The following is a 121,896-nucleotide window of genomic DNA, read 5'->3' as shown; positions in this document are numbered from 1 at the left end:
TATTTGTATTAACAGATAATTTAAACAGAAAGAGAGATCTCACATAATTGAAACAGTTAGTTGTTTGGGTTATGATATATGGTACAGCAACTAAAGCTATAAGCATCATGGGGTGTATGTATTATATAAATTATGTTTGTCAATTGTGTGTTCTGCTGGACTGTTCTCTTTTGTCAGTACATAATTTGAAAGACTTGAAAATGAATTACTCCAGTAAGCAATGCTGAAATTCACTAACTTATGTCAAAAAAAGGAAGGAAAAATGAAATGTTAATGAGGTGACATAAGTGTTAGTTGGTTCTTCATTTAGACCAATCAGTTGTCTGACAGTGATAATGATTCATCAAGCTCTTCCTACTTGGAATTGGAAGATATGATTTAAAGAACATTAAATTAAAGCATCCAAGCCCTTCAAAAGTGTGTAAAGCTGTGGCATTTTATGCTACAGCATTTTATAATTACTAATCAAATTACTGCACTATTTATTTAGTGACATTCAGCTATGCTTAAGTAAGACTGGTCTGGGTTACCCAATAGAGTCCTGAGATAAGGACAGTTCAACTGTGGTTATCATGAAGTCATCAAGAGAATTCCAGACAGTTTCTATAATCAGGACTCATGTAGTAATGTTAAGAGAGGAACAGTTCCAGAGCAGAAGTATCCTGTATTAGCAATTTTGTAATTTTTTATATTTAAAATGTAAAAAAATAATAAGAAAAACCATTACTTGCCCATAATACTAACACATAATTTTACCACCTTTCATAGATGAGAATTTTTTTTTTAGATTTTTATTAATGTAGGCTGTTTAGAAAGAACTATTTATCTACTGTTATTTTATTACATCAAATAACAGTAGATAGTTACTTCACATAGCCTATGTTGGAGTGATATGTGAATACAACAAACTTATATGACTGACTCATCCCATCTCATATGGGATGAGTCAAAATTAATTCTACAGCTCACCTTTTGGAGATGCAACCTACCACTGGCCTTGAGAGATGGAGAAATATGTGCACCATCCAGATATGTGACAGCCTCAGTCATTAGTGCAATGGTCTGTTTCAAGAATTTATTGCTCTTGTTTTTCATGCTGTCCAAATGCAGTAGTGGAGTATGCTGAAGCAGTACTGTATTGAAACTGTAATTCATCTGAGCATTAATTTATATATTCAAATAGGTACATCTCACTGGATTCAAATATAGACTATTGTATGATATAGGCCGATTACCTTGTTTAAAATTTATTTCTAGGCACATCAATAGACAAAAGAAATTCTTGAAAACTTTCTACTTCTTCATTGTTGGCGCACCTAAAACATCATGTTCATGTTTTTATGGCTGTTATTCTTTATCTCAACTAAGCGGTTTATGTTTCTTCAAACTAATGGACAGGATTATTGGGCATAGCTGGGAATAAACTTGTGATTCTGATATTAAATTAAACTCCCCAAGAGTTATTCCTGTTTAATCCTTTATCTAAATGTAAGCAAACCAAGTCAGCATGTGAACCAGACTACTTGATATAAGCCGATGACTTCACATGAACTGGTTTAGTATCACATAATGCAAAACCCATTTCCTCTCAGAAGTGGATGTAGCTATGCATTAAGGGAAGGGTCACTACCCAGACAAGTTTCAACCTTTACTAAGATCTCATCAGTGAGAGCTAGACCCTGAAGAGACACCAAGGTTATATTTTTCATATACAAGTAGTAAAAAGGTGTATCACTTTATTATTAAAATACATGTATATAAAACTTTAAGGGCTTTGTATAAAAATATAAAGCCCTTCAAGAAAAATATACACTTCTGAAAGGAAGTGTGCTTTGCATTATGGGATACCAAGGCAATTGACGTGAAGTCTTCAGCCTGTATACAAGCACACTAGTTGTAATAATACTTTACATGCCAACTTTGCTTACACTTGGATAAAGGATTAAACAAGAATATGATTTCCTGGAAAATTTAATTTAATTTCTAACCAAGTAGAATGGCTTTCTAGTGCTTGCCTGACCATTGTTTGTTTATGCTGTTAAAATTACAAACTTCATTCTTTATTTCAACAAAGCTACTATTCACAAAAACAGTCAACAGGTTGTACATGTAGACACAAATGGGAATAAACTCGTGATAAAAACTTGGCAAAGCCAAAATGTAATCCAAACGTAAATAAAATAAATGTTATTTAGGGTATAGATAGCCTAAGATGATATTGTTCAAGCTGCAGAAATACTAACCCTAATCTTTTTAAATGTTAGCTGAGTTACAGGTAAGATAATTTGATGAAAATACATAACCACAATAAAAGATAAAATCATTTAATTAATTAAGCATCACATGAATACCACTGGTGGTTCAACCTATAAATTATCCAACATTCAAATGTTATGCAACACTTGACTTTTTAAGGTTCTCTTTTTTATCAAAAAATATTACAAAATTTCTCTTCGTGTCACCTAAAACTTCATCCTTCTGATATCATGATAAGCTTTGATATTATCTCACTCTTCACTAATATACCTCTCCCTGGCACCCTGCAATATCATTTTATGATTTTCCAGCTGATGTTATTCATATTTGTTATAAACCCATGATATTTCACTTTGAAAGATACAAATAAATAAAAGGAACTGCCATGGGTTCCCTAACCAGTTCTTATAAATATTTGAAAGAAAAGATTGCCAAATCCAAAGCCATTCCTCTGGATTCATTATTACTTATTACCCTGATTATATTTTTGCTATCAAAAAATACACACACATCAAAAACTGCAATATATATATATAAACTAATCTGCATCCTAGAATGAAATTTATTATTGAAAAGAATCATAAGAAACTTCGTTTTCTGGGCATTCATTTTAAACATGAAACAGAAGGCTCTCTCCATACTTCCTACTACTGTAAGCGTTTTCTGGATGTTATATACAAAAATCTCTTCTGCTTAGCATCACTCCCAAAAATATGGAATAATCAACAAATTTCTCTTCTGAATGGCTAGAAAATCCAAAGCTAAAAAATTCTCAAAAATTGACCAGTTTTCTCCACCAAATCAAGATGAAATTCTCAACAAAGAATTCTTATTCCATATATAAAATGTGCCTCAAAAAATGTTGCTGAGGTAAGATTCTCAAGAAATTTCAGCTTCCTGTCACTTTCAAAACTACATCAATCAAATCCATCAGTTTTTTCCTTCTCCTAAAGGGAAGATTTCTCTATTCCTGTTATCTATGTCTATCAAGCTCCATGCTCCTATGACTTATCCTACTTCGTAAAAATAGCCAGTCTGTTGAAAAACATATATCATTTGGGAAACAGTAAATTGTCACTTTCAACTGTAGTAAATTTTAGCAGTATTAAAGTTTCAAACCTAGTTTAAATACAAATGCATCTTAAGAGTTAACAACTGTTACAGCATAATTGTAATCTGTGAGAAATATTGGGAGACACAATATTTGGAAATTAATGTTTAATTCATCAAATGATTTTATTTTTTTCTGTGGTTAGGTACTCTTTAAATTATGAGCATCTCATAAATTTCTCTAAGGTAATAACGTCCACAATTTTTTGTTGCCTAATGAAACCACCATCCTGTTTATATAGAACCTAAAATGACTTGAAAATTTTCTGTCTGGCTCTCTATAAAGCAACTAACCCTAATCTCATGAAATTTACTAAATGTGAGATAGGTTTACATACATAAATGGAAAGACTCCCAAATGATGCAGTCTAGTGGCACCAGATCAACAATGATAGGAAAATTCAGGGAGCATTGCACAAAAGGAAGTGCAGTTATTTACCAACACCTGGAAGGGGTGTCATGAATGTCATTTTTTCACAGCCATTTGAATCTATCAAGATTTGGTGATAGTCAAAACAGACATCTTAAAAAAAAAAGTAAAACCAGCTCAGCTAATTGCTCAAATATTGTTTTTAATTTTTGGAAGAGACTTTTAGATTTGTAATGAGGTGGAGACAGAGTAGTCCATGCACATGTATAGAGTTCCATTGTGCTTCTTGACCATAACTATTGGGAAAGGCACAAGGAGATCTGCTAAGTTGTATTCTTTTTTGCATGAAGTTCTTATACCTGACTTTATTTATTTTATTTTTTCTGCAGGGCTTAAGGTATACAATAGGACTCTTTCTTGATAGGTGATCATTCAGTTAATAATACTGAGTAGTATCTTATTGATGCACACCAACACTTGGTCAAAGAGACATATAATGTCCAAATTACGTCTTAACAGTTTTCTGAGGCTCAAAGGTCTATGATACTCTCAATCAAAGGTTATTTTTAATGACAACAATGTTGTTAAACAGCAGATACTTCCAACCCCCCCCCCCCACAACTGCACTATGTTCCTACTATCACTATCACATTATTAATCTAGTAAAATTATATAACAGAAGAAACATTCTTTGATTAATAAAATATCTTTGGTACAAAAGCTTTCCAAAGAAGTTAGTTCAATTAACACAGCAAAGGCTTATTACTATTTCAAAATATGAGTCATTTATTTTGGCAACCAGATGATTGAAAAGTATCTGAACTTATCAGTACTACACATTTGTGCAATTACGTGTACATGGTGCATATGTGTGTGCACACACATACACTGTTAATTCACATGTAACCATCTCCTTATACAGATAAAACATTACAAAGAGCTAAATTATAGAAATACTGAGATCTTGTGTTTATTAAAAAAAATTAATTTACATAAAAAATAATCTTTTAAAATCATCTAACCAATTATACAAAATTTATAATATACATATAAGGTTATAAATATAAAATATACAACAAAATAAATATGACTTCTACCTATAAAAAATGTATGTATTTCAAATAAAAGATAGTCATAAGATGATGCTATCTATTACATTCACTAGAAATTATTCAATTTACTGTCTATCATTAAATAATTCAACTGGCTGGAGACTAGCTAAGAAAATTAAGTATCCTAATAAGATTAACATTTCAGGATACCTATATGCAATTTAAGTAAACAAATTTTTTTTTTTTCAATTCTACTGATTTGACAACTACTGCATTATAGCATACAAATTCTTACAAACATTTATGTTAACATTGAGAAAACATTGGAGTCAAAGAGTAATTGATATCTACACTTTATACAAGAGCACAGAAAATGGGTCTGGAGTACAAAACTATGGTCATACTACAAATATCAGTGTTTTAAAAAATGCTTATAACTAGACATCATGGATTAATTTACATTTTATTGCACAATTCATGATTAAAATCTTTCAGCAAATCATTTAACATTCTACAAAGACCAAAGAATAATATTTTAGAAGTCTGTCTCGGATAAAACATTAAGAAATTATAGCCAAACAGGAGTACATGACTTAAAAATCGTGCTGACACTGGTGTGCATGACTCCTCATGGCAAAAAATCCTCCAGAGGTTATAATAGAGGCAAGCAGCACTTCACAGTATTGTACATTATCACAGGCAGTGAGACAATATGTACCAATCTTGTGCACCTTGAGTGCAAGCAGTGCTACAATACAAATGTGTAAATTAATGTTGGTTGCATCCACAGATCAGTTTGCAGTATATGTCTTAATACATGCACAAATGTGTGCATTCATACATAAACAAAAACACACAAATACATGCATGCACGAATGCAATGCTTTTTTATAACCATATTTGTTCCCTGTGTTCAGATAGTCTATAATTAGGTTTGCTGTCATCTTTTATATGAATTTTTGAATAGTACATTATGTTCAGATAATTAAATCAGCCAATTTTCACTTTGTAGGGTAGTAGAGACCTTCATGGGGCACTTTGTAAGCGATTCCAGGGGGTGTGTACATGTTTCCTGGGTAGGGTGGGGGTTTCTCTCCAAGCTGTTCAGGTGGCTCATTGTATCCAGGTGTTGCTATAAGTAAGGAAAAAATATATAATGTTACCTGTTAAAATAATATTGCAGTAATGAACAATAATATTGATTCCTTACTAACAACAAGCATACACAGACAAGCACATGAAACATAGAAATTGAAGACATTTCAACCATTAGCAGATGTAACACATCTAGGAAAACAAAAAGAAGAAAAATCAAGAAGTTACCATTAATAATTTTTACAACATATGAATTCTATGGTACAAAAAAAAAAAAAAAAAAAAAAAGGTATAAATTACAATTTTTAGTGAAAATTACTTTTTACAAAAAGCTTTAAATTTTTACAAAGTGATATAAAGGCTAATGTTTATGAACTGTCATCAATGTAATCCAAATTCCTCTTTAGGAATTTGGATTACATCAATGCTGAATTTACTGCATCTACTTTTGGCAATAGCTGAGTAATTTATATGCAGATATCAGTGAGGCAGTTGAATGTAAGAATGTGCATAAAATCATAAGTTAGTACCACTGGTAACTAGAATGGGATAGTTAGTATAAAGCATCAAGATAGTGGTAGGCCTAAGGGACTTTTACACTTTATATACACTAATGCCAAGAGCATTCAGAACAACAGAGAGGAGTTCTGGGCATTGGTTAGTTCATTCTGGCCAAAGGTTACTGGCATTAGTGAGATATGACTGACATAATAAGATATAGTTAGTGGGATAGAATGTGAAGGGTACAGTGTATTCAGGGAGGACAGATAGAAATGAATGGGGGGGGGGGGAGTGTTATTGATGATAGCCAATAACTGTAACTAACAAGAGTAGTTAAACTGCAGGCCAATGAAAATGGCACATTTGAGGCTATCTGTTATGAGAAAAAGGCCAGCAGAACAAAATATACTTGGATTCTGCAGATCAGGGGAAAGTAAGGATGATAAGGATAGTATGCATCGGCAAATAAACTCAATGAGTGGAGAGTGGGTAATTATTATGGGGATTTTCAACTATGCGAACATAGATTGGAAGGAGGAGCAGACACACTGGAGAAAGGAAATGGAATTTATGCAGTTACTAAGGAATAATCACAGGAGATGGCATGTGATGGAATTGATTCTTATACTTAGGGCTTGAGAGTGCTAGATGTAGTAATTGCATCTGAAAATTTGTCTATAACAAATATTGCCACAAACTGGTGAGAGTGATTATATGGCCTTGAACTGAGAGGTGGCTAAATGTGTAGAATTTTCAGTTAAGAGGCCATGTTGCCAACTGGTGAGAGTAATCATATGGCCTTGACCTGGGAGGTGGCTTAATCATCATCAAGATGGAGATATTGCAGTAACAAGAGAGGTAAAGACTGATATGGGAACTGAGGTAAATGAAATGGAGGTGCATAGCACATTACAGAATCTTGATGTGAATATAGCTATGAGATTAGACGGTACATCAGCTTGAGTTTTACATTAAGGTGTTGGGGAATTGTCGACCAGATTGTTTAATCAAGTCTTGGCTCTGGGTTAGTCCAAAGGGGGTGGAAAGATGGGAAAATAATTCCATTATATAAAGTAGGCTTCAGGATTGATGTACAAATTACCAACCGATCAGCATATCAGGAGTCATTGTTAAGGTGCTGAGTTGGTCGAGAGCAAAATACAGGCATCGATAGATAGAAATGGGATACTATATGGGGGGTAACAGTTTTGTGAAGGGTAGGTTGTGGCTCAGCAACTTGCTCTCACATTTTATAATACAGTGACAGCTGAGTTTTATAAAGGTAATGGGTATACAGCTATAATGCTGGTCTTTGCAAAAAGCCTCCTCTGACAGGATACCATGTGGAATTCTAATCAATAAACTGCAGCACGTGAGGATGGAAATATGATTGGTGAAGTGGATAAGAGGATGGTTAATGAAGAGTTATCAGAGAGTTTATTCAGGAGTAGAGTCCAGAAGAAGACCTGTGACACAGGGATCTGAGAGGATCTGTTCAGTTGTTTCCTGATGATGCAAAATTGGGTAGAGCAATAGTTAATACAGATGATGGTAAAATTTTGCAGGATGATTTGGATAGACTGGCAGTGTGGGTAAAGAAGAATGGATGTCAGTTTAATGTGGCAAAGTAAAGTTATGCATTTTGGGGTGAAAAGATTACTAGCTGTATCATCAGATTACTTGGTTACTGCAGAATACTTTGACGAGCAGAGACAAGCATGTTATTATTCCTCTTTATGCAGCCTTGATAAGATCCCATCTTGACTACTCCAGACAGATCTGGTCATCTGGGTTTCTTGGCAATGAGGAAGAGGTGGAGAGGATTCAGAGGTGAGTCACCAAGATGGTATCAGGTCTATGGAATGAACCTTATGAGAACAGATTGAAATTTTGTTTGTTACAGAAATTAGTTATATTTCTGCACCCCAAAATGCAACACTGTGTACTTATGAATATTAAAATTACACCTTTGTTCAAGCCAAAAATGTATTCAAATCTTCCTGATGGGAATTAACATCAGCAGTGCTCCTTATAATTCTCCCCAACTTTGCATCATCAGCAAACTGAAGATCCCCAGTCAATCCACATGATATAACATTTGCAAACAAGTTAAACAGCAGGAGTAAGAATAGTTAAGTAAGAACATTAGAACAGTTTACAAAGTTTAAAAAAAAAAATACTTTGGGTAGCATAGTAGGGGTCTGCTGTTCCATCTTCAACTGATCATTCTTGTATAGTGAGACCTGTGGTGTTTCCATAATTAAACAATCATACATATACCACAGTAGAAAATTATATTTACTTTGCAAATATTTCATCTTGCATATCATAAGACACCATCAGTGAGAGAGAACAAACATAAGGAATCTGAACAATAGACCATCACAGAGCATGTGCCAAATTTGAATCTCTCTGTATATATAGTTGCATATTTGTTAAGTTAAAAACTAATGTGCAGAAAATAATAATTAATTATTTATAATAAATCTATTTAACACAATTGAGTATATCAATTTCACAAAATATCAGGGTTGTAAGGCAGTTGTTATAATTAAGGTTCGGTCAATGAAGTAGAGTTGCAATGCTTTCTTTGAATAGACATCTGTACATAGATTTGTGAAGAAGTTTAATTAAACTATATCTATTTTAGAGATTAATTCTATTAATTGCTTATGGTGAATACTTCCAAATGCTTTATTATAGTATATATAAAGCAAAGATAAGCATCATTCTGTAATTCCAAGCAATTCTCTGATATTGAATATGTCCACGCTTGTTCCTCTATTTTCCATAAATTCACTTTGAACATCCTTTACTTCATCTGTTTTTTTTTTTTTTAATCTTTCTGGTATAATTAGTAATGGTGCTCGGTATTTCTTCTTTTAGTATTGGAGGACAGTCTTTGAAACTGGTAAATTCTGGTTTGCTCTCTCACTCCTGATCTCTGAAAAGATCTGAAATACATTATGAGCCATCTTTTCTTAATTTATCAAGTGCCAAATAACACGTTACCATCATTATTCTTGACTGCAAAATTCCATAACTCATTTTCTTGTTCATCATTTATTTCATAGTGTACCTCTCAAGATTGTTGTTTTATTTCTACTTTACTTCTAGGTCATCTTGCACTTATTAGCAAGCCAAGTTTCTCTGGTTACCCTACAGGCTTACCTTAGTTTGGTTAAAGATTTATATTCTAATTTACTTTTTTGTTTGACTCTTTTGTTGAATAGATCTGATGCACTCTCATTCATCTATGATTTTCTTTTAATTACTAAAATAAAATCCAAAAGGCTTCAATTCAGCGATGCAAAAGTATACAAGTCAAGTGGATATTAGATCTGGCATTATTTAAAAGTTGAATGTAGAAACTATGAAAGTTTCATAAGGTAAGTTGACCAGAGAGCTTACCTTACGAAACTTACATAGTTTCTACATTCAGCTTTGAAATAATGCTGGATCTAATATCCCACTTGACCTATATGATTTCCTTTTAATTTCAATTTTTTGGGGAACTGTATCCCCCCCCCCCTGCAAAAAAAAAAAAACTGGCAATTTTAACAATCTTGAAAAAATGTTTAGATACGTTTCTATCTTCAATTTATCAGTTTTTATTTAATGTCCTAAATGAAACTTTCAAGTGCTCAAAGGAACTTTTTTTTTTTTGTTTTATATTTGTTGTAGTTGAGTCATTCTTTAGGTAACTGAAATTCAGACAATGATTTTTAGTGTTTTTCAGTCTAAATTTTGACACAACTGGAATGTGGTCTAAATCCATCTGTTCCTGGATATGTCTGTTACAATACTCTTTTGAAATCTTTTTCTAATCAATCTGATTTCACCATATGGGCTTTTCAAGTATATTAAAAGGGTCCAACTTTTGAATTTAAGTCTTCTGATAATAATCAGAATATCACCTTTATTTATTTTATAACTTTTTATATTTGCTCATGTAACTTTTCAAACTCTTCATCACAATCACTGTCAGCATGAGCATATATCCAGAGAAGACCAACATCAAAAGTTTTTTCTGCAATTTTGATTTATTTATTCTTTTTAAATGTAGCTCCTGCCCATGAAAGGTTATAAAGGTATGGTATACTGTATTAGTATTGTGGGTGGGCTAAGGATTTTTTTTTTCTATTTTTATTATTTTTTATAACTGTATTTTTTACCTAATTCAGAAATCTTGTTCTAGAGACCAAACATGGAACTTTTTTGAGCTACTACAAGCCTCCAATATATTAGTGGAATGGTGGTCTTACGCCAGGTAGTGAATTCATCTTCCACCAAAAAAAACACAATCACAAATAAGCAGACAAGCTAACAACTTGGCCCACCAGGCCAGCAATGATTCTTTCATTTACAATTCAAAAGAGAAGAATACTTTTTCAAATTCCTTTTTTATTCATCATTATATCTAATTAAAAGAATTAAGTCAAGACAAAATGATACCCTTAGAAAACCACACAACAGATCGCCTATGACATTCAGATAATACTTTAAAAAAATTGATTACAAGAGTACTTTGGCCTGGCAGCAAAAGGTTGTTAGGAGAGTCCTAATAACCTTTTGCTGCCAGGCCAAAATTCTCAAAACAAGAATATATTTGATGGAGACTGTATATTTTGCAGAAACAGAATGGTAGCAATACAGATGCAATTATAACCAGTCTGTGAAATAAATAAATAATAATGCACACCATAACGAAACTCATATCTTGACTACATGGTATATGAGAATAAACCAGAGAAGCAGAGCATTTTATTTTTGAATAAATCTAGAAAAAATGATACTACATATGTACACATATTCAGTACCATTTTTCGATGTGGTCTGCTTGCTTTTTCAACTACTTGAACTGATCTGCAAGCTTTTTAATGATACATGACCAAAACATTTTTGACTGTTCCAGCAGCTTAGTATGCACCATTTTTTTTACTATGTACCTGAAAAATGCATTTTTTGAGAGGATCAAACAAAGGCAATAATACTTGTTTTGAGTTTGGACTGTATGCTGTGTATAGAAGAATTTCAAACAAGATTTTAAGCACTTCAGGATTTATATTATGAAATTTTTTTCAATGGCTGCAAAAGGGGTGGGTGGAGTAACCTTTTGATAGCAAGAAATTCTCTACATCTACTTTATGTACATCCCATCCACAGTCTGTAAACTTATAATACTGTGAGTGGGCTAATGGTTATATAATCTAGAAACCCTGCTACAGAGAGAAACCAAACATGGTACTTTTTCAAGCCACTTCAGGCCTCCGTCAACTGAAGACATTCACAAATGTCCAGGCTCAGTGGGATTTGAATCAACAGCCTTGGTTGGAGAGCAGACATGATATTTTCTTAGCCAACTCACCAAACTGAATTTACTTTCTCTTTAAAACCTTTCCATTCCAATTTCTAGATGGTCTTTGACTTTCCCCATAATCTTAATATCCTTCTGTAAATCTCTGTCTGATCTCTTATAACCACAAAAATCTGAGAGAACACAATGTTCACTAACAGTTCTATTAGCAAGCACAAATGATTTGATTATCCCTCGCTATAAGAGATAGCACCAGAAAATGGGAAGAAGAAACCTTTAGATTTTATCTATGTTAGCACTTCCAAATATTTTGAATTCAATGGAAATTACTGGTCCTACTTAGCTAATTCAATGACCTCATAAAATACCAGATGTCTGCAAACAAAAAAAAACATGTACAGAAGATGAAATAAGATAAAAATAAATAAATATTAGTAACTTATAAGATTCATGAGAACTGCAGGATATGCCCAGAGATTTTAAAACCCTTTGAGCAGTAAAGCAACATATATACAGGGTGTTCGGGATAAATTTGACATATTTATAATTAATTATATTTTTCCGTAAGTTACATGTATTAACACACACTTCTCTTCATTTAAAAGTTTGGACCCTTCTTCATTCACATACAAGATGTCAGAAAGGATGGATAGCTGGAACCCACCTGAATCATGGAAGAGAATAACTTGTATCATGATGATTCGTGCCCGCCATCAAAATAAGGATATTACGACTGCTGCCCAATGCTCCCTGAATACAGTAAAAACAATCAGGCATGAACTAGAGACTTGCAATGGTGACTACGAGGATGTAGCAAGAAGAAAGATCCCTAGCAGACGATCTGATTGCGTTCGTACAGCAGAATTCCTCGCAAATCTGCAGGAACAGGTGTTGAAGAACCCTGGCATTGGAATTCGGGCTTTGTTCGTGGAGTTGCTAACTGTAGTCAAGCCCTGGATAACAAGGGTAGCCAATGGTAGGCCGTATGTATGGCAGCAGGATTCGGCCCCTTGCCACACCTCTGGGAAAAGTCAAAAATGGTTGTCTGAAAATTTCTACGACTTCACCAGTCCAAATGTTTGGCCTCCAAACTCCCCAGACCTTAACCCCATGGATTATTTTGTATGGGGCGCAGTTGAAAAAGACACCAATCGCACTTCCAGTAATACAAAAGCCCAGTTAATGGATAAAATTAAAACAGTTTTTGCGGCCCTTCCCAGGGAGACTGTAGCATCAGCTTGTTCGAGGTTCCGAAGCAGAATTGAAGCTGTGATCGATGCTAATGGTGGTTATTTTGAGTAAATCTTGTTGATAGTATTGTAATTAACTCTGCCTGTAATGTTTTTTTGTCAATTCATTAAATTTAATAGATACAAAGAAGATTTTCTTTTTCCTTACGAAACTGTCAAATTTATCCCGAACACCCTGTACATCACTATGCTTCTATCCCAAAACAGTGTCTATGCATACACACACACATTCAAATTTTAACTATATTAAAGCCATAAATTTATGTCGGGATTTGAGTTTTTGCAGGAAGGTGCTGAAATCTCTTGAACCTTCCCAATCCCCCCCCGTGTATTTAGGAACTACAGAAGGTGAAACATTTTTAACTCAAAAGGTTAAAAGGAATACAGAAGTTACAGATGAGTTAAATGAACAATTAATAAAGCAATATATCAGTGGTTTGTAATAATGTAATATCAGTAAATTAGTAGTTTTATATATATACACGAGGTAGTATCAAAAAGTTTTGAGACTAGCTCTGTTTACGAGAAATTACTTTAATTATCTACGTTTAACAGTATCACCTTCAAAAATAGTCCCCTTGCAATACAGCGCTCCCAGCGTTCTTGCCACTTCTGGAATGTGTCCTGGAAGTCTTCTTTTCAAAGCATGTCAAGCACCTTTTGCGATTCACGATGGATCTCTAGAATGGTGTCAAAACAGTGACCTTTGAGCTGGATTTTCATCTTCAGGAAGAGGGTTAAGTCTGCAGGAGCCAAATCTGGTGAGTAGGGTGGGTGCGGAAGTGAGAGCATGTTGTTTCTGGTGAGAAACTCACGTGTGAGGAGAGCTCGGTGACAGGGTGCATTGTCGTCGTGGAGCATCCAGTTTTTCGCGCGCCACAGATCTGGTCGCTTTCACTGAATGTCCTCCCTCAGATGCCTTAAAACCTGGCAGTAGAACTTGCTATTGACAGTCTGGCCCCTGAGGATGAATTCTCGATGCACAATGCCGTGAATGTTGAAAAAGACGATGAGCATGCACTTGGTCGAGCTGCGGACCTGCTTCGCCTTTTTCGATCGTGGAGATGATGGGCTCTTCCACTGTGAAGACTGTTGCTTCGTCTCAGGGTCGTACCCGTACACCCAAGTTTTGTCACCGGTAATGATCCTCAAATTTCATGTTTTTTTAAATGTGAATTTCACGTTTCTCTTTGTTCTAACTTGCTGTCCATGATGAAATCATGTGGTAACGCAGGTGGTCAGAATAGCATCAGTTGCACAGCTCCCAATGTCTTTTGGCACAGTGACTTATGAAGGTAGGTGCTCCCTGTGACTGTGTGTGCAGCCTTGTGCTGCCATCTGTTGGCGTGTTACAAACCTAGTCTCAAAACTTTTTGATACCACCTCGTATATCATCACCATACCAGCTTTACATATTCTATGTCTATTTCCAAATTTAACTTGTCCTCTTCACTAAAAATTGTGCCTAAATAGCCAAAATATTTTACTTGTTCTATAGGCTCTGCATTCAGAATGCGGCTGATTTTTCCAATGTTCCTGCCTATTTTCATAGTTTTGGTCTTTTTATTGCTGATTTTCAAACCAAATTTGTTACAGCTCTCATTCAATTTAGTTAGAGAATCCTGGAGACTTGCACTGGATGTGTTTAAATGTACATCGTCTGAATAAAGCAAAGTCTTTCATAATGTAATCCATATAGATGAATAAGAGTGGAGATAATATGCATCCTTATCTTACACCTGATATCACATCAAACCATCTAACTATATTCTCTTCAATTCTAATTGCTGACTTACAACTTAAATATAAACTATTTACTTACCTGTATAATGTTCCATTTACCCATATAACTATAGCATTTTGAAAAGCTTTTCCCTGGGCATCTTTGTCATATGCTTTTTCCAGATCTAGAAAACTTAAATATGTATCTGTCATATTCCCATGATTTCTCAACTGTTTGTTGTAAAGTGAAAATGTGATCATAACAGTCACTATTTGTCCTGAATCCAGCTGTTCTTGTCCCAGTTTCTCTTCCAGAATTTTTCACAGTCCCTTTTCAAGTATGCATGCATAAATCTTACCTGGAACACTTAGCAGAGAAATTTCTCTGTAATTCTCACATTCAGCTTTATTTCCTTTTTTATAGATGGGTACTAAGAGAGCTCTACTCCAATCATTAGGAATTTGACCTTATGATCAGGCCCTCTTAACCTCATCCTAATCTTAACAATAACGGTGGCATAATAATCCCAAGAATTTGGATGGCACACATTCAGCCCACTCGAGTTCAAGTTTTCTAGCAAACCCTTACTTTATGACTTTAAGCAATAATTTCAGCTCTTATTGAGCACCATCCATACTGTTCAAATTTATGTGAGAGCATGTTGCTCTCTAGCTTAATATATCTCTTAACAATAATAATAATAATAACAGCAGGATTCTAGCTTTGATACAGTAAGTTTTTTTTTCACCAGAGGTCAGGCCAGTAGTATTAATGAGTGACCAAATTACTGTGACTTTACTATAACACATTAGTTGTTTCCATAATTTTTAATAATGAATACCCAACTCCTATGCCACCTTGAAGACACTCAACTAATGAATGATTATGCGTATGGATTCTGTCACTGCTGATCAATTGGGTACATGCTTACATATGTCACTCATTTCTAAACAAAACCACAGAAAAATCTGGAAAATCACAAGTGGTTGCACATGATATCTCCAAGGCTTTTGACCTGGTCAGGCACAACAGGCACAATAAGCCCTCATCATTCAGTCTGTCCTACACCTTCCCTTCTGCAGCTGGGTTGCCAGCTTTTCTGACTGGATGCCATGATGGCAGATGGTTCATATCTTCTAACTATGCAACTAATGTTGGGGTTCCACAAGGTTCTGTTCTCTCATCCACCCTCTTCCTTTTACATATCAGTGACATACTCTATCTGACCACCAATCGAACACAGTTTTGCTGATGACAGTGCACTTCACTCCTCCTCACTTAACAAATTTTAACAAATCATCCAATTGCATCCTCAACATCCAAAAAACTACAATTTCTCTTTCACTCAAAGTGTTGCTTTGCCTCTACCCCTGTCCCCCCGACCATGGGGAGGGAGACTTACTCAATACACTGCTGACCCTTGTCAGCAAGCCCACTAGCCGACTGATCCTAGCTGGACCACCCATCTTGCTGATGTAGAGGCCAAAGTAGTGTGAGACTACTAGAATCCCCCGCCCCATTCCAAATGTCTATTGGTTACACCACATGGCAAACATCTTAAGGCATCAGATCCCAGGTCTGGATGATAGGAAGGTATTCTTTGCTCTGCTTCTCCCGAGTCTTTCACTCGGGAGAAGCAGAGCAAAGAATATGGGGAAAAAAGCATAGAAGTCAGGGCACTGTAGCCAGAAACATTAAACAGCTGTCATGGAACATGCCATAAATAGGACCCATCTTTGGGAAGGCAAAAATGGAAGACATTTACATGATGTGGTTTTTCATAACTAATAAAAAAAATCTCTTTTGTATTACATTATAACAAAAAAAAAGAATAAAAATAATTAATAAATAAAAAATTTATTAAATGTTTAAACCCCTTTGTGATTTATGGGCTACCATGTACTTTCGGTCTGTGAAAATTAGAGGTATTTCTCTGTTTATGTGCAGCATACAAGATATTTACTTCTATTTTGAAGAACAGATTAAACCCATTTATGAAGATAGTTGGTGTCCACCAAGGAGGCTTCCAGAAAGGCAAATCCACAATTGATTAGATATATATAGTTAAACAATTCTTAGAGAAGTTTTGGGAATTTGATATAAATATTCATTCAAATTTTTATTGATTTCCAACAAGCATATGACAGCGTTAATAGAGGAAAATTATATGAGATTTTAATACACTTTGGAATACCAGATAAGATAGTAAGACGTACAAGGTTAACAATAGAAAATTCAAAAGCACAGGTTAAAATACAAAATGATTTAACAGATCCCTTCCAATAACTCAAGGATTAAAACAAGGTGATAGTCTATCTCCAATACTTATTAACTTAGCTTTAGAATAAGTTATTCAATCATTGCTAATAAATACTAAGGACATTCTAATAAATAAATCAGTGAAGATTGTAACATATGCAGATAACATTAACATCATGTCAAGAACTAAACAGAAAGCATGTATTTGGAACTAGAAAATCAGCACAAGGTATAGAACTAAAAATTAATCAACAGAAAACCAAAATAATGATTAATTGATTAATATCATGCAGAATCAGTTAACTGATACAAGTATGAAAATTGGGAACCTGGAAATTGAAAAAGTGGAACAATTTAAATATTTAGGAGTAATGATCGCCAGTCAACCAAATGAGATTGTGGAAGTGCCGAATCTAATAAAGAGAGATTATCGGGTTTTTTATTCTCTCTTGTGTACTCAGTTCAAAAAGATATTCATTGGAAGATTAAAATAATAAAATATAAATTGATAATTTATCCAGTTGTTATCTAGTTATGGCAAAAGTGAAGAATTTGATTTCAGCTTTTGAAAGGAAAATCCTTAGAAAAATATTTGGCCCAGTGAATGATAAGATACAATGTATCTGATAAGAAAAAATCAGATACAACCATGAGTTATATCAACTTTATAAAGAGCCCACAATATCCAGTATAATCAAGTTCCAAAAGTTGCACTGGGTAAGACATGTTTTTTGTATGGAAAATGGAAGTATTCTTAAGAAGACAATAAATAGTAAAATCATTTGTAAAAGACCAAAAGGAAAACCAAGAACAAGATGGATAGACACCATTAGTCAAAACAGAAACATCATATTAAAATGTTCAAAACTGGAGAAGTAAAGTTTTGGACAGACAGGGTTGGAATAACTAATCAAGGAGGCCAAGGCTTGACTTGAGCTATACAGCCATAAGAAGAAGGTTATAATGTATTGCAAGAGAAAACAAGACCTCTTGAAAGAACATTATTTTTTAGTATCTTTCATGTTATCACAAACAAACCAGATGTTGCAGAGCAAGTTTATTTATGAAATACAGAAAATGCAGCCATAAAGAATAAAAGGGTAAAACTGTTTCTTTTATAGCATTTATTACTCAAAAAGTAACCCAAGCTGTCTTCCAGAAAAAAGTTTCCTACCAAATTACTGACACTCACCACAATTCTCTCTAAAATAATGGAAGCATCATCAAGTTAACTTCTTTGTCACATTTTCTCTCTCTTTCTCACACTCGCACACACACACACAAAAAAAAACTTCAATTCACCTTCTCTGACCTCTAATAATAAATATGATTAGGTGCACACACTGTTCTTTTCATTTACTACTACAAGCAGTGGCATCCACCTGCGCACACCCAAACTTGATTTTCTTTTTCCTATTTCATTTCATCTGACTTCCTCTCAAAGCAGTAGCCAAGGATTAAAGATTCCCATCCCTATATGGAACAACCTTCCTTACAAACCATTTCCTCAAGGAAAACTAACTTGTTGGTATTCAAAAATAATTTCCTCCTCTCTTCACCTACATACAAACACAGCTTTAAAGCACTAACCATATATTTACTGTATTGTAAGTATATGATGGTACTGTATGTATGCTTTGAAACTGCATTGGTTTTGGATTGAACAGTTATTTTGGGAGAGTTACATATTTAATCAATATTGAATATTTACACAATACAATGTATTACTTTCATATTCTTTGTATTTCGTCCACAAAAGTATTCATATTATCAACGTTTGGAATGTTTAAAGAAGAGTAACATATGAAAGTATTATGGTGCATCCATTTCCCTTGTTTAACTCAATGGTGACATTGTTATTATAGAATGTGAGCAAGTTGCTAAAACATGACCTTCCCTTAGTAAGCCCATGCTGTTCATTGCAAAACTGAGATTCTCTGTCAACCCATTTCTTTTACAAATGATACCGCTTATATTGTTTGGAACTTTTTACTAAGGTTGATAGACCAGTCTGTGGATTTAAGAGGTTTTAGCTTGCAATTTTCAAAATATGTTCCTTTTTTGCCTTAAGAGTATCCTCACTTAATACAAGATACTTAATCAACCTGAACTACCAAAGACACGTGCATGCGCACACAGCTTTAAAAACAACATCAGATCCCATTGTGAAGATATCTTTTGTAGAACATTACCATTGTGAATGCAAGCAGTGTGAATGAATTCAAGAATAAGTATGATAGCTGGTGCATGTAGTATGTGGCCTCCCTCGATGAGTCTCTAACTCCCTAAAGATCTCTCTTAATAATAATAATTACGGGATGAACTGAGATTAAATTCATGAATTTTTATTAATCTAAAGCGTTCACAATAGGTAGTGTAATATATGTCCAATCTTATGTTTCTTTCTTTTTTTTCTTTTTTTTTTCTTTTTGGGAATCTTTGTGTGTGTGTGTGTGTGTGTGTGTGTGTGTGTGTGTGTGTGTGTGTGTGTGTGTGTGTGTGTGTGTGTGTGTGTGTGTGTGTGTGTGTGTGTGTGTGTGTCTTTGTAATCAGGGCTGTTGATTAATTATATTGTATTAAATGAGGATACTCTTAAGGCAGAAAAGACAGTGACTCCAGCAATTTTCAAAAACATATTCTGAAAATTGTAAGCTAAAAATCTCTTAAATCCACAAAAACTGGTCTATCAACCTTAGTAAAAAGTTCCAAACAATATAAGTGGTATCATGACATCTTTCATGACAGTGTGTAATGGTGACCAGAATTCATTATGATAGCACATTAACCTTTGTCCATTCATCCAATATGAATATCATGACTATTTTTAAACTTTGATGATGTGCATTATCAGATGAATTAGGGTAGAATTTAATTCTTTTTGCAATTATAGTTTTGTTCAGTTCACTGAACAGGTGATAAACCTTTCTCAAGAATTTAAGTTTCACCTACTGATGTCTGCAGTATGAATATACTGAAACATATTATATTTAGTTAGAGTTCCCAATTTTTTCTATATATACACTTAATGTTACTGCTATCCAGTTTTCATTTTGCAAACAACTCCCACTGAACTTGAGAAGGTGGAGGAGTAGCGCATTCTAGTAATGATTTCTGTGAATATAGCAACAGTTCTGATTTCTTTTTTTAGAGTACTGATAAGAATGTGCTGCAACAAATGAATAATATAACCAAGGTCACAATGCAGTTTTATTGTTTCTTTGGACAGATTGACAAATTTTGAATAATTGATGACTTCTCTAGAAAGACTGCATCCATTATACTAGTTAAAATGGCTATTTTATTTCTGCATAGTCTGCCAAAATAAATACAAGGTTTTGTTGGAAAGTTGCACAAATGCATACTAACCTGTGACAATCATCTTTCTTGGTGCAGGCTGAGAGACCTCATTGCTGGAGTCACTGTAAGTGTCAAGGACTGAGAAACAAGGAAAAGAGAAAGATGAAGAGGAAATACTGCAGAAAGCAAAAAACTGGTGTTGAATAATGAAGAAGAAATCTCAGTAAAAGTGAACCATACTTTTTTTTGATAACAATGTCTTCAAGACTGACATGAAAGAAAGCTATGGTTATAGTTAAATGTTTTAGTGCAAAATAGATAACAAAGCTGCAGCATGAACTCTTAAAAAAAATAGGATAACTACATGCATATCTACATATAAATTAACACACTATATGTAGGCAGGCATGCAGATAAAAAAAAGGGGGGGGAGTAAGCATAACTTGGGTTAATCATAAGTAAAATGAAGTAAACCTTATAACATCATATTCAAACATCATAACAATATCAGCATATGTATGTATATATATATATATATATATATATATATATATAGATAGATAGATAGATAGATAAAAACACGCCATTCAATTATGCTAAACATGCATATCTTACTTATTGTATAGAGTCCTTCAAATCATGATTTCTCTAGAAGCGAAATCTCCCTATTTAATTGAGAGTTAGAATTCGTGCTATTTCTAAATGTAATAATATTTATCAATAGGACAAAAAGAAAGAAAGAAAGAAAAAGAAAGGTGGCATTACACGCTTACTAGGATAAGGTGGATGTCCAGCTGTCAAAGGATGTGATGCATGTTGTGCAGGAAGCTGCAGATCTTGGTGACGATCCCTTCGGCATATACAGATGGCAATTCCCACTACACATAATGAACATACCACAAGAATGCTGACAATAATGGCTACAAAAACAGTTACCCCTAACCCAAGTATCTGATTTGTAGAACTTTCATCTTAAAAAGAGAAAAAGGAAAGAGGGAGATCAATAAATAGTCCTAAACAGCTATTCATTCAAAATAAATTTTAGATTCACTTCATAAAATTGAGGATAACCTAATTGAAATATCAACTTTAAAGTATAGTGCAAAGAACTATAAATGATGCGGATTATCTGGGCTTTTTTTTTTAACCAACTCACTCTCCAAATATACTGCAGATGCCAAGCGCTTTCCCCCTCTTGATGACTCTGACCATAGCTTATTTACTTTTCTACAGATTGCCATTTACTCAGTCTTTGCACTACACAGCAGTAAACAGTGATAATAATTCAACATTTCTCAAATGGTTCAAGTTAAAAATAAAAAATAAAAATCTAGCCTCATCCTACACCTGTACACAAACCAAACAAATGCATCTGATAAAAATTCAAATTCAGCAAACTTACCTTCTGCTCAAATGGCAATTGTCTTCTAGTCTCTTGCCAAGGCTTTTTTTTTTTTAATACTACCAAACCCATGACAGGTCATTTGCACACCTACAGTGAATTTTGTATTATATTCTTAACCCACAGTGGATAGCCTAAGAATTTTTTTTTCTGTTTTTATTCATTTTATATATATATATATATATATATATATATATATATATATATATATATATATATTTGTATTTTTAATTCATTTTTAGAATCTGGAAACCCTGCTATAGAGACCAAACTTGGAACTTTTCCAAGCGACTTCAGGCCTCCAATAAGTCAGGTGGTGGTCTCACACCAGAATATGAAATTATTATTATTATTATTATTATTACATGACACCTCCAAGGAGTCCAAAGACTCATCGAGGGAGGGCACCTACTCTACAACTCTCCATCTCCACTGCGTCATCTACATCAATGCCATCTACTGCTCATCACCACCACTAGTATTTTCACAGACAATCACAAACATCCATGCCCACGGCAGGATTAAAACCTGCAGCCTTTTGACTGGAGAGCAGACACTAACCACTCAGGCCAGCATCTCCCACCTGAAATATATTTAGGTGCAACTTCTACCATGCTTTCATCTCTTACAAATCCAGATGACACACCATGCCATTAACCTTAGATGAAACTAACTGAGAGAGAGATAGAGAGAGAGAGAGAGAGAGAGAAATAAATAAAAGTCAGCCACCAAACTATTGTCCCATTCCCCTTACTCAAGCATCTTGGGTAAGGTCAGTCAAAACCCACCAATCAGTGATCACAAATATGGCTTCTGCCATTCTAGTTCTAGCATTTCTCATAACCATTTCTATCTGCCATTGAATACAAGACATGGTTTGGAGAAATGTGCAGTCACTGTTAACATTTGACTGCCATTTCCAAAGCATTTGATCAGGTCTACCATTAAGTTCAAAAATATAATAACGGAATAACTCGTAAAATATTATTTAATAGTATAATTTTTGCCTGTGTATCGCAGGCATCTTCGGTACATTTATAAAGCTAATTGAACAATAACTGACAATTCCAAAGGGCGCCACCTAAGTAGCTAATGTAAGATAACTTAAAAGGTCAATAAATTTCCTAACTAAAAAAAAAATACACACACACACACATATATATATATATATATATATATATATACACACAATAAAAAGTTAGGAAAAATTAGCTGATTTATAAAGTACTATCTCCCATAAAGGGGATAGACGTAAACCATCGAATCTGTTTAAGTTAGGAGAGTGAAGTAGAGTTTCACATGTTTCTTTATAAAGCCATTCCATGAGGAACCGACTTTTGTGAAGGACTCTTGTCTTGTTCCTGCTAGTCCAGACTGTTCAGGTTCAAAGTATTGAATATAAGACTGCTGTTCTTCTAGCCGAATAAAGGCAGATCTTCCTGTTTGTTTGAAATAAGATAATCCACAAGAGCAAGGAATCTGGTAGACACCTGGATAACTAAGATGTGGAAGCTTGTCCTTTGGACAAGTGAGAAAAGGTCGAAAGGCAACAAAAATATTCAGTGATTTTAAAACTTTTGCTATACGTTCACTAATACCATGCACATAAGGGATAGGAATGCACATTATTTCTTCTATATTTGAAGAGGAAGACATTAAAACTACTCAGAGCTCTTTTGATGAAGAAATTCTTATATCCATTAGATAAGAAGGAGGAAATAATATATCGCAGTTCTTTTTGTAACAGATCGTTTGAAGAACAAAGGAACAACATCTAAAATGATCATAATATCCGAAACGTCCAAAAGAAGATCTGAAATTTTATTTTTGGACGTTTTGGATATTATGATCAGTTTAGATGTTGTTTCTTTATTTACAAATGTTCCTTTATCTGAAAGCATTGAATTACTGCAACAAGAATTTCCTTCAGACATTGTAAAAATATTTTATTTTGTAATACATTCTAGTTATTTTTCCTTTAAAAACAAGTTGTATCAACAAATTGAAGAAACAGCAATGGGCAATCCTCTTTCTCCTATCTCCAACTACTTTATGGAACATTTTGAACAACGTATCTTTGACAACATTTCTCTCAGACCTACTCATTGGTTCGTATATGTCGATGACATTTTTGCTATATGGAATGGCTATTCTGATGAACTTCAACAGTTTCTCACTAAGTTAAATGCACTTCATCCAAGGATTCAGTTTACCCTAGAAGTAGAATCAAATAAGCGGTTAGCCTTTTTAGATCTTCTAATTCTTCACCAACCAGATGGTAACCTACATTTCTCAGTCTATAGAAAGAAGACTCATACATGCCATTATGTCCATGCTGAATCTCATCACCATCCCAGTCAAAAGGCAGGAACTACTAAAACACTGGTTCATCGGGCCCACTCCTTTTGTTCTTCAGATGATCTATTACAGAAAGAACTGCAATATATGACTTCTTCCTTTCTATCTAATGGATATAAGAATTCCTTCATCAAAAGAGCTTTGAGTAGTTTTAATATGTCTTCCTCTTCAAACACAGAAGAAATAACGCGCATTACTATCCCTTATGTACAAGGCATTAGTGAACGTACAGCAAAAGTTTTAAAACCACTGAATATTTTTGTTACCTTTCGACCATTCAGAAAAATCTCCACCTTTCTCACTTCTCCTAAGGACAACCTTCCACATCTTAATTATCCAGGTGTTTACCAGATTCCTTTGCTCTTGTGGATTATCTTATTTCAGACAAACAGGAAGATCTGCCTCTATTCGACTAGAAGAACATCAGTCTTATATTCAATACTTTGAACCTGAACAGTCTGGACTTGCAGAACATGCCATCACTAGACATAGAGTTCATTGGAACAAGACAAGAGTCCTTCACAAAAGTCGGTTCCTTATGGAAAGGCTTTATAAAGAAACATGTGAAACTCTACTTCACTCTCCTAACTTAAACAGATCCGATGGTTTACATCTATCCCCTTTATGGGAGATAATACTTTATAAATCAGCTAATATTTCCTAACTTTTTATTCTATATATATATATATATATATATATATATATATATATATATATACAGGGTGTTCGGGATAAATTTGACATATTTATAATTAATTATATTTTTCCGTAAGTTACATGTATTAACACACACTTCTCTTCATTTAAAAGTTTGGACCCTTCTTCATTCATATACAAGATGTCAGAAAGGATGGATAGCTGGAACCCACCTGAATCATGGAAGAGAATAACTTGTATCATGATGATTCGTGCCCGCCATCAAAATAAGGATATTACGACTGCTGCCCAATGCTCCCTGAATACAGTAAAAACAATCAGGCATGAACTAGAGACTTGCAATGGTGACTACGAGGATGTAGCAAGAAGAAAGATCCCTAGCAGACGATCTGATTGCGTTCGTACAGCAGAATTCCTCGCAAATCTGCAGGAACAGGTGTTGAAGAACCCTGGCATTGGAATTCGGGCTTTGTTCGTGGAGTTGCTAACTGTAGTCAAGCCCTGGATAACAAGGGTAGCCAATGGTAGGCCGTATGTATGGCAGCAGGATTCGGCCCCTTGCCACACCTCTGGGAAAAGTCAAAAATGGTTGTCTGAAAATTTCTACGACTTCACCAGTCCAAATGTTTGGCCTCCAAACTCCCCAGACCTTAACCCCATGGATTATTTTGTATGGGGCGCAGTTGAAAAAGACACCAATCGCACTTCCAGTAATACAAAAGCCCAGTTAATGGATAAAATTAAAACAGTTTTTGCGGCCCTTCCCAGGGAGACTGTAGCATCAGCTTGTTCGAGGTTCCGAAGCAGAATTGAAGCTGTGATCGATGCTAATGGTGGTTATTTTGAGTAAATCTTGTTGATAGTATTGTAATTAACTCTGCCTGTAATGTTTTTTTGTCAATTCATTAAATTTAATAGATACAAAGAAGATTTTCTTTTTCCTTACGAAACTGTCAAATTTATCCCGAACACCCTGTATATATATATAAATATATATATTTTTTTTTTTTTAGTTAGGAAATTTATTGACCTTTTTAGTTATCTTACATTAGCTACTTAAGTGGCGCTCTTTGGAATTGTCAGTTATTGTTCAATTAGCTTTATAAATGTACCGAAGATGCCTGCGATACACAGGCAAAAACTATACTATTAAATAATATTTTACGTGAGTTATTCCATTATGATATTTTTTGAATTCATATGTCTGCTCACGGTATTTCCTTATTAAAACATAGGTCTACCATTGAGGCCTACTTCCATCCATCTATTCATTGGACATCAACATATGGTCACTCAGATGCTCAGTGATGTGTCACACCAGTCCTTGCCAAGTGGTCCTGTTGTATGCTTTTCTGGAGGCTTCAACCCTCTGAAGATTAATCACTCCAGACATGCCATCCATCCATCCATCCATCCATCCATCCATTTCATTGACAGTCTATTCCTTCCTCTGTTTCCAGGAACTTTACCTTCTATTACTATTTTGAGAAGTGTCCCAAGTATTTCAACTTTCTTCTGTCAATATCCTTAAGAAGCCTTAAAGTTTCACCAATCCTTTCTAGCACACCAAGCCATTTGTCCACCTTTCAGAATATGATATCCTCAAAAGCCTTCTGTAACACCTACTTACCAAGCTGTATACTAGCCTTAGTTGCTGTCGCCATAATTTTCCAAAGAGTAGCCATCTTATGGTCTCTCCCCCACCCCATCCCTTGCAAACTGCCAAGTTCCGCTATTCAAATTTCTTTATCAATGTCAGGATACTACTCTCAGGGATCTGTGAATTTGTCCATTCTTCCTCCCATACATCCTTCCTCCTCAAGCTCTCGAATCTGCTATATCTAACATCTTAAATAATGGTCTCCTTGCCATTCTCAGTGGCTGAGGATAATCTAATGAACTTCAATGGTAAACACAGTTTTATCTTTGATTAATTTCTCCTTACTTTTGATAATACTCAGATCACAAGTGAAGATCAGATTTCTCTTTTAGGGCTTGCTTACATCTCATATCCATGAGACACGATCAATTGGGCGATGGTCAACTGGGCACCAGACATCTGGGCAACAAAATAATAGATCAAATATGCAATGCTATTCTATTGATCTACTACCCTGTAAATTTAAATATTTTTTTTAAGAAACGAGTTAAAAGAACGGAATAAACATAAAATTTGAAAAATCTCGCTTATAATTAAGTTTATTTTTACTGTGTAGAATTACGAAATTGTATAGAAGTTATATTGAAATTTCCCATGCAAAAAATGAGGTCAGCTAGTCAATAAATATTTTCGTTTATATCATAATGACAATATCAATTTTTGATCATGAAAGTTATGCAATGTGGAGCCAAAGCATGAATGAATTATTTGTGAATGGCACATTTTTACTTTTCCCCCCTCTTTTGGCTCAAATTTTTTTTTTATTTTGGCTGGAAAGGATGGAAGTCCTGTTTTCCCTGTTTTATATTGTTTACTACCTAATAAGATTCTTGAAACATACACAAAATTATTTTATATGATACCTGAAATGTGGCCATTACTTAATTCCGAAAATATAAATGTTGATTATGAAATTGCCATTCATCAAGTTTTATATATAGTATTTCCACAAACTAACAATAAATGGCTGCCTTTTTCATCTCGTACAAAATCTTCGTAAGCATTTAGTTTCATGCAAACTTTTAACCAGATACAATTCTGATGCGCAATCGCTTTAAATTCAAAAATGATCACTTCACTTGCTTTCGTTCCAGAACAAGATATTATTTACACTATTTCTGAACTTGAGAATATTTATCCAATGAATTTGAACCAATTTTAGAATGGTTTACGAACAGATACATAGGTCATCTAAGGAATAATAGAACCAAGGCTCCACCGAATTTTCCCTCAAACGTTTGGTCTGTGTACCAAAGAACAATAAATGGAAGCGATAGGACAAATAATTTTGAGGAAGCCTGTCATCGAGAATTGCAATTGAGCTTTGGCAGCAGCACAAGTCATCCAAATTTATGGATATATAAATGGACTACAAAAATTTCAAAAAACATATGCTGTTGATTATGAAAGAGCAGTAGCAGGTTTTCAACATCAGCACAAACGTAGATGTTATGATGAGGCTGGCCAAAGAATTTTGGAAAAAGTTATAAATTACGATAGGGAAAACATAATAGAATATTTATGTGGTATTGCATATAACTATAATATTAATTAATAAATTTAAAATAAAAATTTTGTTTTGAATTTCATATACTATTTGGTTTTAATGTATATATGTAACGTGTAAATATGTTTGTTAATTACAAAATAATATTGATAAATGAATTAAAAAACTACATTTTTTCTTTATTTTAATATTGTGCAATTATACCTTTTCATTTTTAAATCATTTTCTTTTTAACCATCTCTTTCTTAAATGATCCTACAAATTTTGATATATGATATAATTCTTCAAAAACGAATTCTTCGAAAAAATAAAATTTTTAATTTATCGAAAATAAGAATATTGGAGGCAAATTCACGCAGGTAAGCTTAGGTCGTTAGGTCTGGATTATTTTTTATTTTTATTTTTTATTTTTTTCAATTATGTGGAAATAACTCATAATATAACTCATAACCATATTTATATTTTACCAATATTTACAAAAAAAAAAAATCCGACAAATCGTATCAAAATTGTAAGTTTCTGTTGCTCACATGACAGTCTCCCAATTAACCTTCACCCACCTGGCTATCACACAGTTCACCATCGCCCATTGTGAATCGCTTTTCAGACCACCCTCATAGTTCCTTACTTATGTAGACATCTTTACACATGATTGATAGGTCCGAACTGGACGAACACAGAATTGTTCTCTCTTCATAATAATTTTCATAATAATAACCATTCCCATCATTAACACAGTTATCTAATGTTGTTGCTCTTACTCGCATTCTAACAATTCCTCCCATCAGAATTCAATTTCCCTGACTTTCTGTGTTAGGTCTCATATCAATTAATAATTTTTCAAGACTCCTGATGCCAAATGCATTGAAATGTCGGCTGTCCCTCTTATACAAATCTAATCTTTCCCCAAATTCACTATACATCCAAAAACTCTCATCCATTCCTTCTAAACTGCCTGCATTGAATTGTTTGCCATCATAGTCCTTCTTAGTAATTAATTTCCATTATATCTAGGTAATATACTAACGATTTTTACTTCCTTATTCTTCACTCTCACTTCTTCCACCAACCTTTTCACATACTGAATTTATTGCTAGTTAAGTCATCATTGATATCTACCAGAATTAATTTATTAATAACTCAATTTTAAATATTAATTAAGTTATAAGTTATTTTGCTTTGTTTTTCCATTTTTCAATTACTTGCGTTATATTTTTAATTTTTGCTCTGGGAAAACTTGACATTAGAAATTGCCCATCAATGGCATGTTTTATGATAGAGTCACCATACCAAATAACGTCCTTCTTTTTACAATCAACTTTACTTACCAGATTTTTGTTATTATGCACTAACTTACTGATTCTGTGCTTCTTTTTTTTTTTTTTTCCATTTTGCTGCTGAACTTTTTATTCTTCCTGTTTCCTCTAAATGCTGCTTGACTTTCTGTAATTCTCTCATCATCTGTCTAAAAATGTCCTTTAACTTAGCGATTTCAGAAGTTAAATTATTTTCAATATCCTCTTCAATGTCATCTTTAGTGGAGAAAACCTTCTTTTTCACTAATTTTTTGTTCTTGTTAGCGTTCCGTTTCTTCTGCATGTTTGGTGCTATTTTGCAGATGTATTTAATGTTATAATATCACAATAAAATTATGTTATATAGACACTAAATACTTTAAAAATGCAAAATTCTATTCTAATATATACTATAAAACACTAATTTTCTAAAGAAAAAGCACAACAAATTCTACACAGTCCATCACTAGGTAAAAAATAAGCTAATTATTGCTTCTGCTGCATATCTATTTTAGGTTGTCATGTTGTGATTAATTGGTTACCTCAGAGTACAACTGAGTGATCTCCCAAATGATGAATGCACATCGTATCCTCTTGGTGATCAATATTCCATTATCACAAAAACTGATAATCGACACAAAGGAATCATTTAGAATCATCAGCATCCCCCACTAGATGTGATAAGTATAGTAAACATACAAAAAAACATTTTATGACATAAAGCAGACGATTAAACTGAAACCTCTTCTGATTTTTCTTACTCGACTAAAAATTCTCACTTGTCACAGATGAGCAGACAAGTGCATTTTTCAGGCCTTGTCTATGACTTTCAGCTGTTCAAGAAGTACAACGTATTCTTCCTTTTCCCCACACATGATCACACATGGTGCAGTTCTGTTATAGATTTTACAACCTTTCAATGTGGGGAGGGCCTATACATAAAAAAATAATAATAATAAATAAATAAATAAAAAATTTTAAAAGGGCCAGAATGCTAAATTAACAAACTGGGTGTCTACTATAGATTAAATCAAGGGAGCAAAAGTTTATACAAAATGAATATCAGAATGCACACAAACTTCACAAGAGAAAAATGCTCTTGATGATCCTATACAATCAATAACAATGGAACTAATATACTGAAGTAATGACAATTTTTCACAGTGCAAGTAAATAAAACAACCATTTTTAATAAACTATCATTCCTAAATATTACACTACAAGGAATAGAAGTCACATAAAATGTTACTTTCAAAATACTCATCTAGGGGTCTACTTAAACTGAAGTATCTAATACTACAATATTTTCCAGAAGTTTATCCTGTGGTTCCCTATTTCATTAAAGAGTATTTTCTTAAGTTGAACCAGAGTAACTTTATTAGTCTAAAACTATGTCCACTGGTATGCCCCTCTTGGAAAAATATAAAGAATAACGATCAGAGCTTCCTCCACCCTTTACATGAGTTGCCTCAGCTTGCACTACCTTCAAGGGTCAGGTGCTGCACTATCCAGGTATTTGCTTATGCTTGGAATCGCTGAACTATATATAGGTTCTATATTTGGCATGAAACTCTTTGAGTTTCTTATTTGTCTAAGAAACAATATGGGATATAATATCCATTAACTTATATAAAGTATCCTTATAGTTGAACTTGTATATTAATTTTAACAGCTTTACAGATTTCATTCAAATCCACTCTTATTCACCTTGTCTTTGAAGTTTGCATCCCACAAACTAAAGTTTATTGATAAGAGTAACAACGCATTCCAAAATCAAAAATAAACCACACTTTTGATGCAATCATTAAAAAAACTTGAGCAGAAAATAAGAGAAAATTATATTAAAAATCATCCAAAAACCTTCCTACTTCATCAACAGTCATAGCATAAATGCAAATATAAATTATGCATACATCACCACTTAAGGCAGTGTTTCTCATTAAAGGAGTCATATTTTTCAACAAACAGTGCAATTAGATACAATCAGGATAAAAAAACAGCACTAACTAATGAATCACATCCCCCCCCCCCCCCCTACAACAGAAACTGATGTATAGACTAAGCAAAACCACATGTTGCCGGTGGAACATATGGTTTTGCTTGATACCACCCCGTCGTTAACATCTTAAAACTTAAGAAATATATAGCGAATGTGTTTCAGATATTATGGAATTCGGTTGAAGGGAATTAGCATTTCAACTCAACTGTTGAAATGCTAATTTGTCTTTGGTTCGTGCGATCTTTTGTTAATACCATACCAATCATATGCAGTTCTTCGCTGCTCTACTTATCTCAAGTCTTGTAAATTACTGGTAATTTTTGCTTGAAATAATGGGAAAGAAGATGACGCTATTTGGGCAGACAACTTTGACGATGCACACAAAGAAACTGTTCTTGATGCCAAAAGTAGTGATAGCGAGTAGGAGCTTCTTAGTAAGTCGCACCATTTTCAGTTTTTTTTCTGAAAACTTTAATTTCCAAAAATCTCCACACATATCTCGCAACACGATTTTTTAGCTTTAATTTTGTGAAAAAAAGTTAGAGTTATATTCGAGTAAATATGGTATTTTTTTTAGCTTTCAAATTCTTATGTATGGATCATTGGTTAAAGTTTAGATTTCTAAAAACCCCAAAAGAGAGCAATATAGCAAATACAAGTAGCTGTAAGCAACAAGAAAATGCTGATATTGCATCTGGATCAAATGAAATTGATAAGAGTGTGTCATCTGACTTCTCTAGAGAGCCAACTAGGAAGAGGATGAAACTCTTCTTAAGTATGGTATGAATTACTTGAAATGTGGATTTTCATGGACGGGAAATGAAAAGGAACCTATTCCAAATTTTGTTCTATTAGAAATAGATCATATTTTTTGTTTACATGAACATATAAATTCAAATAAAAAAGATATTTAATTTTTAATTAATATTTTAAATTAATTTATTTGTTTTTAATTAATTTATTTATTTTATTACCAAGTACCCCCTAATTAATTAATTAGGGGGTACTTGGTAATAAAATAAATTTATTTTATTACCCCCTTATCCAAAACATTTGTCACCCTATCATAAAACATAAGCAGATTGCTAAAACAAGACCTTTCCTTCATAAAACCTGCTGACCATCATAGAGAATCTTATGTCCATCAACCTAATCTTGTATTTATTCTATTTCTAACCAATTTTTCCAACACTTTGATCACAACTGCAGATATGCAGACCAGTCTATAACTATAAACTTCTGTTCTCAAACCATGCTTGTGGAGAGGTATTATTTTGCCTTAGGAACCTTCTCCCACTGCAAAACTTTCATTAAATAACCAGGACAAGGAATGGCTGAAGTACAACTCCAGTAAAGTATGTGATAACACTTCCTGATTAGTAATTATGGCAGAACTGCTAGTATATGGAGAATTTTAGTATTTTGCAGTGACAATGAACAGTAAAATATACATTTTATCACCAAGGAGACGTGATTTTAATGCCAACAATCTATCGAAAACATTCTGATCCATGACAACAATGACTGAAGTCTTGATTGTAATCATTAAGTTATTTATCTATTCTTAGGTTTTCGTTAATATGTATCCTCGAGGAGTTTACAGGATACTATGATAGCACAATGAGATAAGTTAACATTATTATTAACTTTCCATCAACAATTTTCATCTAAATTAGTGTGTCACTTATCAGCACTCCAATATTTTTAAATATCTGTCTTCTAGGATGTTTCTGACTGTAATAATCAACCTAGATCTTAGTTCTTCCTCTGGATCTTTTTCCTGCACATTCTGGCATAAAATACCTGTAAATGCAATTTTACATTTTATAATAAAAAGACAAAATTTGTATAAGGCAGTTTCAACTATTTTAGAAATCCTATTCATTCTCTGTAAAATCTTGAATAATCTAATTCATCAGAATACATCTAAATGAAATTTAAAAAAGTCACAGTGGCAAGTGGACGTGAACTTATGCATAGTCACAAACAAAATCCATGCCTCAAATGCAGGATATTTCAGAATGGAGTTCCAAACAAAAAAAAAAGTTTGCCACATTTATAGAGTATAGTTCTATCTATACTTTGCATACTATTTTGACACACAATCCTTTTCAACTGTGCCTTCTTATATAAAATATATAATGTCTTGGTTTATACAAATCTTATGTAGAGTAACAACTATTCCTTTAAGCTTTTGTTCAATTTTAAAATAGACATCAAGAAATACTTCCTTTTGGAATGTTCTTTATCTCTGACAGTTGTCACATAAAATAGTGCTATATGTACGGTGACCATACGTCCTTTATTTAAGAGCAGTTCTTTATTTCACTGCTCTGTCCTTTAGATTTATTATTTTTCTAAAATGGCCATTTTGTCCTTTATTTTGTGAACTGAATATTGGTGCATAGCACATGGCCCATAGATTTGTAGGCGAAGATCGAGGAAAGTGTTTTGTTCATTTCCAGTCAATGGAACTTAAATATAAATGACGGCGAACTGTTCGATGAAGTTTCGTGTATTAAAAGTTATGTCACCAATGAAAAGATCAAAGAATGGCAACAAAATTATGAGTCCTACCAACATAGATGGGTTAAAATTTTTAAATATTGCACAAATAAACACATATCTTTTAAAAACATTTTAAAAATGGTTGAATTTTGCTTGTCTCCCTGGATCTAATGCCCCTACTGAACGAGTATTTTCATTAGTAAACAATATGTTGACCAGTGAAAAAATCCAATTAAAAATCGAAACATTGAAAGCAAGCATTTAGACCAAATACAACTTTGACATGAATTGTATACAGTTTTATAAATTTTTAAAACACAAACCTGATTTATTAAAAAAAGTTCATTATTGTGAAAAGTATCAAAATTAAATTTTGATAAAGTAATAATATGACTGTTTAAAATACTATGTATATGCTTATATTTTACAATAAATGTTATAAAGTTTTTTAGTTTTAGTGAAACAAATAAATGCAACCTGCTTTTTTTTTTATTATCAAACAATTTCTAATTTGTCCTTTATTTTCTTCAAAAAAAAATATGGTCATTGTAGCTGTATGGTTTCCTACACAATAAATAATGGAAAAAACTCACGTAGAAAGATTATTTATTAGTATAATTTTCGCCTGTGTGTCACAAGCATCCTCAGTACATTAAATTAAACACTAACTGACAATTCCAAAAAGCGCCACCTAAGTAGCTAGTGTAAGATAACTAAAAAGGTCAATAACTTTCCTAAAAATAAAAATAAAAAAAAAAATTTTAAAAAAAAATAAAAAATTAATATAATAAAAAGTTAGGAAAGATTAGCTGATTTGTAAAATACTATCTCCCATAAAGGGGACAGACGTAAGCTGTCGGATCTGTTTAAGTTAGGAGAATGAAGTAGAGTTTCACGTTTCTTTATAAAGGCGTTCCATGAGAAACTGACTTTTGTGAAGAACTCGTCTTTCTCCAATGAACTCTGTGTCTAGTGAAGATGGCATGTTCAGAAAGTCCAGACTTTTCAGGTTTAAAGTATTCAATATAAGATTGGTGTTCTTCTAGCCGAATAGAGGCAGATCTTCCCATTTGTCTGAAATAAGATAATCCACAAGAGCACGGAATCTGGTAGACACCTGGATGATTAAGATGTGGAAGCTTGTCCTTAGGAGAAGTGAGAAATGTGGAGATTTTTCTAAACGGTCGAAAGGCAACAAAAATATTCAGTGGTTTTAAAACTTTTGCTATACGTTCACTGATGCCTTGTACATAAGGGATAGTAATGCGCGTTATTTCCTCTGTGTTTGAAGAGGAAGACATATTAAAACTACTCAAAGTTCTTTCAATGAAGCAATTCTTATAACCATTAAATAGAAAGGAAGAAGTTATGTATTGTAGTTCTTTCTGTAAAAGATCATCTGTAGAACAAAAGGAGTGGGCCCGATGAACCAGTGTTTTAATTGTTCCTGCCTTTTGACTGGGATGGTGATGAGATTCCGCATGGATATAATGGCCTGTATGAGTCTTCTTTCTATAAACTGAGAAATGTAGGTTACCATCTGGTTGGCGAAGAATTAGAAGATCTAAAAAGGCTAACTGCTTATTTGATTCTATTTCTAGGGTAAACTTGATCCTAGGATGAAATGCGTTTAACTTAGTGAGAAATTGTTGAAGTTCATCATTTACCTCTTTTAAAACTTATATGGTTTCCTTATGTGGCCGTTACCCATTTAAAACTATGATACTGTAAAATTCTATGTGGTAAAATTTTGTAAAAATGTTTGACATCGATTTTACAGAGGTCATAAATCATGTGGAAAGAACAAAATTGTACATTACTGTATATTAACGGTGAAATACTGATTGTAAACTTGTATCAGTAATTGACAAAAAAAGAATGACATAGAATTGTTCATAAATTATAAATATTCTAAAGGTTCAAACTGTACATTACGTTGATATTTGTTAAGTTCTGATGTAAAGTTGTAAGGGTAAGAGAATATTAAAAGTATTTCTGCCTCGAGTTAAGAGGATTACACAAGATTATGTTGGCAACTTGACAGTGAACAAAAAAGGTATTGAAGGTCATTCAGATGTGGAGATTTTGATGCCAAAACTGAAGTTCAAGACAACAGCGACATCAAGATTCAGGGGTCTCCAACCCAAAAACAAGGAACTTTGGAATCATACAGAAGAGGTCTTGAGAACCTTAACAAGGAGACCTGGAGTTTTTCTCATCTTGCTGCAGTTCATTTGCCTGCTCAGACTTCTGAGATTTTGTTGGAGTGTGACTCCTGGGCATGGGGAAACCAGGAGAGGCAGATTATTCTTTGGAGATGTATTTTCAGTAATGGAACGTGCCACGTGCAATCAGATACATGCTGCCTACAGTAGATCCAGAACCGACGGTGAGCTATGCCACAATTCCCGGAAGAGAACTACAGCAGGATGACCGCCAAAAGCCTGTTCAGTGAAGGCTAGTGTATAGAATGGAAGAAAGCAGTCAGCAGGACCGCCACAAATCTTCAAAGCTGGTAGGACTGTATATGTTTCTGCGAATTTGTGAGTAGATTCTATTGTATTAATGCTGAGGTAATGATTAAGAATTGTATGTCCACTGAACATAGCGCTGTTAAAATAACTGTACAGTCGCTATAAGAGATAATTGAGGCCGAACGTTAACTAGTATATATTAGGAAGAATGTTATCCAACGATGCAAATTGTAACAGCTAGATAATTGCCTAGATTTTGTAAAGCAAGTTATTTAAGCATTGTAAATGGAAGATCTAATTTGTAAGGTTATGAATTGAACTTAAGATAGGCATCAGAGTGAAATTGTTCAATTGTATATTAGATTGCATAGTTGCTTAAGATAAAATAAACATGTTTTGTTTGTTTAAAACTATCGGCTGATCTTTGACCAATGCACTCACAAAAATAACCGAATCTGTGTGCTTAAATTAGAGAAATTGCTACGACTGACTATTTAAGTAATTATTTTAGAAAGTGATCTATTCTATAAGTGTTATAACTAATCTTCTTGTGCTGTAAAATATTCAGGGTGGTGCAGTCGAAAAACAATATAAATTTTTCCCGAGTTACTTAGCATGGGAGATAGTTAACTGTGACTGTGAATTGTCTATTTCATAGGTCCTTTCACTAACAGTGCTAACACTTGTAGAAAGTATAAAGGATTGCAAGTGGGGGGTCTAAGTTAATCGGATTAGATTGAATAAGGTAAAGATTACTTAACAGAGAGTTGGTCCGCGCGGTTAGCCTAGTGGTTATGCACTTTGCAACCATATGCCTGGGGAAGGAGTGTCCTAGGTTCGATTCCCGTCGGTGACGTGAGGGGCTGAAGGATCTTCCTCAGCCATAGCCAAGTTAGCCAGTCTTGGGCGTGGACAGCAGGGTTTTTCCCCCAGTTTATTCTGGGGTTTTTCATCCCGCAAAGCAAACAAACTGGCCTTGAGAACTCAACACTACAGGCCATAGGATACACCAGGGCATAAGGCTGACCACCTTATCCTGTAAACGGAGTGAGGTCCGATGATCATTGGACCCTCGACACTGCAAGGTAAAAGAGGGTATAAGGAAGATGAGATGAGATGATGAGTTTGAAGTTAAAGTAGACATAGGAAGGATAAAAAGAAAAGAGTAAAAATAATACAAAGGCACAACCGACATAACTGAAATAATTAATAACTAACATAATCAACAACCAACATTATTTAACAATGCTTTCGTATCATGGGTGGACCAAGGATTTTTTTCCTTTTTTTTTTTTTGTATTTTTTATTTTATTTTATTTTTTTCAGTCTGGAAGCCCTACTCTAACGAGACTAAACACGGAACTTTTTTTCAAGCTACTTTTGACCAGTCCCTGAGTTAGTCGATCTTGGGCATGAGCAAGCAGGTTTTTTTCTCCTGGCAACTTAGATTTTTCATCCCATAAACTCATGAAAATTGTCCATAGAACTCACACTGTTTCAGATAATAACATACTGCATTGGGATTAGTGACTGCAAGATGGAAGCAGTCGTCTGCCACTCTTCACTGGATAGTGTTTATAATTAGTGATAGTTTTGGGCTAGCTATCTCCGAACTGACTACCAGTCAAAATTGAACTTTCCCCCTTAGTCTTCAAAAGTTAGATTTCCTACTCCTCATAGGAAATAAAAGACATCCAAAAATTTATTCATTTATTTATTTTGGTCTTTTTATTGCTGATTTTCATACCAAATTTATTATAGCAATTATTCGATTCAGTTCAGAAATCCTGAAGACTTACTTTTATGGAACAGTGACGACTAGATTCATTTTGGCATATGAATCATCTCTAAAGTAAAGATCTGAGATTAACTACAATTTTGATTACAGGTTTAATGCCACTTTCCTTCATAATGTGATCCATATAGATGAGGAATAACAGGAGACAGACAGCACCTTTATCTTATATCCAATTGTACATCAAACCATCTTTCTCTACTTCCCTCATTTCTAACTGCTGACTTGCAACTTACATACAAAGTATGTATTACTTTTTATAATGTCCTATTTGTCCCGTATAATTGTAGTATTTTGAGAAGCTTTTCTCTTGGCACCTTTATTCTTTTTCTATATCAATAAAATTTAAATACATATTCTTGTTATCATTCCCACATTCAGTATAATTAACTTTCTTATAAATGAAAACTATGAGAGTTCTACTCCAATTGTCTGAAATTCAACCTTCTAACCAGGCCTTATGAATTATGCAATTTAATTATTATAAACTTTCATACCTCCATATAAGTATTTGTGATCAACTATCACTACTCCAAATATCCCTTTCACATTTCCAGTTTCTGATGGACTTTTCTATTGAATATTTTGTATTCTATTGCTGAATCTTTCAAATAAAGATTATTCAAAAGATTATTAAATCTTTACAAATTAAAGATTATTGTTTTTTTAATTCTTTACTTAATGTACGGTGCTGACAAAAAATTGTGCAAAAAGACATTTCTGGATGGAATATGTCCACCATGAACTGTGATGCAGCTCTGATAACATCATACCATGCTTAGCACAAAGTGATTCAGGAGTTCTTGAGGCAAACTGGCCCACTCCTCCTTCAGAGCAAGGATAAAAATATGTTTGTTTGTTTTCTGAAGGAGAATTTTGAGCAGCAGCATGTCTCCCTATTGCATCCAAAACATGTTCTATGGGGATAGAGATCTGAAGAGCGTGCTGGCGACTCGCAATTAATATCTTTGGTTTCCAGAAGTATCTCCACTGCTTGTGTACAAAGTGGTGTGTGGCACTGTCATTCATAAAAATGAATTCTTCACCTACAGCACCACAGAACAATTGAACATGACATTGAAGATCTTCAAAGCAATATCATTGGCCGGTCATAGTCCCTTTTTTATCCATTAAACATAATGCCTCCCCACACCATGACTCCAGCACTGCCATATCTATCCCTTTCGAGAACATTCTCGCAATGGTAAGCAGTACCACTTTCACACCAGATCAAGTGGTAGAGAGAATCAGAGGAAAAGCTAAAACGACTCTCTTCTAATAAGAGTACATTACCCATTGGTGTCTTGTCCAATTTTTATGGATACAACACCACTGAAAATGTGCTATACAATGAGCTGTGGATAAAGGGATGCAGATTACATGCCTTTGGGCTTATTGGCCTACTTGTCACACACATCTTTCCAAAGTTTATCAAGATGTCTATGTACCTGTGCTCGAATGGAGCTAACTTGCAAGCTGACCTGCCATGGTGCATCGATTACATTTTGCTGTTATAACCAACAATTTCTACATGTAGTAGAGTGTGGGCGACCTCTTAGAAAATGTCTGGAATACACTGGTTTGAAACACCACCCAGAGCCCAAATACAATACTATGTGAGATTCCAAGCTCTCTGTGTAATTCTGCGGCATTCTTCAACCTTTCCAATAATTCTTTCCAACATGAAGTCATTTAGATGATTTCTTTGAGACATTACAAGACATCCAAGTTTGAAACTTTATTCCTTCACAAAAAGAGCTTCCTTCAAGCATAATTTACTAATTGCAGCCTTTTATCTTGCTGAGTGATACTATGTGACCACTTGGAGCACAATTTGAAAATTTGAATGTGTACCCGATTTCTACTCGAAATCGTCAGTTATACAAATTACCAAAAGCTGATTTGTCTGAATTTGCAGAAATAATCTTTAGAAATAGTGTTTGTCCTTAGGTTTTGGATGCCAGTGTATAACTTGATCTCTTACATTTTTTTTTTCTGTATTTTCTCATAGTATCTGCTAACTTAATAGGAACTTTTTTATATGCTTTCTCCTTTCCATAACTGCCTCTAATGTTCTGCAACCACCATGAAGTTCAAGTTTTTCGATCCTTGTAAATGTTTTCACCATACAGGAGAAGTGTATGTGAGGATTAAGTAAACCTGATATCAACAAAGCCATAAGACTTGATGATTGATGGAAGTTTCTCCACTTGGTTATGCTACCAATTATATATTTGGTTTAATCCTTTATCCATGTGTAAGCAAACAAAGTTTGCACATGAAGTATTTTCAGGACTGGGGCAACTCGTGGTAAAGGTGGTATAACTTCACATCACTTGCTTTAGTATCCCATAATGCAAAGCACATATCCTTATGTATAAGGCTATGCATTATGGGAAGGGTCACTACCCAGACTAGTTTCGACCTTTACTGAGGTCTCATCAGTGGGAGCCAGACTTCAGAAATATGACTTCTACATTACTTCCACCTTAGTATCACCACCTCTGAGTCCGGCTCCCACTGATGAGACCTCAATAAAGGTCGAAACTGGTCTGGGTAGTGCATAGCATTATACATACCATAAGGATATGTGCTTTGCATTATGGGATACTAAGGCAAGTGATGTGAAGTTATACACCTTTACCACGAGTTTCTCCAGTCCTGAAAATACTTCAGGGCAAACTTTGTTTGCTAACACTTGGATAAAGGATTAAACCAAATATATAATTGGACTCTTGATATATCACCGTGTATCTTGTGGGAATGTTTCATGGAGTTAACAAAAGCTTTTGACACAAGTCTTAGATTAGCCAAAGTTTCAAGGGAGTAGAAATGGCAAAATTGTTCTGCTTCATAAAGGAGGGGGGGGGGGTGATAAGATTAAGGCTTCAAATTATAGGCCAATCAATTAGTATGGAGTTGTGGTCAAGGTGTTGGATTGACAGCTGCAGAATTCTCTTTAATGGACAGCATGGGTTTGCTAAAGGAAGATAGTGTTTTAGAAATCTGCTTATTTATTATAACAAGGTGACGAATACATTAGACATGGAGGATGCATATACAGTAGTATATTTAGATTTTGCAAGGGCTTTCGATAGATGGCCGCATGACAAACTAGTAATTAAATTGGAACAGATGGGATTGGATAGTAGATTAGTGCATTAGATTGAATACTGGCTGTGTGATAGGTATCAGTAGGTTGTGTATGGGTGAGTGATTATCCCAGAAGAGCAAAGCTACTAGTGGTGTGCTCCAAGGATCTGTTTTTTATTATTATTATTACGTGACACCTCCAGCGAGTCCAAAGACTCATCGAGGGAGGGCACCTACTCTACGACTTTGTGTCTCCACCACTCATTCCACCAACTACAACTAACCGCAACTACACCAATGCCATCTACAACCCACTACCACTAGTGTTTCCATAGACAATCACAAACATCTATGCCCATGGTGGAATTTGAACCCACAGCCTTCTGGCTGGAGAGCAGAAACACTAACCACTCAGCCAACCAGGCCAGTTTGGGAACATTGTTCTTTAATTTTTATGTAAATGATATTGAAAAGAGCTGAAATGGTGATATAAAGCTGTTTACAGATGATGCAAAGTTGGGGAGAGTTACAAGAAATAGAACAGATGTAGCTTTGCAAGAGGACCTAAAAAGACTGTCTGAATAGGCAAATGTGAGAATGTCAGTTTAATGTAGCAAGTGTTGTAAAGATTTAAAAGTTGAGAAACAAAGATGGGATTCAGAGTACAGGATTGGTGGGGATATTCTAGAGGAAGTGGAAATGAAAGATTTTTGTGGACATTTTGCTATAATTGTGAGGACAACACAGAAGATTATGGAAATGATGCAGAGAACACTGATGTGTAGAAGTAAGGATGTTTTGATTCCACTGTACAAGATTTTGATCAGGCTGCATATTATTGTGTACAGATTTGGTTGCCAGGTTTTCAAAAGGATGATGAGATGTTGGAGAGGGTGCAGAGATGATTGACTAAGTTGGTTTCTGGTCTCCGGAATGTGGAATATGAGGACAGATTGAGAGAATGCAATTTAAACAGCCTAGTTGGAAGACGGGAGGCATGATCAAGACATAAGTTGGTAAGGGATAATTACCCAATTAGTGTGGATGAGATTTTTCATAGAATATCTAGGTGGGAAGAAAGAGAGGCCAACCCTGGAAGCTGCATAAGGTGGGTGTGAGCAAGGGGGGGGATGAGGAGCAGATTTTCTGCATGGAAAGTGGTGTGTGTGAATGGAATGCATTGCCTGAGAGTGTGGTGAGTGTAGAGACAGTGAATACATTTAAGTCAAGGTATGATGAGCTATGCATGTGAGAGTGGAATCTTCCGCGATGAGTCTTTTGATTCCATGGAGGTCTGTTGATGATGATGATGATCATAGTAATAATAATAATAATAAAATATAGGTAAATCAATCAAATATTTTCTTCATAGTTTACCAGTGACTCCAAGTTTTCATTCTTGCTTTAAAACAGTTTTTTTTCTTCTCAAACAACATTTGTATAGTTAAATCTACAGTTCATGTCTAAAAGCTGCTCGTTTAAAACATTCGTCGAATTTATAAAAATTTATCAAATCAAAATACAGGAACTGTATTAAGAACACAACACTTTAACAGATACTTCAAATTGCAATAACAAATATCATTATTATTAGACCCTTCCAGGGAGTCCAAAAACTCATCGAGGGAGGGCACCTGCTCCACAGCTCTGCCTCCACCGCTCAAATCCACCAACTGACCGCAACTATACCAATGTCATCTACCGTCAACCACCACTAGTATTTCCAAAGACAATCACAAACATCCATGCCCACGGTGGGATTCGACCCACAGCCTTTTGGCTAGAGAGCAGATACTCTAACCACTCGGCCAGCAGGCTAGCAATTTTTATCTTAATATTTTTTTTAATCTTAATATCAATATTAAGATAAAAGAACCTGTAGCTCAGCATATGAATCTACACTGCTCCCATTAAATAACTGACTTACTGTACTGACATTGTAATAAACTGATTTTTATTTTGGACAAATGATAGTCCAACACCAATTTTAAATATACTTATTAATAAATATTCTTGAGCAAAAATTGTTAGAAAATAATTTTCGCTCAGTTGATGTATAGATATTGTGTGTGTGTGTGTGTAATTTATATATATTATTATTAATATGTTATTAATATCTTAATATTAATTATTTATATATATATATATAAATAATTTATATTAAGATAGTGAATCTGTTGCCATGGTATGACAGAGTAGAGTTGAGAAGGAGGGCCATAATTGTGAATACCTATGCTTAGGTTATGCAGGAGGAGTTGTGTGGAGTGAGTATGATGGGCGAAAGGACTTACACAAGAAGGGTGGTTTGCATCTGAATGGATTTGGCGTGCAGAGATTGGAAAAATTGTTGCTGAATGAAGTGAAAGTGGATGTGCACAATCAGGGAAACTAGAGCTTTGGGAGGAGGGGGGGACTGAGTGGATATGCAGACATCAGTAAGGCAGCTGAGTGTAAGAATGTGTATAATATGCCTGGGTTATTATGAAGGATAACAAACCAGAATGGGATTTATGTACACTAATGCCAAGAGTATTAGGAATAAGAAGGTGCAATTTTTGGCCTTGGTTTGCTATTCCTGGCCACAGGTTATTGGTATTAGTGAGGACATGGCTAACAGAAGATGATATAGTTAGTGGGATAGAATGTGAAGGGTATAGTGTATTCAGGAAAGACAGAGAGAAAAGAATGGCAGGGGGACTGTTATTGATGATAGCTGATGAACTGCAGCCAAAGAGAATAGAAGTTCAACTGCAGGATAGTGAAAATAGCACATTTGAGGCTATCTGGTATGAGATTGACGCCAGCAGAACAAAATATACAGTTGGGTTGCTGCTATAGACCAGGTGATGCAATAGATGATGGAGATAGTATGCATAGACAAATAGATTCAATGAGTGGAGGACAGGTAATTATTAGGGGATTTCAACTATGGTAACATTGATTGGAAGGAGGAAAGGACACATGGGAGGAAGAAAATGGATTTTATGCAGTTACTAAGGGATAACTACCTGAGACAGCATGTAATGGAATATACTAAGGGTTCAAGACTGCTTGATCTAGTAATTGAATCTGAGAATTTGACTATAATGAATATGACCACATTGCCACCAAATGGTGAGAGCAATTATCACCTGGGAAGTGGCTAAATGTGTGGAATTTTCAATTGAGACAGGGTACATGTGGAATTACCAGGCTGGTAAGTATGACAAGCTTAGGAGATTGTTTGGATCAGCGCCACGGCATGTAAAACTGCAAGGACTGGATGTTGATAGTGCATGGGAAGTGGTAAAGGACTGTTTGAAGGGGGTAATGGCTGACTGCATATCTAGAGTCTGGGGAATAAATCAAGTGGGAGTTAAATGGATGAAGCTTGAGCTGTAAAAATAGAAACAATTGTGGAGGGAATTTAAGGAGAAAGGTGACCTGCAGGCACACGAACAGCACAAAGCACGGGCCAGAAGAGTAACTAGTGTGGTAAGAAAAGCAAAAGCAGATTATAAAAGGAAATATAATAAAAGGAAATTATAAAAATGTATATGGCAGAATGATTTTAAGGAATGCCGATGGTAGGGAGGTAACTGAATCAGTTGAAATAGTAGAATTACTAAGTGAACACTTTACAAGAGTATACCATCCAGGTGGTGATATTGCAGGAATCAGGGAACCAACGAGGCATATATGGGAATTGAGATGAATGAAATGGAGGTGAACATTATATTACAGAACCTTAATGTGAATACATCTGTGGGATTGGATGGTATACCAGCTCAAGTCTTACATGAAGCGGCAAAGGAATTGTTAGTCCCCTTGACCACATTCTTTAATCTAAGTCTCAGCTCTGAGTTAGTCCCAAGGAGGTGGAAAGATGGGAAAATAGTTCCAATGTATAAAGGAGGCTCCAAGACTGTGGTTGCAAATTACTGACTGATCAGCATATCAGGAGTCGTTGTCAAGGTTTTTGGAGAAATTAGTCAAGAGCAAAATACAGGAATGGATAGATGAAAATGGGATACTGTATGAGGGGCAGCATGATTTTGTGAAGGGTAGATCATGCCTCAGTAACTTGCTCATGTTTTATAATACAGTGACGGCTGAACTGGATAAGGATAATAGGTTTACAGCGATACTGCTGGACTTTGCTAAGAATTCTATGTTGTCCTTTGACAGGACAACATAGAATTCTAATCAGTAAACTGCAGCACATGGGAATGGATATAGGGTTGGTGAGATGGATAGGAGGGTGGTTGATCGAGAGATTTCAGAGGGTAGTTTATCAGGAGTAGAGTCCAAAAGAAGGTCTGTGACTAGTTGTCACAGGTTGCCTTGGAGAAACTGCGAGTACCTTGTCTCCACGAACAGGCTTCTGCCAATCACTAGCTTTTGTTAACTCTGTCGATTGACGTCATTAACTGCTGATTCTGAATAAACCAATCAGAACTCTGAAAGCATTCATATGTCTGCAACTCGTTGGCAGGGTAAGTTAATGCATTAATAATATTTTGAGCATTAGCCCATAAAAATGTCCAGAAATAAAAAACGATTGTCATAATCTTCAAAATTCAAGTTAAAAGTCATCATTTACACAAAAGAACATGGAAATAAAACTTCAGAGACACAGTTTGGACCTGCTCCCACTGAGTGTATGATTAGACAATGAAGAAAATAGAAAGAACAACTACTCAAGATGCAAAAAAAAAAGAAGAGGGCCTTAAGAGGAAAACCAGTAAAATGGCCAAACTTGGAGCAGAGGCTTAAGACTTGGATTATGGAGCAGCGCCAGAATGGGATATGTGTGTCAACCAAGCTTATTCAATATGAGGCAGTTTGCAAGAGAAATGAACATTGTTGATTTCATAGGAAAGGCAAAATGGTGCTTCAATTTCATGAGGAGAGAAGTGTTGCCCGTGAGAGCACAAACCAAGTTAGCCCAGAAAATATCACCAGCTTATGAGGATAAAATCCAAGTTTTACTCTTATGTCATAAAACTTCAGAAAAAATATGCTTTTGAACCAAGTCAGATTGCAAACATGGAGGAGGTGCCTTTCACTTTTGATGTGCCTTCCAACAGAACTGTTGATATGAAAGGGGTCAAAACATTGTCAATCAAAACAAGTGGTCATGAAAAGACACACTATACACCACACTATATATGCCCTTTCACGCTGTGCAGATGGTACCAAACTGCCTCCTATGCTTTTAAAGAGGAAACATATCCTAGAGATAGCATACCATGTGGCATTCTTGTCCAAGTTCATGAGAACGATGAATGAAGAGATCATGGCTATTTGGTTGGCAAAGATTTGGTCCGGAAGACCTGGAGGGCTCTTGAAGAGGCCAGCTCTGATCGTGTTTGATCAGTTCCAAGCACATTTAACAGAAAAGACAAAGGGTTGCAGCAGATTTGTGAACACAGCTAGCAGTTATTCCTGGTGGATTTACAGGTCAGCTACAACCACTAGATATTTCTATTAACAAGCCCTTAAAAGCTCTGATGAAAAAAAGAATGGAATAAATGGATGCAAAAGCAGGTAATAACTTAACACCAACAGGAAGAGTGAAAAAACCAACCATTACTTAGTGCAAATGGGTCCTAAACTCATGGAATGGAGTCAAGCAAGAGGTGGTTGTGAAGCCCTTCAAGAAATGTGGAATCAGCGATGCCATGGATGGAACTGAGAATGATCTCATATATATATAGACAGTGACTCAGAAGACAGCAGTGATGCAGTAGATGTTGAAGAAAGTGATATGTCTGGAACTAATAGTGATGAAAAAATGATATGCCTGGAACTGAGAGTGATGCATAATTTCTTAGTATGTATCTTAAAAATATTACCAAATTACTAAATATAATTTGAATATTTAAAATAACAAATCTGTTCTGTTTTAAGTTTAAAATATTGATTTCTTAATTTTGGGTTCGAAAAAGTAGGGTCCGTCTCATACACAGAGAAATACAGTAATTCAGAGGAAATTTTTCAGAACAGGTCTGGTGGTGGAAGAACTAGGAGGCCATCCATAGAAACTGAGCAAGAGTGTAGTTAGCAAGGGTGTTAGAACTAGGTTTTTTACTTGAAGAGTGGCGAATGAGTGGAATAAGCTGCAAGAGTCTGTTGTGGGTGCCATGACTGTGAATGAATTCAAAACAAAGTATGATAGATACTGTGCGAATACTGAATAGTTCTTGACATGTTTAGGCCCTCCCTCGATGGGTTTAAGGACGCCTTGGAGTTTCCCGTAATAATAATAATAATAATATTTTATTTATTATTTTTTTTATTGCCAAGCATCAATTTATAGAAAAACAAATAGGCCCTATGGCTTACAGAAGTAAGATAGCACTGATCCTAAATGTATGAGATTGCAAAGAAAAATGAATTCAACATGATATCAAAAACTGTGATGTTAATCTCGGCTCTTTACTTGATTCAGATGTTATGTTCTTAAATAAATCCAGGACAAATCATCAACTAATTAAACTGAATAACTGATTTTAAAAAAATTGGCATGAAAATCAAAAATAAAAAAACAAACTATGGAATCAGGCTTTATTTTCAACAGCAAATGTATAAAAAAGTAAAATATTTCAGCAGTTTAGATACAATTAGCATATTAAATTTTGGGGAACCAGGTGAATAGATTTATGGAAAGAAATTATTCAAAACACAAGCAGTATGCAAGACTGTGCTCAAATTTATTTTAACTCACAGATCTAAAAATTGGGTTAGAAATAAAACATTTGATCAAAGACTAGAAACAACATATATAAATTCTGAGAAAAATTACAATAGCAAAAAAATAGTATCAACGGTAGAATCTCATTAAAAGATATAAGAAACGAACTTGACATTGTGGTATAGTCACTTAAATAGAATCGGAGAAGAACGGTTAGTAGAACAAGTGTTCGATAGCAGAGCAGCAAGAAAAGAACCAAGTGAAGGCCGAGATTTGAATGAACTGATGCAATTAGAAATAAAGACTGAAATAAAATATATGATATGGGAGTCCTAAAAATTAACATATTAATTTCTAAGAAAACTGTTGATAGGAGACTAATGAAAATGCAAACTTAATAATGTAGTATCATAGTACTGTATACTCCCTTTGTGAGACATAACAGGAATTTGATGATGATAAGCTGCTTTCCTTACCTTATCATATGCCCTTTCCTGATCAACAAAGCATAATACATATTATAATATCATGATTTCTAGCTTATCTGTAAAAGCAAAAATATGGTCATGATAATCCCCATTTGGCTTAAATAAAAATTGTTCCTCTCTTTAAGTTTTTTTTCTCTTCAGTTTTTTTAAGTCTCTTCTCATGCACGATTGCATAAATGCTATCTGGAAACACTCAGCAGGGAAATTCATCTATCTCACACTAAGTTATATTTCCTTATTTTGTATGATATATATACTATAATGAGAAATCTACTGCTATTTGAAATATAGAATTGCAGATGGAACTGCAAGCTGATGAACTGCAATTCAAGTTCTGCAAATTGCAAAACTGCAAGTTCTTCTGAATTTATGCATGCAACCAGTGTCAATTTTTATACCTCTATATCTGACAATTTCTGGTCAAATATTATTTACTCCAGCTGCCTGGAGTAAATAAAACACTTGCATCACTGTGTTTTACTTCCGCTTATCATTATATCAAATACAAGTGTATGGTAAAGAACAATTGTGTATTTAGACTTAAGTGTTATTTGTAGCTCATATTATGGTTTAATAGGATGAAGAGATGAATCTAAAGTTAAATGGATCGGGTACTTCATCTCTGTCACAGAGATATCAACTGGTACACAACATACAAATGGTAATAACACACTCAAACACACACACACACACACACACACACACACACACACACACACACACACACACACACACACACACACACACACGTATTGTATGCCCACACTTCGTAGAGCCAATCTTGGCAATGTGCCAAGAATAGTCAATTCACGCTGAAGAGAAGAAAGAAATAAAGGATGTACGAATTGGTCACCAACACACGATATCACGTGCTTTATACATAAATTTTCCAACTGTTGTATGAGCAAAATAGTTACAACTTTAAGAACTAGAATTTTCATAAAAGAAAAGCTAATTTTCTGACATATAATAATAAACACCCATCCCATGAAAGGCATTGATTACCCTAATATCGGAATGGATTCTCCTTCTTTTGACATGCACAGAAGTGTCGATCTCGCATCTGTGGGCATACAGTAGAAGATGTTAGATTAAAAGACTAAAGTCCTAAGAACAGCATCCACTGAGGTTCTAGCAGATAGCCTTGGCTGTTGAGCAGGAGGGCTAAGAATTACAGTTTCCCAAATCTTTGGAAATTTTGCAAAATCATGTTTATTGAAGTTTGGTTAGTTTTTTAAATCTGATTAAAAAAAGAAAAGTCTTCCATGTTTGTATTTACTGCAATGAAATACAGTTTTTTGCCATTTGATTTTGTGGAAAGTGTCATCAGCTAAACCAGAATGACCATAATTGTGGTGGTGAATTCTTTTCTTATGTTCTTATTTAATTTCTTACTTCTTATGTTCTTCACAGTGAATGTTGGAAGATCTTCCAGTTTGTTCATAATATCACAAGGTGTGTGTGTGGGGGGGGCGTGTTACAATCCTTATACTGTATCCTAGATGATGTTTCTGCGACAGAGAAAGGTTTCAACCTTTAATTAATTTTTTTGTGCTTTCTTCATTCCATTACAGAAATGAAGATGGCACAAAAGAGATAAAGAAATAAGATACATAAAATAAAAGTACTCACTATTTTTGCTACTCAAATCCTATTTTTAATTTCTTTTTATATACAATATTAATAAGACAGAATCACAGGCATGAAAAATTCCACCAGAATTATAATCCCCAGGTGCTGCATTAACAAAAAGAATCTGTACCTTTTTTTACAGATAAAACCACTTTTCATTTATTCCTGATTAAATAACTTAAATGCATAATATTTTTTTCAGAGCTGCTCCTATAGAGGAATCAAAGCAATTAGAAATTCTTATACAAGACTACTAAAATATTTATGAGCATTCTTACCTACACACAGAGCATGACTTGTTTCATCACTATTATCTCCACAGTGGTTAACACCATCACATATTAAATCCTGTGATATGCAAAAACTGTTCAAACAGCGAAATTCTCGGCATCCAACAGCTGAAAAAAAAAAGTTAACAGCAGTTATTGTTTAATTTAAGAAAAATAAATAATACTTTGAGCTAAAGCTATAGAATAACTGCCTGTTTTTTTTTCCAATGGAAAAAAAAAAAAAAAAGCTTTCTATCATTAACATCAGCAAAATTAAAATTTGCACAAATCCTCATAACATAGTTCACTTCAGTATCAAATGAATTGTAAAAAAATGCTGCTTAAAGAGCACAATCATAAAGATGCTTAGGTCTATAAGTCGTTTTTGATATGATTTTAGCAAACATCATAATAAAAACTGCATTGCTTGCCTTACTACAGAATAAACTTATCTAATCAGAATGAGCCTCCTTATTTTATAAATTACTTAAAAGAAGCTATTCTGTTTGCCAACTAAGTTGTAAACATAAGAATTAATAATCAGTTCAAGACATACAAAATCATAACATATGAGCACGTGACACTTTTTTATTCTTGCTATTAACTAATTGTAAAATATATTAGGTACATGGCCTAACATGGTTAAGTAACTTAGCTTCATATTAGCCTAATTAATGCTCTGACAAGGCAGTTAATCTTATAGAATATTACCCATTTTATCATCGGTAATGATGGGATTAACAGCAGATATCCCATCATTATCTGTTATGTGTCAATCAGATATTCTCAGGCCAGTCTTCACAAGATGAGAATCCTCAGTTTCTGAGAAGGGGAAATCCTACCACCACTATATGAGATCAGCTAAACTCACTTTGACTCTTTAAAATGATCTTTATATCTCAGCCAGCATTTGAACCTAGATCTTTCCAATCCAAACATACCATAATTACCAAATAAGCCATAGAGGAATAGAGAGCTTCTCAAAATTTCAATTCATTCATTCATATGATTTCAAATGCACAAATGAGTACTAAGTAAACAAAAGTAGGGATAATGACTATGAGTCAAGAAATATGATTGTTGCAAGTTAGTAGACGTGGACTTAATTTGTGCATGTTTTGCACAAATTAAGTACTAAACAGACACTGTAATTTTATTTTAAATGTAATTTAGTTTAATTAGGGTTATAAGGTTGCTGAATGGTGGATATTCAGGCTTAACAATAAGTAACATTACTGTAAAACCAACAGCAGATTCAAGAATTTGGAAGTTAGCTTCATATTAATAAGTGGTGGAGATCCAGTCTTATAATACTACAAATCGGTCTAAGGACAAAACCAAACTATATATATATATATATGATTATCAGCTATATTGACTCGGCATGTAGATATGTTCAGATTATTCATTGACTGAATTCCAAGAATTAGAAAAACAAATTAATTTAATTTAACCCACATATTTCATCAGAATGCAGACTTTTTCAGGCATGAGAACATTAAAAGCAAACATAAAAAAACACCGTAAAGAAACATTATACCACTATAAAAACAGACTATGAACTGAAATTAAGTTTGAGTTAATTAATGGAAGTAAGTCCAGACTAAAGTTCTATTGTTAGGCATCTGCTAGCGTGTGATTTCAAGAGTGTGCCAGTATCTGATAGCAGAGCTATGTGAGTCTGGCAAACTATAACTAAGGTTACTGTTTATGAGAAGAGTCTAGGATAACTTCTTTGGATTCAACTACGTGGCGTTCTACTTCATTGTGACATATATGAATGTTTGATGTTGTATTCCAGTCTATTTCGTGTTGGCGGCCTTCATTATTTGTGTTCACTGAGAACAGGACATGGCTTGAGAGGGCGCTTGATCTGGTTCTACTATAAGCGATGTCTCTCTGATGTTCTTCGAGACGCAGGAGGATGGATTTCTCAGTTTGGCCATAATATGGCTTTCCACAGTCACATATGATTTTATATACATCTGGAAACTGAACATGGTTGTGAGCCTGTTTTGGTTGGCTTAGAATTGATCTGAGTTTAGGAAGAGTGGAAAAGCATGCTTTTATATTAAATTTTTTCAAAATTCTTTTTAGTTTCTGGGAGAGTGAGTATGAATGTATGGTAAAGAGATATAACCCTTAGGGTTGTCCTGTGTCATTTTGAGAGCAGCAGTATAGTTGTTTATTGATAGTTTTTGAAGAGCAGCCATTATTTATGAAGGTTCTTTTGAGATGTTGTAGTTCAATTTTCAGCTCCTCCTCATCTGACAATACAGAATGAGTCAATATAGCTGATAATCGTCATATCTCTTATGACAAGGATAAAATCCAACTTATAAAAGCTTATCAGAAGACCCTCAGAAGCATTGAACTTTTTATAAACAGGCTTATCTTCTTAAAACGTTGTAAGTTCTTTTCAATTATTCCGAAATTCCTACAATTCAGGGAGGTCATAACAACAGAAAGTTATGGGGACACAGAATTTACAAAAAAGCAAAATTAGAACTTTTATCAGAAAGAATTAGCGATACCAAATGCAATTTAGCTTTTCTCTTTACAAAAAAAAATCATCTTTAGAAAACCAATTAGCAGCATCCTTAGACTACATGTCATGGAACCACATTCAAGAGATTAATAAATGTAAGCTAATTAGGAAATTTAATTCGCTCAAATCAGCACAAGAACGATCCACCCTTAACAATCATCATGAAGGCCTCAAAAAATTAGTGATAAACCAATCGTCATATATTCTTAGTCCTGAAGAAGAACATATTCTCTCAAAAGGTCTCAATTTTGTCCTTTTGCCTAAAACAATCCCTAAAGTATTGTTTCTCACTAAGATAGAGAAAGCTACTTCACTACTTCCTACCGCAGAGGTGAATTTACTTCGCATGGAGCCCATATTTGTGATCAACAACGTAAAACCTAAAGTTAACAATATTTCTCCTGGTGAAAGACTAGTCATTAAAAGCTTACAAAGAACAAAGATGTTATCATCCTCCAAGGTGCCAAGGGTAATACAACTGTTGTCCTAAATAAAACAGATTACTGTAACAAAATCTTAGCGTTATTAGAGTCAGATACATACTCAGAGCTAGAGATAACAGAACCAAGAACCTTCTAAAAAAAGACCATGGAACTTCCAAGAAACATACGCCTTTCTCTTTGTTCTCTACATCCACTCATCCCCAGATTATACGGTTTTCCAAAGGTACATAAAGAAAATTGTCCACTAAGGTCAATTGTTGATAGTATTGACTCACCTACATATAAGTTATCAAAAGATTTAGCAGGAAAATCTCCTTCTTAGATTAAAAATTCAAAGGACTTTGTCTCTAAAATTAAAAGTATAAAGCTCAAGAATTCGAATATTATGGCGAGCATTCGTGGTGGCATTCTTTACAAATGTTCCAACTCAAGAGTAATCAATATTTTAAGTAACAAGATCTCAAAAAAGATGTTTGCTCTGTGTCACATTGTATTAATTCAGGCTACTCTAAGTTTGAAGAAAAAATTTATAAACAAAATAAGGGATTAGCAATGGGCAGCCCCCTGTCTCCAATACTAGCCAACATTTTTTTCGAGGATTTCAAAGAAAAGGCCATCTCTACTGCTACACTTAAGCCTAAAATCTGATTCCGTTATGTGGATGACATTCCTTATTTGGGAATATGGTATAAATAATCTTCACATTTTTTTTTAATCACTTAAACAACTTCCACCCAGACATCAAGTTTACTATCAAAATTGAAGGAAAGGGATCTCTGTCATTTCTAGACATCAAACTCACTAAGATGTCTGACTCCTTAAAAATCTTAATCTTCAGAAAATCAACGCACATAGATTGATCTGTGTGCGTTGATTTTCTGAAGATACCTGCATGCGCCCTCACACTATCCAGAACAGAAGTTAGGTATCATCTCCACTCTGGCTCATCATGCCAGATCTGTATTGTCGGATGAGGAGGAGCTGAAAAATGAACTACAACATCTCAAAAGAACCTTCATAAATAATGGCTACGCTTCAAAAAAAACTATCAATAACCTTTACCGTACATCATCTCTTTACTGTACATCAGCTCGCTCTCCCAGAAACTAAGAAGAATTTTGAAAAAATTTAATATAAAAACATGCTTTTCTACTCTCCCTAAACTCAGATCAATTCTAAGCCAACCAAAACAGGCTCACAACCATTTTCAGTTTCCAGGTGTATATAAAATCATATGTGACTATGGAAAGCCATATTATGGCCAAACTGAGAAGTCCATCTTCCTGCGTCTTAACAACATCAGAGAGACATCGCTTATAGTAGAAACAGAGCAAGTGCCCTCTCAAGCCATGTCCTGTTCTCAGTGAACACAAATAATGAAAGCCGCCAACACGAAATAGACTGGAATACAACATTAAACATTCATATATGCCATGATGAAGTAGAACACTGCATAGCTGAATCTAAAGAAATTATCCTAGACTCTTCTCACATAAACAGTAATAACCTTGGTTATAGTTTGCAAGTCTCACATAGTTCTGCTATCAGATACTGGTGCACTAGTGAAGTCACCCGCTTGCAGATGCCTAACAATAGAACTTTAGCCTGGACTGTAGCTTCAGTTCAAACTTAATTCCAGTTCATAGTCTGTTTTTGTAGTGGTACAATGTTTCATTACAGTTTTTTTTATGTTGTACAATGTTTCTTTACGGTGTTTTATAACATCACTTCTATATAAGTTATAAATAATCTATGAAATGCAACAGAGAGGAAATTTATTCAAGATTTAAAAATATATATATATATATATATACAGGGTGTTCAGGATAAATTTGACAGTTTCGTAAGGAAAAAGAAAATCTTCTTTGTATCTATTAAATTTAATCTTCTTCTTCTTCTACGCGTTATTCCCGCTTCATATGCAGGGTCCGCATGTTACTTAGATGCGACTTCTTGTTAGTACTACTCCCAACCGACCCGTCGCCTGGTCTGCCGCTGGGGGGGGGGGGGGGGGGGGGGTATATTTTTGACTGTAGAGGCGTATGTTCACGGGGCCGGTTTGCCTGTTTGCGGGATGAAAAACGCCAGATAAACTAGCGGAAAAAACCCTACTGACCGCGCCCAAGACCGGCTAACTTGGCTATGCCTGAGGAAGATCCTCAAATTCATTAAATTTAATAAATCTATTAAATTTAATGAATTGACAAAAAAACATTACAGGCAGAGTTAATTACAATACTATCAACAAGATTTACTCAAAATAACCACCATTAGCATCGATCACAGCTTCAATTCTGCTTCGGAACCTCGAACAAGCTGATGCTACAGTCTCCCTGGGAAGGGCCGCAAAAACTGTTTTAATTTTATCCATTAACTGGGCTTTTGTATTACTGGAAGTGCGATTGGTGTCTTTTTCAACTGCGCCCCATACAAAATAATCCATGGGGTTAAGGTCTGGGGAGTTTGGAGGCCAAACATTTGGACTGGTGAAGTCGTAGAAATTTTCAGACAACCATTTTTGACTTTTCCCAGAGGTGTGGCAAGGGGCCGAATCCTGCTGCCATACATACGGCCTACCATTGGCTACCCTTGTTATCCAGGGCTTGACTACAGTTAGCAACTCCACGAACAAAGCCCGAATTCCAATGCCAGGGTTCTTCAACACCTGTTCCTGCAGATTTGCGAGGAATTCTGCTGTACGAACGCAATCAGATCGTCTGCTAGGGATCTTTCTTCTTGCTACATCCTCGTAGTCACCATTGCAAGTCTCTAGTTCATTCCTGATTGTTTTTACTGTATTCAGGGAGCATTGGGCAGCAGTCGTAATATCCTTATTTTGATGGCGGGCACGAATCATCATGATACAATTTATTCTCTTCCATGATTCAGGTGGGTTCCAGCTATCCATCCTTTCTGACATCTTGTATATGAATGAAGAAGGGTCCAAACTTTTAAATGAAGAGAAGTGTGTGTTAATACATGTAACTTACGGAAAAATATAATTAATTATAAATATGTCAAATTTATCCCGAACACCCTGTATATATATATATATATATATATATATTAATGATAGTGTTGTAGTGGGAGATTTTACAAGTAATCCAAGAAAATCAAGAAGGTAGGCTTCATTGGTACTAGGTATTCCTAGAACTACAGGTTACAAAATTCTAAAACAAAACTTAAATCAGTAAATGCACATGATTCAAATCCACCAATGTTGCTGGAAGAAGGTTACCATGTAAGATTAGCTTTCTGTCATCATTTTAATCACAAAGATGAATATAAATTTCACAATTTATTATTAATGATGAAGCTATATTTCAACATTTCACATCGGGGCAATGTTAATTGCCATAATTACAGTGTTTGGGAAACAAAGTAAATTAGAACCATGAAAGATTATTCTCAAAGGAACATCTGGTTGCTCTTGGAAATTCGCATGTAATTGGTCCTTTTTTTTTTCTTTTTTTTTTTGAAGGAACTGCTGGGAATGATAAGGTTTACTTGAACATGTAGCAGAATTATATTATTCTACAAATGAAGCTATCGAGACTAGTTGACAGTATGGTCTTTCAGTGAGATGTGGCAACCTGCTGCTTTGCCTGCAATGTTTGAGAATTTTTAAATGAGATTTTTCCCAACAGATGGACCAACACCTTGGCCACCTCCCTTCCCAGATTTGTCTTTATTAGATTTTTTTTTTCTGTGGGGCATGTTAAAATTGAAGCTTACTCAACTGAGTCTCACTCTCTAAATGAGCTTCATGCTAAGATAATAAATGTTATCAGTGCTGTAACTCAAATACAACTATAGAACATGTTTGGATGCAAAACATAGCTTTAAAATCGTGCTGTGCTTTGTATCCAAAATGATAGTGGATATGTTGAAAGTTAACATTCCTAAAATTATATACCAATTCTTAAATAAATTCTCCCTTTTTGTTTCATTTTGAAGATTGTCTACATCTTATAATGCAGTGATGTTATTAAAAAGTCAAAATACAAGGAATTTATACACACCCTCTATCTATCTATCTATGTTTAGTTCACAGTTTAACTGTGCAATTTGATAGCATGTTCTATTTTGTGATCAGTAGGAGAATAGATAATACAAGAATAAGTAGTAATTCTATGACTTTAATGGTTGATGTATATTGTACTGTTATTTGGAGAGTGTAGAATATTAAATATATTTGTTATTTGTTTGTAAAGTAATATAAAATATACAGTAAAACCCCGAAGTTACGCGGTAGGTGGGACCAACAAAAAGCACGTAAGTCGAATTCGCGTAACTCGGGGTATAATTTTGCATGTAATTTATATATACAAACATACAATTGGGACCAAAGGTTTACAAAAACACCTATATTTTTTAAGAAATATAATCATAATTGTAGTTTTTCGTACATAAAAAAAAAGAAAGTTATTTCGATGTCGATGATTTCATAAATCTAATAGATTCGTCTGATGGCATAATGTCTTTTTCTTGTCATGCAAAATTTCTTCATAGCAAGCTAATGATTTTTTTATTCCTTGCCTTTTGCCTACAGTTTGTTCCTCGTTAGAATCTATGTCCTCCAAAATCTGTAAACCTTTCTTTTATGATTGTTCTTACTGTGGATTCCTGTAGATCGAACTTCTTTGCTAGCTCACAAATTTTCATTCTGCCTTCAAAATCCTTAATAATGTTGAGTTTTGTTTCCAAAGTCAATGTTTTTCTTTTCTTGCTAGCTGTAGAAGAATCGGACTTGCTTTTTTTGGATGACATTATTATTTTTTTATCAAGAACATAACATTAAACAATCGCAAGTTTGCAGATTATAAAAATCGCATATGAATGGGGACCGCATGAAATACGTCAGTGCTTGTTCACAGCATGTGCGACACTGGCGAATGCGGCCGGCACCTGAAAGATACGACTAGTGTTGAGGCGTAAAGTGGGACGGAAATATGTACATATAAGAAACCGCATAACTCCGGATTCGCGTAAGTTGGGGTAGTGTAAGTCGGGGTATGACTGTATGACTTATTCATAAGGTATCAGTCCTAAAAGAAATAAGTTTTGTAGAAATAATTGTTCTTAATCATTGCTACTTCAAAGGCATTTATATTCACTCCGGTTTGCTCTGTTAATCTTTCAATCAGATTTACAGATATGTAAGGGAATGAAATATCCTACAGAATCCTGCATGATGGCAGGGTGGATCTCCCTCAAGATACAAATACCAACCCTCTGCTGATTTCGCTCTGATGTTTTAGGAGCCTATTTCCTGAAATGATTGCTGAGCACTGGTTGCAGAAGCTTCTTCCTCGTTTGTCAACCAACATGAAACCAGCTATGGCAAAACTGTCAAATGTCATAATAATAAAATCGGCCTGGTTGGATAGCATACCTGCTCTCCAACCAATAGGTTGTGGGTTCAAATCCCATTGTGGGCACGGATGTTTGTAAAAGACTGCTTTGGATGAACTTGTATATCTCATCCAAAGTTTATAAGGATTGTCTCAGCATGAATGTTGACAATGGTACAACATATATAAGATTATCATTGTACAAAAATATTTGTACAATGTTCCAAAAGTGAAATCAATGGATGTATAAGGTGAAATTAGTTATTCTAATTCTTTTAACACTTTACTTTAATAAATTAATTTTTTCTTGAGGTCACTTAAGGATCAAACTAAAGAACTGGAAGGCGACTTCCATATATCATTGTAAGGAATGTGCAGAACCAAATGGACTTTGGACCAAATGTCCAATCCTAACCTTCTCATGGTGCATCCATTAGTAGATATCTACGTGGCTACTGATTATAAAATGATGAGCAGGAATTTGGAACCTATCTGGTTTTTTTTTATTTTTTTTATGTTATTCCCACCATACAAGGTTTTGTAGTAAACCTATAGAACATTAATACCATGGATACACTAAGGATTTATTTTTATTTTTTTTTATTAATTTTAGATACTATTATTTTTAGGCATTATTTTCCCAGAAATAATACCTATAATTTTAGATACATTTCTGTATTTTTTATATTTATTTTTTTGGAAAGTCTGCACTAGAATTTATAAACCTACAGTACATTAAAACAGTGGTGGGCTAGGATTTCTTTTCTTTTTTCCATTTTTATTAATTACACACATGGTATTATTTTATTTTTACATAATCTGGAACTCTACTCTTGAGACTAAAAATGAACTTTTTCAAGCCACTTCAGACCTCCAATAAGCAAGAGAGTGGTCTCATGCTAGGAAATGAAATTCATTTTCCACTTAATAAGAAACATCCATGCCAACTGCAGGATTACAACCTGCATTCGGTTGGTTGAAGACCGAATACGGTAATCACTCAGCCAAACAGGCCATTGTATTCTTTGTATAAATTGTATTCTGTATTGGTGCAAACAAAAAGAGAATGATAGCATAGCAAAATCAAAAGTCATGCCAGCTGATTAAACAAGTCCTGCTATTTTTGTCAAGAAATCAGGGAAAATAGTGAAAAGTTGGCTTCTGGAACAAACAAACTCAGCATTACATAATTCGAGTTAGGCACAAATATAAGTAATGATGGAAAAGAAATGGAGCTGAAAATATCACGGAAGTACCATATTAACATAACTGGTGTTACCAAAACAAGCCATACAAAAACAGGTGGGATTCTTCTAAATAACAATCACAAAATGCTATATTATCAAACAGAGGAAGGATCAGCTAGAGTGTAAACATTAAACACAAAGATAATCTTATGAATGACAGGCAATTTCAATTAGTGATGTGGACAAATATCAGGATGGGGATTGGACAATCAAACTTATTTGTGACTATGATCCTAGAGATGATTCTATGAAGGAAGAAGTGGAGGAATTGTTCAAGTGTCATTAGAGAAGGCTGCTGACAAACAAAAAGTTGCTCATTGTTAGAGATCTAAACAGCAGAGTAGTAATGAATACCAAACAAACAAACAGAAATGTTATGGAAAAATCAGTAGAAACAGTAAAGCTAATAATAATAACATTATATACCTGCTAAATTTCTCTTCAGGACATGGACTTGTCATTACTAACACCATGGCATAAACATAAAGATGTAAACAAATTCACATGGAGAGAAGATAATAAATAAGAAAAATCTCAATGACTATGCTATTTTTGATAGCAATATCTTCAACACTGGTTCGAGACAGAAGAGTATACAAGGGATTTGAAACTGGGGTTGATCACCATTTAGTTTTATGCAGGATAAAATTGATCACAGTGAAAAGAAAGTGTGCAAGAAAGTTTTAAAAATAATCAAAGTGGAACAGCACTGTATACTTATATATAAAATTATTATTGAATTAAAAAATAATTTGAAAATAGTGAAATATAGGAGACTAAGTAGCACTCTCAAGAAAACAATTTATTTATTTATTTATTCATATGGGGTTCTTCCTGTTCCTCATCCATCCCTTAGGACTGGTTGAGCCCTCCAGACTTATATGGGAACTGAGATAAATGAAATAGAGGTGCATAACATATTACAGAACCTTAATGTGAATTCAGCTATGGGATTAGATGGTATACCAACTCAAGTTTTACATGAAAGTGCTAGAGAACTGTCAGTGCCCTTGACCACATTCTTTAATATAAGTCTCAGCTCTGCATAAAGGAGGCTTCAGGACTGATGTACAAATTGCCGACTGATCAACATGTCAGGATTCATTGTCAAAGTACTGGAGAAGTTTGTCAAGAGCAAAACACAGGAATGGATAAACAGAAATGGGATACTGTATGGGGGGGCAACATGGTTTTGTGAAGGGTAGGTCATGCCTCAGTAACTTGCTCATGTTTTATAATACAGTGACAGCTAAGTTGGATAAAGGCTTCTGTAATTTGTCAAGGCTTTTGACAGAATACAGACTGAAGACTGTTGCATAAATTGGAAAATATATGGGAATGAGTTATGAACTATTGACATGGATAAGAGGATGGCTGACAGGTAACAAAGTGGTATACAGAGGATGTGAGTGCAACATTTGAAGAGTTCATAACTCAATCCCATATATTTTCCAATTTATGCAACAGTCTTCATTCTGTATTCTGTCAAAAGCTTTCACAAATTACAGAAGCCTTATTGAGTATCCATTCCCCTTGTATAACTCAGTGGTAACATTGTTATAGAACGTGAACAAGTTGCTAAAACATGACTTTCCCTTAGTAAATTGGTGCTGTTCGTTGCAAAGCAGATTCTCTGTCAAACCCATTTCTGAATGTGAGCCCTAACCAACTTTCCAAAATTTTCATCAACACTCCTCAGATACGTACTGATTGGTCAACAGATGGATACTTCAGTCTTTGCACAACCTTGTGCAATGAGATTACCATATATTCATTCTGCTCCTGTGGAATCTTCCCTGTTCTGAGGGCAAATTATATAGCCTGGTTAAATGAATAGACAATTCAGTTGACCACTTTATTTAGCACTGTGCTGATATCCCATCAACCCACCTACTGCTGAATTCTTATTCAGTTTGTGCAAGCTCCCCCCTCCTCATACACCTCAGTTTCTTCATCCAGTGAAGATGTAACAGTGAGCTTGATGTTACATAAACCAGGTTGATAGCATTTAACATAATGGGCACCCATTAGTTGAACAATCTCTTCTGCATCTGTCACCCACACACCATCTGCATTCAGTAGAGTTATTATTTCATTTCATTCTTTCTTTTACTTGAAGCATATTGATAGAATTCTTTGGGGGTCATCTTCAGCTTGCAGAACCAGTTTCTTTTCATACTCAGACTCTTAGCTTTCTGTACCACAGTTGTGACTCTTCTAGCCTTCTGCTTATAATTTTCATAACAGACATCATTCTTGTGCATACAGTTTTCCTTCCGCATCATTCTTTTTGTATGAATCTCTTGCCTGATAAGATTACACATCCATTTCACTCCTACTTTATTTATTCTTCAAACGCTCGGAACATATTCTGATATTGCAACATTTAAGTAATTTTTTAAAGGCTTCCCATACACTGTCGATATTTTTCCCATCTAGCAACCAATGCTATTGAGCTGAACTCAGTATATATATATACTCCTCAGTTGGTCAGAATTTCCTGCTTTGTAGTTTAGCATGTAACCTTTTCTGAATGGAACATTAATAAACTTAGTAACTTCCCATGTCAATACAGGAAGTTACTAAGATCATTGTCATCAACTGGAGACAGAATAGTTATGTCTTTAACTGAAACACACTCTGACACTAAAATTAAATCCAACACTCTTCAACCTCAAGTACCTTCTGCCACATGCTGTTGAGAAAGTTGTCTCAAACCAGCTCAATAAATTCAGTTTCATTCTTCTCATGAGATTTTACTGCTATCCAATCAATGTTTGGATAATTAAAGTCCTCCATTATGATTACTCTTTTTGCACCCATTGTTTTTATTTCGTGATGTATTTCTTCATCATTAGCGACTTATCCACCGGGTCTTTAATAACAACATCCCCACTATGTATTTTTTTTGAACTAATACCAATAAAAATGAACCCTCCACCTATTTTTTAATAACTAAAAATTCTCTACCATCGTGGACACAGAAGCACATTTTTACAAGCCCATGCTATAGTGAACAATTTTGTTCACTATTAAAACATTAAAACAGTGGTGGGCTAGGATTTTCATCAATTTTCTTTAAAGCAGATTCACTATGTGAATCGGATTTAGCTTCTATCAATGCAAATATTGAAAACTAAGACAAATTTTGATTTTTTTTTTATTTATTGGCATTGACATTTATATTACATTATTTATAATACCAAATATGAAATTAGTATAAGATAGGGGGAAAAAATCTAGTTTCATTACTTTCATTTTCTAGTTGTCAGCCTGGCTGGCCGAGTGGTTAGCGTATCCGCTCTAGAGCCAAAAGGCTGTGGGTTTGAATACCACCATGGGCATGGATGTTTGTGAGTGTCTGTGGAAATACTAGTGGTGTTGGTTAGTGGTAGATGCCGTTGCCATAGTTGCGGTCAATTGGTGGATTGAGTAGTGGAGACAAGACTTGTAGAGTAGGTGCCCTCTCTCAATGAGTCCTTGGACTCCCTGGAGGTGTCAAATAATAATAATAATAAATAATAATAATAGTTTTAATACACTCCCTCTGAGGGTATATGTCAGGAATTTGATGATGATTTTAAAAATCTACAGTAATTTTATGCCTTACTTCCCATACCACTGCCCAAACAGCTCTGTTTTGTGATGCAATCTGCTGTCATTAAAGAGGAAATTCAGTTCACTATCGTCAAGAGTTTGTGCTTTTACTATTAGCAGTATCGAACTCAAAATAACATTGGTTCTATGAGCCTTCTCCATAATTCATTATAACACATTTTAATTATATTGGTGCCCACTATAGTGCATGTCTACTGTTACATGCAATATAAATACTGCTTTACATAAATAAACACAACTAAACACTCCCATACCACTGCCCAAACAGCTGTGTTTTGTGATGCAATCTGCTGTCATTAAAGAGGAAATTCAGTTCACTATCGTCAAGAGTTTGTGCTTTTACTATTAGCAGTATCGAACTATTGGATCTGTTAGCCTTCTCAATAATTCATTATAACACATTTTAATTATACTGGTGCTCACTACAGTGCATGTCCACTGTTACATGCAATATAAATACTGCTTTACATAAATAAATACAACTTCAAGAATATCTTCAACTATTACTCTTGAGTTTTGATATGCTTGTTAACTTCAATGCTAGAAAAACAATTCTGCCTTATTTCTTGTGAAAGATAATCTTCTCCATCCACCTATTTTTTTTGGCAACATTCATACCTCTAGAGAAGAAAAGATTAGTCTTCATGGAATACTTCAGCTGCCAATCTTTCTCTGCACAAAGATATTATAAGCATTACCTTCTCAAAAACCAAGAAAGTCAAGGCATTACTTTCCCTTCTAGACAACTGTAACTCTATACAAATTACAAATCTAACCAACTCCTATGTACTGTTCTCACATATGGTGTGAGAACAGTACATAGGAGTTCAGCTTGGTGAAGAACAAGCTGAATTCAGGTCAAATAGAGGCTGCCAGGATCAGATCTTCACTTTACGACAAATAGTGGAGAAATCATGGGAATATAACACAGATCTGTATTTAAGTTTTGTCGATTTGGAAAAGGCATACGACAGGGTGCCAAGAGAGAAGCCATTCAATACACTACAGTTATATGGTGTCAATGGGGCATTATATCAAGCAATACTTAGTCTTTATTTGAGTTGTAAGTCGGCAGTTAGAATTGAAGGAAGTACAGAAGATGGTTTAATGTTAAATCTGGTGTGAGACAGGGTGCCAAGAGAGAAGCCATTCAATACACTACAGTTATATGGTGTCAATGGGGCATTATATCAAGCAATACTTAGTCTTTATTTGAGTTGTAAGTCGGCAGTTAGAATTGAAGGAAGTACAGAAGATGGTTTAATGTTAAATCTGGTATGAGACAAGAATGTACATTATCCCCTCTGTTATTCATTATCTATATGGATCACATTATGAAGGAAAGTGGTATTAAACATGATATCAAAATTGGAGATGTTAATGTCAGCTCTTTGCTTTATGTGGACGATGTTATACTTCTAAATAAATCCAGTACAAGTCTGCAAGATTCTCTGACTAAACTGAATAACTGTTGTAATAGATATGGTATGAAGGTAAGCAATAAAAACACAAAGACAATGAAAACAGGCAGAATCATTGAAAATGTCAACTGTGTTGTGAATGGAGAACCTGTTCAACAAGTAAAACATTTCAGCTACTTAGGCACGATTTTTACTGAAGATGGTAAATTAAATATAGAAATTGACAACAGAATCAGCAAAGCTGGTACGGTGGGAAGTCAGTTAAATAAATTCATATGGAATAAGAAAGAAATTAGTCGGAACACTAAATTAGCTAATTACAAGACAGTATTCAAACCAGTTTTAACTTATGGATCTGAGAGCTGGGTCAGAAGTAAAACACTTGACCAGACTAGAGACCACAGATATGAGAGTTCTGAGAAAGATTAGGGGCGTGAACAGATGGCATCAATGGCAATATCATATTAAAAACGAGAATATTAGGAAAGAACTTGACATTGTCAGCATCCAGGAATGTGTTAGCAGAGCTAATCTCAGGTGGTATGGTCACTTAAACAGAATGGGCAAGGAAAGATTAGCAAAACAAGTGTTCTCTGCCAAGTTGACAGGAAAACGACCCAGAAGAAGACCAAGACATAGGTGGATTGATACGGTACAAAGTGCCTTAGACGATAGAAATATAAGATCTGGTAATATTGGAGTCTTGACAAGTAACAGACTGATTTGGAGGAAAATTGTAGATAGGAAGTTATTAATGATGTAAATTTTTCATGTAACACTATCATATCCTGTATACCCCCCTTGAGGGTACATGGCAGGAATTTGATGATGATGATGAAGAAAAATTGGACTACTTAAGGGTCAAAGCTGTATGACTGAGAGAACTCCACATAGTCTTTAAAGGAATGCAGAGAACCAGGGCTTCTGACCTAATGTCCAATCCTCATCTTCTCATGGTGCACCCTGTTGGGTATCTACCTAGATACTGAACAAATGAGGATGGGCTGGCAATTTAGTATTTAGCTGACCAAATTGTATTCTTATTAGCTTAAACCAAAATACAAAATGATGGTACAACGTGACAAAATTTCATGCCAGCTGGGGCGTCACCGGTTAAACAAGGCTCCTGTTGTTTTCGGCAGGGAACCAGGCGAAACAGGCAAACAGCGAAAAGTCAGTTACTGGAACAAATCTGAAAACACACCCCAACTCAAAATCACCAAAGTTAAAGATCAGTACTATCAACATAAGAAGCCTGAATGGTAAAGGAATGGAGCCAGCTGAGGAATTAGATAAGTACCAGATCGACATAATAGGAGTGACTGAAACAAAAAAGACCAAAATTGGTGAGATCTTTCTGAGCAATACATACAAAATGTTATATTAAGGCAATGACAATCAAAGAAAAGAAGGAGTAGCCATAGTATTCAACACTAAATATGAGGCTGATCTTCTTGAATGGCATGGAAGTCTCAACTAGAGTGATGTGGGCAAATATCAGAATGGGGAAACTGGACAATGAGACTTATTTGTGCCTATGGAACCACAGAAGGTTCTACTAAGGTAGAAGTGGAGGAATATTTTTGATGCTCTAGAGAAAGCTATTGACACAAAGAAAAAGGAAAAGTTGGTCCTTGTTGGGGATCTGAATAGCAGAGTAGGAAATGATTGTCAGACATATAAAAATATTTTGGGAAAATTTGGAGAAAAGAGCAAAGCTAATAATAATGGCAAATACCTGTTGGACTTCTGCTCATGACATGGACTGGTTATTACTAACACCATGTTCCAACATAAAAATGTACACAAATTCACATGGAGAGAAGAGGCAAGGAATAAGAAAAGTCTCATTGACTAAGTTATTGTTGATAGTGATGTTCTCTCCCTGGTGCAGGACACCAGAGTGTACAGAGGATTTGAAATTGGAAGTGATCACTATTTAGTCTTGAGCAGGATAAAATTGAATTTCATATTGTAAAGAATGACATGTAAGAAAGTTTTAAAGCGAATAAAAGTTGAGCAGCTCTCAGATGTGAACTGTAGACTAAAATACACAAAGATTATTGAGGAAAAAATGAAAAAGTTTGAGAACATTAACCAAACCTTGGAGATTCAGTGGCAAGCCTTGTGAAAACCTTGACTGATGCAGCCAGAGAGGCATGTGGTGAGGTTGTCTGCAAGGATAGAAAAATCAGAACTCCATGGTGGACAAAGGAAGTTAAAGATAAGGTGACCAATCATCCTCCTTTAGGGAGGACAATCCTTCTTTTGAAGGTTCTGTCCTTTCTCGAAAAGTGTCCTCCTACCTGTCCTCCTTTTCGATATTTTAATACTACTCTGTTAATCTCTGTATTCAGAGATGCCGCGCCGAACTGTTACACGTCGTGTGATGGTACAGTTCGGAAAGACGCGATTATGAAATGCATGCGCAGGGCATAGGAGAACTTCACGTGTCTTGCACCATTGCGCACTTCACTTTGTTTACTTTATCTCCATATTATACTTCGTGTTTCATACCATAATTCACAATCAAAGTTTTCGTAGTATGGATTGTACAACTAAATTATTGAAAAAGTTTCATAATGCTAAATTTTCATGTGCCAGGACAAAATGTAAGGCTATTATTAAATCAGTATTTAAAAATTACTGTGATAAAATAATTGCAGAAGACTTGAAAAATGCAGCATTTGTAACGGTTTTATCTGATACATCAAATCATAATGAAACCAAATTGTATCCAATACTAGTAAGGTATTATAATGTTACCAAGGGCATTTAAGTAAAAATTTTAAATTTAGAATCCATTGAGGGCAAAACTGCTGAAATTTTGTCAAACCACCTATGCAGAGTAATAAATGAAAACAATTTGAAATCTAAAGTTGTTGCACTAACAGCTGATAATACAAACACAAATTTTGGTGGGCGAAGATGCAAAGGAGTGAATAATGTCTATGTAAAATTACAAGATTTACTCCAAAAGAAAATACTAGGAATAGGTTGTAATGCACATATTTTGTCAAATGCAATCAACACAGCATCATGTGCCATGCCAATTGATGTAGAAATAATAATAACGACAATTTATTTGTATTTTAGTCGTTTTACTGTTCATGTGGCTACTTTAAAACAATTTTGTGAAGACGCAAATGTTGAATACAAAAAACTTTTAGGATATTCAAAAGTTAGATGGCTCGCTCTAACAGCTGCTATAGAGCGTGTTTTACAATTATTTGAGCCTCTCTGTTCATATTTTTTAAGTTTAAACAAATGTCCAAAAATTCTGGAATCTTTTTTCAATTATGAATTATCGGAGATATTAATGTATTTTGTACATAATCAGGCATCTATTTTCCACAAAACGATTCAAAAGATTGAAGGTGAACATATTTCAGCTACAGAAGTTAGTCTTATTTTGAACAATTTTGTCCTTCAATATAAATCACAATTTGAAGAAAAATTTATTCCTTTAATAATAAAAAGAAAATTGTCAAACTTAGAGGAATCAAATCCGGGCATAACGGAAAAGTTTACCAAAGAAGTGCAGAATTTTTACCAAACATGTTTCCAATATGTCGAAGAATGGTCTGAAACAAATGTCACAGGAAATAACAGTTTTCAATGGTGTTTTTTGACTTCATCGCAAGTAAATTGGGCAGATATTGAAAATTGTGTTGAGTTTTTATCGAAAGAAATGCCTGATATTAAAATCGATGACAATTGTCTGTTTGAAGAAATTAGAAGACTGAATGTATATTTAAATTCTGATAAATTAGAACAATGGGAAAATCAACATGTTGAAATTGATAAAAGATGGGTGGAAATATTTAACCATTTCAAAAATGAACACATTCCATATGAAAATTTAGTTATTCTTGTTGAATTTACGTTGTGCTGCCCTGGAACTAATGCAGCAGTTGAAAGAGTTTTTTCAATTGGTAATGATTTTTGGACAAGGAGAAATCAAGATTGAATGTTGATACTCTAGCTGCAGCACTTACTGTAAAATTCAATATGAAGGATATTTCTTGCTCCGAAATTTCCAATATATTGTTAGAAAATGATATATTGACAAAAAATATTCATTCAATGGAAAAATACTCGTTTAATTAAATAATTAAAAGGGATGTAAGCATAATTAGTGTATTTTTGTTTAAATTAATAAAATGTTTCATTTATTTACGTTGTACTTTTTTCTTAAATTTTTTCGTCCTCCATTTCATTGTAAAAAAATTGGTCACGTTATTAAAGAGGGAGTGAAGCAAAAGAAGAAAGCATATCAAAAGTTCCTGGTAAATAAGTCAGCTTGTGCTCTTAGAGAATACATAGACAAATGTAAGAAAGCTAAACACTATGTAAAACTAGCTCAACAAAAGTCATGGGAGGACTCTGGCAAGAACACTGAAAATAAATATCAAGAAGGTGGCAAAATATTCTGGAGGTTGTTGAAGAAGCTTAGAAATGGAGGAAAGTGTGCTGTAAAAGGAGTTAGAGATGATAAAGGTGACATGAAAACAGGAGAAAAAGATATACTTGAAGTATGGAGTAATTACTTTGAAAAATTGCTAAATGAAACAAGCAGTGATGACAGCACAGTGATAAAAAACACTGACCAGGCATGCAGTCAGGAATACATATCCATACTTGAAGTAGAAAAAGCCATCAAAGGCCAGAAATGAGGATAGGCAGCAGGAGAGGAGAAATGATATTCGACCAGAAATGCTGAAGTATGGTGGTATAAAAGTCATACAGTGGCCGCACTGCATAGTTCAGAAGGCCTGGACAGAGGGACCAATCCCCATTGATTGGAGTAGAGTTCTCATAGTACCCATATATAAAAAGGGAAATAAAACTGAATGCGAGAATTACAGACGTATTTCCCTATTGAGTGTTCCTGGAAAGATTTATGCAAGGATACGTGAGAAACCGTTATGAAGAATTGTGGAAGAAAAGCTTAACATTAATTATTAATTAATGTTAAATCTGGTGTGAGACAAGGATGTACATTATCCCCCCCTGTTATTCATTATCTATATGGATCACATTATGAAGGAAAGTGGTATTAAACATGATATTAAAATTGGAGATGTTAATGTCAGCTCTTTGCTTTATGTGGACGATGTTATACTTCTAAATAAATCTGCTACAAGTCGGCAAGATTCCCTGACTAAATTGAATAACTGTTGTAATAGATATGGTATGAAGGTCAGCAATAAAAAGACAAAGACAATGAAAATAGCAGAATCGTTGAAAATGTCAACTGCGTTGTGAACCTGGAGAACCTGTGGAACAAGTAAAACATTTCAGCTACTTAGGCACAATTTTTAGTGAAGATGGTAAATTAAATATGGAAATAGACAACAGAATCAACAGAGCTGGTAAGGTAGGAAGTCAACTGAATAAATGTGGACTATATGGAATAAGAGAGAAATTAGCCAAAACACTAAATTAGCTGTATACAAGCCAGTGTTCAAACCAATTTTAACTTATGGATCTGAGAGCTGGGTCAGAAGTAAAACACTTGACCAAAGACTAGAAACTGCAAATATAAGAGTCCTGAGAAAGATTAGAGGCATGAACAGATGGCATCAATGGCAATATCATATTAAAAACGAGGATATTAGGAAAGAACTTGACATTGTCAACATCCAGGAATATGTTAGCAGAGCTAATCTCAGGTGGTATGGTCACTTAAACAGAATGGGCGAGGAAAGATTAGCAAAACAAGCGTTCTCTGACAGAGTGGCAGGAAAAACGACCCAAAGGAAGACCAAGATATAGGTGGATTGATACGGTACAAAGTGCCTTAGACGATAGAAATATAAGATCTGATAATGTTGGAATCTTGAAAAGTAACACACTGATTTGGAGGAAAATTATAGATAGGAAGTTAGTAATGATGTAAATTTTTCAAGTAGTACTATCATATCCTGTACACCCCTTGAGGGTACATAGCAGGAATTTGATGATGATGACAAAAATGATGGACTGTTTTGAACATCATAAAGTAACACTTCTATATGAATTCATTCATCTGCAATGCTAATAAATGGTTCTCTGGTTGAACTTAAGCACTATTTGCCATAAAATCAAGTTCCAATTAGTTTATAGTTGCCAGTGTAAATTTTTTGTGGCTATGTTATTACCTATAATCCTATAACTGAACATACATAAGTGAATAACTTAGTAATAAGAAGTGTAGTAATATAAATAGTGTATTATTAGGGATGGCCAAACTTCATGTCACAACAAGTCACATATAAAAATCTCACAGACTTGAGAGATGCAATAATCTCCCCACCCCACCGGAATAATGTTAACTAATGATTTCAGCATTTCAAAAATTATTTTATTATATATTTTACATACATGTATTTTGTGTATGAATGAATACTATGTTTTTACAATAAATGAACAAGTTGAATTTTTTTTTTTTTTATATTAAATAGTGAATCAGTTATTGAATTTGTGGGTTTGCATCTGTTTTGCCAGGCTTTTAAAACCGGACTTGTAGTTTGTTAGGGAGTACACAGCAGCTCCTTAAGATGTTGATTCATGAGTTTGAACAGTGCTTTGATTTGATAAATTTACAAGTACTGGGATTCACAGGAATAGGTTGTACTGAAAATCAAAATAAGTTGGCAAGCAGCTTTTCTTAAGTTGGGGTACTTTGTTGGAAGAAGCTTCCAAAATTCTATTAGAGCTGCAGATGCTTTGCAACTGATTTTCTGTTGATTACAAAGAAAAGATTTTAAAGAATTTAGCCTCTTTCTCTATAATTCTGAATGCTGTGTATACTGAGCTGAAAATCGTGATTTTTTTTTTTTTTTTTTGTAATGACGTTTTAAGCTACCAACTTGATAATTTGCAAGTTATTTCACAAATAAGACTCAATGGTTTATACCTTTGTTATCAATGAATGCAAAAATCTTGTTCCCATTCACTCCTAAAGCTTCTATTTTCTTCCTTGTATTTTCTTTTCATGTTTCTTGGTGCAATAACAAAGAATTTGAATTATTAACTAAAATAAAATAATAATATTAAAAAGACATACAAAATCAAATTAATTGAGTTTTCACACAAAATGGAGAAGAAGATAAAGTAGCTTTACTATTTTCGCCTGTGACAATGGCACAGGTGAAAATAGTAAACTTCATAGATCACATGACATAATGTGGTGACAAGTAAAAATTGTATATAATGTTATCACATGTACTCTGATTTCATGTAATTATGAATTTGCTTTATATTAAAAAGAATATTTAACTCCATATTAACTACTGAATATTGATCATACAGAGCCACATTGAAGGTACCAAAGAACAACATGCAGCTCATGAATACATTCATACAACTCATGAATAACAATGTGCCCAAGTGTGTGTGTGTATGGATGCTATATATTAATACCTTGTGAAACAATGCTATAAAATGCAAAATGTGATATGTTAGATTACTGAAAAGAGAGAGAATGAGAGAGAGAGTATTTTAGTTCCAGCAATTTCCAATTAAAAGCAAAGGGAAATCAAGAAAAGAAGGGAATTAACTATTTCCATTCCACAGTGATTTCTCAATGGAGCACAAAAGAAAAAGGAAAAAACTCTGTAACAGAGAAAAAATTTACTATTAAAAAAATTAATTATTTAGTATTTACTTTTATATTTACTAAAAACATCCTACTGGGAGTTTTCAGTAGGGTGTTATATATATATGTGCTTCTTTGCTATAGCGAAAGCTGCCTATGCTTAGAGAATACAAAACTTTCATCTGATGGACATAAAAATTGGTCTTACGTGAATCTTTAAAGGCAGTAATGATGACTCTAAATCCATTTCCCACTTGACTCCAGCGATCTGTTTCATATTTTAGAGTTACAAAGTTGCTCTGTGTAAAAATGGTCCCTACTTCTGCACGTGTACTGCGGCATGAAAGATCAGCCTGAGAAATGGAACATTAAATAATTAAATATAAAATAACTATCATTTATTCTTTTAGATAAATTAGTATGAAAGGAAATGAAATTAATTATAAGCTTGAAATACATAATTAATGCTGTGTGTATTAATTAACGGATATAGTTTTAAAGTTAGTTTTTGAATAAACTAACTTCCATTTAAGTATCCATGAAACTAATTTTCTCTCTTACTTGTTTATCTAAATTAGCAGATAGTGAAGTCTTTGTTATTTAAACATATGCAGATATAATCAAAAGAAACAGATATTCCAATAATAATGAGGACAAGTTCTTTACTACAGGAAAAATACTTGTAGAATAAGAACACAGATACTGGAAAAGATCTCTTTGTTGTTGGAAGTTTTTCCACTTGGTTATACTATAAATTAAAGATACCAAGAAATTATATAATTGATTTAATCCTTTACCCAAGTGTAAGTTTTGAGAAATCCATGCTATTTACTTTGTCTTTCACGCAGACCTACGCAATGATTTGCCTTTCACACCATGTTGTATCAGCATGCTAACAAAAACAATGAATTTATGAAAATATCGCCTAAGAAATTTATCTAAACACCATGTTCCACACTCAAATATCTCACAGTAATACTTAATCTACAATTTAGACAATATCAACAAACGTTAAAATATAAAATTTACTTATCTTGCTGCAGCTCACATAATGACTGATGTTTAACTCAAGCTACCTACATCGATATGTAAGAAATAAACAATACTTTTATGTGTTATTATTCTGTAAGTATTTTTGTCGTTATGCTTAATCCGTCAAAGTCACATTTCCTTTGGTTTGGAAGATCTAAGTTCAAATCCTTTCAGGGATATAAGTATCTTTATAAGGAATTTTCAGCTTAATTAAGGTGAGCTAGGCAATCAATCTGTTCTCGTGGCAGCAAACTTTTCTCTTCTCTGCAAACTGTTCTACCATAGCATTAATTAGATTTATAAATTAACTAATTTTATAAATTAATTTGGTTTATATATTGTTGACTATCAAAATTTGGAAAATGGCACCTATATATAAACAAAAAAAAGTCACCAACATAAATTTAAAAGTTAACCTTAATATTGGATTTTTCCCAGTGAATATGCTTTGAAATTGTTTTATGTACCATGTCCAAAAACATGATTGTGAGGATAAGTGAAAAGAAAGGGCATTAATATGTATAAAAAGTGCAATGACAAAATGGAGCATTTGAAAAAAAAAAAAAGAAGCATGACTGATCATAACCAAAAAAAACAGGTCGAAATGTTAGTAACAGTAATAAAGAAAATGAAAAGAAGGGAGTTAGGCAAAGAGTTTGTGAAAATGAAGAAGAACTGAACTGTATGAAAACTGAACATGTGAAGAAGCTCTGCACTAATTTGAAAGGTTGTGGAGGAGGATGGTTGATAAGATGTGGCAGTGCAAGGGAATACAGTCATGAGAGGTGGTGAATAAATGGATGCTGTAAACATGTTTTCCAGTTTGAACACTAAGATAATCTACCAATCTCTACCAATCGACCAACCTTCGCCGGCGAAGGTTGGTCGATTGGTAGAGCCTCTGCTACTAATGGCTCAGTTAAGTAAGTTTGAGCGCGGTTAGTAGTTGGAAGGGGGCCAATCGTTCGATGCTGTCGGCACACTCTCCCTCGATGAGTCTTTGGACTCCCTGGAGGTGTCAAAATAATAATAATAATAATAAATCAGTGAAGAAATGTAAGCAACACAGTTAATGGTGATTGTGAGCAAAAGAGACTTAAAAAGTGAAAAAAAAAAAAAAAAAAAAGATTTGAGGAGATTAAGAATAATAGCATACTTGGGAATAATGTTAACATAATGCTCAGGTGTATGCTATACTGAGATGAGAAAGAGAGCAGAGATAATAAATAAATACTTTTATTTATTATCCTTTTGGTATATCCTTACCAAAAGTTTGAAGATTCTTATTCTCAACAACCATAATTTTTTTGATATTTTAACAATATATCATTAGTTATGTTTCAATGTGTGAGATGCTATCTCTAGCTCATGGCCAGTGCCATGCATTGTTACATGTTCTACTTATTGAATCTGCCCATTGTCATTGGTAGTCTTATTTTCAGGACAAAATATTTGATGTAATTAATATCACTAAACATTTCCTGTCCATCTATATTAATATAATGACACTGATTGACAGGGAACATTTAGTTGTTTGCTGGTGATGCAAAACTGAAGACTAGAATATGTCAATTCCCTTCAGAAGACTTATTTTAGCTTTTCTTTTACAGACTTTTAGCTTGGACAAATGGGTGGGATTCTATTTGTAAGCTATTAAGGTTTCCACTTTGCAGTAAAAATATTACAGAGCTATGCACCTCTGTTTCAACTGTAATCCAGATCATGAATTAACTTCCAAGATGGATGGAGATTCAAGATCCACAAGAGGTAGTGTCAAAAGAAGCTTGTATTTCAGAGGGCACATTGCAAATATTGCAAAAAAGCTACACAACACATTGCTACCGTGATAAGGAGTACACTGAAAAGTAGAGATAAAGGTGTGGTTGTGCCACTGTATGAGGTATTAATTAGACAGGTGGACTATGCTCAAATTTCGTCACCTAGTTTCCCCATCATGTGGAAACTCTAGAGAGGGTCATGATATTCTTTATCTCAAGCTCTCCTTATCCCTATGGATTGCAAGGCAATATTGAGGAATGTAAACTACAGAGTTAACGGGGGGAAAAAAAAAAAAAAAAAAAAAAAAAGGTGTATGATACAGATGTTTGCCAGAAGTGTTGAGAATGAGTTTCAGGTTCAATATGATAGATATACTGAGTAATGGCAGCTGCAATAAGTCTGCTGACTCCATGGAGGTTTGTTATAAAACTAAAGCCAATTTATTCAATTATGACTACCCATTAAACTCAATACAATGAAAGGAGGACAAGATAATATACAAGTATTATATATGGACAATGATTTTGCACTGTTTATCTTACTGCGGAATTAATTAAGACAAGCAACATGTCTTATTAAGATGTTACAGGAAAAACTTAAAATTGTTAACTTTTTAATGAAGTAATGTCTCATTAATTGGTCAGTCAATTTTTCTCTTTTGCTTGCTCGATCCTACAATTCCTTGAGAAGAAATTTTTATTTTTTTATTTTTTTTTTTGCTATTAAAAACCAATTACAACAATTTCGTATAAAACAGTAAGGCTAAGTACAAAAATAGGATAATTTAAGATATACATCCCCCCCCCTTTAAAATATTTTGAAAATGGTAATCATCTATTTTCTGAATGCAAATTCTAAACTTACTTTATAATTTCCAAATGCATGTGCTCCATCAAAAATGTACAAGTGGTCGTTGCAATCAAGGGCAAGTCTTTCAAACCTCAACATAAATCTCTGTAGGATGGAATCAGTCTGGAAAGTAATAACACATTCTAGATTGTCTTCACCTTCTGAAGTAAGTACTGCCCCATCTATTTTTTTATACAGAGGATGATGCCGCTCTCGAACACACAAGGTTGAGATATGATCTAAAACAACATTTTATATCACACAAATTATTGTTATTTATCTTTTTTAGTAAATATTCTATCAAGTACCTTCAAAGATTCATTTATTCAAACAGAAGTGTTGAATAAAATGCATTGCAAAATATTTTTTATCAAAAATTTACTTCAAAAATTTCATACATCTTACCAAATTTAGAAAATTGTATACTTATCTCTCTTAGTTTGTCCATAATACTGGCATACAACCTTTCAAGACTAGAATTCTCAAAACAAAATATCATATATTCTGCATTTTTGGGACCTCCTTCTTCCCAAAGAACCAATTATACACCATAAATAATTAAAATTTTCTGCTCTTAAAGTATCTGTTAATATTAATTTTTTTTTTAATGTATATATTTATACTACACAACACATTATTATATCTTCAATACTAATATTATCTTAATAAACAATCCCTGAAACAAATAATCAAATTACAGTAGAAAATGGCAAATGACCTGCCCTCAGAGAACTGGCAGGAAATCAATGAAATGCTCAATTAATTAAAGTAGCCACTACTCTACAGACTTTAACTGTATATACTCTTCTTCTTCTGAAAAAAAAACGTAAATCTATCTGAAGAAAACAATGTATTCAAGTTGTTTTATTGTTTGAATTACATCAGTGCTAACTACTGGCTAGCAGGGGAAAGCACAGGTTCTAGAGTATTCCTATGGTTAGAGCCCCCCCCCCATCACCTAGGTATCACCTTCATATTTCTAATTCTCATTTACATTGTCCCAGATCGCAATGTCCCCCCCCCACCCTTTTGTTTTTTCATCTCCCCTAGATTATATGGTATGGCACAAAAAAAAAAAAAAAAACTACTGAACTTCAACACCCCTTTCAATATATGCACTGAGATATGCCATTTGACTGAATATATAGTAATAGAAGAAACGAATGTAGAGTCCACGCCATTACGTTTAGCTGTAGCAATTTGTTGATGTTGGAAGAAAAGACGTTTGTTGTTGAGCATTATTTTCATTCATATGGAGGTGATAGAGCAAATGGTCCAAGCCTATGACATGTTTGTAAGCAGTTTGGTTGTCATTTCCCTATAGGTGCCCAACAATAGTGTCATCATTGCCTTAATTGAGAGGTTCTGATGCTGGGGGTGTTCTGCTGTAATGCAAAGAGGGCATTCAGGGAGACCACGAACTGTTAACACAAATGAGAGTAACAGGTGTGTGATTCTCATTTATGAAAATTACAAGTGTTACAGTCTCAGAAATGCAGTCAACACCGAACAGTGGTAAAACTTGGGATACCGAGGCATTCACTACAGAGAATCCTTGAGGAGCTAAGTGCCTTTTCATATGTCATTCAGGCGGGTCAGCAATGGATTATGCTGCATGGCGAGTATACTGTGCATGCATGCTGGCCAATGTGTATGAAGATCCATCCATCATTCCTCCATAATGTCTGATTCTTGGATGAAGCGCATTTCCATCTAAGGGGTCATGTAAACAGATGGACTTATAGGTTTCTTGGTAGACCTGAATTTCTCCAATAGAAACCTCTTCACAGCGAGGTCACTGCATGGTGTGCAATTTCTGGCAGTGGCATAACTGGCACCTGCATCAATGAAGGTGGTGGTGTAACTGTAACTAAATAGTGAATGAATGCTACATTGAGAATATGTAGTTTCTGTTCACCCAGGATTTGCATAGGATGTGTCATGCAAAAAACATTCCAATTTATGTACAGGTATGCACAGAGAACTTTTACATGTGCTATGAAAATTTTCTTAAAAGACAAGGTACCCATTTCGAGCACATAATCTGTCATTGTTAATGCTTTATTCAATCAAGATTCCACCAATAGTTGTGGATGTACATATCAGGTGTAAACATATTTCTTTCTTAATAAACCCATATACTCCATAACATATATCATTGTAGTTATTCAGTACGCTTTTTTTTTTTTTGAACCATATTATATTTCCAATATTCTAGTATGGAATTCAGACACTTCTTGGTAATTTTAACAAAGGTTTAGGGTCCCATATCCCTCAAACTATTTCTATTCAACACTTGCATTTGATGACCTGAGAATAAGCACACAGTGAACTCTAATAAATGTCTAAATCTAAAAAATCTTAAATCTAAAAATATATATTATTATTAATAGAGACGTCCAAGAAATCAGGGACCCAAAGGAAGTCACAAAACCAACTGTTATACCTTTCCTTGAATTCATTCATACTACTTCCACTCACCACCTTGAAAGATAAGACATTCCAACCACACACTAATCTATGAGAGAAAATAAACCCTTTGGTAGGAAAGACTGGGGGTTCAATTCCCATCCAAGATGTGAAAAACCTTTTCACATCTTGGATGGGAATTTCTAATCTCTTTATCTAATCTCTTTCAACGAAAGGTGAGCGAGTTAGCCGGTCTCATACAGAGGTAGAGGGTTTTTTCAACAGGAAACTCTGGTTATTCGTCCCCCCAGAACAGGCAAACCAACCCCGTGAAAACACATGGATTGCAGTCAGGAATACTTAAGAACCAGCCATAAGCCTGATTCGTTAGCTATGCTGGTCCCGATCCCAGATAAAATTAGAGAGGATTGAAATGGTGCTGTGCCTCCCTATAAAAGCCGCTCATGGCCATTGTATCATCAAACAAAATAAATAAAAAAATGAGAGAAAATTCTAGCTCTCATCCCTTTCTTGGCCACACTCATCCTTAACTTCCAAGGATACCATCTGGTTCTCTCCCCACCTACTATTAAACAAAAAATTCCATCTACTCCAAAATTCCAACTACTCTATAGAGTAGTGTGTTGGTTGGAATGCCTTAGCTTTCAAGGTGGTAAGTGGAAGTAGTATGAATGAATTCAAGTAAAGGTATAACAGCTGGTTATGTGACTTCCTTTGATGAGTCCCTGACGTTTTGTCCCTCTTTCTCAGAAGGTCTGCAGTTCACACATTCTTAATCTATCCTAATATACATTCCACAATCCTGATATCATCTTTACTACCCTCCTTCATGCCTTCTCGCCTGTACTGGCATTATCTTGAAAACCAGGGGACCAGATGTGCACAATAGCTTTAAGTGAAGCTATATCAAACACTTGTTGTTGAAGAGATACTTGTGACATGGGAGGTTTCTTTAAATTAACAATAAAAACATCAAGGAATAAGTAATACTATTTATTTAAGGTCATATTTCAGCCTGAATATTACAGGTCATCATCAGTTTGTCCAAAGTAAGACAACAGGGAGAGCTACAGGAAGCCGTTTATTTTTTGTAGATGAAAACAATGCAGATAATTTGCTGACAGGAAAAAAAGTAGCCACTAAATTGTATTTCTTAAGAATTCTGGAAATGGGTTCTGAGATGCCAGAAATGTAAAAGTGCTGTTTTCTTGTTATTTCAGCTAGGATTATAGGAATTAATAAGCTACTGTGTGGTTCATTCTGAGAAGCCAGTGAGTTTCATATATCGTTTGATGTTTAAGAATTCCTATTGTAATAGTTGAAGTGCAGAACAAACAGTATGAGCATGTTGCAATAAAGCTTTTATAATTCCAGTCACCTGTAATGGATAGTGAGCTGATCGCTGTTGAATGTAGTGTCCAGTGAAAATAGGATTTCCATAAATGGAAGTAATTAATTCACCTGATGGTGAGCTGATGAGTAGATATTCACTTGAATATCTACATTCAAGATATTTACTTGAATGTAGATATCTACACAAGATATTTACTTGAATTACATTCAAGTAAATTTAATTCATGAATGTAGATTGTTTATTTTAGATAAAAAAGTAGGTAATGTGTCTTTTATTATGGGGCCATATAGCAAACACACTGTTTATATAAGGAAGCAAAATTGAAGGCTGAGAGCATATGAAAGAGAAAATGTCTTCTAAATGTTCTAAATAAAAATTATTTAGAACATGTAGAAGAACATTTAGAACAAAATAAAACTTATTTTGACAAATAAAATATCCGGAGTGCATAACAATAGTGAATAATTTCACTATATCCTGTTGCAATGCTTCTGAAAGTACGAGATGCAGATGAAGCGTATCCTCAAGAAAAATATTTGTGAAGAGAGATTCTATATCAAAGGTAACCATTATATCAGTGGGTTGTAGGAAAACATTGTTCACCTTATCTAGAAAATCAGAATATTTTTTATGAATGAACAGGAGTTGCCAATCTGAGATTTCAATAGGGTGTGCTAAAAATTTGGCTATTCGGTAATTGATTGCTGGATTGAATGAATGTAGGTAAACCTATGTATGCAGTTGACAATTAGATGAAGAGGAATGTCGTTCTTATGTATCTTAAGTAAACCATAGACCTAAGAGTTGTAGCAAAATAAGTTTAAGTTTCAAGTATTTCTATGGTGTCTCTATTGAGGCTTACAACTGCATCTAGTAAAGAGTTCAGTTTTTCTGAGCTAACTGTTACTGGAATTGTAATCCAACTCTTGGTATGTTGATTGAAAAAAAAGAACAATTTTTCTTTTATAATGTGCAGAATCCATAAAAACTGTAGCATTCCCCTTGTCAGATTTAGTAATAATGAGATGATTGTTGTGTCTTAAGGACTGTAATCCTTTCATTTCATGTTTCTAGGTGCAAGTTTGGATTTCAGAAGAATGGATGAAATTTTCATATGAAGTTTATTAGCATCCTCACTAGACAGACAATGTTAAAAAGGAAATTTAAGGACTGTCGCAAAATCATGTCCTTTTGAAAGAATAAGGGTTTCAGTTAACTGCTGTACTGAGATGTTTACTACTCAATTTTCTGGAACAGTATGAGGTGTGCAGTGCTTAGTGACAAGGGAAGTGAATATACAATCTAAATGTCAGTCATGTTTATTAAATAAATGGCACAGTGAACATTTAAGCATACTGCGAACTATATTGGAAAGCTGAGGTTCCATAATTCCGGAGATCAGAAATAAAACTTTTAACCACTAGTTCACTTTTAGCAGTTCGAAGTTGAATGCAGATGATTCAGAGGCTTGCATTGAAAAATGATATTATAAGCACCTGGGGACTTGATTGCTTCCTTCTGCTTTGCAAAGTTCAAAATAATCTTGAGGTCACAGTATTTTTTAAGAAAGGAAATCCTGGCTTGCAGCTTACCTCATAACATTGATAATTTTCCAAGTTAACTGGTCATCTTAGTTATTTATTATTATTACATCCTCAATGGAGTCAGACGACTCAGCGTGGAAGATTCATTCAAATGACAACAAATCTATCATACCAAATCTTAAAATCATTGACCCTCCATGAATTAACAACATATTCTGGTAATGCATTCTATTCACCACACTCTTACACAACTTCAAAGGATAGCCTCTGGTTCTTCCTCTTTTACCTTCTATTCTTTTTATAATGCCCTGCCTTTGCCCCAATAGGCCAAAGCCAAAATACATCAAGTTCTATCCCACAGCGGTACGAGGTATTCTAGAAATCATTTGGGGCTGCTAGAGGGATTCGTAGTGTGTAGTGTTCGTGAAAGCTCCTGACAAGATGAGCGTTATTTTCAGTTATCGTTGATAAATTTACTTTAATATTGTGTAGTTTTGTTTGCCATGCATATCTCAGTGCATCTGTTTGTGTGTTTTTGGTGTTTATAATTTATAATATGATAAAATATGCTACTAGTAAGTATGGCTCCAGTACGAAGGAAAATGGCGGCCAGTAATGATGGTTCGCCATCTTCTTTCAAGAACGGTAATGTAAAGGAGATGATTCAGTGTACTATCTGCGAAATGTACGTTTTGCAGAGTGCAGTCAGAGTGTGGTTAGATGATAAAAAAGAGCGAATGTGTGTAGAAAATGTAGGGAGAATGAGGAATTGAAGTGTATTTCGGATCGTGAGTATGATATTTTTGTCAAACTTCAGAATGAAGAAAATAGGGATATCACAAGAAACGGCGAGGTTGTACCAGAGAATTGTGAGAGTGTGAATGTAGAAAGTGTGAATGATAGTATTAATGGTTTTACAGAGAATAAAAAAGATGAGATAGATGCAATGAGTGAGATCGCATTGTTGAATGGTGCGATACAAAGGGCAAAACAGCAGCTAGAACGTATGAGCAAAAGTCGACTGAATGAACCTGCCAATAATAAAAAGTATGACAGGAAAAATAGGCGTATGAGTGTGAACATGAACAAAATGAAGGATAGAGTGCTGTATGGAGACTCGTTAGTACGAGGTGTGTTAGCAGAGGATTTGACAAAATCGTACCAACCTGATGTGACCATAAAGGATGTAACTGAGTCTATTAGAGAGCAAAAGGAAAGGGTGAAAGAAATGATTGTTGTGGCAGGTACAAATGATTTGAAATTAGATAAAATGGAAATGATAGAAGATCTGAATAAATTGTTTGAGGCAGCAAAAGAAAAGAGTGAGAGAGTTAGAATGATTAGTCTTTTGCCACAGTATGACAGTGAAATGTTTAAAAGGAGGGCCATAATTGCGAATGACTTTATGCATGGGTTATGTATGACGAGTGGTGTGGAATTTGTGGATGTGTGGAGCGAGTTCGATGGGCGAAAGAATCTATATAAGATGGATGGCTTGCATTTGAATGGTTACGGTGTAAGGAGATTTGAGAAAGTGTTGCTGAAAGTAGTGGATGTGCAAATTCAGGGAAACTAGATTTATTAAGGGGGGGGGGGTAGATATACAGTCCTTAGGGAGGCAGTTGAATGTATGAATGAATATAATATGCCCGAGCGAATAAGGACAACAAATCAGACTGGGATAGTTAATATAAGGCATCAAGGTAGGGTTGGGGCTAATGGGAGTCTTAAATTCATGTACACTAATGCTAGGAGTATTAGGAACAAGAAGGAAGAGTTTTTGGCCATGGTTGGCACTTCCAGGCCACAGGTTATTGGTATTAGTGAATCATGGCTGACTGTAGATTATGTAGCTAGTGGGATTGAATGTGATGGATATAGTGTGTTCAGGAATGACAGGTAGAATAAAATGGGGGGGGGGGAGGAGTATTGTTGATGATAGCTGATGAGCTACAGCCAAGGAGAATAGAAGTTGAATTGCAGGATAAAGAAAAGAGCACATTTGAGGCCATTTGGTGTGAGATTGTGGCTAGCAGAACTAAATATACAATTGGGTTCTGCTATAGACCCGGTGATGGAAAAGATGGTGGTGACAGTATGCACAAGCAAATAGAAGAAATGAGTGGAAGGAGGGTGATTATTATGGGAGATTTCAACTATGGTCACATTGATTGGAGAACTTTTATGCAATTATTAAGGGATAACTATCTGCGACAGCATGTAATGGAAAATACTAGGGGTCAGAGAGAGTGCTTGACCTAGTAATTACATCTGAGGATTTGGCTGTAACATTTATGACCATATTGCCACCAATTGGTGAGAGTGATCATAGGGTCTTGACTTGGGAGGTGGCTAAAGGTGTAGAATTTTCAATTAAGACAGGGTACATGTGGAATTATCGGGCTGGAAAGTATGACAAGCTTAGGAGTTTGATTGGTTCAGTGCCATGGCATGTACAACTGCAAGGACTAGAAGTTGATAGTGCATGGGAGGCAGTTAAGAAGTGAGTGTTTGCATGAAGCAATGGCTGACTGTATACCTAGAGTCTGAATAATAAATCAAGTAGGGGTTAAATGGATGAATAACACCATTAAGCTTGAGCTGCAAAAAAGAAACAACTATGGAGGGAATTTAAGGAGAAAGGTGACCGGCAAGCACATGAACAGTATAAAGCACAGGCCAGAAGGGTAATGAGTGTGGTAAGAAAAGCAAAAAAGGATTACAAAAGAACATTGGCCATGCAGGCTAAAGAGAATCCTAAAACAGTTTTTTAGATATGTAGCAAGTAAAAGGAAAAATGTACATGACAGAATGATTTTAAAGAATGCCGATGGTAGGGAGGTAACTGAATCAGTTGATATAGTTGAGTTACTGAGTGAGCACTTTGCAACAATATATCATCCAGGTGGTGACATTGCAGAAACAAATAAACCAGTAGATTATACGGGAATTCTGGTGAATGAAGTGGAGGTGAGTAGTCTACTGCATAACCTCAATGTCAATACATCCATGGGATTGGATGGTATACCAGCTCGTATCGTACGAGAAGCAGCTAAAGAATTGTCAGTACCCTTGACCATTTTGTTTAATTTGAGTCTCGTGTCTGGTTTAGTCCCGATGGAGTGGAAAGAGGGGAAAATATTTCCACTGCATAAAGGTGGTTCCAAGACTGCTGTTGTAAATTACCGACCGATTAGATTATCAGGAATCATTGTCAAGGTCTTAGAGAAATTAGTCAAGAAAAGAATACAGGATTGGATAGATGAAAATGGGAGACTGTATGAGGGACAACATGGTTTTGTGACGGGTAGATCATGCCTCAGTAACTTGCTCACATTTTATAACACAGTGACAGCTGAACTGGATAGGGGATGGGTTTACAGTGATACTACTGGACCTTGCCAAGGCCTTTGACAGGATACCACATGGAACCCTGTAAATCAGTAAACTGGAGCAGATGGGGATAGATATAGGGTTGGTGAGATGGATAGGAGGGTGGTTGAGGGAGAGATACCAGAGAGTGGTTTATTCAGGAGTGGAGTCTAAAAGACGGCTTGTGACTAGTGGTGTGCCGCAGGACTCTGTTCTTGGACCACTGCTTTTCAATTTGTTCATCAATGATATAGGAAAGGATTTGAGAGGAAGTGTTCACTTGTTTGCTGATGATGCAAAGTTGGGTAGAGCAATTGTGAGTGCACAGGATGTCATGTTTAACATGCAGAGACTTGTTTGTCTCTGCATGTTAAAGTATTTTTCAGAAGCCAGGTGATTTGATGAGCTGATTTAGCCACTTTTACAGGATGATTTGGATAGTTTGGAGGACTGGGCTAGGAAAAATGGATGTCAATTTAATGTGGCAAAGTGTAAGGTTATGCACTTTGGGGTGAAAAGAATAGCAGCAGTATATATCATTATTGGAACCGTACTCCAGGAGATTGATGAGGCCAGGGATTTGGGAGTGTTGGTGGATAGGGAATTGAAGTTTAGGGGGCACATTGCAAAAGTGGCTAAATCAGCTCATCAAATCACCTGGCTTCTGAAAAATACTTTAACATGCAGAGACAAACAAGTTGTTGTTTCTAGTATGGGCACCAGGGTTTCTTCGTGATGGGGAGGAAGTGGAGAGGATCCAGAGACGAGTGACCAAGATGATAGCAGGCCTGTGGAATGAACCTTATGAGAATAGGCTGAAGATTTGTGGGTTGCAGAGACTGGACAATAGGCGAAGGAGGAGTGATATGATAGAGACATACAAATTACTGAAGGGTTTCTATAAGATTGATCCAGAAGATCCAGAAGATATTTTTGAAAATATGACTGGTGGCGGGAGGACTAGGGACCATACATGGAAGCTGGGCAAGAGCATGGTTAACAAGGGTGAGAGCTAAGTTTTTTACTTGGAGAGTTGAGAATGAGTGGAATAAGCTTCCAGAGTCTGTTGTGGGTGCTACGACTGTGAATGAGTTCAAGGCAAGGTATGACAGATACTGTGTCAATGTCGAATAGTTGTTCTTGACATGATGTTAGGGCCTCCCTCGATGAGTCTGTCGACTCCTTGGAGTTGCCCGGAACAATAATAATAATAATTTGTTGGTGCCGACACCAACAAATTATTATTATTATTTACACCAACAAGCCACCAGTGTGCCCTGTTAAGCTCTAAGCAATAAGATCTTAATGTCTGCCAAAATAATGCCTATAGAAATCAGGTCTTTTTACCTCTTAGTGAATATACATCACAAAGGGAGTTGGTAGCACTAGTGAAATGAAGAGCTGCCCCAAACTCCTCTTCAATCTATCGAGCAAGATCTATATTCTGCTCATTGTCAGTCATAGGAACCTTGTTCCTATGACTGACAATGAGCAGAATATAGATCTTGGTGCCCAGTATCCTATCTGTGCATCAATAACCCAAACTCTTTCACCCTTCTTTGCAATAAATCAGTCTTTCTAATACCAGCTGTAGTCCTATAGTGCAGTTCAACTGCAGTCTCACAACCTTTGTTTTTCAACCAGTTATTAATATGGAGACAATAGCATCATGCTGCTTCACCCGAATACCACGAGTTCAAAAACAACATTGAGCAACATAAGAAAGGGTTTCTGTAGCAGCAACCTGCCCTACAACTTCTGTCACCTCTTCCCCGTGGGTTGTGTGGGCCCTTGTGGGTAGGACATTGATCCTGATTAAGGATCAATGTCCTTATCAAACTGATTAAGTGAATAAATTTGTAACCAGGTAGGAGTCTAGTACCTTCCCATACCCAGTGATGCTGGAGAGGCACTAGATTAGATCCATTAAGTGATGTACCATCGACAGAGCTATATGGATGTGCAGCCCATTCCTTATGCTCTGCCAATGTAGTCTCTATTAGTTGACCTCGATACTTTGTCCACTCTTTAGTACGCCAAAAGTCTTCCTGGATAACAGGACAATGAAATGCAGCTCTGCAAATTTGAGAAGTGGATATGTCTAATTTCTTAATTCTATTATAATGGAGGCACAGGAGAAGCCAGCAGAGGAAAGGGAATACCAAGTCTGCCATCCTTCACCTTGGCATGAAAATAGGCAAACAGGAGTATCTAAAGGAAGCCTAAGCCATGAACGAATGGCAGCGTGAATAGCCCTATCTATATGGGACAGTACTGAGACATAGGTATGTCTGAGTATCAACTTATGATAGTACCTAAGGAGCAAATAACTTGAAAGTAGGAAAAGCATTTGCTGGGGTTTGAGAGAAGCTTTTAAAGATGACAAAGCATTTTCTAAAAGAGAAGGAAATATAAGACCATCCTTTTGGTGTAAAGAAGATACTAAGGTATCTCCATTCCTCCAGGACACTAAGGCAATGCAATGGCCTATCGTGCAGGAAAAACTCAAGATTTTTGATCTTTAGCTTCTTGTCACACCCCGAAAGGACAAGTGCTAATGAGCAGGACTTCTCCACATTTATGGTATGACCTCTAACATCAAAGAAGTCTACTGCCTGGTCAAGGAGTTCCTGCAGGCCTATCTTAGTGGAGGCCACAAGAATAAGGTCGTCAGCAAATAGCATAGCATTAAAAGAAGAAGAATTAAGAGAGTAACCAATATGGTTAGGTATAGAACAAAGAAACCCATCAATGAAGAAAAGAGGGGATAGAGGTTCGCCTTGACAAACACCCTGAACTGTAAGAATAGAAGTTGCACAGGCCCCTATATCAATAGTTAGAGAGTTATTAGAGTATAACTCTAAAACATATGAAAGAAAAGAATCTGTAACTCTCAATAGATTACAATAGATAGTACTCTTAAAATAGCAGGAAGAGAAACACTATCAAAGACTTTCTGAAGGTCCAGGGAAGCCATAAACAAAGGCTTTAAGAACATTGGCAGGAATTGGAAAGGAGGGCAGAAAGAATATAGATGTTCTCAGCACAGCCATCCAAAGGGACAAAGGTTCTCTGCCGAACGTCATGCTGAATATACTTTTGCAGTCTCTTGACTGCAAAAGTATATTCAAAAGTATTTATGATAAAGTCGAAGAAAAAGAACAGGAGAAACTGCAATAGGCCTGCAATATACAGCTCTACTAGCAGTATCCTCCTGTGGGATAAATATAGTTCTTGAGTTCCATAAATAAGGTAGAATAACTTTAGTTGATAGGAAAATGTTCAGAAGATCTTGAAGGATCTGAATGGGCACTTTCCTTAAATGTGGCACTGGAAAGCCATCAGGGCCAGAAGCTGAATTACTAGGGGAGTAAAGCTGATACAATTTCTTCATACAATACAGGAGAATAAATGGCTGATTCAGGGACAGACCCAAGCACACAAGTCTGGTCTTGATCAGGTAAATGCAGTAGTGGAGTGGAGAAGACAGTTCTCCAAAATTCCACAAAATCTTTTGTGCTGTTCTTCAGAGGGAGGTGGAGATGCGCCATCTAGTATAGTCTTTGCACACATCCCACAATTCTTCTTATATAAAGCTTGCATTTCTGAATAAGCCCTCTTCCTCAATTGCCTATGTGAAGGCAGATTTCGAGGCTGGGGATGTCTTGGTTGTCAAGACCAATGCTGTTACTCAGATTAGAAAATACATTTTGGAGATAATCCTGAAGTTTGCTGGTGATATCATGTTCATTAAAATGAGCATGAATAATATCTTTAAGAGTTGTATGATTATATTCTGCTAAAGACTTATGGTCTAAAGCTGATGCTAACTTGGAAATCAGAGCCTATGTTAATAAACCTGGTTGTTAATCAACTTGATGTTGAGTAAGAACAGAAGGCAGGGTGGGAGGTATGGGGATATTACACATCCCACCATTCCCAGAAAGTTCTGTAAGTTCATTAACAAGCTGTTAGTCTTCGATGACTTTTAATAGCCTGAAAAGTATGATGAGGCAGCACATCAGTCAAGGCCTCATTTAAGTTCCTAACTCCTGCCACCACCAAACAAACTTCAAGGGCAGCAAGAATACACTCCTCCTCTGAACTCCAGTGAGCTTTAATGCACTCAATACAAATAGCCACCTCAATAGGATTTTAGAAGAAAGATGCACTCCGAGTCCAACAGAAGTAATAAAGGCACTATTACATTCAGGGCAGATGAATGTCCAAAATTGCTGACCTGCTAGAACACTGATGACTTGTACCGGTAGAAAATAGTTGATTACATTTCTTGCAGGCATGTCTACATCATTTAGAAACATTGAAGGGAGACAGGCGCATCGTTAAACAAATCTCGAGAACATCAGAATCAATCTTCAGGTTTCCTGGATCTAACCAATCAGAGTCAGACCAGTTATTTTCTTGATTATTGCAAGCAAGGAAACTAACCCATCCTGGGGTGCTAGCCTGCGATGGGAAGAATAGCATAATGAGACAGTCACCTGAAGGTGTCCACCAGGGTATGCCATGAAGAGGTCACTCATTTCTGCACTTGTCAGGTGCCTCAGACCAAAAGGTGTGCAACTTAAACATCTCTATATCACTTCTTTTTCCTCCTATCCACCAAATTCTGCAATCCACATTTCTTCAACCTCTCTCTCCACAGCTAGCATTCCAGAGTCCTGATACTGTCTTAGTCACTCATCTCTTCCCAATGTTTCCACGTCATACTGAAAAGTGACCAAATTCGAGCACAACAGCCTATGTTAGTTCTCACCAGTGCTTTATAAAATGGCACAAACACATACCTACCCGCTTATATGTTAGAGTACTTCTTATCATAGCAGCACAATGTGAAGTCTTTACACATCATAGAGGACTTGCAATATGTCTTCTAAATTTCTGTCTACTCTCAACCATCACTCCCAAATCTCAAATCTCATCTACTTCCCACAGTAGAGTATTCTCAATATAATACACAGTCATATATTCCTGCACCCCAAAATATAACACTCTTCACTTATTAATATTAAAACTGCAACCCCAAATCTTCCTAAAGGGATTAACATCAGTGGTACTACTTATAATTCTCCCCAACTTAGCATCAAGAGCAAACAACTGAAGATCCTCAGTCAGTCCACATGCTATATCATTTACAAACAAGTTCAACAGCAGGAGTGCAAGAACAGAACCCTTGGGCACACCAATGGTTAACCTCCTTTTTTGAGACACTGCTCCATCATACACAACCTGCTGGTATCATTCATATAGAGTCAATCTCTGATCCATCTAACCAATATACCATCTATTCCTCATCATGTGCAGCTTGTCCATCAACTTATTATGTGGTAGTCTATCAAACAATTTTGCAAAGTCCAAGAATATGACAAAGTCGAAGAATATGTCATAAAATGCAACTAAGTTGCTAAAACAAGACCTACCCTTTACAAATCCATGCTGACCATCATAAAAAATACTATATCCATCAACTCAGTCTTGTTTTCTATTCCTAACCAATCTCTCCAACACCTTGATTACAACTGCAATTTGGAAACTTCTGTCTTAGAACCATGCTTGTGGAGTGGCACTCTTTTACCTTCTTTCCACTCCTTGGGAACCTTACCCATTGCAAGACTTTCATGAAATAACCAAGTGAAGGGTAGAGCTAACTGTTGTGCACATTCCTTAAGAATGTGTCATGATATGGTATCTCCTTTCCCACAGCCTTATTAACATCTAACCCCATCAACCACTAATACACCTCTGATTCTTTCACTTCCAATTCTCCTAATACTTAATGACATGCAATAAGCCCTTCTGCTTATTGCATGTCATTGTTTAAAAAAGTATGCTGTATGGTCTATAATTATTCTTTTTCTTGCTTGCCATATAGCAGAAGAATTCTCTGAAATTAATCATGGCCTGGCCAGCCAATCTCCTTTCATACTGCTTCTTTTATTTTTTTACCATGCTCGTCAACATCCTAGCCTGTACTTTATACTCTTCGTGGATCCAGTCACCACCAACTGTCTTGTACTTCCTCCACAGCTTGTTTGATTTCATGTGTCATCCATTTCAATCCTACTCTATTTACTAACTTAACCCTTGGTATGCAGTTATACACCACTTGTGCCAGATACTGCCTTATGAATTTCCAGGCACTGTCAACATATTTTCTGCACAGCTCATCTACCCATTGTATTGATGCTGACTACAGAGCTTCCCATAATCATCCACATTATACTTCCATATATATGCTACTGTAAAAGACTGAAAATTGGTAAATCCAAGTATTTACCATAGTGAGGTGGTAAAAGTCCAAAAAATGCTTGTAAACGCTTTCATTTTGTTTACAAACCATTCGTTCATGGGCTTTTGACAAACCATTTCGGCAGGGGCAAATTCTCCATGCTTGCTATGCAAGCTCATTACTTGAGAAAGAAGTAATATTTATTTGTTAATAAATGCATGCATTTATAAGCATTCCATTTAGGCTTTTATTTTTGTAGACAGAAGACATCTTAACCTTGCGCAGCAATAACTGAGCTTTGCATTGTGTATCGAAGGCCAATGCTTACTCCTCTAGTTAAAGCTACCTTGGCTTGCTCGGTTGTCGGAGCTTCCAGGTCCTCGCTGCAGCACTGTGATTTCATGTGCGCATAGCCATTTCCACTCCCTTCACGTCATCTTAAACACAGGCCATACACAGTCAAAGTAGCTCTAGCAAGTGAGCTTCAGCCAGCCTTTACAAGTGTGTGTGTTGCTTGGAAAAATTAAGTTACAACCAACTTTTTATGACATCGTTATTGACCAGTTCATAAAGAAGAACTGTAGGGTAGAATCTGTATTCAAGTAGCTAAACTGAAAAAGATAGAATATCATTTGTAAAATAAATGTTGTATTTGTATGATTAAATGTACATAAATTTCTAAATATATAGTTTTAAATGGTCAGTAATTCATTATTCTGCTAATCAGACTTCAATCACACCTCTCACTCCCTGAATGATAACAAGAACAAGCATAAATTTCAAGACCAGCATTCGTCCCTGCATTTTGGTAAATGCCAGCATTTACCAACACCAAATGGTAAAAGCTTGTTTTGTTTACATTATAATAATTTACCTTTGTTAATTTAAATTTCAAAACATGATGTCCAGAATAACATTAAACATAACTGCTTTATTATTTTACTACATTTAATTAATGTATTATAAGAAAATGTTCATGAAATAAAAGTAACTTATTAATCAGTTTCCTTCAACATTATCAAATCATAATTAAACTTATTTGTTATAGCAAGGTTTACTATTGTAACATTTGGAGTTACAAAGTAAAATGTCAGTCAATTTACTGGTACACTTCTTTCAACAGTTGCATTTTTGGAATCCTTGTCCACCAACTAAAGAAAACTTTTTTACCACTTCACATGCACTTATTTCTTCCTTTCTGACTTCTTCGATGCTTAAAAAATTTTCTTTGCACAAGATAAATTGGTTTCTTGTGTACAATGCTTTTAGTTTACCCAACTTAGTACCAAGTTCATAAAATTTTTCACCTTTAATGTCTATGATAATGGCTATTATTGATTTTGGATCCATCTTCGCTCTATCAATATCCGGTATTTTTATTCTAATATTTTGTCTGAGAGTAGGTTTTTAGAACCTAACCTAACCTAAACTGATTCTAGATCATAGCCACTCACACCCATCTATACTATGCACTGCACTCAGTTTTTTTACCAATTGGTGTTGGTAAATACTGGCATTTATTGAAATGGTTTAATTAAAGCCTGAATGAAAGCATTTACAAGCCCTTTTCGGACTTTTACCACCTCACTATGGTAAATGCTAGGATTTACCAATTTTTGGGCTTTCACAGTAACATATATATATTTTTTTTAACAGTAACCTTTTCTTGTTTCATCACTTCCCAAACAAGTACCTCATGGCCATTCTCACCAACTGGCAACACAATCAATACCTCATTAACATCTACATCTTGTGAAATCATCACCAAATCCAAAACACTAAAAGCTTCTAGTTGCTTCAGTCACATGCTGCATAAGATATTTATTCCTCAGAAATTCAACAAACTCACTCTCCTTGTTCCCATATACTATCTCCTCCTTTCCATATTCCTATAATTAAAATCTCCCATCAGGATCACTTCTTTTTACATTCCCAACTAATTTGCCTAAATATGTCAGTCAATATTAACAGACTAGTATATCTGATAGATATTTCAAATATCCATCAGATATACTAGTCTGTTAATTTCAACTTCGCACCAAACAGATTCAAAATCGTTGCACATATAATATTAATTTCCACACTTTGTGGACACAATTCCTCTACAATCATTAACAGCACTCCCCCTTCCTCTTTTCATTTTCCTATCCTTTGGGAAAATTGTATATCCTTCCGTTTCTATTTCTGACATCACATCATCCTCAGACCAAGTTTCACTTATACCAATTATCTTTGGGCATACTGACTCAATTGATGCAATAAACTCAGTTCTCTTATTTCAAATACTCCTTACATTTGTATACAAACATAACAATCCCTGCCTTTCAGGCCATTCTACCAGCATTCTCAATTCTAGCTGCTATAACACACCTCTCCCTCTCTCTTTCTTCAGTCTGACCACTCCCATATCCTTGATCCTGACTCTGATTGCCATTCATACCTGCCTCATCCTTACCTTTATACATTTCATTACCTTCTGCTACTACAATCACATCTTTCTTTGTGTTCCATCTTCCTCCTGTTGTACAACCAGTTCAGCTATCCTGTTTCACTTGTATCCTTACATCATTTACTTTAATAAGCTATTGATTCTGTGACTTCTAAGCAAACAACAGCCTTTCTAAATGCCAAATCTCAAATCCAGTCAATGCATTCTATCAACTTTAAACCATTTCAACTTTCCACACATTCACAAACTGAACATCCTTTGCTTCACACAACTCGACTATCTAACTAGTCATTATCTCTGCTCTCCTTCTCAATTTACTATTGTCATATCTGGTCAACATGCTAATGACTTTTCCAACACTATTATCCTTTATCTGCCACTACTTCTTTAATTCTTTATCAACATTTTTTTTACCAAGTCATTTGTGCCCACAACTACTACTAATTCTGATGTTTACTCTTTCTTTTTCTGCAAAGTATCAGTTATTTGTTTCATTGTTCCACCAGGAAAGCATGTTTTTTGTACTTTATTAGTCAGGATACCACTAATAATTGAGTCTGCATACAATGACATACAATTATCCTTTGTCTCTTTCTTCATTACACTCTTTCATTCTCATCAGCCAATCTCTTCTCTAAGTGTTTTATTTCATCTTAGAGATGTTTCATTTCACTTTTCATTTTCACTAACTCTTGTCTAAGCTCTTCTACTACAGTCCCAACTCAAGCTCCCATTTCTAATTAAGATAACTTATCAATTACTTAACTTATTGAATACATTTTTCCCACATATTTCTTTTCGTTCACTCTAACAATGCAAAAAATCTTTCACATTTTTCAGTGCATACATGAAACAATTTTCTCAACACATCCACTGAAAAAAATCAGGGCAGAACTCGACCTTCATGCCGAAGTTTCCATGCTGCCAACATGTGCTTCGTTATGAGTACCATTTCTTTTCCCTGTGAAGGATTTTTTTTAAATAGATAATGAAGAATTAGTAGTGCAATATTTACTCAGTTATATCATTGTATTGTTTTATGTATAACATCACACAGCTCTACTTTTTCAAATCAATTCACTGTTTGTGTTCTTTTGCAATTAACTATTGTCACCACTGATGATTGCCTGTAATATTCAGGCTGAAATATATGGTCTTAAATAAACAGTATTACTATAGTGCTTTTCCTGTTAATTTAAAGAAACTTATCAAGGACTTATAAAGAGGCAAAATAACTTCCTTATCCATAAGTCAATGTGCATTTCAGATTTCCTATTATCCTCTGGAGTGTATTTGAAATATTGCTATATGACCCTTGAACTTCAGCTTCCTATCTATCAAAACTCCAAGATCCCTAGACTGATCACTTTCTTCTAGAATGATGCTCCAATGTGATACGTGGAGTATCACATTCTAACTTATTCAAATTGTTCTGCGAGTGCTGCAATTGTCAGTCATGTCCTTAATTATCCTGCTTATCTCTGCATCAACAAACAGCTGTATGTCAATAATGTACAGAATGAATAGCAAACTTCATACCTACAATACATAAATTTTTTTATATCTGTTGGTCATCAATCTTCTTATCCAAAGTAATAGCTTATTATCTAATTCCATATTCTCCAACTTATGCAACACCCTTCCATGTATACCCTGTCAAAATACTTAGTAAAAAATCCAAAAACGTTACGGAGTAACCAATTCCTCGTATCTAACTCAATCATAGCATTATAAAATGTGAGCAAGTTACCTAATATGACCTCCTCTTAGTAAACCAAAGTTGTTCACTTGCAGAGTATCAATTCTCTGTCAACCTATTTCTGTAAGCAAGCTCTCACGAACTTTTCCAATATCTTCGCTACCACTCCATATATACTGACAGGGTCAACAGTTAGTTACATAGATAAGAGACTACATAGTGCAGTTAAAAGAATGATTCTTGTTTTTGATGAGAGGACTCTTCATATGGGTTTTTTAACTGAAGGCACGTTGGCTGATCTCATACAAAGGTAAAGGATTTTTTCTCCCAGAAACTCAGGTTTTTTCCTCAAGGAAACTCGGGTTTTTCATCCTACATACAGGCAAATCGGCCATGAGAACATACACAATTTACAGACAAAATATATAGTTGGTGGTAATGGGCAGTAGATGCTGTTATGGTGATTGTAGTATGGCAAGAATAAGTGAGGGAGATGATAATTTATAGCGGAGTAATGGGCCCTCCGATAATGAGTTTGTGGACTTCTTGTAGGTGTCATACAATAATAATAATACCTCAGTCTTTTCACCACTCTTGTGCAACAAGATTATCATGCATTCTTTCCACTCCTCTGAAATCTTCCTTGTGTTGAGAATCAGGTTATAAGAGCCAGGCAAGGGCACTGCCAATTTGCTGGACATTCCAACATTCATCAATAGCCTAACGTTTTTTTTTTTTTTTTTTTTTTTTTTTTTTTTTTTTTTTGTAGTTCCCAGGAACCACGAAAAGTTATTTTGTAAACCTATAGTACATTTGTACCATGGGTACCAATCTTTTATTTATTTCTTACCTAGTCTAGAAACCAAATGCAGAACTTTTTTCATAACATCTTAGGCCTCTAATAAGTGGGACAGTGGTCTCACACCAGGCAACGAAATGCATCTCCCACCTAAAGACAATAACAGATACACTAATCACTCAGCCAGACAGGCTGGCCATTCTTATTCTTTAGTTCAGTTTACTTACTCACTAAATTTTTATTTAGTTTATGCAAAACTCTAGTGTCTCCTCCTCATACAACTAAGTCACATCATTTGATGTAAATGTAGTACTAAGTAGTCTATATCATTTAACTCCAGGTTGACAACTCTTAGCAAAGTGGGCACACTTTAGCTGAACAATCTCTTTAGCATACCATCCATTTCTTTTTGTTTGTCCTTGTCATGCAGTTTTTTTTCATATTCAGACTAAACTTTCATTACTTTTCTCATCTGAGCTTTGTAATTTTCATAACTGACATCTCCTTACATACACAGAATTCATTTCACATCATATTTTACTTGTGAATCTCTTGCTTAAGACTGTACAATTTACACCAACTCCATTTATTCTTCAAATTCTAAGAATGTATTCTGATAATGCACCGTTTATATTTTGTTTTGTTTTTTTCTGCTTTCTATGATTTGCTGAATCCATCCTATCCAGCAACTGATACCACTGGATAGATTCTAGTATTCTCCTCAGTTGGTCACAATTTTCTGCCTTGCAATTCAGCACATAATTTTTGAGAAATAGTTGTTTGAGAGACAATCTGCAGAAGTCACGGTACTGACCTCAAAAACCACGTTTGAGGTGAGTACAGAACCGGACAGGTTGGTGAAAAGGATCATTCTGTTCTCTCTATCACATGCTGCTGGAGGATACTGTCTTGAAATAGTTAACTAAATCTGATTTCTTTCTTCTTATAATTACAGTCTCCCATGATAACTACTCATTTCACACCCATCAGGCTAATTTGGTAATGCATTTCATCTTCCCCATAATTTATCCAGAAGTTCGTAACAACACTCAACCATATTAAAAATGGAAACTTAAATTTATGTGCAGTAAATTTATTAGATATAAAATTTTCACCTAAGTTGCAGATATCTTCAGTACATTAACAATGGAACAAAAAAGGTTTCCACCCTGACTTCAAATTAACTCTGACACTCAATTCTAGTTATTATTATTACGTGACACCTCCAGAGAGTTCAAAGACTCATCAAGGGAGGTCACCTACTCCACAACTCTCCGTCTCCACCAACCGCAACTACCTTCATCATCTAAACCATGCCATCTACTGCCAATCACCATCACTAACTAGTATTTTCACAGACAATTACAAACATCCATGCCCGTGGCGGGATTCAAACCCGCAGCCTTTTGGCTGGAGAGCGGATACGTTAACCATTCAACCAACCAGACTGGTATATCTGCAGGGGTTGAAATATTTTGTTATTGGTTTTGCTATTGGTTATGAAACAAGCACCACAGAAGCCTCGGAATTTCGGACGCCGTTGCGACTATGATTATTAATCGTTTTGGGACCTGGAATATACGTAGTTTGGTGAAAGAAGGAGCCCTTTTTAAAGTGACAAATGTCTTACGACAGTATAAAATTGGACTCTGTGCTGTACAAGAAGCACGTTGGCTGGGACAAGGCTCGACCTGCAATCAGGGGTACACGCTATACTATAGTGGTGACAACAGAGGACGAAGAATCCTCGGAACTGCGTTTTTAGTTAGTGATAACTTTTTGTGTAATATTTTAAATTTTAAGCCTGTGAACAATCAGCTGTGTACTATTAGAGTTAAGGGACGTTTTCAAAATGTGTCTATTGTGAACTGTTATGCATCTACTGAAGAGCTCAGAGGAAGCTAAATATTGTTTCTACGAAGTGCTTGAGCATACTTGTAATAATCTACCGTCCTATGACATCAAGCTAGTGGTGGGAGATTTCAACGCAAAGCTGGAGAGAGAGCGTGTGTGGCGCCCTTTTGTGGGTAGTGAGAGCCTACATGAGGAGTGCAATGATAACGGGATCCGACTTGCGAGTTTTGCCACCGCTACGGGATGCTTTTTAAAGAGCACTATGTTTGCGCATAAAGAAGTCCACAAACAGACTTGGAGCTCGCCGGACGGTAGAACAGCTAACCAAATAGACCATGTACTAGTATATCGATGTCACCACAGCTCCATCTCGGATGCGAGAAGTTTCAGAGGAGCAGATGGAGATAGCGACCACTATCTGATAGTCTACGATTTCAGGCATAAAATTGCAGTTCAGAAGCCTGCATGTCCTACCATATGATCGGCATGGGACCTGGACAAGTTGAAAACAGCGGAAGGCAAGCGGGCTTTCCAGTTAGAGTTGCAGAATCATTTTGGGGAGTTACAGGAGGAAGAGGATGATCCGGATGGGATGTGGGACACCATCAAAAATACGGTTGCGTTAGCTGCCTCGAGAACTGTGGGAAAGAGAAAGAGGAGCAGAAAAGCATGGTTTAATAGACAGTGTGAAGAAGCTGTAGCGAAACGAAGAGAAGCACTATTGAACTACCTAGCAGATAGCAGGAAGAAAGCTGCATATGAGAGGGTGAGAAGAGTGGAGAATACATGTCTACGCAGGGAAAAGCAGAAGTATCTTAATGAGAAAGTGGCTAGTATAGAGAGAAATAGGGTGACGAATAATGGACGGGAGATGTACCAGATGATGAAAGCCATGCGAGGTGCCCAGAGACAACTGGCAACCATAAGAGATGAGAGTGGAAATCTATTAACAAACTCAAAAGATGCTCTCACTCGGTGGCGTAGATATTTTGCGAACTTGCTGAATGTCAATGCTGGAACGTCAATATCGGAGGATTATACTCCTTATCAAACTGCTGAACCATGTATTGAAGAGCCAACATTTAGTGAGATTACTCGTGCTATCCGCATGCTGAAAAATAATAAGGCTCCAGGAGTGGACTACATACCGGCGGAGCTCCTGAAGAATGATGGGGACGTCCTGATGGAGTAGCTTCACCAGCTCATCTTGATGATCTGGCGAGAAGAATGGCTGCCGGACGAGTCGAAGGAGTCGCTGATCACCCCAGTATATAAGAAAGGAGATAAGACTCAATGCAGCAACTATAGGGGCACCTCACTGCTGTCGACTGGCTACAAGGTGCTGTCTAACATCATGCTAATATGCCTCACACCATATGCAGAAGAGTGCCTTGGTGACTACCAGACGGGTTCAGGAGGAACCATTCTACAATAGACCAACTCTTCATGTGCGCCAAGTTTTTGAAAAGTGTGGAATATAAACATATAAACAGGAAGTTCATAATATTTTCATAGACTTTTCTAGAGCCTATGACTCAATGATACACCCAAAAATATGGCAGGTGTTAGAAGAGCTGAGAATTCCTCAAAAACTCCGAAAAATGGCGCAGGTGTGCGTAGCTGGTTCGAGAGCAAGAGTGAAAGCAGAAGGTGACCTTTCAGACCCGTTTCAAGTACAGACTGGTGTGAAGCAGGGTGATGGGCTTTCTCCGATTCTCTTCAATCTAGTGTTGGAAAAAGTAATTAGAAACACACAGCAAGTGGCAGGTGGAGTCAACATGAGATGCAAGTTAGGATTCTTGGCTATGCTGACGACCTGAATGTTATGGCGCATCAACGGGACGACGCGGTGCCATTGATTACTGCTATTGAAGAAGCTGCAGAAGAAGTTGGACTGAAAATAAATGCCGAGAAGACAAAATACCTTTTTATGAGTCGCCATGCTGCTCAAGATCTAGAGGGAGCTGCACAGTCTGGCTAATGTAATGTGATGTAATGTTGAAATATTTTCTGCTTGCTTACCAGCCAGGCAAATATATCACATTAAGTGTCAACCATGGATCACCTGATAAGTTTAAACACTTTTGTTAATGCCATGGTTTAACTTTTACCCTGTTTAACTATCAATGTTGAAGTTTATATGCCAACTACACACACACACACACACTGCTTGAAAAGAAGTCAACAAACAGCCATGGTGTCCATCTTAATAAGATGCAGGACCTCCTTCCTCTGCAATGACTGCAGCAATCCTACGAGACATACTTTTCACAATTCCACAAGCATACAATAGAAATCAATGAGAATTTTGGACTATTCTTCCTGTAGGCATGTAATAAGGTCCTGGACTGTTGCGGGCCTGACGTCAACTGATCTCACCCGATGCTCCATTGATTATACAGATGTCTAATAGGGTTGAGACTGGAGTTCTGTGGAAGCCACTCAAAAATGGTGATGATGTCCACAAAAGAAGCAGTTACAGCAGCAGCCTTATGATATGACTAAACAAACACGTAATAACCACGGTAATAAGTTTTAATAAGTAAATATTTCACCCTAAGTATCTTAGAACTTCATCAGTACAGTTAATTCAAACAATACTAAGAATAATATACAGTTAGGGCGCATGATTACAATGGAATCCCAATATGCGTGCAGTAGGGTGTTATAGAATTAAATTAAAATATAACTGGGAAAAAAAAAAAACATTAAAATAAGATAACATGTATAAAGAAATTATTTAACACATTTTGTACGACAATTTCCCATAGCTTTAGGAATAGCAAGAACGTCATTACAGTTTAGATTTGGTCTGTGAAGTAGGGCTTCAGCTCTTTCTTTATATAAACATTATATAAAGATCTATGTAAAAGTTTGGTCTCTTCCCAATGGATCCTATAGTTTAGGTTTTCAACACTGTGTTGAGCGAGGCCAGATTTCTGCGATTTAATACGACGGATATGGTCTTGATGTTCCGAAATACGTTTCTGAACAGATCTACCTGTCTGTCCATAGTAAGACAATTTACAGGAGCATGGAACCTTGTACATGCCAGGTAGCATCAGAGGTGTGGTGAGAGTTGTCTTTAGGATAAGGTAACAAGTTATAGATCTGTATGATGGGTTTGTAGGTAGCAGCAAGTTTGTATTTCTTCATAATTTTTGAAAGATGTTCGGAGATGCCTTTAACATAAGGTATGGGAATCCTATGGGTTGTTCTTGTCTACGTTGATGTGCAGGGAAGTGACTGATAATTTTTTGTGTTGTTTTAAGATTGTATCCATTTAGTATGGCTGTATTTTTGATTATTTCATTCTTGGTTCAGAGATTCTTCAGAGGAGCAGAATCTGTGTGCTCTGGTTACTAATGATTTAATGATGCCAAATTTTTGAGATGGTAAAAAATTGATTGACTTTGTAGTTTATAATAACCTAAAATAATGAATTCCTTCTATAAACATAAAGACATACATAAATATACTTGGGCAGCAAGAGGATGGAAATCAATATTAGATTACTTCATATTAAATGAAAAGACATCAAAATTTTCACTAGATGTTAGAGTTCACAGAGGATATGAAATAAGCAGACCACTTCCTTGTTAAAATAAAACTAAGATTACCACCTAAATGGCTACAAGTAACAAGAACAGAAAGAAAAATAGAAACATTTGTTTATAAAACTAGACTATTGAATGACACAAATGTACAATGGCTATATGAACAAAGAATTAACCAATATCTAGATAAAATAAAACAAAATGAAGAAATAGAAATAGAATGGCTTAATATAAAAACGATACTAAATGAAGCAGCAAATGAAAGCTTAGGAAAGACCAAAAAATTCAATAAAAGAAAAAACTGAAGATCTGGGATGATACAATCAAAGAAATAATCAAAAAGAAGCCTATCACAAATGGTTAAGCAGTAAAAGATTAGAAGATGAAATAGAATATAAAATGATATCAAAATTGGAGATGTTAATGTCAGCTCTTTGCTTTATGCGGATGATGTTATACTTCTAAATAAATCTGCAACAAGTCTGCAAGATTCTCTGACTAAATTGAATAACTGTTGTAATAGATATGGTATGAAGGTCAGCAATAAAAAGACAAAGATAATGAAAATAGGCAGAATCATTGAAAATGTCAACTGTGTTGTGAATGGAGAACCTGTGGAACAAGTAAAACATTTCAGCCATTTAGGCACGATTTTTACTGAAGATGGTAAATTAAATATAGAAATAGACAACAGAATCAGCAAAGCTGGTACGGTGGGAAGTCAATTGAATAAATTCATATGGAATAAAAGAGAAATTAGTCAGAACACTAAATTAGCTATATACAAGACAGTGTTCAAACCAGTTTTAACTTATGGATCTGAGAGCTGGGTCAGAAGTAAAACACTTGACCAAAGACTAGAGACCACAGATATGAGAGTCCTGAGAAAGATTACAGGCGTGAACAGATGGCATCAATGGCAGTATCATATTAAAAACGAGGATTTTAGGAAAGAACTTGACATTATCAGCATCCAGGAATGCGTTAGCAGAGCTAATCTCAGGTGGTATGGTCACTTAAACAGAATGGGCGAAGAAAGATTAGCAAAACAAGTGTTCTCTGCCAGGTTGGCAGAAAAACGACCCAGAGGAAGACCAAGATATAGGTGGATTGATACGGTACAAAGTGCTTTAGACAATAGAAATATAAGATCTGATAACGTTGGAGTCTTAACAAGTAACAGACTGATTTGGAGGAAAATTGTAGATAGGATAATAATGATGTAATTTTTTTCATGTAGTACTATCATATCCTGTACACCCCTTGATGGTATGGATTCCATGGCAGGAATTTGATGATGATGATAGAATATAAAAGAATAAGAGCCATAGCTAAAAGAGAAGTGAGAAAAAGACAGAGAATCATGGAATAAATTTTTTCTAATTTAGAACATGATTTCTATAAAATAAGACTCAATGTATATAAGATTTTGAAACACTTAAATGCAGATACCAAAGAAAACATAAAATTAAACACTGAATTGAAATTAGAAGAATTTCTAAATTACTACACAGAACTGTGGACAGACAAATATTTTAAAAAAGACAACTGGTAAACAATTAACGAAAATGAAAAGGAAATAACTGAAGAAGAATTAGAAATCAGCCTGAAAGAAACAAGAAATGGAAAATCACCTGGAGAAGATAAGCTAGGTTCAGAACTATATAAATATGCAGGAACAAGATTCAAAGAAAGACTCTTATTATTTTTAAATAAAATTTACTCAACTGGTATCCCCCAATAGAATGGAAAAAAGCAATTGTGATTCCTATCTTTAAGAAAGGTAATGGAGATGACCCTAAAAACTATAGAGATATCGGTATACTAAATTCCTGTTACAAAATATATAGCAGAATCTTAAATAACAAACTAATGAAATATTCCGAAAACTTTATTCTAGAAGTACAGAATGGATTTAGAAAAGGACGATCATGTATAGACCCAGCCTTTTGCCTAAAATTAATAATAGAGAAAAGAGAATATAATTTAGAAACACATATTGCATTTATTGACTTTGAAAAAGCATTTGACAAAGTTAAAAGAAACATATTATTTAACATGTTAAAGAAAGACAAATACCAAATAATATCCTAAAAGCTATCACAAGTATATATGAAAATAATCAAATACAAATAACATTAAATCACGAGCTATCATATACAAGAGAGATAAACCAAGGGGTCCGACAGGGATGTCCCCTCTCAGCAACTCTTTTTAACATCTACTTAAATGAAATAATAATAAAATGGAGTAAAAATTTACATCAAGGAATTAAACTTTCTCCTACAGTTAACTTAAACACTCTCCTCTTTGCAGACGACCAAATAATAATTACAAATTCTGAAGATAACTTACAGAAAGCTATTTTAAATCTAAATGAGATATCCAAAGATTATGGTATGATAATATCAACGGAAAAATCAAAAACTATGGCCTTTAAAGGACAAGATCCAGCAAGAACTAAAACAGTAATAGATAACAAGATCTTAGAACAGGTGAATTCATTTAATTTTGATCACATATGAAAATGAAAAAGATATAAACGTAAAAATTGCAAAATATTTAAAAATAACAGGTGTAATTAACTCTATATTTAAACCAAACCTAGTTCAAAAACAAACCAGGCTAAAAGTATACAATACATTAGCCCTACCGGTCTTAATGTATGGAAGCAACTGGACAATAAAACAAAAAGACAAACAAAGATTAACAACAGAAATGAAGAAAAAGACAAACAAAGATTAACAGCAGAAATGAAGTTTATGAGAAAAACTGCAAAGTATACCCTACTTGATCACAAAAGAAGTGAAGATATTATGAAAGAATTAAACCAAGAACCAGTAATAGAAAAAATTAAAAAAATATAAACATAAATGGATGGAACACGTTCAAAGAATGAAAACAGAAAGATTACCAAAACAAGCCTTAAAGTACAAGCCATTAGGAAAAAGAAAACCAGGACGTCCTCTTAAACGATGACTTCTAAGGCTGGAACAGGCCATGCTAGGCCTAAATCCTTGATATACGCATGATGATGATGATGAAATTTTTGAGATGGATGATGAGCAGAAGAAGTGTGAATGTAGTGACCTGAAAATGTTGGCTTGTGATAGACAGAAGTGGAAATGGAACCATCTTCTTTTCTTTGGATGTGTAAATCCAGAAAGGAGATACCCTATGGAGATTCTTTTTCTAGCTTAAATTTGATGCGAGGATGAAGAAGGTTTATTTTATCTAGAAACAGGTGTAATTCTTGTTCGGAATGACCCCATACAGCAAAGACGTCATTGACATATCATAGCCAAATCTTTGGTTTAAACGTGAAACTTTTTTCTTCAGTGTATTCTAGAAACAGGTTTGCTAAGTTTAGTGATAACGACCCCATTGCTGTTCCTTCCTCCTGCTTGTAAATGTTTTCTTTCCAAGCGAAGTAACCAGATGTAATAACAAATTTGAATAATTCAACAATATCAGACGGAAATTTTTGAGTTAACAAGTCTACCATTTCCTTATGGGGAATGTTAGTGAAGAGGAAGACAATGTCGAAGCTAATTAGCATGTCAGTTCCCAATAGTTCAATGTCTTTTATTTTTGCTTGAAACTCTGTGGAATTTTTAATTGATGAGGCTGAGTGGCCTATGTGAGGACGGAGAAGGTTAGATAAAAATCTTGATAACTTGTATGTCGGGCTGCTAACAGAATCCACAACGGGTCTGAGTGAAACGTTATTCTTATGAAGCTTAAGTAAGCCGTATATTCAAGGAGGTCTAGCACGAATGTCCTGAGTTTTTTTATTGTTTCTTCATCTAAGGAAGTGGTTTCATCAAGTAACTTGTTCAGTTTTTTGAGCTGTCTTTTTTGTAGGATCATAAAATTATCATGAATTTTTAATTATTTATCATGAAATTACTCTATTCAGCTTTAAATCACTTACTGGTAGAAATATTAAAATAAGCTAAACTATAGATGCAATCTTTGAGACATGAAAGTAAAATGTTTTTCTTGAATTTCCTGAATCAAAAATTCTTTCAAAAGGTTCAACGTTTTTGCTATACATTATTTCTTCACATGAGATAAACTAATTAATCTCATTTTAAAGCACATATTAAAAAAAATGGTTAAATTATATCTTCTTCATGAAATGTGACATCAGATCAATCCTAACAATTTCCTGTAATAAATTATTATTATTACTATGCGACACACCTTCAAGGAATCCAAAGACTCATCAACGGAGGATACCTGCTCTAAAATTCTCCGTTCTGCACCACTTAATTCATCAACTACAGCAAACCACCACTATCATCAATAACCAAAGCAAACTAAAATAACTAATTTATTATTTATTTCCTAAATAAATTAATTTATTACTAGAAATATTTACAATCTTTTGTTTTTCAAATGGAAAAAATATATATTTTTTAAATAAATCCATTCATTTTGCTTGAAAGAAGAGCAGAAATTATTTTCATAACGTTCACCAAAGTTTGTCTTGAAAAAAAATTTTTTTTTATGAAAAAATAAATATTTGAAAATTACCTTTTGAAAGTACTGCTGTGAAACATGATGAAAACATTTGACACTAACTACAGACAGAATGATTCAAAATTTATGTTATTTTCCAAGTACATCAACTGCATCCATGATGATTGTAATTCTTTAGTCGTCATCAGATGATGACAACTAAATATTTCTAGTTCAAATATATTACCAATGATTCTGCCTATTTTCATTGCCTTTGTCTTGTTATTGCTGATTTTCATACTAAATATATTACAACAGTTATTCAATTTAGTCAGGGAATCTTGCAGACTTGTAGTGGATTTATTTAAAGGTATAAATAATATCATCTGCATAAAGTAAAGAGCTGAGATTAACACCTCCAATTTTGATATCAGGTTTAATACCACTTTCCTTCATAATGCGATCCATATAGATAATGAATAACAGAGGGGATAATGTATATCCTTACTTAAATAAAGAGCAAATAGGCTTCATTTTGGCGATATAACATTATTATTTAAATTAAAAGGATATTAAATCCCACATTATTTCAAAACCGAATAAGAAACTCAAAGATCAGAATCAAAGAGTTTCATGCCGAATATAGCAAACTATAAAAGTATCGGTGGATACTAGCGTAAGCCAAAGCACGTAGTACAAACTAAGGCAACTTGTAGCAAAGGTAGGTAAAGCTCTGATCACTATTCTAGTATTTCCCATAATGTAAAAACACATCTCCTAGGAGATGTATGATATTATACATTATAGTGGAAGGTCACTACCCAGACCGGTTTCGACCTTTATTGAGGTCTCATCAATGAGTAGGCAGACCAAATTAATACTGAGGGTATAGCAGAAAGACCTTATATACTCTGCTATACGAGTTGTCAAACAGGTGCACCCATTAAATTACTTAAATAAAGAGCCAATAGGCTTCATGTCGGCAATGCAACATTATTATTTAAATTAAGGGGATATTAAATCCCACATTGTTTCAAAACCGAATAAGAAACTCAAAGATCGGAATCAAAGAGTTTCATGCCGAATATAGTAAACTATAAAAGTATTGGCGGATACTAGCGTAAGCCAAAGCACGTACTACAAACTAGGGAAACTTGTAACAAAGTTGGGTAAAGCTCTGATCACTATTCTGAGTATTTCCCATAATGTAAAAACACATCTCCTAGGAGATGTATGATGTTATAATGTGAGAATTGAAGTTAAGAAATCAGAGGTACTTAGTATATTGCAAAATTTAAATGCAAACACTGCTGCAGGTTTAGATGGAATATCACCTCGGGTGTTGCATGAATGTGCAAAGGAATTGTCAACACCTCTTACTTGGTTATTTAACTTAAGTTTGAACTCTGGTATGGTCCCTAAGGAGTGGAAGGAAGGCAAAGTAATTCCTTTGCATAAAGGTGGCTCTAAAACTGCGGTAGTTAATTACAGACCAATCACTATCTTGGGAGTGGTGGTAAAAGTATTGGAAAAGTTGGTTAAAGACAAAATTCAAGAATGGGTGAATCAGAATATGATACTCTATAGGGACCAACATGGTTTTGTTAAAGGTAGATCCTGCCTTAGCAATTTATTAGCTTTTAATAACAGAATGACATATGAATTGGACAAAGGAAATGGCTACACAGCATTACTTCTAGATTTTGCTAAGGCTTTTGATAGGATACCCCATGGAATACTGTTAAGCAAATTGGAACAGATGGGGATGGATACTAAACTGGTGATATTGATAGGAGAATGGCTCAGGGAGAGATACCAGAAGGTGGTGTATGGAGGAGCAGAGTCCAGGATGAGGCAGGTGACCAGTGATGTGCCTCAGGACTCTGTGCTTGGGACATTGTTGTTTAATTTGTACATAAATGATATAGGAAATGGCTTAAAAAGGAGATATTCAGTTGTTTGCTGATGATGCAAAGTTGGATAGTGCAATAAAAAATCAAGCTGAAGTTGAGAGTTTGCAGGATGATTTAAATAAACTGGTAAAATGGGCAAAAGTAAAATGGATGTCAGTTCAATGTGGAAAAGTGTAAAGTTATACATTTTGGGATTAAAAGATTACCAGCTGTGTACTACACTGATGGAATGGTACTCTGATGAGGCTAGGAACTTAGGGGTGTTGGTAAATAGGGAGATGAAATTCAGGGGACATATTGCTAAGGTGTCCAAGATTGCACATAGGATTACTTGGTTATTAAGGAACACACTAACATCCAGAGATAAAGAGGTTATTATTCCCCTTTATAAAGCGTTGATACTTCCACATTTGGATTACTGTGCTCAGGTCTGGTCACCTGGATTATTCCTTGGAGAGGAGGAGATTGTGGAAAGAGTTCGGAGGAGAGTGACTAAGTTGGTGAGTGATGTAAAAAATGCTCTCTACATTGATAGATTGAGAGCTTGTGGATTGCAAAGGTTGTTGATAGGCAGAGAAGAGGGAATATGATAGAAACATTTAAATTATTAAAAGGTTTTAATAAGATTGATGCAGGCAAAATGTTTCAGCTGTGATGTTCCATCATAGCTGAAATCTAAATGATTTCATCACAGCATCTAAATGATAGTGATGGAAGAACAAGAGGTCATCCCTGGAAATTAAGGAAAAGTGTGGTTAACAAGGGTGTGAGAACAAGGTTTTTCGCCTGGTGAATGAGTGAAATGCATTGCCTGATTCAGTTGCAAGTTCTTCGTCTGTAAATGAATTCAAGAACAGATATGATAGATATTGTTTTGATAGTTTGGGTCTCCCACGATGAGTCTACTGACTCCATGGAGCTAGTCGTAATAATAATAATTCCTTTTACTGCACTCTTTCCTCCATTTCTGAGCTTTTTCAACAGCCTCAAGAATATCTTGCCACCGTCTTGACATTTATTTTCTATATTCTTGCCAAAGTCTTCCCACGACTTTTTGTTTAGCTAGTTTTAAACAGTGTTTAGCTTCTTACATCTGTCTCTGTATTCTCTAAGACTAGAAGAAGCTGACTTATTCACCAGGAACTTTTGATATGCTTTCCTCTCTTCCTTTACTGCCTTTTTAACTATCTGTGTCTACCATGGAGTTCTGATTTTTCTATCCTTGCAGACAGCCTAACCACATGCCTCTCTGGATGAATCAATCAATGTTTTCTTCAGGGCTTGTCACTGAATCGCCAAGGTTTGGTTCCTGTTCTCAAACTTTCATTTTTTCCTGAATAATGTTTGTGTATTTTAGTCTAAAGTTCACATCTGAGAGCTCAACTTTTATTTGCTTTAAAGCTTTCTTGCATGTTCGTCTTTTCATTACAAAATTCAATTTTAGCCCGCTCAAGACTAAATGATGATCACTTCCAATTTCAAATCCTCTGCACACTCTAGTGTCCTGCACCAGGGAGAAAACATCACTATCGACAATAACATAGTCAATGAGACTTTTCTTATTCCTTCCTCTTCTCTCCATGTGAATTCATGCACATTTTTATGTTGGAACATTGTGTTAGTAATAACCAGTCCATGTCCTGAGCAGAAATCAAACAGGTAGTTGCCATTATTATTAGCTTTGCTCTTTTCTCCAAATTTTCTCAAAATATTTCTGTATGTCTGACAATCATTTCTACTCTGCTATTTAGATCATCCACAACATTTCACTAATGCTTAAAATTTTTGGCCAGGCCAAACTGACCCCTATCAAAAACTGTTTCCCCATGCTTCAGGCATCAGTAATATTTATTGCCAATGCTAAAAAACTGAATTTCCAAGCTGTTTTGAAATTTTTTTGTAATGAGTACTTCACATATTTCTTGTTTCAGTATTATCACAACTTAAATCTATTACTTCATTTTACCATTTCTGCTCTGAACCCTGTATTCAGTTATTCCTTTTTGGAATGGAAAAGATAAAAGCCTAAAAATATAAAATGATTCTCAAAACATTAAAGTGGAAAGAGATCATTTTCTCTGACCAGAGTGAAATATTGATTAATAATTTAATGACTAAATAAAGTTAGCTATTATTCCTCGATGTCTATTTCTTTCTCTAAACAAAGATGAGTGATAATCAGTGCCAAAGAATCCATACAAGCACATGTAAATAGATAAAATGAATCTCATAGGTACTATGTATTTGGCAAAACATGCCTTAAGAAGTTTTTATTAGTGTAAAAGAGAAGGAAGAATATTTTTTGGAGAAAGAAAGAATTTTATTTCCTTCTTTCTCCAAGCCTTTTTTCAAGCAGTTCCCGAGTTAGTCGTTTTCTGCACGAGTTTTTTCTCCTGGAAACTCAGGTTTTTCATCACTTAAACTCAATAAGATCGACCGTAGAACGCACACTCTTTTCAGACATTAAAAATATTGTGTTAGGGTTAGTGACTATGAGATGGCAGCACTTGTTGAGCCATTTCTTCACTGTGCATCACTTAATTAGCCATAGCTTTAGGCCAGCTATCTCTGATTGACTATCAGTGAAGATTGAACTGCCCACTCAGCCTCCAAAAGTTAGACAGGACTAAAATGACCTTGCCTACTCCTTATATGTGGGAATAAAAGGCATTAGCTGATTTTTTTTTCTTCTTTCACCAAGTAACTACACACATTCCTGTTATTTCTTAATAAAAAGAACATCGTGTTAGAGTTTTGATTTTGCCAGTATTTGCATCTTTAGACATTATGAGAATTCTTTTCTCTTAATTCTGATCTCCGGTCTTAATTGACAAACATATCACAGGTACCAGTTTACTATACAAGAAATTAGGTTAAATTCTGACTTCAGACATTACCTCCCTCTAAAATGACTGCTAATGCTATACAAACCACAAATCCATTCAGCTACTGAATACTGTGTTGAATTGAATACATGTAATAGCTCCTTGAGGTCACGAATCATGTCATACACACACACACACACACACACACACAACATATATATGAATTTCAACATGATACGAGGAGATAATTCTGCACTAGACAGATGACATTTAATGAAATGTGGTATTTGGGATCAGAACTACTATGGGTCTTGCATCAGGGAAAATACTGTTTCAAAATGTTGAAAAAGCTTTGAAAGCTTTTTCAACATTTGGAAATTGTTATACTATTGGTTATATTATAAATGAAAGATGCCAAGAAATTATATTCTTGTTTTCATTCTTTATTCAAGTGTAAGCAAACAAGGTTTGCATGTGAAATCACTTCACGACTGGGCTACTTGTATGTAGAGACTAATGACCTCAAATCAACAGCCTTAATATCCCATAATGCGATGCACATATCCTTACAGACATGTATACTACTATGCATTGTTGGAAGGGCCACTACCTAGACATAACTTCAGGTGCAAAACTTGTTTGCTTACACTTGGATAAAGGATGAAACAAAGAATATAATATCTCAAAAGCTTTAATTTATAGTATAACCAAGTGAAAAAACATTCAACATCTATCTCTAATCCACAGTATTTTATCAATATGGTGACACCTTTTAACTACTTGTGTGTGTATGTGTGTGTGTGTGTATATATATATATATATATGGCCACTAGAGGGCTACATGGTGTGTAGTGTTTGCAAAGCGCTCCTGAAATTATAAGTATTATTTTAAGTAATAATTGGTAAATTTGCTTGAAACTTATGTAGTATTGTTTGCATTTTTGTATGTTTTCTGAGTTATTTCAATTAATAATTTAATAGATACGATTAATAGCATGCACATGGCACTGATAAGAAGGAATACAATGGCGTCCAGATCGCCATCTTTGTTCAAAAATTTTAATATAAAGGAGTTTATTCAGTGTACCATTTGTGAGATGTATGCTTTGAGGAGAGCGGTTGTGAATGTCGTGAGAGTGATATTGTTGTTGAAAGTCAGAATGAAGAAAATAGTGATATGAGAGGTATGAAGAGTGATATTTGCAAGGTATTACCAGATAGCTGTGAAAACGGCATTGAAAGTGAGAATGAAAGTAAAAATACAGAACAAATGAATGGATTAATGGATAATAAAAATGATGAGACAGATGCAATGAGTAAGATCGCATGGTTGTGCAAAGCGATATATATAGGGTGAATCGGCAGCTGGAGCATTGGCAAAAACGTTTACCGAGCGTACCAACTAATAAATGGCAAAAGTATGATAATAAAAATAAGAGTATGATTGTGAGTGTAAACAAAATGAAAGTGAGTGCTGTATGGAGATTCTTTAGTAAGAGGTGTGATAGATGAGAGTTTGACAAAATTGTACCAACCTGGTGTGAACATCGAGGATGTAAGTGAGTCTATTAGAGCGCAAAAGCAGAGGATGAAAGAATTGATAGTAGTAGCAGGAACGAATGATTTGAAAGGAGACAAAATGGCTATGAGAGAGGATTTGAAGGAATTACTTGAAGTAACAAAAGAGAAGAGTGAGAGTGTTAGGATGGTGAGTCTGTTGAAGCAATTGACAGTGAAGGAGTGCCATAATTGCTAATGACTTTATGCACGGATTATGCAGGAGGAGTGGTGTGGAATTTGTGGATGTGTGGAGTGAGTTTGATGGGCGAAAGGATTTATATAAGATGGATAGTTTGCATTTGAATGGATTTGGTGTACAGAGACTTGAAAAGCTGTTGTTGAATGAAGTGCAGAATCAGGGAAACTAGAGTTATTGGGAGGGGGGAGGGGAGTAGATATGCAGACTTTAGGGAGACAGTTGAGTGTATGAATGTGTATAATATGCCTGAGCGAGTATGAAGGAAAACAAATCAGAATGAGATAGTTAGTATAAGGCATCAAAATAGGGATGGGACAAATGGGCTTCTGCAATTCATGTATACTAATGCCAGAAGTATTAGGAACAAGAAGGAAGAATTTTTGGCCTTGGTTGGCACTTCCAGGCCACAGGTTATTGGCATTAGTGAAACATGCTTGACAGAAGATGATATAGCTAGTGAGATTGAATGTGAGGAGTATAGTGTGTTCAGGAGTGACAGGGAGAATAAAATGGGGGGGGAGGAGTGTTATTGATGACAGCTGATGAGCTGCAGCCAAGGAGAATAGAAGTTAAACTGCAGGATAGAAAAAATGTATATGACAGAATGATTTTAAAGAATGCCGATGGTAGTTAGGTAACCGAATCAGTTGATATAGTGAAATTACTGAGTGAGCACTTTGCAAGAGTATATCATCCAGGTGATGATATTGCAGGAATGAAAGAACCAACAGCTTATATGGGAATTATGGTGAATGAAGTGGAAGTGAATAGTCTATTACAAAACCTCAATGTCAATACATCTGTGGGATTGCATGGTATACCAGCTCGTGTCGTACATGAAGTGCTAAAGAACTGTCAGTGCCCTTGACCATTTTGTTTAATTTGAGTCTCAGGTCTGGGTTAGTCTCAAGGGGGTGGAAAGAGGGGAAAATAGTTCCACTGCATAAAGGAGGTTCCAAGACTGTTGTTGTAAATGGGATAGATACGGTATGGGGGACAGCATGGTTTTGTGAAGGGTAGATCATGCCTCAGTAACTTGCTCACGTTTTATAACACAGTGACAGCTGAACCGGATAGGGGATGGGTTTACAGTGATACTACTGGACCTTGCCAAGGCCTTTGACAGGATACCACATGGAACCCTAATCAGTAAACTGCAGCATATGGGGATGGATATAGGGTTGGTGTGATGGATAGGAGGGTGGTTGATGGAGAGATATCAGAGAGTGGTTTATTCAGGAGTAGAGTCCAAAAGACAGCCTGTGACCAGTGATGTGCCACAGGGTTCTGTTCTTGGACCATTACTGTTCATATGTTCATTAATGATATAGGAAAGGATCTGAGAGGAACTGTTCATTTGTATGCTGATGATGCAAAGTTGGGTAGAGTAATAGTGAGTGCACAGGATGTCAAAATTTTGCAGGATAATTTGGATAGTTTGAAGGGCTGGGGTAAGAAGAATTGATGTCAATTTAATGTGGCAAAATGTAAGGTTATTCATTTTGGGGTGAAAAGATTAGCAGCAATATATCACATTGGCAGAACTGTAATCCAAGAGATTGACAAGGCCAGGGATTTGGAAGTGTTGATGGATAGGGAGTTGAAGTTTAGGGGGCACATTGCAAAAGTGGCTAAATCAGCTCATCAAATCACTTGGTTGCTGAAAAATACTTTAACAAGCAGAGACAAACAGGTTATTGTTCCTCTGTATCAAGCCTTGATAAGACCCCATCTAGACCACTGTGCCCAGATATGGGCACAGGGTTTCTTATAAATGGGGAGGAGGTGGAGAGGATCCAGAGACGATTGACCAAGATGACAGCAGGTCTATGGAATGAACCTTATGAGAACAGGTTGAAGATTTGTGGGTTGCAGAAATTGGTTGATAGGTGGAAAAGGGGTGATATGATTAATATACATTCAAATTACTGAAGGGTTTCTATAAGATTAATTCAGAGGATATTTTTCAGAACAGGACTGGTATTGGGAGGACTAGGGGCCATCCATGGAAACTGGGCAAGAGTGTGGTTAGCAAGGGTGTTAGAGCTAGGTTTTTTACTTGGAGAGTGGTGAATGAGTGGAATAAGCTCCCAGAGTCTGTTGTGGGTGCCATGACTGTAAATGAATTCAAGGCGAAGTATGATACATACTGTGTGAATGTCGAATAGTTGTTCTTGACATGATGTTAGGGCCTCCCTCGATGAGTCTATGGACTCCTTGGAGTTGTCCATAATAATAATAATAATAATATGACTTCTGCATTACTTCAATTTTGGGTATCACTTCTGGGTCTAACCCCCACTGATTAGACGTCAATAAAGGTTGAAACTACTGTGGGTAGTAACCCTTCCCATAATGCAAATAGATACAAGCCTGGTTGGCCGAGTGGCTAGCGTATCCATTCTCCAGCCAAAAGGCTGTGGGTTCAAATCCCACCGTGGGCATGGATGTTTGTGACTGTTTGTGAAAATACTAGTGGTGGGTGGTAGATGGTGTTTGTGTAGATGATGATAGTAATTGTGATTCATTGTAGTTGGTGGATTGAGCGGTGGAAACAGAGAGTTGTAGAGTAGGTGCCCTCCATCGATGAGTCTTTAGGATCCCTGGAGATGTCAGGTAATAATAATATGAGTGCTGCATCATGGGATACTAAGATAACTGATGCAAAATCATCAGCCTCTATATACAAGTAGCACAGTAATGAAGAGAGTTCACACACCAACCTTGTTCCCAATTGGATAAAGGATGAAACCAAGAATATAATTTCTTGGCATCTTTAATTCAGAATAGCCTTTAACCATACACACAGCCAACAGATTACTATCTGGAAAAGAATGGCCACCTTATTCAAATTAAACTTAGTTCAAAGTCAATTTATTTGGCTATAAATGAGCAATTGCCATTTAACAGCCAGAATAGAAGATAACTCTTTAGATATAATTATAATAATAATAATAAATAAATATGGATGTCGCTTATGTAAATATATTATTTATTTTTTTAGAATTTTGGAGTATAAAAAATAAACACAGATGTTATTAATCTGTGTATTTTTTTATTCATTTTTATCTATAATAACATCTGTCTTACACAATATCAGAAAGTGTCTCTAGAGTTCAAATAATAAATAGGATGTAATGGATATGTAATCTTATTAAGCAAGAGATTCATAAAAAAAGGGCTGATGTGTAAGGAATACCGTGTGCATAAGGATGATGTCCACTATGAAAATTATAAACAGTAGTCAAAAAGAGTCAACTGTTGTACAGAAAGCTAAGTCTCAGTATGAAAGAGAGTAGCTCTGCTAAAGACAACACCAAAGAATTCTATTGATATCCTGCAAATAAAAGAAAGAATGAATATGAAACAATAATTCAACTGAATACACATGGTGTGAGGGTGACAGATGCAGAAGAGATTGTTCAACTAATGAATGTCCTTGCTAAAAACTATCAACCTGGTGTATGCAACATTGAGCTCACTCCTACCGTTTCACTGGATGAAGAAACTCATCCAGTGAAAAGGTAGGAGTGAAAAGGTGTATGAAAAGGAAATATTAGAACCACTGCACAAACTCAATAAGAATTCTGCAATTGGCACTGATAAGATAATAGCACAAATGTTAATATAGTTTTCAGATGAACTTGTTATTCATTTGACTATCTCAGGAGTGATGGCGAAAATTTTGGAAAACTTGGTTAGGGCTCACATTCAGAAATGGGTTGACCAAGAATCTCTACTTTGCAATGAACAGCAGCAGTTTAAACAGAAAGTTATGTTTTAGCAACTTACTCACATTCTATAATAATGTTACCAATGAGCTAGATAAGGGGAATGGATTTTGGAATTTGTTAAGGCTTTTGAAAGAATACAACAAGGAAGACTGTTGCATAAATTGCATTATAAAATATTAGCATGGATAAGAGGATGGCTGAATGACAGATATCAAAATGTAGAATATGGGAGATGAGATTCTGCAAAATAAAATTAAACCAGTAGCATACAAAGATCAGTCCTTGTAAAAGGATTAGTCCTTGATCCACTGTTATTCAATCTGTACATTAATGATATTAGGAAGGATTTGACAGGCAACATTCAGCTATTTGTAGATAATGCAAAGATAAGTAGGGTAATCAGGAATGTGGCTGATATGCAATACTTGAAGAATGATTTAAATAGGCTGGAACTGTGGACATGGGAAAATGGATGTCAGTTCAATGTCAATAAATGTAAAGTCATCAACTTTGATGTGATTATATATCTAATGTTTATTATATTGGTGGGATTATGATAGAAGAATCTCATCAGGCTTGGAGAATATAAGATAGGATGCTGAACTTCAAGGGCCATGTAGCAAAGATTGCAAACACAACTGAGGATAATTCTAATGCCAAAATGAACTTAGACATGTAAAGATAATAATCATTCTGTCTCTTTACAATGCCTTGATAAGACCTCACTTGGATTACTGAATGCAGGTCTGGTGTCCTGGTTTATGTGATGATTCTGATACAGTGGAGAATGCAAAGGAGAGCAAAAATGATATCAGAATTGTGGAATACTGATTATAAAGACAGATTGAGAATTTGTATGCTGCAGACACTAACAAACAGGAGAAAGAGGGGTGATATGATTGAGCCTTACAAAGTTCTGAAAGGGTTATATACGGAATTTCAGTAGATGGAATTTTTCATTTTATGGAGTGTAGAAAGAAAGGGTGAAATCTACATTTTTCTCTCATGGGTGGTGCATGATTGGAATGGATTCCCATTGGATGTTGTGTGAGATCAAACAGTGTGAATGAATTCAAAAACAAGTATGACAGCTGATGTGTAGTATGTTGCCTCCCTCGATGAGTCCTGAAGTTCTCTCATAATAATAATAATTTCTTGGCAAGTATAATTTAATTTAGTTAAAGTGAACATTTGTATCTGAACAACTCCCAGTTATTCATTTGATTTTGCATTTTTCAGATGATTAGTTAATGAAAATACTGTCAGATTGTGAAGATGATGAAGTGATTTTTAAGGCAAAGTTCAGTACTTAACTTTTTTTTTTCTTTTTTTTTTTTCCCTCGGTTGAAGGACTAACAAATTTTAGTTCACTGATGAATTGTGCAAATGTTACCTTCCAGCCATCAAGAATGCTGGTTTGGATGATCAAAGAAATTAACTTTAATCCAGTGTATTATATTTATTAACAGTGTGCTTTCACAAACTGGCTTGCCCATTTTGAAGGATATAACTGAATCTTCTCATTCCTGCATTATATTGACTGTGCTTAGCAACAGTCTTCCTTTCCAAATTAAACGGCCACTTTTCATCTGTATTACTTCTTAATGCGACCAGAGTAGTTTTTTTTTTTTCCTTCGCATTCCACATCTCATCCTAATTCCAATGTATACTGATACAAGCAAAGTAAAGATTTGTCCCTGACTGTTTATGTTAAGCAATGGATTAAAAAATGCATCAAGAGCTCTCTGCCCACTAAATGAAAATGGAACGCAATCAGTATAAGTAACGCGGGTGATTGATCATCTTGAAAACCAAACTGCATCATGAAGGTTCGAAAACAAGACAAGACGTTGCCAATCCGTCACCACGTAACTACAAGCGCAAGAACAAAAAACTATATAAATAACATACCTAAGATGCTATTCGAAAACACAAGGTATCCTTTCCAAATTAAACGGCTGCACTTTTCATCTGTATTACTTCTATTTAATGCGACCAGAGTAGTTTTTTTTTTCCCCTAACGTATCGAAATAAATGATTGTTCACAGCAAGGTATTCAATACGAAACACTACAGACTTCTCTCTCTTGTGCAAAGCTTTAATAACAAAACTAACGAAGTAGCAGAGCCACAACTTAGTTCATAATTATCGATTGCAAAATCAACAGTTGTATTTCATCCATATATTAAAAAAGTTTGAGGAAGACAGAAAATTCGACTCGTAAGCAAGGAATATATTCTGATACTTACAATACTTGTTTCTGTCGGCAAATGTTCCATTTCTACATAACAGTAAACTTAAAATTAAGCATTGCAACACAACATATGACCAGTGATCTCGTTGAACACTCGCCATCTTGACTAGCTGGAAATTCAGGGTAATTATGAGGCGAACAAAATGCTCCATTCAACTACTAATGAATAAATGTTATCCATTTCATTAACTTTTTAAAATATGGTAATTCTAAATTCAAATAACTCAGATGTCTCATTCTTTTCAGATGGCGCACTGAGATAACGTAAAACATATACGACCATCACCAGTCTTATCTCGAAAGAACATGCTGCTCAGAACCATCAGCACACACACACCGCGAGTTGGTTAACACCCATCCACTCACACTAAAATAAAAAAAAATAAAGTGCTGTCTGAATCACGGATTACGTAACTGTACATCAAACAAAACTTCGTCTGAAAATTTAATTACATGTTTTCCTCTTGTACGTAATATAACTATAGTTTAGACATCCACAGTAATAAAATTAATCAGTAGCACCTTTCCCGAACGGTAAACTTCACATGTAATTTTCTATATGCAGCTTTTCCGCAAAGCACCAGCATATATAACACAGTTGCGTGTTTTATAAAAAGACTATCACAAATGATAATAATAAATAAATAAATAACCAGCTTTCGTTTTACGTTAAATAATAATAACCACAGTCACAAAAATAAACATTGACTTTTATTAAGGACCAATAACTTCAACCATTAGCTGCCTGATGATCCCAATTCTAAATAAATTCCTTGCAGTTCCTTTGAATTATAAGCAGGATCGGCCCTAGGAATTTGGTCGCCTCTTGCAAGAGCATATTTGGCTCCCCTTCCCCCCTAAAAACTCTTAATGAAGTCTTAAATGCCATGATGTTAAGCTAGGCTTCAACATGTCTGATCATAAATTCTAAATAGCATTAGCTAATGAAAAATGATCATAAACTATATTTTTACAGAAAGAGAGAGACAATTAACCCTTTAACGGTGGAATTTTGTTCTGAAAATGTGCATCTGCATTATTATATGATTATTACGTGACACCTCCAGGGAGTCCAAAGACTCATCGAGGGAGGGCATCTACTCTACAACTCTCCATCTCCACCACTCAATCCACCGACTACAACGAACTGCAAATACACCAACGCCGCTCACCACCACTAGTATTTCCATAGACAATCACAATCATCCATGCCCATGGCGGAATTCGAACCTGCAGCCTTTTGGCTGGAGAGTGGATATCCTGGATATTTTGCTGGCCTGGTTGACAGAGTGGCTAACCACTCTGTCAACCAGGCCAGCAAAAAAAAAAAAAAAAAAAAAAAGAAAAGAAAAAGATTTTTAGATATTTATGCAAAGCCCCCACATTGTTTCTGAATATCGCATTCTTTTTCCGATTTTCGTTTGCGATATTCTGCGCCTGATAATTTTTTCTTTTATCAGACATATTGGAATGTTAAAATTATTTTAAAAGCCAAATCCTAATACCTGTATCAAAAAAGAGTATTATTAACAATCATTGCACAAATGTATTTATGTATTTTGATTCTATTTCTTCAACTGGTTTACTCTTAATGATCGTTTGGCCTCATTGGTTAAATAGTCTTGGGCGTGGACAGCAGGGTTTTTTTCCCCAGTTTATCTGTGGGTTTTCATCCTGCAGACAGGCAAACCGGCGCCATGAACAAATACTTATACAGTCAGGAATGCTTAAGACAGTCCCTCTAGCCATAGGTCTGAATTTTCAGCTATGCCAGTCCCAAGCCAGGATAAAAATAGGGGGGGATTGAAGTGGTGCGTACCTCCCCGTAAAAAGGGACACACGGCCGTTGAACCACCATACGAAATGAATGAATGAATTGGTTAAATGAGATTAAACCTCAGGTCAAAGTCAACTCACGGCCAACAATGGAATCAGAAAAAAATGCAAGATAGAAGGTGTTCTGCTATTGTCACGTCGTCTGATATTAACACTGACAGTGCGATATTAAACGCAGCATAATATTACATTATTTTACATGATTTTGATTTTTTAAAAATATAATGTATACAGTACAATGAAGTTCTATTATGTAAAAATTTAACTAATGACATCCTGAAGTCTGGTTTCAACAGAAAAGTCATAAATGACTTTTTTATGATTTATTTTTCGTATAGTTTAGGCCAATTTTGTCGCCCCCTCCCAAAAAAAAAAACTTGTCACCAGTGCAAATGCACGTGTTGCACCGTCGATAGAGACGGTCCTGTTTATAAGTATTAATAGTTATATTGTTTTTAAGACACAAAATGAATACTCGGTGTAGTTCAGTCGAACAACAGACAATTGGCAGTTAAATTAATAGACTCTTTGCGACATACATGTGGGGTTCACAATATGAACCAATGTGCCTTACAACGCTCTTCCACGATATAGAGTCTGGAGGTCTAATATACACCCAAAAACATCGATAATCAGGACCATAACTGCAGTAAACGCACATAATAAATCATACCACGGATACGCAATTGCTTTTCTACAAAAGTGCCTTCCTGATAATTCTTCCTGAAGGCACTTTTCTACAAAAGTGCCTTCAGTGAACATTCTTGGCGGTCAAAAAAGACCGCCAAGAATGTTCACTGAAATAGCTGAAGGATACTTGTCCATAGAAGAAAATACGGCATTGAGACGTTACTAACGAAATCAAGAGCAATATATGCAAAGCTATCTAGAACCATTTTCCCAACATCTTGGCATCAAGAACAAAAAAGGGGAGAGATCAAACTAAGCGCCGTTTTAAACAATGTATTTCGTCTTCCAATAAGCCCGTTCTATTTTTCGTTAAAGTTCATAATGCATGTTTGCCAACCAAAATTTTATGATAAAAGGAATACCGTTGGATAGATTTGAAACCTGTAAACAGCAGAAACACTTTACAACATGATGATTTATTGTAGAGTCATGTGAAACAATGGAAGCCAAGGGATCAAATAATAAATGAAAATCTAATATCTTGGCTAAAATATATCTAAATATATGATGTGACTATTTATGATGAAATGATTTGTTATTGGTTTAATAAAATATACTCGGCAGAAGTAGTGTTTGCATTCCTCGTCGCTAAACCGCCAGATGAATAAATTAAATTAAAGTCTAGTTGCCGAATAGAGGAACTTTTTCTAAGCCTTTTTTCGACCGGCTGCTGAGTTGGTCGATCTCTGTAACGGGCAAGCGGTTTTTTTTTTGTCCAGTAAACTCAAAAAAATAGACCGTAAAACACGTATTATTTCAGACATTAAAAATTTTGTATTACGGTTAGGGATCACGAGATGGCGACACTTGTTGAGCCGTCTTTTCACTGCAGGCTGCTTAAATTAGTGATAGCCTTGGGGCAGCTATCTCTGATTGGCTACCATCAAGGATTGAACCGCCCACTCAGTCTCCAAGAGTTAGATAGGACAAAAACGGCCTCGCCTATTCCCTATATGTGAAATAAAAAAAAAAATCAGCTAACGCCTTTTTTTATCCCCATATACGGGAGTAGGCGAGGCCATTTAGCCCTAATAAAAGGTTAGCTGTTTTTATTTTATTTTTTAATTTCTTTGATGAATACTATTGTTCATTTTTAAATATTTCTTACTGCTTAATGATGCAACGATTTTCTATATATATAATTTAAAATAACAATCTTATGTACACAGATTAACCAATATTGATTTCTGCAGTCAA

General features: G+C 35.1%; 1 protein-coding gene across 2 annotated transcripts; it reads right to left on the bottom strand.

Moving 5' to 3' along the window:
- Positions 1–2,335: 2,335 nt before the first annotated feature.
- On the bottom strand, positions 2,336–118,626 carry LOC150100862 (uncharacterized). 2 transcript variants are annotated; one of them, XM_090401171.1, is made up of 6 exons: positions 118,169–118,626; positions 75,932–76,155; positions 72,465–72,609; positions 50,053–50,172; positions 20,996–21,201; positions 2,336–5,920 (listed from the first exon to the last, which is right to left on the bottom strand). In XM_090401171.1, the coding sequence occupies exons 1-6, from the start codon at positions 118,323–118,325 to the stop codon at positions 5,774–5,776; spliced, it is 999 nt and encodes a 332-aa protein (XP_090257297.1). In that variant the 5' UTR covers positions 118,326–118,626; the 3' UTR covers positions 2,336–5,773. The 2 variants fall into 2 exon arrangements, with proteins under 2 accessions (XP_090257297.1, XP_090257298.1); XM_090401172.1 differs by having other exon boundaries at positions 2,344–5,920; positions 21,004–21,201; positions 118,169–118,619.
- Between the last annotated feature and the right edge of the window lie 3,270 nt (positions 118,627–121,896).

The sequence above is a fragment of the Typopeltis vanoorti genome, chromosome 12 (assembly GCF_054136105.1).
Source record: "Typopeltis vanoorti isolate ZY-2024b chromosome 12, IOZ_Tvanoo_1.0, whole genome shotgun sequence".
In the NCBI taxonomy this organism is placed as follows: Eukaryota; Metazoa; Arthropoda; class Arachnida; order Uropygi; family Thelyphonidae; genus Typopeltis; species Typopeltis vanoorti.
The sequence above is the reverse complement of the archived record's forward strand: the minus strand, read 5'-3'. Positions and strand labels throughout refer to the sequence as shown.

Coding starts and splice junctions, on each gene's coding strand:
- LOC150100862 (XM_090401171.1), bottom strand. CDS start 118,325: ATGGAGCATTTTGTTCGCCTCATAATTACCCTGAATTTCCAGCTAGTC. Junction 76,156..118,168: donor TGCCGACAGAAACAAGTATT/GTAAGTATCAGA, acceptor ATGTTGTTTTAG/ATCATATCTCAACCTTGTGT. Junction 21,202..50,052: donor AAGTCATGCTCTGTGTGTAG/GTAAGAATGCTC, acceptor TCTCTTTTTAAG/ATGAAAGTTCTACAAATCAG.